Source organism: Hippopotamus amphibius, chromosome X (genome assembly GCF_030028045.1).
Source record: "Hippopotamus amphibius kiboko isolate mHipAmp2 chromosome X, mHipAmp2.hap2, whole genome shotgun sequence".
In the NCBI taxonomy this organism is placed as follows: Eukaryota; Metazoa; Chordata; class Mammalia; order Artiodactyla; family Hippopotamidae; genus Hippopotamus; species Hippopotamus amphibius.
In genome coordinates this window covers 91,738,010-91,882,188 of record NC_080203.1, presented here as the reverse complement: position 1 = coordinate 91,882,188, position 144,179 = coordinate 91,738,010, and the positions used below count along the sequence as shown (strand labels likewise).

General features: G+C 38.3%; 1 protein-coding gene across 4 annotated transcripts; it reads left to right on the top strand.

Moving 5' to 3' along the window:
• Positions 1 to 51,688: 51,688 nt before the first annotated feature.
• MAGED1 (MAGE family member D1) lies at positions 51,689 to 123,071 on the top strand. 4 transcript variants are annotated; one of them, XM_057718830.1, is made up of 13 exons: positions 51,689 to 51,735; positions 116,876 to 116,949; positions 117,636 to 118,364; positions 119,018 to 119,686; positions 119,818 to 119,881; positions 120,098 to 120,177; positions 120,408 to 120,499; positions 120,727 to 120,806; positions 120,898 to 120,940; positions 121,267 to 121,329; positions 121,916 to 122,030; positions 122,268 to 122,653; positions 122,862 to 123,071. In XM_057718830.1, the coding sequence occupies exons 2-12, from the start codon at positions 116,905 to 116,907 to the stop codon at positions 122,643 to 122,645; spliced, it is 2,358 nt and encodes a 785-aa protein (XP_057574813.1). In that variant the 5' UTR covers positions 51,689 to 51,735; positions 116,876 to 116,904; the 3' UTR covers positions 122,646 to 122,653; positions 122,862 to 123,071. The 4 variants fall into 4 exon arrangements, with proteins under 4 accessions (XP_057574813.1, XP_057574815.1, XP_057574814.1 ...); XM_057718832.1 differs by lacking the exon at positions 51,689 to 51,735 and adding an exon at positions 75,633 to 75,702; XM_057718829.1 differs by lacking the exon at positions 51,689 to 51,735 and adding an exon at positions 116,070 to 116,350.
• The last annotated feature ends 21,108 nt before the right edge of the window (positions 123,072 to 144,179 follow it).

Here is a 144,179-nt window from a genome sequence, read left to right as displayed (position 1 = left end):
GGTAGCAGGCTGGTAAATAAAGTGAGTACATGTATATAAAAGGGTACCACGCAGCTATTTAAGAAAAAAGAATGTTATTTAGCTTAATGGTTAAGTGCACATGCTGGAACTACATTGCATGGGTCCAATCCTGATTCTCCCCACTTTTAGCCACATTACCTTTGACAAGTTGTTCACATTCTATGTGCTTTAGTTTCTTCATCAATAAACAAGGATAATATTTACTTCATCGGGTATGATGAGGGTTAAACCACCGGATTTAAAACACTTAAAACAATGGCATGACAAGCACTCTCTAACTTTCGCCTCATTTTGATCATGCAGAAAGACCTCCAGATACATTAGAAAGGGAAAAATTCAGGCCCAGGCGCTGTTTGGTATTTAACCATTTGTATACAAAGAAGAGTGGTTGAAATACATGTATATCCTCGTACATGCGTAATGTCAAAGGAAGGATCTATGAGAACCTGGTGGAAAAGTGTTGCCTTTGGGGTGGAGAACTGTATGATTCCACAACTGGGGTGAGAAGCATACCTTGACTGCATGTTTTTAAACTTTGGAATTTTATACTGTGTCTGTGTATCACGTATTCATTTTTTTTCTGTCGTTAAAGGCGAGGAGAAAAGAAAAAGCAATAACATAGGCTTTGGAGCTATGCAAACTGAATTTGTGACCTTTTCTACCACGCGGGTCCAGCTATATAAGTAGAGGCCTAGTGCAAAATGAAAAGGTGGGGTTTCTCACCCAGAAAGCAGTGAAAATATACCCCCCTCTTTCTCCCACAGTCTCTCTTTTGACCTGGCATTGTGTTTTGTATTTGCTGTTTAATGCCGTGAGGGTCCTCACAGGTGTCTTGGCCCCTCCCCACCCCTGGACCTGGCACTCTACACCCTGGCCCTTCCTGTACCCATACTCAGGCCCCCACCATGTGTGTCATTAGTTAACTTCTCTGGGGCTTCAGTCTCTTCATCAGCAAAATGGAGGTTTAAAAAAAAAACACAAACACACAAAACCTTATACTTTTTTGTGAAACTTCAATGAGATTTTATGTGTAAAGTGCTAAGCATATTACCCGATACCACACCACAAATCACTACATGTTGAATATAATTTTTAAATTATTAATGCGACTGTAATTAATATTATAGTATTATGTTATGAACATGCATAGGTATTGTATCAGAATTCTAATTATTAACTACTTTATTGAAATAGCGTAAGGTGATATAATGAACACATACAAACATCACAACAGATAGAACCATCGACCACTGCAGATTAAACAGGAGTATTCCTCGTATGGTTTTAGATGGAGTAATGTGTCCCATTCCATCCCCAAAGCTGTCACCCATCCCTAAAGCTGTAGCTGTTCACCTATCTGCAGATAATATCAGCAAGTTCAGAACGAAGCATCTGACTATTATGAATCCATTTGGGGGGAAATTGGTCCTGATGAGACCCATGTGGTTCACAGAAGCTGGGTCCGTACCTGAGTTCCCATGGCAACCAAGGATATCAAGGAACTCTGTCTCCCATAGAAAATGCACGATGAGGCTTTCTCTGAGAGGTAGGCCTAGAAGTTGCTGGGAAGGGTTGGTGCCTCTCTTCTGGGTCCTGTCCACTTTCCACCAGGCCCACATCCTTTCTACATACAAAAACCACCTCTTGGGGTGCCATTTTCATGCTTCCTTGGAGCACCAGTGCCCATGGGTTCAGGCATCTTCTGTGTCCTCAGCCCAGAACATCCTCCTCCTGGCCTCCTTCCCTCCTCATGGGGTTGGGTGCTTCTTTTCCCTCAGCAAAGTGCCACTGTCTCTGTGCATACTCTCTCACTGGAGTTATCCCAGAGTGTGTTACATTCTCCCGCCCCATTAATAGCGTGACCAGGTGGGGCAGTAGCTGCAGGGGAGTGTGGGGGTCAACACAGGACAAATTATAGCAGGTTTGTAGCCTGATGAGAATGATCATATATGGTGTAAGGCCGTGATTCAGTGTTAGTTTTCTCCACGTAATGAGCAGGTTCTCCAAATGTTGCCCTTTTCAACAGCACAGTGTTGCAAGAGGAAGTCCACCATGGGCCCTGAGTGTTCCTTTGTGGTTTTGCTGGGTATGCCAAGAATTTAAAGCCCTAACCGCTCTTAACTAGGGAGATTTCTCAGGGTTTTATTTGTACTGAGCAATCCCGAGGGATAAGGTAACACCTCCCCCGAAGAGCAGGATTGCTTCTGCTCACTACAGAAGCAGTATATCTCCCAAGCTCAGGGCCCCCTCCTGTATCACAACCCTCTGCACATGCAGGCATCCAGGTAAGTCTACCTTCATCGCCCCCAGGGGACTTTGGGCACATGCAGCGCTGGTGCAAACCTGTTGCTCTGGCTACTGCTTTTGCTGCGATTGTAAAATCCTTTGTCTCTCACCCAGGAGTCTTCTGTCTTCTGCCAGGATCTGTCAATCTGGCAAATTAACTTGTGAACTTGCAAGTAGGATAAAATCCTAGACCCTCCACAGTCCTTGACACACAGATTTAAGCACACCATGCCTCTGTTTCCCTTTTCTTTAAGATAAACGCCAACTTTGCCAATATGGTCTTCCAGGCCCTGCCTACCTCTCCAGGTTCTTGTGCCACTTTCCCCCGCATCTCTCTGCTCTTTAGTCATATGAAGGAAGAAAGCTGACGTGTGGCACTTGCCTGATGGTTACAAGGAGGCCTCAGTGTTGCTGATAACAGGTCCTGCTACTCACGGCTAAGCCCTGTTGTTCTCGCATTGGACGTAAACAACCAAAGCACCCAACCCAAACTCAACTCTCATAATAGGTCCTTTCTAACACGATCTTCCTGACGCACATACATGGTTCCCCCGTCATTCATTTCTTCACTGCAATGAGTAATAAATGAGACTTAAATTTATCTCCTTGTGTATTCCTAGTGTTCTTTGGCTAGAAGGCATTAACATATACAATGTCAGTAGTTCTTTCAGCTTATCAAACATGCCAATTTTTTTCCTGCCCCAGGGACTTTGCACATACTGTTCTGTCTGCCTAGAACACTGTTCTCCTTAACTCTTTTCCCTTGTTAACTGCTCCCTGACTTGAACTTGTTAGCATAAATATTGCTTTTCTGTAGAATGTTTTCCTGACTTTCTGAGAAAAATTTGGTTTTATATTCTGATAGCCCCATGTATTTTTCCTTTGTACACGTGTCATAATTTAGAGTATTGACATACATTTATTTGTTGCTTTTTATTTATTTATATTTAAATGTACATACCACATCTCTCTTCCTTATTACTATTATGTAATATCTATCAGTATGCCTATTACATTTGGGGGACTTAATAGTCATCATTTACTATGACTACAAATTCATTTTTATTTTTTTAATTTACTATTTAATCATTTACTATTATTACAAATAATTTTTTATTTCTACTCTTTGCTGGTCATTATTCTATGATCTGCAGATCCAAAGGTGAAACATATCAAATCATGGCCCTAGCGGAGATTACATTTTTGCCAGGGAAAGAAGCAGTATTAGAATTATACAAGTCCCTCAACATATATTAGTGAGATATTGGGAGATACAGCACAGTATTCTAAAATCTAGCGATACAGCAGAGAAGAAAATCAATATAATTTGTGTCCTCGAGATGAGGTTAATTTGATAAGATTTGTCATGAAATAAAGTATGATGTGGTCATAGAGAATGGAGAGGTGCCCCCTCCATTTGATGTGGCAGACAGGAAGGTCTCTCTGAGAAGGTGATATGTGCTCAGAGTACCGTGAAATAAATAGGAAATGCAGTCACTGATCATGTAAGCCTTTGATGGTCATTGTATAAACCTTTCTCAGGCTATTGTGAGGAGTGCTGACACAGGAGTGAGAGGTGAGGGACAAGAGTGATAACAAGAAAATTAGCTAAGAGGTTACTGATTATCCAAGTGAGAAATGATAGTGACTTAGATCATGATGGTGTGGCACATATATCTGAGATGCACCTCTCATATTTGTCTTCAAACTGAAACTTGCCATCCAATTGAGAAGAATGTGTTTAACTGACAACTGTTAGTTTCTTGAGCCTACTTTTGCTTTCCAACTGAAGTCCTAATCTTCTCTAGTGGCCCCCACCCAATAATTGAACAAGATGGTGGTAGCCAAGGTCAAGATTTTTTACTGGCCACCAGCCACTGTCTGAGCAAGGTGGCTATACAAGGGCCTAACCATTTCCTTCAAACATGGGCTCCTCTAACAGACAATATTTGCCCTAGAGCTCTTCGCTGTGCTGAGAGAGACTTCTCTAGCTCTGCATCATGGTTCAATGCCTCTTTCTTCTCAATCTTTCTTCCCTTTCATTCCACAGGTGTTACTCCCTGTGGTGGTTAATTTCGTGTGTCCAGAGGTTCCCGGACATTTGATCAAACATTAGTCCTGGGTGTGCCTGTGAGAGTGTTTCTGGATGAGATTAACATTAGAATTGGTGGACTGAGTAAAGCCGATTGCCCTTTCTAATGTTGGTGGCCTTCTTCCAATCAGTTGAAGACCTGGATAGAACAAATGGAGTAAGAAGGAACTCTTCCTTCCTTCCCACTGAACTGGAACATCAGTCTTTTCTAGCCTTTGTACTCAACCCAAAAAATCAGCTTGTTTCTCTTCACACATGTGATAAATCACAAAACTGAATTTGAATTCAGTTCTGTTTGACTCCAGTTCTATTTGGGCTTAGGTGGTTGGATGGTGGTGGCCTGTCTTTAACAGATAAATTTATTTAGGGTAATTCTTAAATCATAAAATGATACAGGAAGTATTCTCCCCTCTTCTACTTTCTGGAAGAGATTGTATAAAATAATGTTATTTATTCTTTAAATATTTGGTAGCCTCGTCCAGCAAAACCATCTTGGCGTGGACATTTCTTTTTTCTAGAGTTTTTAAATCACAAATTCAATATCTTTCATGGTTATAGGACTAATCATATTATCAGATTATGTATATTATCTTGGTTGTGTTTTGGCAGGTTGTGATTTTTGAGAAATATGTCTTTGTCTTCTTAAATTGTCAAATTTATGAATGTGAAATTATTTGTACATGTATTGTTTTTAATTATGTAGAATCTTTAATGATATCCCCTATTTTATTCATGGTGTTGGTGATTTTTGAGTACTCTCATTTCATTTTTACTCTTCTAGCAAAATGTTTATCAATGTTATTGACTTTTTCTCAAAGAACTTCTTTTTGTTAATACTTGCATTGTGTATTTTTTCTATGTATTCACTTTATCTATGTCATGGATTTTCAAGTGTGTTTCTTGTAAACAGCAGCATTTGTTATTTTGTCACAAGTTCTTGAGGCTCTGGTTTGTATTTGGTCTATTTCTATGTTCAGATTGAATAAATTCTCTTGATATGTCCTTGATTCACTGATTCTATCCTCTCTTCTCAACTCTACTATTGAGCTGAGTTTTCTTATTTCAGTATTATGTTATTTCTTACTGAGAGTTCTTAATTTTTCATTTAAGATTTTCATTTAAGAATTGCTTGTGGAAGCATTTTTATGATGGCTGCTTTAAAATTCTTGTCAAGTGTGTTTCAGGCCCTGGGGATGAAGAGGCTTCCTGGGTGGAGCGGCTTGTTGTGGTAGGAGCACTCTGGATCCTGCTACCCTGTTGCCTCTTATCTCTTGTAGGGGAGGGTAGCCCAGTAGGGATGAAATGCTTTTCCCCGGCTGCTTATTATCAGCAGGTCTCCTGATACATCCTCCTGGCCATTGCCACCAGGCTCCATTGGGTGTTGGTGATTGTATTTCTATTCAGCTCAGGTGAGAAATGAGCCTAGCTGGGCTTTCTGCTGCTGACAGGTTGGAGTTTGGGAAATGCCAGGCCTGGGGTGTGTGTGTGTGTGTGTGTGCGTGTGTGTGTGTGTGTGTGTTGTGGTGGTGGGGGTGTGTTTTCATAAGATACTCTGCTACCATGTTGTTCCTACAGTCCTGGGGCCCTAACTAGCTTGCCTTCCTCTTTCCACCTTTCAGAGTTCTCATCTGATTCCTTTTTACCTTACTTCCAGACTTTATAGTTAGAAGGGAGGAGCAGGAAAAAGTGAGTCCATGGACTGGCTGCTCACTTATACCATTTTGGAATTCCATTTTTATTTATTTATGGTGTTTCTGAGTGTATCTCTTTGTATAGATTTTTAGTTATTGTTCTAAGTATTGTACACTGTACATATTATTCCATTATACATTGTATGTACATTACTTATCATAGTCCACCCATGTCTTCATTTTTTTAGTTCAAGTAAAGTGTAGAAAACTTTCCAGTTTTTAATTCCCTTTGCTCTCCCCTATTATAATAGTCATCTTAAATATTTCTCTACATATTTTGTGAACCACTTAAGACAATGCTATAATTTATCCTTAAATTCCTAAACATGGTTTACAAAACTAAAGAGAAAGTCTACTATATTTAACTCTAATTTTTCTCTTTTTGTTCTTTCTTCCTTCTTGATGTTCCAAGACATCTTCTTTCATCAGTTCCTTTCTGTTTAGAAAAATTATTTCTAGGCATTTCCCTGGTGATCCAGTGGTAAAGAATCTGTCTTCCAATGCAGGGGACAGAGGTTCAATCCCTTGTCGGGGAACTAAGATCCCACACGCCACAGGGAAACTAAACCTGCGAGCCACAGCTGCTGAGCTCGCACATCTCAACTAGAGAGCCTGCGTGCTGCAAACTACAGAGCCCATGTGCCCTGGAGCTTGCGCACCACAACTAGAGAAGAGAAAACCCACATGCCACAACTAGAGAGAAGCCCTCATGCTGCAACAAAAGATCCCACATGCCTCAACAAAGATCCCACGTGTGCTGCAACTAAGACTCAATGCAGCCAAAAAAAAAATTGTTTCTAGCCATCCTTTTAGGGTAGGTCTGTTGGGGAAAAATTCTCTTGGTTTTCTTTCATCTGAGAACGTCTTTATCTCATCCTCTTTTCAGACAGATATTTTCTCTGGATATAGATTTCTATGTTAACAGTTTTCTTGTAGCACTTGAAAAATGTTTTGTCACTTCCTTCTAACCTCAATGTTTCTGATGAGAAATCTACTGCCAATCTAAATTGTTTCTTCCTTATGTAATGTATAACTTCTCTCTTGCTGCTTTCAAGAATTTTTCTCCCAAATTTGGGAAATTTTCTTCCAATATTTCTTCAAATATACTCACAGTTCCACTCTCTTTCTCTCTCCTGTGAGTCTCTGATGACAGGAATGTTAAATATTTTGTAATAGTCCAAGTACCTGAAGCTCTGTTCTTTTTTTTCAGTCTCTCTTTTTGCTTATATTAGGTAATTTTTTTTTTGGTTCTATATTCAAGTTCACTTATACAGTTCTCTGTCTCCTCTATTCTGGTTTTAAGTCCATCCAGGGATTTTTTTTTTTGGTTTTTGTATTTTCAGTTTTAAAATTTCTGTCTTCTATTTCTTTGCTGATAATTTATTGCTGAGGTTTTCTATTTTTTTTGATTCAACTGTTTGTAATGCACGTTGAAACATTCATATGATGGCTGTGTTAAAATACTTGTCAGATAATACCAATGTCTGTGTCATCTCAGTGTTGGCACACGTAGATTGTCTTTTCTCATTCAAGTTGACGTTTTCCTGGTTCTTGATATGATGAGGGATTTGTGTTGTATCTTGGACATTTTTGGTTTCATGTTATGAGACTCTGGATCTTATTTAAATCCTTCATTTCAACAGACCTCCTCTGACACCATACTAGTGGGAGAAGGGGAAGTGCTGCCTTATCATTGCCAGATGTAAGTGGAAGTCTAGGTTCCTCACTCAGCTTCCCTTGATACCCAGGGTGGGAGGGGCTCCTCATTACTGTTGGAAGGTGGGCAGGATTCAGGCTCCCCACCAGGCCAACACTGAGACTTCTCTATTTGGATGTTGTAGGGGGCACCTCATTACTATTCCCTATATGGCCTCTACTGAAACCACAGGGGAATGCTTCCTTGTTACTGGGTGAGGATAAATGTCCCAGCTCCCCATTTGGCTTTGTCTGAAACCACTCTGATTCAGGAAAAGACGTGCCTTGCTATAGCCAGGTGAGAATGGAAGTCTAAGCTCCACTAAGCCTTTATCGACCAATGGGTGAGGTAAGGCCACATTCTTTTCCATGATGTTTGGCTGGAGTAAGGCAATAATTGCCTAAAGTTTCCTATCTTGTTTCACTGTGCTTGTTATCTTTTTCCAGTTCTTTGGCTACGGAAAGAAGGCTTTTCTTGAAAATGTATCCACTGACATTTCTGAGTTGCTAGATTCTGTTGCACCCAGTCTTAGATATATGAGGCAAAAAAAAAAAAAATTCCAAGATTCAATGCTGTGTTGCACTTCATGTCCTGCGGTCCCTAGCTGCTCTGATTTCTTCTTTTCACCTATCAAGTATAGGGTTTTTAGTGTTCTTCGTGGGAAGAAGAGGGAGAACTCTGTGTACTCTATCCTGTCCCATAAACTGACAGGTGATTTTTAATGAGAATTTTAGCTTCCAAGTGGATCAATAATTTATATCTTTGCATCAGTATGTTCTCTTCCTATCTACAATGGAAAAAGTCCTAATGAGAAGGTGTCCCTTGGCACACAAATAAGAGTCATAGCTCTTATGGGTTACGATTCTTATGGGTTGTGCCAATGAACTTAACATACTCATCACTCCTACCAAAGTAATTAAGTGTTTAAATTTTCTTCTTAATGTACCACTTGCTGGACTCCATACTGACACCCCACTGCCTCTTTGTTTACTAGTTTTTCTACAGTCTGTGCCCAATATAGTCTATTAGATTTCAAGTTTCTTGGATTCTATCCTATGGTTTTCATATTGTACTCTAGTCATTTATATGGACCTAGGCATTGCTAAATTACTTCAGACACAAATTTATAAACATGGCTGCAAATACAGAATACGTGGTAGTCCATGATACATTATATAAGAGAATTTTGGTATCTGAATAATACATGATAAAATTTTAAAGTGAAGTTAACATACCTTAGAGGCATGATAAAATGACTTCATAAGTTTAGGGAAAGATAGAAAGTTATCTAATGTTCTTATGATCACTAACTTTATTTTTAAATTTTTTTAATTAACCCATTAGCTTATTTATTGGCTGCGTTGGGTCTTCATTGCTGTGCATGGGCTTTCTCTAGTTGTGGAGAGCGGGCTTCTCATTACAGTGGCTTCTCTTGCTGTGGAACACGGGCTCTAGGCACGCGGGTTTCAGTAGTTGTGGCACATGGGCTCAATAGTTGTGGCTCACAGGTTCTAGAGCACAGGCTTACTATTTGTGGCATACTGGCTTAGTTGCTCCGCTGCTTGTGGGATCTTCCCGGCTCAGGGATTGAACCCATGTCCCCTGCATTGGCAGGTGGATTCTCAACCACTGTGCCACCAGGGAAGCCCTGATCACTAACTTTAAAATATCATAACATGTTAAAGACATTTAAAATGTCTTTAAAAGGTACATAGAATTGTACAATGTAGGCCCATGCACCCACCATCCCATCTAATAAATTAAACTATACTAATGCTAATGTTTTGTGTTCTTTAAATCATTTATTATGATTCTGCAAATTCTGAGTACAGAGTAAGGAACATAGGAGTTGATGTCGGGCCTAGGATCTAGTCCAAGCTTTACTATTTACTAGTCAATTGGTCTAGGCAAGTAATTTAACCTCTTTGAGACTCAGTTTCCTCATCTGTAAAACTGGGGTAGGGATGTTGCCTATTTCACAAGGTGGTTGTAGCAGTTAAATTAGAAGCTTTTGTTAGTTAAGATGCTTATCACAGTGCCTGGCATCCAATAAATGTAGTTTCTATTGTCATTTTTGTATCATCCCAAGCAGTGCGAGGGAAACAATAGTGAGTAAGCCATTCTATTCTTGCCTTCAAGGAGCTTGTCAAAAAGTAAGAAGGGTAAAGTGGATACAAAAACAGCTACCATAAGAGTTGTGATAATATAAATACTGTAAGGATAGGATTGCCAAAATGCTGTGAGAGTTCAAAGATTTGGAACATGGTAGCTGATATCAGAATTTTATACCCAATTGTTACATATGTGATTTTGTTAACACTGAAGTATGGATATACAACATTAAAGCTAGGAGGGCAAGTATATTTCCACCTCCTCCCTATGTCCATGGGCAGACACTACTTCTGGATCTCAGATATGGCCTTAAAATTTTCTTGACACACTGCCTCAAGTCATCATTATTAATTAACTGGAATTGTCCCTGAAATAGAGTATGTACCTAAAGTATGATGCTCCTGGGAGGACATCAAGAAGAAAGGGACATAGGCTAACAGTGCCAAATAGTAGAAGCAAGGGATAGAAAGGTATCAAATTTTGAAGAAAATGTCATCATTGGTGAATATTGAGAGACAACTTACATTAAATTGGATCCATAGTAAAGGTTGTAGAGTTTGAAGCTTGAAGTAGAGTTAATGGCCATTGGATGTGTGGGCATCAAGGAGCTTTGAGGCTGGGACTTCCCTGGTGGCACAGTGGTTAAGAATCCGCCTGCCAATGCAGGGGACACTGGTTCTCATCCCTGGTCCAGTAAGATCCAACATGCTGCAGAGCAACAAAGCCCGTGTGCCACAACTACCGAGGCTGCTCTCTAGAGCCCATGAGCAGCAACTACTGAGCCTGCATGCTGCAACTACTGAAGCCTGCACGCTCTAGGGCCCGTGTGCCACAGCAAGAGAAGCCACTGCACTGAGAAGCCCTCGCACCACAATGAAGAGTAGCCCCCACTCACCACGACTAGAGAAAGCCCGCCACACAACAACAAAAACCCAATGCAGCGCCTGCCCCCACCACCGCAAAAAAAAAAAAAAAAAAAAAAAAAAAAGGAGCTTTCAGGCTAACTTTGGGTAGATAATCCAAATAAGTGTTGAAGCTGTCCATGAAGTTGTCCCGCTCTGTCTCAGGCATCCCTTTATCCAGCATATTCTGCCTGTTAGTCGCTTAGTGGCCATCCAGGTTATCAGATTGATTGTTGCAGTATCAACAGTGCTTGCGTTCAAGTAACCCTTATTTGACTTAATAATGGCCCCGAAGCACAAGAGTAGTGATGCTGACAATTCGGATACACCAAAGTGAAGCTGTAAAGTGTTTCTTTTAAGTGAAAAGGTGAAAGTTCTCTACTTAAGGAAAGAAAAAACAATCATATGCTGAGGTTGCTAAGATCTACTGTAAAAACAAATCTATCTGTGAAATTTTGAAGAAGGAAAAAAGAAATTCATGTTAGTTTTGCTGTCACACCTCAAACTGAAAAAGTTAGGGCCACAGTGTATGATAAGTGTTTAATTAAGATGGAAAAAGCATTAAATTTGTACAATAAGATATTTTGAGAGTGAAAAGACCATATTCACTTAACTTTTATTACAATATATTGTTATAATTGTTCTATTTTATTATAAGTTATTGTTAATCTCTTATTGTGCCTAATTTAGAGTTAAATTTTATCATGGGTGTATATATATATATATTTCAGTACTCTCTGCAGTTTCAGTCATGCACTGGGGGTGTGGTCTTGGAATGTATTCCCTACAGATAAGTGGGACTACTATACATGCTGAAGAGGAATGACCTAGAACATAGTAGACTATAACAAGGAAGATTTGTTTCCATGTCTACTCCTTCTCTCTACTAGATTGTGGCATCTCAAAGCCAAGGAATTATCTTATTTTCTTGGAATCTCAGCACCTAATACAGAGTACAAAACATTAAATAAATGGTTGAATGAATAAGGGAACGTTTGGTGATCAACAAGCAAGTGAATATAGGCAACGTATTTGAAAGCAAGTTGAAAAGACCACCATAAAATAGAATAGACTGGGGACTAAGGAGAAGTACTGAAAGCTGAGTTTCCCTTGAGCAAATTGTATCTTCCTTTTTCTGAGTCTTCAATAGGTAATCTGCCCTATTAAGCATTCATTCTCACCTCAGTCTATGTCAAAGGCGCTCATCCTTGTCTGCAAGTTAGAAACACCTAAGTAGTTTTATTAAAAGTTCAGTTGCCCTAGCTGTACCCCCAGACCAATCAAATCAGAATCTTGGGAAGTACGACTTAGTCATCAGTATTTTTAAAATCTGCCCAGGTAATTTGTGCAGCCAAGATTGAGAACTACTGGGTTGGGACTGCATAAAACAAGGTACAGATGTATTAAATAATTTAATTACACAGAAATTCAGTATTACAACCAGAATTAATTTCTATTAATTTTTATAAGAAATGAAATATCTCAGTTCTCAACTTCTGCTTACATGTTTATTTCACAATTACATAGTGCCTGGAGGCCCACAGGCAGGTTGTGTTCAGCCCTCACAGTGCTGAAAATTTTTGATTGATTGCCAACATTTAAAAATCAGATTTTACATAAAAAGAGGAACTTCCAACTTCTCTTGAAAATTAGAAGTGCTGGTAACATGATGTTTGCAAAATTGTAAATCTCAGTATGAGAATGCAAATTCACTAGTAGTACTAATCAGTCAAAACTGTGTAGCTGCTGCCCCATTTAGATGGAAATAGTCAATACTGTTTCCTTTTCTTTTCTTTTTTTTTGTTCTGATTACAGATTTACCAATTTTATTGATCTCATAGAACAAGCTTTTTGTTTCATTAATTATTCTGTATTGTTTTTATCTTTTCTCTTTCATCAGTTTCCACTTTAATCTTTATTATTGCCTTTCTTCTGCTTACTTTGGGATTAATTTTCTCTTTTTCTAGTTTCCTAAGGAGGTCATCAATTTGAAACTTTTCTTATTTTCTAACATAGACATTCAGTGCTATAAATTTCCTCCTACGTACTTCTATTTTCTATATAATTGACATATGACATTACATTAGTTTCAGGTGTACAACATAATGATTCAATATTTATTCTAAGTACTTCTTTAGCAGCATCCCCCACGAAATTTGATATATTGTGTTTTCATTTTATTTAGTTAAAATACTTGTTAATTTCCTTTTTTATTTACCCTATAGTCCATGAGTTATTTAGAAGTTTATTATTTAGTTTCCATATATTTAGGGATTTTCCAGAGTCTTTCTCTCCACTAGAGTTAACACGGTACATCTTTATCAAAACTTTTATTCTATTTTTGCCTTTAAAACTAAAGTATGTTTCTTATAGGTAGTACACAGTTGTGACTTGCATTTTTATCCAATCTATAACTTTAAATTGCTATGTTCAGACCACTTACATTTTGTCGTTATTGATATGGTTTAGTTTGAGTCTAGTATTTTTCTGTTTTCTATTTGTCCCATCCCATCCGTTCTCTTCTTTTTTCCTCTTTTTCTGCCTTCTTTTCCATTAGTAAAGTATTTTTCTGATTCTATTTTATGCCCTTTGTCAGCTTACTATCTATAACTTTTTGTTTTATTATTTTAGTAGCCAGTCTTGAATTTATGGCATATATCTTTAACTTATTCTAGCCTACCTTCAAATAATATTATACCACTTTGGGTACAATATAAGATCCTTAAAATATCCTGCCCATCCTGACCTTTATTCCACTGCTGTAAATATTTTACTTTTATATATGTAATAAAACGTACAATACATTATAATATTTTTGAAAATAATTTTTATTAATTACCTATTTTATACATATTAGCGTATATATGCCAACCCCAATCTCCCAATTCATCCCACCACCACCCCTCCCCCACTTTCCCCCATTGGTGTCCATACATTTGTCCTCTACATCTGTGTCTTTACTTCTGCCTTGCAAACCTATTCATCTGTACCACTTTTCTAGATTCCACATATGTGCGTTAATCTACAATACTTGTTTTTCTGTTTCTGAGTTACTTCATTCTGTATGACAGTGTCTAGGTCCATCCACGTCTCTACAAATGACCCAATTTCATTCCTTTCTACGTCTGCGTAATATTTGATTGTATATATGTACCACATCTTCTTTATCCGTTCTTCTGTTGATGGACATTTAGGCTGCTTCCAGGTCCTGGCTATTGTAAATAGTGTTGCAATGAACATTGGGTACATGTGTCTTTTTGAATGTGGTTTTCTCAGAGTATATGCCCAGTAGTGGAATTGCAGGGTCATACAGTAATTCTATTTTTAGTTTTTATTTTTTTTATTAAAAAAATTTTTTTTTATTTAGTTTTTTTTTTGGGGGGGGGGTACACCAGGTTCAATCATCTGCTTTTATACACATATCCCCGTATTCCCTCCCTTCCTTGACTCCCCCCCTTCGAGTCCCCCCCACCCTCCCTGCCCCAGTCCTCTAAGGCATCTTCCATCCTCGAGTTGGACTCCCTTTGTTATACAACAACTTCCCACTGACTATTTTACAGTTGGTAGTATATATATATGGCTGTGCTACTCTCTCGCTTCGTCTCAGTTTCCCCTTCACCCCCCGCCCCCTCCCATACCTCGAGTTCTCCAGTCCATTCTCTGTATCTGCATCCTTATTCTTGTCACTGAGTTCATCAGTACCATTTTTAGATTCCGTATATGTGAGTTAGCATACAATATTTGTCTTTCTCTTTCTGACTTACTTCACTATGTATGACAGATTGTAGTTCTATCCACCTCATGACATATAGCTCCATCTCATCCCTTTTTATAGCTGAGTAATATTCCATTGTATATATATGCCACATCTTCTGTATCCATTCATTTGTTGATGGGCATTTAGGTTGCTTCCATGTCCTGGCTATCGTAAATAGTGCTGCAATAAACATTATGGTACAAGTTTCTTTTGGGATTATGGTTTTCTTTGGGTATATGCCCAGGAGTGGGATTACTGGATCATATGGTAGTTCTATGTGTAGTTTTTTAAGGAACCTCCAAATTGTTTTCCATAGTGGCTGTACCAACTTACATTCCCACCAACAGTGCAGGAGAGTTCCCTTTTCTCCACACCCTCTCCAACATTTGTGGTTTCCAGACTTTGTGATGATGCCCATTGTAATGGTGTGAGGTGACACCTCATTGAAGTTTTGATTTGCATTTCTTTAATAATTAGTGATGTTGAGCATCTTTTCATGTGTTTGCTGGCCATCTGTATGTCTTCTTTGGAGAAATATCTATTTAGGTCTGCCCATTTATTGATTGGGTTCTTTGTTGTTTTTTTTTTTTTTTGATATTGAGCTGCACGAGCTGTTTATATATTTTGGAGATTAATCCTTCGTCTGATGATTCATTGGCAAATATTTTCTCCCATTCTAAGGGTGGCCATTTCATTTTATTTATAGTTTCCTTTGATGTGGAAAAGTTTTGTTTCATTAGGTTCCATTTGTATATTTTTGCTTTTATTTCCATTACTCTAGGAGGTGGCTCAAAAAAGATCTTGCTCTGATTTATGTCAAAGACTATTCTTCCTATGTTTTCCTCTAAGAGTTTTATAGTGTCCAATCTTACACCTAGGTTTTCAATCCATTTTGAGTTGTTTTGTGTAAGGTGTTAGGGAGTGTTCTAATTTCGTTCTTTTACATGTAGCTGTCCAGTTTTCCTAGTACCACTTATTGAAGAGGCTGTCTTTTCACCATTGTATATTCTTGCCTCCTTTGTCAAAGGTAAGGTGGCCATAGGTATGTGGGTTTATCTCTGGGCATTCTATCCTGTTCCATTGATCTCAATTTCTGTTTTTGTGCCAGTACCATACTGCATTGATTATTGTATAGTCAGTATAGTCTGAAGTCAGGGAGCCTGATTCCTCTGGCTCTGTTTCTTTTATTTTTATTTTTTGTTGAGATTGATTTGGCTATTCAGGGACTTTTTGGTCTCCATACAAATTTTAAGATATTTTGTTCTAGTTCTGTAAAAAATGCCATTGGTAATTTGATAGGGATTGCATTGAATCTATAGATTGTTTTGGGTATATATTCATTTTCACAATATTGATTCTTCCAATCCAAGAACATGGTATATCTTTCCTTCTATGTCATCTTTGATTTCTTTCATCAGTGTCTTATAGTTTTCTGAAAACATAAGACTTTTACCTCCTTAGGTAGGGTTATTCCTAGGTATTTTATTCTTTTTGTTGCAATGGTGAATAGGATTGTTTCCTTCATTTCTCTTTCTGATCTTTTATTGTTAGTGTATAGGAGTGCAACAGATTTCTGTGCATTAATTTTGTATCCTGCAGCTTTACCAAATTCATTGATTAGCTCTAGCAGTTTTCTGGTGACATCTTTAGGATTATCTATTTATAGTATCATGTCATCTGCAAACAGTCACAGTTTTACTTCTTTTCCAATTTATATTCCATTTATTTCTTTTTCTTCTCTGATTGCTGTGGCAAGGACTGCCAAAACTATGTTGCATAGTAGTGGTGAGAGTGGACATCCTTGTCTTGTTCCTGATTGTAGAGGGAATGCTTTCAGTTTTTCACCATTGAGAATGATGTTTCTGTGGGTTTGTTGTATATGGCCTTTATTATTATGTTGAGGTAGGTTCCCTCTATGCCAACCTTCTGGAGAGTTTTTGTCATAAATGGGTGATGAATTGTGTCAAAAGCTTTTTCTGCATCTATTGAGATGATCATGTGGTTTTTATCCTCCAATTTGTTAATATGGTGTATCACATTGATTGATTTGTGTATATTGAAGAATCCTTGCATTCCAGGGATAAACCCCACTTGATCATGGTGGATGATCCTTTTAATGTGTTGTTGGATTCTGTTGGCTAGTATTGTGTTGAGGATTTTTGCATCTATGTTCATCAGTGTTATTGGTCTGTAATTTTCTTTTTTTGTAGTATCTTTGCCTGGTTTTGGTATAAGGGTGATGGTGGCCTCTTAGAATGAGTTTGCGAGTGTTCCTTCCTCTGCAAATTTTTGGAAGAGTTGGAGAAGGATGGGTGTTAGCTCTTCTCTAAATGTTTGACAGAATTCACCTGTGAAGTCATCTGCTCCTGGACTTTTGTTTGTTGGAAGATTTTAAATCACAGTTTCAATTTCATTACTTGTGGTTGATCTGCTCATATTTTCTATTTCTTCCTAATTCAGTCTTGGAAGATTGTACCTTTCTAAGAATTTGTCCATTTCTTCCAGGTTGTCCATTTTATCGGCATATAGTTGCTTGTAGTAGTCTATTATGGTGCTTTTTATTTCTGTGGTGTCCGTTGTAACTTCTCCTGTTTCATTTCTAATTTTATTGATTTGAGTCCTCTCCCTCTTTTTCTTGAGGAGTCTTGCTAAATGTTTATCAATTTTGTTTTTCTTCTCAAAGAACCAGCTTTTAGTTTCATTGATCTTTGCTATTGTTTTCTTTGTTTCTATTTCATTTATTTCTGCTCTGATCTTTATGGTTTCTTTTCTTCTACTAACTTTGGGTTTTGTTTGTTCTTCTTCTAGTTCCTTTAGGTGTGAGGTTAGATTTTTTATTTGAGATTTTTCTAGTTTCTTGAGGTAGGATTGTATTGCTATAAACTTCCCTTTTAGAAGTGCTTTTCCTGCATCCCATAGTATTTGGATCATAATGTTTTCATTGTCATTTTTCTCTAGGTATTTTTTCTATTTCTTCTTTGATTTCTTCAGTGAACTCTTGGTTATTTAGTAGCATATTGTTTAGCCTCCATGTGTTTGTGTTTCTTGCAGTTTTTTTTTCTGTAATTGATTTCTAATATCATAGCATTGTGGTCAGAAAAGATGCTTGATATGATTTCAATTTTCTTAAATTTACTGAAGCTTGATTTGTGAGCCAATGCGATCTATCTTGGAGAATGTTCCTTGTGCACTTGAGAAGAAAGTATATTCTGTTGTTTTTGGATGGAATGTCCTATAAATATCAATTAAGTCGAGATGGTCCAATGCATCATTTAAAGATTGTGTTTCCTTATTTATTTTCTGTTTGGATGATCTGTCCATTGATGTAAGTGGGGTGTTAAATTCCCCTAGTATTATTGTGTTACTGTCGATGTCCCCTTTGGTGGCTGTTAGCATTTGCCTTATGTAATGAGGTGCTCCTGTTTTGGGTGCATAAATATTTACAATCATTATATCTTCTTATTGGATTGATCCCTCAATCTTTATGTAGTGTCCTTCCTTGTCTCTTGTAATAGTCTTTATTTTAACATCTCTTTTGTTTGATATGAGTATTGCTATTCCAGCTTTCTCTTGATTTCCATTTGCATGGAGTATCTTTTTCCATCCCCTCACTTTCAGTCTGTATGTGTCCCTAGGTCTGAAGTGGGTCCCTTGTAGACAGCATATATACAGGTCTTGATTTTTTATCCATTCAGCCAGTCTGTGTCTTTTTGTTGGAGCATTTAATCCATTTACCTTTAAGGTGATTATTGATATCAATGTTCCTATTACCATTTTCTTAATTGTTTTGGGTTTGTTTTTGTATGTCCTTTTCTTCTCTTGTGTTTCCCACTTAGAGAAGTTCCTTTAGCATTTGTTGTAAGGCTGGTTTGGTGGTGCTGAATTCTCTTAACTTTTGCTTGTCCGTAAAGCTTTTGATTTCTCCATTGAATCTGAATGAGATCCTTGCTGGGTAGAGTATTCTTGGTTGTAGATTCTTCCCTTACATCACTTTAAATATATTGTACCGCTCTCTTCTGGCTTGTAGAATTTCTGCTAAGAGATCAGCTATTAACGTTATTTGAATTCCCTTGTATGTTATTTGTCCTTTTTCCCTTGTTGCTTTTAATAATTTTTCTTTAATTTGTGTCAATTTGATTACTACATAGTAATCTTGGCATGTTTCTCCTTGGGTTTATCCTGCCTGGGACTCTCTGCACTTTCTGGACTTGGGTGGCTATTTCCCTTCCCATGTTAGGGAAGTCTTCAACTATAATCTCTTCAAATATTTTCTTAGGTCCTTTCTCTCTCTCTTCTCCTTCTGGTACCCCTATAATGTGAATGTTGGTACGTTTAATGTTGTCCCAGAGGTCTCTTAGTTTGTCTTCACTTCTCTTCATTCTTTTTACTTTATTGTGTTCTGCAGCAGTGATTTCCACCATTCTGTCTTCCAGGTCACTTATCCATTCTTCTGCCTCAGTTATTCTGCTATTGATTCTTTCTAGGTATTTTTTCATTTCAGTTATTGTATTGTTCATCTCTGTTTGTTTGTTCTTTAACTCTTCTTGTTCTTTGTTAAACATTTCTTGCATCTTCTCGATCTTGCCTCCATTCTTTTTCTGAGGTCCTGGATCATCTTCACTATCATTATTCTGAATTCTTTTTCTGGAAGGTTGCCTATCTCTACTTCATTTAGTTTTTTTTTCTGGGGTTTTATCTTGTTCCTTCATCTGGTATGTATTCTTCTGCCTTTTCATTTTCTCTATCTTTCTGTGATTGTGGTTTGCGTTTCACAGGCTGCAGGATTGTAGTTCTTCTTGCTTTTGCTATCTACCCTCTGGTGGATGAGGCTATCTAAGAGGCTTGTGCAAGCTTCCTGATGGGAGGGACTGGTGGTGGATAGAGCTGTGTGTTGCTATGGTGGGCAGAGCTCAGTAAAACTTTAATCCTCTTGTCTGCTAATGGGTGGGGCTGAGTTCCCTCCCTGTTGGTTGTTTGGCTTGAGTCGACCCAGCAGTGGAGCCTACTGGCTCTTTGATGGGGCTAATGGTAGACTCTGGGGAGCTCATGCCAATGACTACTTCCCAGAACTTCTGCTGCCAGTGTCCTTGTCCCCACAGTGAGCCACAGCCATCCCCCACCTCTGCAGGAGACCCTCCAACAGCAGCAGGTAGGTCTAGTTCAGTCTCCTATGGGATCATTGCTTCTTCCCCCAGGCCCTGGTGCATGCACTATTTTGTGTATGCCTGCCAAGATTGGAGTCTCTCCTTCCCGCAGTCCTGTTGAAGTCCTGTAATCAAATCCTGCTGGCCTTCAAATTCTGATTCTCTGGGGATTCCTCCTCCCATTGCTGGACCCCCAGGATGGGAAGAGTGATGTGGGGCTTAGAACTTTCACTCTAGTGGGTGGACTTCTGTGATATAATTGTTCTTCAGCTTGTGAGTCACTCACCCAGCAGTTATGGGATTTGATTTTATCATGATTGCACCCCTCATACTGTCTCATTGCCCTTTCTCCTTTGTCTTTGGGTGTGAGGCATCAGCCTCAGTGAGTTCCAATGTCCCCCCATTGATGATTGTCCAGCAGTTACTCATAATTCTGGTGCTCTCACAAGAGGGTGTGAGTGCATGTCCTTCTACTCTGCCATCTTGAACCAGTCTCCTCTGATACACTATTATTATTTTTGTTTAAACAGTCAAGTTTCTTTTAAAAAGTTTTAAATAATAAGAAAAATATTTTTATATAGTTATCCTTTTTGGTACCATTTCCAGAAGAAAAACACATTGCTGTGTGTCTCCTCCATTCTCAATACTCTAATACTACTTCACTTCTGACCCCAGATGTTTCAGGGTGGTGGGGGTTTCCCCACACCAAACAATTTTGCACCAGCTGGGTGTCCTACAATTTAACTCAATTCTGACACTATCCACCTGGAGATAGTGTCAGATGCCGAAGGTTAAGGATTCAGTCCCACAAGACTGCCACCCTTACTTCAGATGTCAATCATAAGTCCAAATTGTTACCTGTGCTCCTGATCTGCTGACTATAAATAAGAGGTTTCTGTGACCCCCCTTCCTCATATTCAATTAATTTGCTAGAGCAGCTCACAGAACACAAGAAAATATTTATTTACTATATTACTAGTTTATTATAAAAGGATATAACTCAGGAACAGTCAGATGAAAGAGATACATAAGGAAACGTATGTGGGAAGGGGCACAGAGTTTCCATGCTGTCTCTGGGCACACCACTCTTCTTGCATCTCAGGATGTTCAGCAACCTGGAAGCTCTCTGAACACATCCATTTGGGTTTTCATGGAGGTTTTATTACATAAGCATAATGAATTAAATCTTTGCCCATTGGTGATTGAACTCAATCTTCAGTCCCTCTTCTTTTGCTGGAGGTTGTGTATGTGTGTGTCTGTTGGGGGATGGCTTTCCAAAAATCACCTCATTAACATAATCTCAGATGTGGTTGAAAGTGGTTTGTTATGAATAACAAGGCACCCATTTCACCTTTATGCCCTAAAACTATTTCAGGAACTGAGGACAAAAGACCAAATATTATAACAAAAGATGCCCCTATGGCTCTTATGCAGGAAATTACAGTAGGTTTTGGAGCTGTGGACCAGGAACAGCAGACAAAGATCAAATATATATTTCTTACTATAAATAACAGTAGCACACTATTTCTGGACCTCTTCATTCCTTTCTGTAGATATATATTTCCATATGGCATCATTTTCCTTTTTCATGAAACACTTTTAGTATTTCTTGTAGTACAAGTCTGCCAGTAATAAATTATTTCAGCTTTTACATGTCTGAAAAATGTCTTTTTTGCCTTTACTTTTGAAAGATAGTCTTGCCAGATACAGAATTTTACCTTACCATTTTATTTCCTTTCAGTATGTTAAAGATGTATCTCCACTGTCTTCTTACTTGCATCGTTTCCCAGGAGAAATCTGATGTCATCATTTTCTTTGTTCCTCTACACATAACAAGCCTTTTATCTCTGGGTGCTTTTAAGATTTTATCTTTTTTCACTGGTTTTAAACACTTTGGTCATAATGTGCATAGGTATAGTTTTCTTGTGCTTGGAATTCATTTATCTTTTTGGTTCTATGGGTTTATAATTTTTATCAAATTTATACATTTTCAGCTATTATTTCCTCAATTTTTTTCTGTCTCCTTCCCCTCTCCTCTCTTTCAGAGACTCCAATTATCTATTCATTAGTTACTGACCCATAGTCCACTGATACTCTGTTAATATTTTATAGTTCATTTTTCTCCCTGTATCATTTCAGATAGCTTATGCCATCAAATACATTAATCTTTTCTTATGCAATGTCTAATCGGCCATTAATTCTATCCATCATATTTTTCATCATAAAAATTTTAGTTTTCATCTCAAGAATGTCTATTTGGATCTTTTTCATATATTCCACGTCTCTACTTAACTTTTTGAACATATGGAATACAGTTATAACGCTATTTAAATGTCTATGTCTACTAATTCTAACATCTCAGCTTTGGATCAGCTCTAATTGTTTTAATTTTCTCCTTAATTTTTGTTCATATTTTTATGCATTTTACATTCTTTGTATTTTTTAATTTAATACTAGCTAGATATTGTATGTTTTACCTTGTTCAATGCTAAATATGTCTGTATTCCCATAAACATTCTTGACATAATTCTGGGACATAATTAAGGTACCTGGAAATGGTTTGATATTCTTGGGTCATGCCTTTGTTTTATTACAGGACTGGTGTAGTGCTCATTCTAGGCCTAATGATTCCCCGCTACTGAAGCTACCCTTCTCTGTAACCCTTCTCTGTATTCTACTTCATGCTCCATGAATTTTGAGGTTTCTTAGTGTGGCTGGTGGGAACAGGCATTATTTCTGGCCCTACCTGCCCCCCACATACTGTTAGTTCTAATCCTTTTGGTTGATTCTCTATCTGGCCTTGGGTACTTTCCTCACATGCATGTTCTGATTAGTCATCAACTGAATGCTGAAGGGGAATCTCAGTAGATATCTGAAGTTTGACCTCTATGCAGTTTCTCTTCTTTAGTACTCTCTCCTGAAAAATCTAGCCATCTATGTCTCTCTGGACACTCAGCCCCATGTTCTCAATGCAATTAATTCACCAGTCTTCTCTTCAATTCTCCCTCCCTGCACTATAGCTCAGAAAATCTCTCAAAGCAATAAACTGGGGCAATCTTTGAGTTCATTTGTTTCCATTACTGGATCTCTGGATCTCCAGTGTCTTGACAATGATGTTTCATATAGTTTGAAACATTTTATTGGTTGTCTCAGTTTTGAGGGTAAATCTTGTTTTTTATTCCATATTGTCCATAAGCAGAAATATCTGATCTTGTTTCTTATTGTCTTTTAAATTTGAGATGTTTTACATGCAATAACATGCACTACTCATGTGTGCTGAGCTCAATTATTTATATATCTGTGCAATTACTGCCCAGATCAAGTTATTAAAAATTTTAAGAACTCCTGAAAGGTTCCCTCAGCATCCTCCACTACTCTGTTTTATTGCAAGCCAGCTACCTTGTTCTTATGCTACAGTCATGATAAAACCATGTAATTTTATTGCTGCCACACTTCAGCTATCAATCCCTGTCTTCTGTCTTCTAGAAGTAGTCTCACTTTAGATTTTTTTTAATGGATGGCTATTACAAAACAGAGTGGATTTTTACTTTACTTTTTAAAAATTGAAGTATAAAAAGTGGACAGCTACATGTAAAAGAATGAAATTAAGACATTTCCTAACACCATATACAAAAATAAACTCAAAATAGATTAAAGACCTAAATCTAAGACCAGACACTCCTAGAGGAAAACATAGGCAGAACACTTTCTGACAAATATTGCAGCAGTATATTTTTGGATCATTCTCCTAGAGTAATGGAAACAGAAACAAAAATAAACAAATGAACCTAATTAAACTTAAAAGCTTCTGCACATCAAAGGAAACCATAAACAAAAAAGAAAACAACCCATAGAAGGGGAGAAAATATTTGCAAATGATGCAACTGACAAGGGATTAATTTCCAAAACATACAAACAGCTCATACAGCTCAATATCAAAAAAACAAATAATCCAATCAAAAAATGGACAGAAGACCTAAATAGACATTTCTCCAAAGAAGACATACAGATGAAAAGATGCTCAACATCACTAACTATTAGAGAAATGCAAGTCACAACTACAATGAGGTATCACCTCACACTGGTCAGAATGGCCATCATAAAAAAAAAACTACAAACAATAAAACTGGAGAGAATGTGGAGAAAAGAGAACCCTCTTGCACTGTTGGTGGGAATGTAAATTGATACAGCCACTATGGAGAACAGTATGGAGGTTCCTTAAACTACTAAACATAGAGTTACCATATGATCCAGCAATCCCACTCCTGGGCATATATCTGGAGAAAACTCTAATTTGAAACAATACATGCACCCTGATGTTCATAGCAGCACTATTTACAATAGCCAAGACATGGAAGCAACCTTAGTATCCATCGACAGATGAATGGATAAAGAAGATGTGGTAAATATATGCAACAGAATATTACTCAGCCATAAAAAAGAATGAAATAATGCCATTTGCAGCAACATGGATGGACTTAGAGGTTATACTAAGTGAAGTAAGTCAGACAAAGACAAATGTCATATGATATCACTTATATGTGGAATAATACAAATGAGCTTGTTTACAAAACAGAATTAGACTCACAACTTAGAAAACAAATTTATGGGTATCAAAGGAGAAGGGGGAAGGGATAAATTTGGAATTTGGGATTAACAGACACAGACTACTATATATAAAATAGGTAAACAAGGACCTACTGTATAGCACAGGAAACTGTATTATATTTAGTTATTATATTATATCTTGTAATGACCTATAATGCAAAAGAATTTGAAAAAGCATAGGTATATATGTATAACTGAATCACTTTTCTATACACCTGAAACATTGTAAATCAACTCTACCTCAATAAAAAAAATTTAAAAGTAAGTTAATAAAGGAGTGGGGAAAATGATAAGGGAGAGAAAGAAGCCAACATTGGAGCACAATTGGAGTTCATCCAGCTGGGCAACTCTGGGAGATGTTGAATGCATCTTAGAGTTATATCAATTAAGGTAGAGGAAACTACTGTATTTAGCCACTGACTCCCATCACTCATTACTTCTAAGAGAAATAACTAACACTTTGGCTTGTTCTGATTGAAAATAAGCTACTCCTGTAGCAAAAAAACAAAATCAAAAGGTCCGCCAGACAGAAAGTTGAGATGTTCAATAAGGGCAACCTTCATTGCAAAGACGTGAGTATGGACAGGATATGGTCAGGGCAACATCTACCACAGTGTCTGTTTGATACTTAGTGATTATGTGGGGTATACAAAATCTTCAAATGTCAAATAAGACATGAGTATTAAAGGGTTAACTGGCAATATTAAATACTATTAAGATTTTCTTAAAGAACATGTGGATCAATATAAATCAAAAGTACAGATAAAGCATTTATGTTCAAAGATATGACAATTCTAGGTGAGAAATGAAAGTAATAAAAATAAGAAAATGCAGTATACATGATGCTTTTATATGTGTATATATTGCAAAATGATCACCACAATAAGCCTAGTTAACATTTGTTACCACACATAGTTACAAAAAAATTTTTTTTTCTTATGATGAGGACTTTTAAGATTTACTCTCTTAGCAACTTTCAAATATACAATCCAGTATTATTAACTAACTATAGTCACCACCTGTACATTACATCCCCATGACTTATTTATTCTATAGCTGAAAGTTTGTACTTTTTGACCCCCTTCACCCATTTTGCCCACCCCCTACCCTCTGCCTCTGGCAACCACCAATCTGTTTTCTGTATCTATGAGCTTGGGTTTTTTGTTTGTTTGTTTTGTTTTTAATTCCACATGTAAGTGAGATCATACAATATTTGTCTCTGTCTGACTTATTTCACTTAGGATGGTACCCCCAAGGTCCGTCCATGTTGTCACAAATAGCAAGATTTCCTTCATTTTTATGGCTGACTAGTAGCCCATTTCATATATATATATATGTATATATATATATGTACACTTCCATCTTCTTTCTGTTCTTCCATTGATGGACACAGGTTTCCTACACATCTTGGCTATTGTAAATAATGCTGCAATGAACATGGGGATGCTTATATCTTTTCTAATTAGTGTTTTAGTTTTCTTTGGCTAAATTCCCAGAAGTGGAATTGCTGGATCATATGGTAGTTCTATTTTTAGTTTTTTGAAGCCCTTTCATACTGTTTTAGATTGTTCCTGCACCAATTTACATTCCCATCAACAGTGAGCAAGGGTTCCCTTTTCTTCACATCCTTGCCAAAGCTTTTTGTCAAACAGTACTGGTCCTGAGTATTCATATTTTTCCAGTTTACCACCAAACATCATCCAGTCTCATTGTTACTAGTTATTTATCATTCACACAGTAGACTATCAAGAGATGCTAGCAAAAGTGAGCAATGCTAATAGAATTACAACCATGACTCCAATCAAGAAAAGTAGCATGATGCTATGGAAGAAGCAGTGGCTTACTTCTTTTTTTCATCTTTCCTATCTACATAGCAAGTCAAAAACTTTATTTTTAAATCAATGGTATTCTTTCCTGAGTTTATGATATTTTTTCATCTGCCAATTACCAATTGTTCATGTTTCCCAGTCCTCAGCAGCCAAAAAATTAAATAACTAATAAAGGAATATTTATTTGATTCCGCTCTCACCTAGTCTTCAGAAACTTCAGTGTTTGCTAAATTCCACCTAAAAGACTTTGAGAGAACCCAGGGAGGTTTCTTTTGCACCCCCCCCCCCCGCCATGTTTTCTCACCTTGCTTATCATAAGAATTACCTCAGAATCCTCTCAGACCTATTCCCCCTCTACTTCTCATCCTGCTCCTCCTTCCCTCCTCCCCCTCCCCCCTCCTCCTCCTGTTAATTTTTGTGTATAGTATGAGATAGGGGTCCAAATTCATTCTTTTGCTCGTGGCTATTCAGTTGCTGAGGACCACTGAAAAGACTATTCTGTCACTATGAATTGTCTTGGCACTCTTGCTCTATTGATGAAACTCAATAGACCAATTTCAAGAGTTTATTTCTGGACTTTCCACTTCATTCCATTTATCTATATGTCTATTTTTATGCCCATACTGCAGTGTCTTGCTTGCTCTAACTTTGTAGAAAATCTTAAAATCAGGGATTCTGTGTCCTTCAATTTTGACCTTATTTTAAAGATTGTTTTAGCCATTGGGAGTCCCATGAATTTCCATATGAATTTTAGGGCTACCTTGTCAATTTCCACAAAAAAATCTATGTAAAATTTGATAAGGGATTCCATTGAATCTGTAGATCAATTTGGAGAGTATTGCCATCTGAACAATACTAAATCTGATTCATGTATATGGGAATTCTTCCATTTATTTAGGTCTTCTTGAATTACTTTTAATAATGTTTTGTAGCCTAAGAGTATAATTTTTAAACTTCTTTTATTAAGTTTATTCCTAATTATGTTTTCTGATTCTATGGTAAGTGAAATTATTTCCCTGATTTCATTTTTGGATTGTTCAATGCTAATGTATAAAAATATAATTTGTATATTGATCTTGTACTTTAAAAACCTGCTACAGTCATTTATTAGTTCTAATAGGTTTTCTTTTGGAGATTCTTAGGATTTTCTATAAACGAGATCACATCTTCTGCAACTAGAGATAGTTTTACTTCTTACTTTTCAATCAAGATTTCTCTTTTTTTTTAATCTTGTTGCATAACTGGCTTCTCTAAAACCTCTAGTACAATGTTCTAGTACAATGCTGAATAGAAGTGGTGAAAATGTATGTCCTTGTCTTATTGCTTATCTTAGGGAGAAAGCATTCAATCTTTAATTATTAAGTATGATAATAGCTGTGCATTTTTCATAGAAGACCTTTTTAAGCTTGAGGAAGTTCCACTCTATTTCTAGTTTGGCTTTTTTTACTCATGGAGGGGTATTGAATTTTGTCAAATGCTCTTTCTGTGTCTGTTCAGGTGATTTATGATTTTTGTCCTTTATTCTGTTGATATGGTGACTTACTTTAATAGATTTTCAGATTTTATACCAACTTTGCATTTGTAGGATATATTCTACTTGATCATAATATGATTGCTTATTTATGCTGGTAGGTTTAGTTTTGTAGTATTTTTTTGAGGATTTTTGCATAAAGGTCTGTAGTTTTCTTTTCTTGTCATGCCTTTGTCTGCTTTTGTTAGTAGGAAAATACTGGCCTTGTAGAACTTGGGAAATGTCAGTAGTAACACCCACTCTCTCATTCCTCATTTTAGTGATTTGAGTCTTCTGCCTTTTTTCTCTTGGTCATTCTAGCTAAAGAGTTATGAATTTTGTTATCTTTTCAGAGAATTGAGTTTTTTGTTATTGATTTTCAATATGTTGTTTTATGGCTTAGCATATTGTCTAACCTGGGGAACGTTCCATGTGTACTTTACAAGAATATGTTTTCTGCCTTTTTTAGGTTACGTGTTCTATAGATGTCTATTAAGTATAAGTTTCTTTATAGTGTTGTTCAAGTCTTCTAGTTCCTAGCTGATCCTTTGCTTTATTGTTCTATACATTCCTGAATGTTTCCAACTATTATTGTTGAATTCTCCATAACTCTCTTCAATTCTGCAACTTTCTGCTTCTTTCATTTGAAGCTCTGTTTTGGGGTGTATATATATTTACAATTTTAATATCTTACAAATGGATATACTCTTTTATCATATACATGCTTTTATTTATTTATAATAAACATTTTTGTTTTAAAGTCTATTTTTTTCTAATATTATTGTAGCTACCCCAGCTTTTATACTTAATAGTGAAAAGCTGAATGCTTTCCCTCTAATTTCTGGAACAAAGCAAAGATGTTATTCTCACCACTTGCATTCAGCATTGTATTGGAAGTCCTAAACACTGCAGTCAAGCATGAAAAATAAATAAAATTTACACTAGTTTGAAAGGCGGGAAAAACGTTCCCTATTTGCAGACAACATAATTGTCTAGAAAAACATTCCCAAGGGATCTACAAAACCAAGCCCCTAGAAGTATCAAGTGCATTTAACAAAAACTCAGGATGTAAGTCAACACACAAAATCAATCATATATCTAAATATAGTAATGAAATTTAAAAAAATTATACTAGCTCCAATATTTAAACAAAATTGAAGAAACAAAACAATTTATAATAGCTCAAAAAAGGAAGCAATAGGTGTGAATTTAACAACAACAACAACAACAAAAAAAAAACAGGATCTGCATGTTGAAAACTGTAGGACACTGATTAAAGGAAGCTAAGAATATCTAAAGAAATGGAGACAGATCTAGTGCTCATGGATTTGCAGAGTCCTCTTAATAAGATGACAATTATCCCAAGTTAATCTGTAGATTTAACACAATTTCAATCAAAATCACGACAGGATTTTGGGTAGTTATAGAAAAGCTGATTTCATAATCTATAGGGAAAGTCAAAGGAATTAGATCACCAAGCCAATTTTGAAAAAGAATATATTTGGAGGAATCACATTACTTGAGATTAATTTACTTTAAAACTGCAGTTAACAGGACAGCATGGTATTGGTGAAAGGATAACACATAGATCAGTGGAAAAGAATAGAGCATTCAGAAATAGACCAATACATGTACAGTATAGTGAATTGATTTTTTTAACAAAGCTACAGATTCAATGGAGAAATGACTGTCCTTTTAACAAATGGTGTGCATACTAAGATCACAAAGAGATTCTACTACATATCTGTTAGAAGCCTAATATGAAAATAGTCTAAAGAATACCAAGTGCTGGCAAGGATGTAGAGTAAGTATAACTCTCACACATTGCTGGTGGGAACACAAAATGGTATAGTCACTTTGGAAAACATTTTGGCAGTTTCTTACAAAGTTAAACATCTATACATCATTAGCGTTTATGAGAAATCCTATTTCTAGGCATTGCTTTTGAGAAATTAAAATTTATATTCACACAAAAGAGTGCATATGAACGTTATAGCTGCTTAATTCATCATCTTTAAACGTGGAAACCACCCAAATATTTCTCAATTGGTGAATGGGTAAACAATTTGCCATATATCCATGTGATGAAATACCCTTCTTAAATAAAGACTAATGAATGGTTACTATATGTATCAACTTGGATGAATCTCAAAGGTGTTATCCTAGGTAAAAGAAGCCTGTCTCAAAAAGTTATATATTCCATGCTTCAACTTACATGATGTTTTAGAAAAGAAGAAACTAGATTGAAAGAGAACATTAAGAGTGGGGAAGACTGTGTGGCAAAAAAAGGATATCATAGGGACTTTGGGGGGTTATGGGATTGTTCTGTATCCTGATTGGGGTGTGGTTACATGATCTATGTATGTGTTAATACTCATAGTATGGTACATACCAAAAAAGTAATTTACTCTATGTAATTTTAAAAAATGACAGTTCTCTTTATGTGCCAAGGTGAAATGAATGCCTATAAAATATAGTTAAATGAAAAAATCATGATGCTGAATAGTTTGTATCATATTGTGTTGTTTGGTAAAAATGTAAAAAAATATACATATGTGTTTACTTGCATAACACATCTTACTCACTGGGTAGCTAGGGGCCAGGTATAAGATGGAAAGTTTTTATTGTATATCATTTTGTCTCTAATTAAAAAATTATTCTTTATGTTTATTATAATATATGATATATAAAAAATAATTCATGTAATATATTTGTAAATTATAAACAATGGCATAATGAACACTTCTGAACCATCTCTCAACGAAGATAGCCATTAATAAATTTCCTTGGGCTTTGAGATCCTCCTCTGCCTCTCATCATGTACCGTTTCCATCAATCCATGTCTTTCTGTTCATATATGTACATGCTTCCTTTTCATTTTTTTGTCCTTTCACTTCTTTTAAAGCTCTTTATTGGAATATAATTGCTTTACACTCTTGTATTAGCTTTTGAGGTACACCAAAGTCAATCAGCTGTATTTATACACATATCCCCATATTCCCACCCTCCTGCAACTCCCCCCACCCCCCTACCAAGCCCGTTAAGGCATCACCAATCATCAAGTTGATCTCCCTTTGTTATACAGCAACTTCCCACTGGCTATTCATTTTACAGTTGGTAGTATATATATATATATGTCTTTGCTACTCTCTAACTTCGTCCCAGCATCCCTTTCACCCACCGCCCCCCCAACCCCGTGTTCTCCAGTCCATTCTCTGCATCTGCATCATTATTCGTCTACTGTCACAGGGTTCATCAGCACACTTTTTTTTTTTTTTTTAGATTCCATATATATGAGTTAGCATACGATATTTGTTTTTCTCTTTCCGGATTACTTCACTGTGTATGACAGACTCTAGCTCTATCCACCTCATTACATATAGCTCCATTTCATTCCTTTTTATAGCTGAGTAATATTCCATTGTATATATATCTTTATCCATTCATTTGTTGATGGGCATTTAGGTTGCTTCTATGTCCTGGCTATTGTAAATAGTGCTGCAATGAACATTGGGATACATATTTCTTTTTTTTTTTTATTTTATTTTATTTTATTTTTTTGGGGGTACACCAGGTTCAATCAACTGTTTTTATACACATATCCCCATATTCCCTCCCTTCCTTGACGCCCCCCCCCTCGATTCCCCCCCACCCTCCCTGCCCCAGTCCTCTAAGGCATCTTCCATCCTCGAGTTGGACTCCCTTTGTTATACAACAACTTCCCACTGACTATTTTACAGTTGGTAGTATATATATGTCTGTGCTACTCTCTCGCTTCTTCTCAGTTTCCCCTTCTCCCCCGGCCCCCTCCCATACCTCGAGTTCTCCAGTCCATTCTCTGTATCTGCTTCCCTGTTCTTGTCACTGAGTTCATCAGTACCATTTTTAGATTCCGTATATGTGAGTTAGCATACAATATTTGTCTTTCTCTTTCTGACTTACTTCACTCTGTATGACAGATTGTAGTTCTATCCACCTCATTACATATAGTTCCATCTCATCCCTTTTTATAGCTGAGTAATATTCCATTGTATATATATGCCACATCTTCTGTATCCATTCATTTGTTGATGGGCATTTAGGTTGCTTCCATGTCCTGGCTATTGTAAAGAGTGCTGCAATAAACATTATGGTACAAGTTTCTTTTGGGATTATGGTTTTCTTTGGGTATATGCCCAGGAGTGGGATTACTGGATCATATGGTAGTTCTATTTGTAGTTTTTTAAGGAACCTCCAAATTGTTTTCCATAGTGGCTGTACCAACTTACACTCCCACCAACAGTGCAGGAGAGTTCCCTTTTCTCCACACCCTCTCCAACATTTGTTGTTTCCAGACTTTGTGATGATGGCCATTCTGATTGGTGTGAGGTGATACCTCATTGTGGCTTTGACTTGCATTTCTCTGATGATGAGTGATGTTGAGCATCTTTTCATGTGTTTGTTGGCCATCTGTATGTCTTCTTTGGAGAAATGTCTATTTAGGTCTTCTGCCCATTTGTGGATTGGGTTATTTGCTTTTTTGGTATGAAGCTGCATGAGCTGCTTGTATATTTTGGAGGTTAATCCTTTGTCCGTTGTTTCATAGGCAATTATTTTTTCCCATTCTGAGGGTTGCCTTCTAGTCTTGTTTATGGTTTCTTTTGCTGTGCAAAAGCTTTTAAGTTTCATGAGGTCCCATTCGTTTATTCTTGATTTTATTTCCATTATTCTAGGAGGTAGGTCAAAAAGGATCTTGCTTTGATGTATGGCATAGAGTCTTCTGCCTATGTTTTCCTCTAGGAGTTTTACAGTGTCTGTACTTACATTTAGGTCTTTAATCCATTTTGAGTTTATTTTTGTGCATGGTAGTATTAGGAAGTGTTCTAATTTCATTCTTTTACATGTTGCTGTCCAATTTTCCCAGCACCACTTATTTTCTGAAGAGGCTGTCTTTTTTCCCTTGTATATTCTTGCCTCCTTTGTCAAAAGTAAGGTGCCCATGTGTGTGTAGGCTTACCTCTGAGTTCTCTATTCTATTCCATTAGTCTTCCTTTCTATTTTTGTGCCAATACCATACTGTCTTGATCACTGTGGCCTTGTAGTACAGTTTGAAGTTAGGATGCCTGATTCCACCAACTCCAGCTTTCCTTCTCAAGATTGCTTTGGCTATTCGGGGTCTTTTGCGTTTCCATACAAATCGAAAGATTTCTTGTTCTAGTCCTGTGAAAGATGCTGTTGGTAAATTAATAGGGATTGCATTGAATCTGTACATTGCTTTGGGTAGTACAGTCATTTTCACAATGTTGATTCTTCCAATCCAAGAACATGGTATGTCTCTCCATCTGTTTGTGTCCTCTTTGATTTCTTTCTTCAGTGTCTTATAGTTTTCAGCATACAGGTCTTTTGCCTCCTTAGGCAGGTTTATTCGTAGGTATTTTATTCTTTTTGTTGCAATGGGAAATGGGAGAGTTTCCTTAATATCTCTTTCTGCTCTTCCGTTGTTAGTGTATAGGAATGCAAGAGATTTCTGCGCATTCATTTTGTATCCTGCTACTTTACTAAATTCATCAATTAGTGCTAGCAGTTTTCTGGTAGAGTCTTGAGGGTTTTCTATGTATAATATCATGTCATCTGCAAAGAGTGACAATTTTACTTCTTCTTTTCCAATTTGGATTCCTTTTATTTCATTTTATTCTCTGATTGCTGTGGCTAACACTTCCAAAATTATGTTGAATAATAATGGTGAGAGTGGGCACCCTTGTCTTGTTCCTGTTCTTAGAGGGACTTTCGGTTTTTCACCACTTAGAATGATGTTGGCTTTTGGTTTCTCATATATGCCTTTTATTATGTTAAGGTAATTTCCGTCTATGCCCATTTTCTGGAGCGTTTTTATCATAAGTGGATGCTGAATTTTGTCAAAAGCTTTTTCCGCATCTATTGAGATGATCATATGGTTTTTATCCTTCAATTTGTTGATATGATGTATCACATTGATTGATTTGCATATATTGAAGAATCTTTGCATTCCAGGGATAAACCCCACTTGATCATGGTGTATGATTTTTTTAGTATGCTATTGGATTCTGTTAGCTGGTATTTTGTTGAGGATTGTTGCATCTATATTCATCAGTGATATTGGTCTGTAATTTTCTTTTTTTGTGACATATTTGTCTGGTTTTGGTATCAGGGTGATGGCGGCCTCGTAGAATGAGTTTGGGAGTGTTCCTCCTTCTGCTCTATTTTGGAAGACTTTGAGAAGGATAGGTGTTAGCTCTTCTCAAAATGTTTGATAGAATTTGCCTGTGAAGCCATCTGGCCCTGGGCTTTTGTTTGTTGGGAGATTTTTAATCACTGCCTCAATTTCTGTACTTGTGGTTGGTCTGTTCATAGTGTCTATTTCTTCCTGGTACAGTCTTGGCAGATTGTATTTTTCTAAGGATTTATCCATTTCTTCCAGGTTACCTGATTTATTGGCATATAGTTGCTTGTAGTAGTCTATCATGATCTTTTGTATTTCTGTGGTGTCAGCTGTTACTTCTTTTTCATTTCTAATTCTGTTGATTTGCGTCTTCTCCCTTTTTTTCTTGATGAGTCTGCCTAACGGTTTATCAATTTCATTTATCTTTTCAAAAAACCAGCTTTTAGTTTCATTTATCTTTGCTATTGTTTCCTTCCTTTCTTTTTCATTTATTTCTGATCTGATCTTTATGATTTCTTTCCTTCTGCTCACTTTGGGGTTTCTTTGTTGTTCTCTCTCTAATTGTTTTAGGTGTAAGGTTAGGTTGTTTATTCGATAATTTTCTTGTTTCTTAAGGTAGGACTGTATTGCTATAAACTTCCCTCTTAGAACTGCTTTTGCTGCGTCCCACAGGTTTTGGGTTGCTGTGTTTTCGTTGTCATTTCTTTCTAGATATTTTTTGAATACCTCTTTGATTTCTTTAATGATTTCTTGATTGTTTAATAGTGTATTGTTTAGCCTCCATGTGTTTGTATTTTTTGCAGGTTTTTTTGCTGTAATTGATATCTAATCTCATGGCGTTGTGGTCAGAGAAGTTGCTTGATACGATTTCAATTTTCTTGAATTTACCGAGGCTTGATTTGTGACCCAAGATATGACTTATCCTGGAAAATGTTCCATGTGCACTTGAGAAGAAAGTGTATTCTGTCGTTTTTGGATGGAATGTCCTATAAATATCAATTAAGTCGAGATGGTCTAATGTGTCATTTAAAGCTTGTGTGTCCTTATTTATTTTCTGTTTGGATGATCTGTCCGTTGATGTAAGTGGGGTGTTCAAGGCTCCTACTCTTATTGTGTTACTGTCAATGTCCCCTTTGGTGGCTGTTAGCATTTGCCTTATGTATTGAGGGGCTCCTATGTTGGGTGTATAGATATTTACAATTGTTATATGTTCTTCTTGGATTGGTCCCTTGATCATTATGTAGTGTCCTTCCTTGTCTCTTGTAATAGTCTTTACTCTAAAGTCTAATGTGTCTGATATGAGTATTGCTATTCCAGCTTTCTTTTGACTTCCATTTGCATGGAATATCTTTTTCCATCCCTTTACTTTCAGTCTATATGTATCCCTTGGTCTGAAGTGGGTTTCTTGTAGGCAGCATATAGAAGGGTCTTGTTTTTGTATCCACTCAGCCAGTCTGTGTCTTTTGGTTGGAGCATTTAATGCATTTACATTTAAGGTGATTATTGACATGTGTGTTTCTAGTACCATTTTCTTAATTGTTTTGGGTTTGTTTTCGTAGGTGTTTTCCTTCTCTTGTGTTTCCTACGTAGAAAAGTTCCTTTAGCAATTGTTGTAAGGCTGTTTTGGTGGTGCTGAATTCTCTTAACTTTTGCTTGTCTGTAAAGCTTTTGATTTCTCCCTCAAATCTGAATGAAATTCTTGCTGGGTAGAGTATTCTTGGCTGTAGGTTTTTCTCTTTCAGGACTTTCAGTATATCCTGCCACTCCCTTCTGGCCTGCAGTTTCTGTAGAAAGATCAGCTGTTATCCTTATGGGTTTTCCCTTATATGTTATTTGTTGCTTTTCTCTTGCTGCTTTTAAAATTTTTTCTTTGTGTTTAATTGTCATTAGTTTGATTAATATGTGCCTTGGTGTATTTCTCCTCAGGTTTATTCTGTATGGGACTCTCTGTGCTTCTTGGACTTGGTTAATTATTTCCTTTCCCATGTTGGGGAAGTTTTCCACTATAACCTCTTCAAATATTTTCTGAGACCCTTTCTTTCTTTCTTTCTTTCTTTCTTTCTTTCTTTCTTTCTTTCTTCTTCTTCTGGGATGCCTATGATTCGAATGTTGGTGCGCTTAATGTTATCACCAAGGTCTCTGAGACTGTCTTCCATTCTTTTTAATCTTTTTTCTCTTTCCTGCTCTGTGGCAGTTATTTCCCCCATTCTATCCTCCAACTCACTTATTCGTTCTTCTGCCTCAGTTATTCTGCTGTTTATACCATCTAGAGTATTTTTAATTTTGGTTATTTTGCTGTCCATTACTGTTTGTTTGCTCTTTAGTTCTTCTGAGTCCTTATTAACTGTTTCGTGTGTTTTCTCTATTTTGTTTTTCAGATTTTGTATCATTTTTACTATCATTACTCTGAATTCTTTTTCAGGCATTTTTCCTATTTCCTCTTCATTTATTTGGTCTTGTGGGTTTTCTTCCTGCTCCTTTGCCTGTGTGATGTTTCTTCGTTTTCTCATTTTGTCTAATTTATAGGATTTGCTGTCCCCTTTCCCTATGCTGCCTAGCAGTAATTCCTCTTGTTTCTGTTCTCTGCCCCCTGTGGTGGGGTTGGTCCAGTGTCTTGAGTAGGCTTCCTGGTGTGGGAGTTTGGTGTCTGCTTTCCGGTGAGTGGCTCTTTGTCTTTTCTCTCTGATGAGCAGGGCAGTGTCGAGAGGTGTGTTTTAGCGTGTCTGTGAGGTTACTATGGCTTCAGGTAGTCTGTGTGCTGATTGGAGGGTTTGTGTTCTTGTCTTGTTTGTAGTTTGGTGTGAGGTGTCCAGTACTGGCAGTTGCAGACAGTCAGACGAAGCCTAGTCTTAGACTCTGATATGAGACTCTGTGAGAGTTCTCTGCAGTTAATCTTCCCTGTGTCTGAGGACTCCCTAGTAGTCTAGCATCCTGGATTCAGTGCCCCCTCCCCAGAGCCTCCTACTTGACTCCTGATGGGGTAGTCTAAACTTCAGAGGTTGCTTCTCCCAGAAATAAAGGGGTTTAAAGAAGACTGTCCAAGCCCCAGACTAATGGCAGAGTGTTGAGTCAAACAAATACTAAGTCAAGGAAACACATACATGTATAAGACACACAAATACTGAATCCAATAGAACATAAGGCACTAGAAAGAACTGACAGAAGAACCTCAGTATGCCATCAGACATTCAAAGAGAAAACCAACAGAAATTCAAAACCAAAACAGAACAAAACAAAAAGAAAAACAAAAACAAACAAAACAAAACAACAACACCACGCACACACAAACACAAATCCAGGGAGATTTTGAAAGCTAGAATTAAATATAATAAAGAGCAAGAGTACCACCTGACAGACTGAAGATTCTCACAATGAAATCAGACAATTATACTTAGAACTAAGATAAAGACAAAACTTAATAATAAATACCAAAGCAGTGTGTCATCTGGAGAATAAAGAAAGGAGACAGAGCAGACTGATAATATTGCTTGTAAGTATATTAAGATAAAAGAAACTAAAAAAGGATGGAAGATGGGGCAACAGAAGAGCATAGTGTGACTGGAAATATGAAAAGAAAAGAAAGAAATAGAAATGTATAAAAGGTAGAGATGATAAGAAGGTAGGAGGGATACAGTCAGCACTACAAAAAACTTAGCTAGAAATAGAAATATATAAAAAGGCTAAAAATAAAAATAGAATAAAAAATATGTTATAAAACGTGTAGATCCCTTAGGACTAAGATCATAATTAATTAAAAAAAACTGGAACTGACCTCAGAATGGACCAGGTCAATAGAATTAATACTAATATTTCTGTTTCCTTGGGGTCTCAGCTGTAAGTGTCCTTCTACCTGCCTTGGGTTTTTTGTATTACTCTGCAACCAGCAGAGCTTCCTATACTGTTCATCTGTAAGCACTGGTGTGTGGGGAGAGAGAGGGTACAATGATGCCTCCTTCCCCTGGGAGTGAGTGAGCAGTGGCGCCCTGCCTGGCTCACAGCAACTTGGGCAGCTCAGGCCAAGAGAGTGACTCCAGCCATGGCTCCTCCCCCCTGCTATGACTCTGCTGGTGCACCCTGCCCGAGTCACGGCAGCTCAGTCAGCCCTGTTGGTACCTGTTGCAGAGGGACACTGGTGGCTCAGGTGTAAACAGAATGTCTCCAGAGCTGGGCCACTCTGCAGGCTTTTGGCTCTTGGCTGCAGGCACTCTAGGCCAGCCCTGCCCAGAGGCCTTTTTTATCCCTGAGTGCCTTAGCTAGGCCCACAGGGATCCTTCCTTTGTCCGTTGCAGGTGCCGGGAGAGAGGCTATGCCCGCGGCTCCTGCCCCCTGCTTGTGAGTCAGCAGTATCTAGCCTCCACCATGGCCGCACAGCTTTCTGCGGTAGGCACTCTCCACTGCGAATTTCTTCCCTCCTGTCCTCTCAGACCATCTCTCCACTGCCAACAATGTTTCTCACCCTTAACCAGTTCTCCGGTTCCCACATTACAGCTCCCAGACCCCCTGTTCAGCTGCGAATCAATGTCTCAGTCCGGACACCCTGAGCCATGGTGCAGACCCTCCATGTGTTTCTCACTCTTTCCCATCTGCCACAGCTCAGCTGCTTCACCCTCTTTGAACAGTCCCAAATGTCTCCCTTCTGACCCAGGGAAATTCCCCACTGGAGAAGGGGTTTCCCCGTCAGGTAATGATGTTTTCCTGAATTCAGCAATCTCTCTTCTGTTTCAGATCCCCCCACCCTAGGGTGTGTGACCTGTCCCTTTCCTTTCTTCTCCTTCTCTTTCTCCTATTGTTTTTCCGTCTGTCCTACCCGGTTATGTCAGGATCTCTGCAGTCCTTTCTGGTGTCTGAGGTCGTTTGCTGGTGTTCAGCTGGTTCTCTGTGGGAATTATTGTGTCTTTTGGTGTATTCCTGATGGATCTGTGGAGAGGGATGCATTCCACATCCTTCTACTTTGCCACCATCTTTCTTCCCCTACATATGCTTTCTTTTTAAAAATTTATTGAAGCATTTTTTCCTATTCCATTTAATCCCTCTACAGATTTAAATGTATGCATTTTTCCTTATTCTACTTTTCACTCACTGTGCTAATGTTATTTTTGCAATAACTTTTGAATATTTCTTATAATTATTAAACTTAACAATGTCTGAACTTTAAAAATATATTAATTTCTCATTGCAGCAAAAAGAATAAAATACCTAGGAATAAACATGCCTAAGGAGGCAAAAGATCTGTATGCAGAAAACTATAAGACACTGATGAAAGAAATCAATGACCATACAAACAGATGGAGGGACATACCATGTTCTTGGATTGGAAGAATCAACATTGTGAAAATGGCTGTACTACCCAAAGCAATGTAAGATTTAAAGCAATCTCTATTAAATTACCAATGGCATTTTTCACAGAATGAAAACAAGAAATTTTATGATTTGTATGGAAATGCAAAAGACCCTGAATAGCCAAAGCAATCTTGAGAAGAAAGGACAGAGCTGGTGGAATCAGGCTTCCTGACTTCAAACTATACTACAAGGCCATAGTGATCAAGACAGTATGGTACTGGCACAAAAACAGAAGTATAGATGAATAGAACAGAATAGAGAGCCCAAAGGTAAACCCACACACATATGGGCACCATATCTTTGACAAAGGAGGCAACAATATACAATGGAAAAAAGACAGCCTCTTCAGAAAAGAAATGGTGCTGGGAAAATTGGACAGCAACATTTAAAAGAATGAAATTAGAACACTTCCTAATACTACCATACACAAAAATAAACTCAAAATGGATTAAAGACCTAAATGTAAGGACAGAGACTATAAAACTCCTAGAGGAAAACATAGGCAGAGCACTCTATGACATACATCAAAGCAAGATTCTTTTCGACCCACCTCCTAAAATAATGGAAATAAAATCAAGAACAAACAAATGGGACCTAATGAAACAAAAGTTTTTCACAGCAAAAGAAACTATAAATAAGACAAGAAGGCAACCCTCAGAATGGGAGAAAATATTTGCCAATGAAGCAACCTGAAAGGATTAACCTCCAAAATATAGAAGCAGCTCATGCAGCTTAATAATGAAAAAGCAAATAACCCAACCCGCAAATGGGCAGAAGACTTAAAGAGACATTTCTCCAAAGTAGACATGCAGATGGCTAACAAACACACGTAAAGATGTTCAGCATCACTACTCATTAGAGAAATGCAAGTCAAAGCCACAATGAGGTATCACCTCACCCTGGTCAGAATGGCCATCATCAAAAAAATCTAGAAACAATAAATTCTGGAGAGGGTGTGGAGAAAAAGGAACCTTCCTGCACTGTTGGTGGGAGTGTAAATTGGTACAGCCACTATACCACTTGGAGGTTCCTTAAAAAGTTTAGAGTTTCCTGAAAACATTAAGGAGGTTCCTTAAAAAACTAAGAATAGAACTACCATATGACCCAGCAATCCCACTCCTGTGTATATACCCAGAGAAAACCATAATCCAAAAAGAAACATGTACCATAATGTTCATTGTAGCACTATTTACAGTAGCCAGGACAGGGAAGCAACCTAAATTCCCATCCACTGATGAATGGATAAAGAAGATGTGGCACATATATACAATGGAATATTACTCAGCCATAAATAGGAACAAAACTGAGTTAATTGTAGTGAGGTGGATGGACCTAGAGACTGTCATACAGAGTGAAGTAAGCCAGAAAGAGAAAAACAAATACCGTATTCTAACTCACACATATGGAATCTAAAAAAATTGTACTGATGCACCCAGTGACAGGGTAAGAATAAAGATACAGATGTAGAGAATGGACTTGAGGACATGGGTTTGGGTGTTGAGGGGAAGCTGGGATGAAGTGAGAGAGTAGCCTTGACATATATACACCAAATGTAAAACAGATAGCTAGTGGGAAGTTGCTGCATAACATAGGGAGATCAACTCGATGATGTGTAATGACTTAGAGGGCTGGGATGGGGGGGTGAAAGGGAGTTGCGGGAGGGAGGTGATATGGGGATATATGTATAAATATAGCTTACTCACTTTGGTGTACAGAAAAAAACTGGCATAACAGTGTAAAGCAATTATATTCCAATAAGGAGCTTAAAAAATTTAAAAAATGTCTTAATCTCTCTCCAAAACAACTTAATTCACATCTCTATGTCTTCCTGAGTTGTATAGTATTTTCGTTCAGATTCTTTGAATCATCATTTTTCTCTACCCCAGCATTCAGTATAATTATTATGCTTTCATACACACCATGGTGTTTTTAGATTGCCATACATGTTTATCATTTAATTTGCTGTTAATTCCTTAGCTTTTCAGACTGTCCTTCTGGTATCATTTTCCATAGCCTGCAGCACAGTAGTGTTCAATTTTCTCTGTGTATCAGAAACATTTTAAGGAGCTTTAAATATATATGTAAATGCTGGACCTCATTCCTAAGCTTTAGATTAATTTTGGCTGCGATGGGGATCAGGCATTGGTGTTTAAAAAAGAAGAAAAATGAAAGGTCTCCTAGCTAATCTAATGGGCACCCAGAGTTGAGAACTACTGCTGTATAAGGTCAATATTTATATTAGTTTTTTTATTGTTTGCCTTCTTCCCTAAAATGTAAGCTACAAAAGTGCAAGGATTTTTTTCAGTCTTATTTATGCATGTATCTCTACTGCCTTGAACAGTGACAGTCATACAGAAGTTGACCAGCAAATGTTTTTTGAGTAAATGAAAGAAAGTGCTAAGAATAATGTACATGGCAGAAGCAGAGAAAGGGAGCCATTGTCTGGTTTTGGTTAAGGAGTGAAACGAAGTATCCGCAAGGTTTCATGAAAGAGATAAAATGTGAGCTGACCTTTGGAAGATGAATATGAATTTGCAAAGTGTGAAAGCACAGGGATTTCAGATCTTGGTGCACTTTCCAAACTATAAGCAGTTGTGTGAGACTTGGATTTAGTGTAGGAGAGGCTGCACGATGAGAGATGGGGTGAGAGAGACAGAGTTAGACTCCCAAGGCTTTTGTATACCATGATTGGGATTTGGAGAGATATATGGAAGGTCTGAACTAAGGTAGTAATCCTGGTGACTGAGAGAAGAGGATGAAGTCTATAAATGTTCAGTGAGCCCTTCTATAAGAGCAACTCTCTCCTCCTCCTCCACATAATGTAAATCCCATAGTACATTGCTATCTCATTTACCTGGTTAATTTCTACAGAGCACTTGTCACCTTTTAGCATGTGTTTTCTTAACTATTTTATTATCTGTGACACAAGAATGTAAGCTATGTGAGGGAAGAAATTTTTGTTCATTTTGGTTATGGTTCTATCCTCAGGGCCTGGTGCACATTCAACTGTTTAGTAGAGTGCACGGCAGCTGGGAACAACCCCTCCCTAGGTCCCTGGCACCACAGTGGCATCTGAGCACAGAGCAGAGGGGCTCGAACTGCAGACAGAGGGCTGTCTCAAATAATAACATTATTGAGAAGAAAGATGGCGGCAAAGTAGAAGGATGTGGAATGCATCCCTCTCCACAGATCCATCAGGAATACACCAAAAGACACAATAATTCCCACAGAGAACCAGCTGAACACCAGCAAACGACCTCAGACACCAGAAAGGACTGCAGAGATCCTGACATAACCGGGTAGGACAGACGGAAAAACAATAGGAGAAAGAGAAGGAGAAGAAAGGAAAGGGACAGGTCACACACCCTAGGGTGGGGGGATCTGAAACAGAAGAGAGATTGCTGAATTCAGGAAAACATCATTACCTGACGGGGAAACCCCTTCTCCAGTGGGGAATTTCCCTGGGTCAGAAGGGAGACATTTGGGACTGTTCAAAGAGGGTGAAGCAGCTGAGCTGTGGCAGACGGGAAAGAGTGAGAAACACATGGAGGGTCTGCACCATGGCTCAGGGTGTCCGGACTGAGACATTGATTCGCAGCTGAACAGGGGGTCTGGGAGCTGTAATGTGGGAACTGGAGAACTGGTTAAGGGTGAGAAACATTGTTGGCAGTGGAGAGATGGTCTGAGAGGACAGGAGGGAAGAAATTCGCAGTGGAGAGTGCCTACCGCAGAAAGCTGTGCGGCCATGGTGGAGGCTAGATACTGCTGACTCACAAGCAGGGGGCAGGAGCCGCGGGCATAGCCTCTCTCCCGGCACCTGCAACGGACAAAGGAAGGATCCCTGTGGGCCTAGCTAAGGCACTCAGGGATAAAAAAGGCCTCTGGGCAGGGCTGGCCTAGAGTGCCTGCAGCCAAGAGCCAAAAGCCTGCAGAGTGGCCCAGCTCTGGAGACATTCTGTTTACACCTGAGCCACCAGTGTCCCTCTGCAACAGGTACCAACAGGGCTGACTGAGCTGCCGTGACTCGGGCAGGGTGCACCAGCAGAGTCATAGCAGGGGGGAGGAGCCATGGCTGGAGTCACTCTCTTGGCCTGAGCTGCCCAAGTTGCTGTGAGCCAGGCAGGGCGCCACTGCTCACTCACTCCCAGGGGAAGGAGGCATCATTGTACCCTCTCTCTCCCCACACACCAGTGCTTACAGATGAACAGTATAGGAAGCTCTGCTGGTTGCAGAGTAATACAAAAAACCCAAGGCAGGTAGAAGGACACTTACAGCTGAGACCCCAAGGAAACAGAAATATTAGTATTAATTCTATTGACCTGGTCCATTCTGAGGTCAGTTCCAGTTTTTTTTAATTAATTATGATCTTAGTCCTAAGGGATCTACACGTTTTATAACATATTTTTTATTCTATTTTTATTTTTAGCCTTTTTATATATTTCTATTTCTAGCTAAGTTTTTTGTAGTGCTGACTGTATCCCTCCTACCTTCTTATCATCTCTACCTTTTATACATTTCTATTTCTTTCTTTTCTTTTCATATTTCCAGTCACACTATGCTCTTCTGTTGCCCCATCTTCCATCCTTTTTTAGTTTCTTTTATCTTAATATACTTACAAGCAATATTATCAGTCTGCTCTGTCTCCTTTCTTTATTCTCCAGATGACACACTGCTTTGGTATTTATTATTAAGTTTTGTCTTTATCTTAGTTCTAAGTATAATTGTCTGATTTCATTGTGAGAATCTTCAGTCTGTCAGGTGGTACTCTTGCTCTTTATTATATTTAATTCTAGCTTTCAAAATCTCCCTGGATTTGTGTTTGTGTGTGCGTGGTGTTGTTGTTTTGTTTTGTTTGTTTTTGTTTTTCTTTTTGTTTTGTTCTGTTTTGGTTTTGAATTTCTGTTGGTTTTCTCTTTGAATGTCTGATGGCATACTGAGGTTCTTCTGTCAGTTCTTTCTAGTGCCTTATGTTCTATTGGATTCAGTATTTGTGTGTCTTATACATGTATGTGTTTCCTTGACTTAGTATTTGTTTGACTCAACACTCTGCCATTAGTCTGGGGCTTGGACAGTCTTCTTTAAACCCCTTTATTTCTGGGAGAAGCAACCTCTGAAGTTTAGACTACCCCATCAGGAGTCAAGTAGGAGGCTCTGGGGAGGGGGCACTGAATCCAGGATGCTAGACTACTAGGGAGTCCTCAGACACAGGGAAGATTAACTGCAGAGAACTCTCACAGAGTCTCATATCAGAGTCTAAGACTAGGCTTCGTCTGACTGTCTGCAACTGCCAGTACTGGACACCTCACACCAAACTACAAACAAGACAAGAACACAAACCCTCCAATCAGCACACAGACTACCTGAAGCCATAGTAACCTCACAGACACGCTAAAACACACCTCTCGACACTGCCCTGCTCATCAGAGAGAAAAGACAAAGAGCCACTCACCGGAAAGCAGACACCAAACTCCCACACCAGGAAGCCTACTCAAGACACTGGACCAACCCCACCACAGGGGGCAGAGAACAGAAACAAGAGGAATTACTGCTAGGCAGCATAGGGAAAGGGGACAGCAAATCCTATAAATTAGACAAAATGAGAAAACGAAGAAACATCACACAGGCAAAGGAGCAGGAAGAAAACCCACAAGACCAAATAAATGAAGAGGAAATAGGAAAAATGCCTGAAAAAGAATTCAGAGTAATGATAGTAAAAATGATACAAAATCTGAAAAACAAAATAGAGAAAACACACGAAACAGTTAATAAGGACTCAGAAGAACTAAAGAGCAAACAAACAGTAATGGACAGCAAAATAACCAAAATTAAAAATACTCTAGATGGTATAAACAGCAGAATAACTGAGGCAGAAGAACGAATAAGTGAGTTGGAGGATAGAATGGGGGAAATAACTGCCACAGAGCAGGAAAGAGAAAAAAGATTAAAAAGAATGGAAGACAGTCTCAGAGACCTTGGTGATAACATTAAGCGCACCAACATTCGAATCATAGGCATCCCAGAAGAAGAAGAAAGAAAGAAAGAAAGAAAGAAAGAAAGAAAGAAAGAAAGAAAGAAAGGGTCTCAGAAAATATTTGAAGAGGTTATAGTGGAAAACTTCCCCAACATGGGAAAGGAAATAATTAACCAAGTCCAAGAAGCACAGAGAGTCCCATACAGAATAAACCTGAGGAGAAATACACCAAGGCACATATTAATCAAACTAATGACAATTAAACACAAAGAAAAAATTTTAAAAGCAGCAAGAGAAAAGCAACAAATAACATATAAGGGAAAACCCATAAGGATAACAGCTGATCTTTCTACAGAAACTGCAGGCCAGAAGGGAGTGGCAGGATATACTGAAAGTCCTGAAAGAGAAAAACCTACAGCCAAGAATACTCTACCCAGCAAGAATTTCATTCAGATTTGAGGGAGAAATCAAAAGCTTTACAGACAAGCAAAAGTTAAGAGAATTCAGCACCACCAAAACAGCCTTACAACAATTGCTAAAGGAACTTTTCTACGTAGGAAACACAAGAGAAGGAAAACACCTACGAAAACAAACCCAAAACAATTAAGAAAATGGTACTAGAAACACACATGTCAATAATCACCTTAAATGTAAATGCATTAAATGCTCCAACCAAAAGACACAGACTGGCTGAGTGGATACAAAAACAAGACCCTTCTATATGCTGCCTACAAGAAACCCACTTCAGACCAAGGGATACATATAGACTGAAAGTAAAGGGATGGAAAAAGATATTCCATGCAAATGGAAGTCAAAAGAAAGCTGGAATAGCAATACTCATATCAGACACATTAGACTTTAGAGTAAAGACTATTACAAGAGACAAGGAAGGACACTACATAATGATCAAGGGACCAATCCAAGAAGAACATATAACAATTGTAAATATCTATACACCCAACATAGGAGCCCCTCAATACATAAGGCAAATGCTAACAGCCACCAAAGGGGACATTGACAGTAACACAATAAGAGTAGGAGCCTTGAACACCCCACTTACATCAACGGACAGATCATCCAAACAGAAAATAAATAAGGACACACAAGCTTTAAATGACACATTAGACCATCTCGACTTAATTGATATTTATAGGACATTCCATCCAAAAACGACAGAATACACTTTCTTCTCAAGTGCACATGGAACATTTTCCAGGATAAGTCATATCTTGGGTCACAAATCAAGCCTCGGTAAATTCAAGAAAATTGAAATCGTATCAAGCAACTTCTCTGACCACAACGCCATGAGATTAGATATCAATTACAGCAAAAAAACCTGCAAAAAATACAAACACATGGAGGCTAAACAATACACTATTAAACAATCAAGAAATCATTAAAGAAATCAAAGAGGTATTCAAAAAATATCTAGAAAGAAATGACAACGAAAACACAGCAACCCAAAACCTGTGGGACGCAGCAAAAGCAGTTCTAAGAGGGAAGTTTATAGCAATACAGTCCTACCTTAAGAAACAAGAAAATTATCGAATAAACAACCTAACCTTACACCTAAAACAATTAGAGAGAGAACAACAAAGAAACCCCAAAGTGAGCAGAAGGAAAGAAATCATAAAGATCAGATCAGAAATAAATGAAAAAGAAAGGAAGGAAACAATAGCAAAGATAAATGAAACTAAAAGCTGGTTTTTTGAAAAGATAAATGAAATTGATAAACCGTTAGGCAGACTCATCAAGAAAAAAAGGGAGAAGACGCAAATCAACAGAATTAGAAATGAAAAAGAAGTAACAGCTGACACCACAGAAATACAAAAGATCATGATAGACTACTACAAGCAACTATATGCCAATAAATCAGGTAACCTGGAAGAAATGGATAAATCCTTAGAAAAATACAATCTGCCAAGACTGTACCAGGAAGAAATAGACACTATGAACAGACCAACCACAAGTACAGAAATTGAGGCAGTGATTAAAAATCTCCCAACAAACAAAAGCCCAGGGCCAGATGGCTTCACAGGCAAATTCTATCAAACATTTTGAGAAGAGCTAACACCTATCCTTCTCAAAGTCTTCCAAAATAGAGCAGAAGGAGGAACACTCCCAAACTCATTCTACGAGGCCGCCATCACCCTGATACCAAAACCAGACAAATATGTCACAAAAAAAGAAAATTACAGACCAATATCACTGATGAATATAGATGCAACAATCCTCAACAAAATACCAGCTAACAGAATCCAATAGCATACTAAAAAAATCATACACCATGATCAAGTGGGGTTTATCCCTGGAATGCAAAGATTCTTCAATATATGCAAATCAATCAATGTGATACATCATATCAACAAATTGAAGGATAAAAACCATATGATCATCTCAATAGATGCGGAAAAAGCTTTTGACAAAATTCAGCATCCACTTATGATAAAAACGCTCCAGAAAATGGGCATAGACGGAAATTACCTTAACATAATAAAAGGCATATATGAGAAACCAAAAGCCAACATCATTCTAAGTGGTGAAAAACCGAAAGTCCCTCTAAGAACAGGAACAAGACAAGGGTGCCCACTCTCACCATTATTATTCAACATAATTTTGGAAGTGTTAGCCACAGCAATCAGAGAATAAAATGAAATAAAAGGAATCCAAATTGGAAAAGAAGAAGTAAAATTGTCACTCTTTGCAGATGACATGATATTATACATAGAAAACCCTCAAGACTCTACCAGAAAACTGCTAGCACTAATTGATGAATTTAGTAAAGTAGCAGGATACAAAATGAATGCACAGAAATCTCTTGCATTCCTATACACTAACAATGGAAGAGCAGAAAGAGATATTAAGGAAACTCTCCCATTTCCCATTGCAACAAAAAGAATAAAATACCTACGAATAAACCTGCCTAAGGAGGCAAAAGACCTGTATGCTGAAAACTATAAGACACTGAAGAAAGAAATCAAAGAGGACACAAACAGATGGAGAGACATACCATGTTCTTGGATTGGAAGAATCAACATTGTGAAAATGACTGTACTACCCAAAGCAATGTACAGATTCAATGCAATCCCTATTAATTTACCAACAGCATCTTTCACAGGACTAGAACAAGAAATCTTTCGATTTGTATGGAAACGCAAAAGACCCCGAATAGCCAAAGCAATCTTGAGAAGGAAAGCTGGAGTTGGTGGAATCAGGCATCCTAACTTCAAACTGTACTACAAGGCCACAGTGATCAAGACAGTATGGTATTGGCACAAAAATAGAAAGGAAGACTAATGGAATAGAATAGAGAACTCAGAGGTAAGCCTACACACACATGGGCACCTTACTTTTGACAAAGGAGGCAAGAATATACAAGGGAAAAAAGACAGCCTCTTCAGAAAATAAGTGGTGCTGGGAAAATTGGACAGCAACATGTAAAAGAATGAAATTAGAACACTTCCTAATACTACCATGCACAAAAATAAACTCAAAATGGATTAAAGACCTAAATGTAAGTACAGACACTGTAAAACTCCTAGAGGAAAACATAGGCAGAAGACTCTATGCCATACATCAAAGCAAGATCCTTTTTGACCTACCTCCTAGAATAATGGAAATAAAATAAAAAAATAAACAAATGGGACCTCATGAAACTTGAAAGCTTTTGCACAGTGAAAGAAACCATAAACAAGACAAGAAGGCAACCCTCAGAATGGGAGAAAATACTTACCAACGATGCAACGGACAAAGGATTAATCTCCAAAATAGAGAAGTAGCTCATGCAGCTTAATACCAAAAAAGCAAATACCCCAATCCACAAATGAGCGGAAGACTTAGATAGACATTTCTCCAAAGAAGACATACAGATGGCCAACAAACACATGAAAAGATGCTCAACATCACTCATCATTAGAGAAATGCACGTCAAAGCCACAATGAGGTATCACCTCACACCAGTCAGAATGGCCATCATCACAAAATCTAGAAACAACAAATGTTGGAGAGGGTGTGGAGAAAAGGGAACTCTCCTGCACCATTGGTGGGAATGTAAGTTGGTTCAGCCACTATGGAAAACAGTTTGGAGGTTCCTTAAAAAATAAAAATAGAACTACTTTATGATCCAGTAATCCCACTCCTGGGCATATACCCAGAGGAAACCATAATCCAAAAAGAAATATGTATCCCAATGTTCATTGCAGCACTATTTACAATAGCCAGGACATAGAAGCAACCTAAATGCCCATCAACAAATGAATGGATAAAGATATATATACAATGGAATATTACTCAGCTATAAAAAGGAATGAAATGGAGCTATATGTAATGAGGTGGATAGAGCTAGAGTCTGTCATACAGAGTGAAGTAAGCCGGAAAGAGAAAAACAAATATCGTATGCTAACTTATCTATATGGAATAAAAAAAAATATATATGGTACTGATGAACCCAGTGACAAGACAAAAATAATGATGCAGATGCAGAGAATGGACTGGCGGACACGGGGTTGGGGGGGCGGTGGGTGAAAGGGATGCTGGGACGAAGTTAGAGGGTAGCAAAGACATATATATATATATACTACCAACTGTAAAATGAAAAGCCAGTGGGAAGTTGCTGTATAACAAAGGGAGATCAACTTGATGATTGGTGATGCCTTAACGGGCTTGGTAGGGGGGTGGGGGGAGTTGCAGGAGGGTGGGAATATGGGGATATGTGTATAAATACAGCTGATTGACTTTGGTGTACCTCAAAAGCTAATACAAGAGTGTAAAGCAATTATATTCCAATAAAGAGCTTAGAAAAAAACAGAAAAAACCTGCTGAATAAATATTTGTTGCATGAAATAATCAAAATTTTGATTGTGGAGGGCATCAAGGAAAATGCTCAGGTTTCTCTTCCTCTGGATTTCTGATAATCCACTGGCTGTTTTTTTCCAGCTCAATTCCAAACACAATTAATTCTTAACAGCATAAATCCCTCATTTTCTGAATTTTGTCACTGATTACCACAATAGCCTCTAAGCCAACCTTTCTGCCTCCAGGCTGCACTGGTACAACCCGTTTGGTATATTCTGGTTTGAAACATTACTAGATGCTTTCTTGCTAAAAATTCATCTTTGGCTTTCTGTTTTCCTCATAATTAAGCTCAAACTCTGTAACATGGCATGCAAGGTCCTTTCTTGCCTGGCCTCGTCTTACATCCAGACTTTCTCTCTCATCACTGCTTCTTTCACATCAAACTTCAAATCCACTGTCATTCTTCCTTTTCTTTCATCCTTTCAATCATTTTTTCAACATGAAACAAGTCTTTATTGTGTACCCTCTCGGCAATAAGGTCTATTTTAGGTTTTTGGTATTCACCAGTCAATGGGATAGCCATAATTCCAACACTGTCTTCTCTTTACCAGTTATTATTGTCACATTATACTACTGCTAGTTGTTTATGTGTTCATTTCCCCCACTGGTTGGAAAGTCTTGAAATCCAGGACTATGCGTTAATTCCTCTTCATATGTACTATATCAGGAACAGAACCTTACTGAGTGCTTGTTCAAAATCTGTTGGCTGAATGATAAAATATGAGTCAAACATTGAAATGAACTATACAAATACTAGCAAAGGTAAGGACCCTTGTGCCAGCCCCCCTCATTGCCCTGACCACACTTTGGTCATTTATTCATTCCACAAACATTTATAATCACCTATTTTATGCCAGACTCTTATGTGTTTATATGTCACTTTTACCCCCCAGGTGGTGGGCTTTTAGTGCGATACCTCTGGGTATAGCATAGTGTTTGGTACACTTGTGGATTGATTGAAAATAACAACAAAAGAGGAGACCTGGGGAACAGATTTTGGGCCCAGAAGAGCTTTCTGGAGGTAACGACAATAAGTAACTCAATATTGAACTTTTAGCCAGAGTAAGGATTATTCCTATTATTGAAACTTTTTGTGAATTATCATTGCCTTCATTTTGGGGGGGAGTGTAAAGTATAAAAGATCCGTTTCTAAATGAGTTCACTTTTATTTGGAAACTTGAGTTATGGCATGAACTCTCTGGATACCACTGCAAAACAAAAATGATTCAGATTTAAAATTTTAAAACAATCTTGAAATCGAAGTATGCCACTAATAAAAATGAACTTACTATTTTTTTTAATTCCAGAAAGCAGTGAATCAGTATAGTATATATGTAACTGTAGATATCCGAGAGTTAAGGGACGAAGTATAAGGGAGGTATTTGAAAATCTGAATCAACGAGGCGAGGTAACAAATTGGATACGTAAAATTGGGCAGAAATGCTGCAGTTCCTGGGATGACTAGGGCTGGGATTTGTGAAAAGTTACTGATTCCCTCTTCCAGCCATTTTATGTTACCATCCAGGTTCCCATCTGCTGAGAGAGCCGTTGAGATATAGTATTTCAAGAGCTTGCTAGAGAGGCACAGGAAGTTGCCTGGAGGGAAGGCGAGGGGGGCGGGGGGCGGGGGCGGGACTGGGGGGCGGGGTAAGGGTGTGGCGGCTTGAGGCTAAAGCTTCCGCCAAACAAAAGAAAATAGCACTTCCGGTCACGCCATCGTCGCGTCGCGGCATTCTTCATCAAGGTGAGTGTAAAGAAAGGGACTGGTAATTTTCAGAAGTGTGTCTCCAAACACCTCAGGGACTCTTTCCTCCTTGCTTCAACACGAGGTGGAAAGAATTTATCCCCAGGGTACATTGTATGAAGGATGTTTCTGACGCTTGTGGTTCCGATCGCTCAGTATCTCCTCTCTCTTACTCCTAGGGAGATGGCCGGCCGTCATCCCCTCCCCTTTCTGACTCTCGTGGTCCTTTTATCCCTGATTACTCTTCACTTCTTGTCTTTATCCCGAATCCTTTTCCTGATCTTTCTGAGCTTGGATCATTCCCTCTACCTCTTATCCTACCTCTTATCATTCCTACCTCTTACTCCCACCTTCCACCCCGCCCCCCTCTTAGCTTCAGAACTTTTGCTACCTCCTTCCCCTACTCTGAACCTACATTCTTCTTTTTCCTTTCGACTTCAGTATTTTACTCCCCCTGAAGACTTCCGATCTCTTCGGTTCCACTTCTGCAGAGGCCAGTGAATTATATACTTTCTGAATTCAGACGTGACTTAAATTCCAAGGGCAAGGCTGTTTTTGTTCTTTTTAAAAATAAACAAAGGAGCAGAAGTTTTAGAGCTCTCAGAGATACAGGAACTTGTTCAAATTATGTCCTTTATTTTTTACCCGAAACGAAATCACATCTCAGATGATGTTAAAAAAAAATTTGGTATACAACTGAATCCCTAAATTTTTAGAGTGGCTAACATAGTGGGTTTTGCCTATAACTTGCTGTCAGCTTTAGAGGGTGGAAGCTTTCCTATCCCCTTTAGAATTTCTCACAGAGAAGAAATGGTTGACAGATGTGACATCCAATCACAAATTCATTATTTCAGATGAGTTTATTATGTAAATCCTTTTCTGGTTCACAGATTTTTTCAGACAAAGATTTTTTTCTAGGAGCTTTGCGTGTGTTATCTATTTGGTGCAGTATGAACTTTGTCTTTTTTCATTTGTTGCAATGTGAAATGTATTTTTCTGCTCCATTTACCATGTGTAATTTCTCTTGTGAGAATATTCATTAATTATCACAATTTATTATTTTAATTCTTTACCCAAGAGAGAGGAAATGATCATTAAATTTATAATGAGGGTCAGGGATTTTTCAGGCTCTGAAGAGGAATTTAACCAGCGATTTCCTTGAACAAGCAACTTATTCCCTCTTTCTCCTGTGTTAGGCTTGCCAAAATGAGATGATTCTTTTTTCTAGGCCAGATAAAATTTTCAGTTCTTTAACGATGAGACTGAGGTTTCATGACACCAAAACACTTAGGAACTTTTTCAAAGGGTATTGCTGATGTCCATTTATTCTCTATTCAAAATGTAATTACACAGCATTTAAATATCACACTGGCTGTAACCCACTGTGTGTATCCATCCATCCATTCGTTCAAGAGTTTTTTTATTGAATAGCTTTTATATGCCAGACAGTGTTCTAAGCACTGAGGATACAACAGTGGAAAATAAAAACAAGAATAAAGTCCTTTAAACTATACTTGAGAGACAGTAAGTGAGTATATAATAAATATATAATAGGTTGTGATGGGGAGGCTGTACTATGTTAGGTAGGATGGTCAGGAAAGCTTCCCTGGTATTGTGACATGTGAGCGGAAACCTAAAGGAAGAGAGGGCACAAACGATACAGATATGATTGGAAAAACAGGGTATATCTATAACAGTGTTTCTGCATTTGTTGGTCACTCAGCTTCCAACATTCCCTCTCCTCCCCTCTGCCTATGGTCACTTTCCTGCACAGCATTAATGCACCACTTTGCATACTCAAATGACCTAATCTGTCCACATAAATTCCCCATATTCTTTTCCTCTTAGCTAGCTTCTTGCTACCATTTAGGTGAATTGTCAGTTACCAGCCCCTCTAGGAAGACATATCTCTGTCTGTATCCTCACCTCTTCCTCAATCTGTTTATTTGTGGTGCATTGTGTGCTGTCCTACAGCATACTTGCTTTCCTCTCTCACTGCTCTTATCACTGTGTGTTCATAATATGTTGCCCATAAATGTTTGGTATGGTAAATTGAAAGGAATTTAGTGCTTGTCTGTAACAGACAAGCTTTTAAATATAGTTGGCTCCCTAATTAATGTTCAAAACCACTCTCTGAAGTCTGTATTATTGTCATTTTCCTAATGATAAAACCAAGACTCAGGTGGATAACTTGCTAAATGGTAGTGGAGTTAATGGAGTTAAAGTTTGTCAGACACTCAGTCCTGGCCTGGTTCTTTCTTTCTCTCTCTTGTCTCTGTTTATTAATTAGAAATAGAAAATACACAGAATATTTTATTTTATCTTATTAGATATAGTCTAGGTATAAAAATTTCATTTTGTAAGTTTCCTTTCACAAGTCAGATTATATCAGGTGCTTGATTTACTTCCTAGTTATAAATATTAAGAGCTGAAAGATATGATGACTATTTTTACTTGAATATTTTTTCATAAAATATTTAAACAAGCATAAGTTGAAAGAAGAGTACAATGAATACTTTTATACTCTGAACTTAGATTCAGTAGTTGTTAACTTTTGCCTTATTAGCTCACTTATTCACTGACTTGCTCACTATCTATCCATCCATCCAATTTTTTTAATTGAAGTATAATGTTTTTATCTATTTTTTAATCTATTTTGGCTGAACCATTTGAGATTTGCAGGCATTATTTTTAAGTAAACTTAAATACATGTAGAGAGGTGCACATATCATAAGTACAGTTCAAAACATTTTCACCCCTGTGTAACCTACCATATGCTCCATCAATTCCACTTCTGGGTATATATCCGGAAAGAATGAAAATACTAGTTTGAAAAGATACATGCACCCCAATGTTCATAGCAGCACTATTTGCAATAGCAAGGACATGAAAGCAACTCAACTATCCATCAACAGATGAATGGATAAAGATGTAGTCTATATATACAATGGGATATTACTTAGCCTTAAAAAAGAATGAAATTCTGCCATTTGCAGCAGTGAAATAAGTGAGACAGAGAAAGACAAATACTTTATGGTATCACTTATATGTGGAATCTAAAAAATAATACAAATGAATGTATAGAGCAAAACAGAAACAGACTTAGAGATATAGAAAACAAACTAGTGGTTACCAGAAGGGAGGGGGGCAAATTACAGGTATGGGATTAAGAGATACTACTATGTATAATATTTTGAGCAAGGAGGATATGTTGTATAACAAAGGGAATTATAACCATAATCTTGTAACAATTTTTAATGGAGTATAATCTGTAAAAATACTGAGTCACTATGCTGTACACCTGAAACTAATATAGTATTGTAAGTCAACTATATTTCATTTTAGAAAAATAGAGAATGATCGGTATCTGAAATCCCTTGAATGTATTCCCTACCAGTCACAAACTGAACTCCAAATTAATCACATCTTGGCTTCTATCACTATAATAATTTTGCCTATTATTGTACTTTATAAAAATATAGTATAGTATGTACTTTTTGTGTTTGACTTCTTTGGCTTAAGATTTTGTTTTTGAGATTGATCCATGTTACTGAGTGCAGTAGTAATTCCTTCATTCTTATTGCTGTGTATTCTATTGTGTGACTATACCACAATTGATGGGCATTTTGGTTGTTTCCATCTTTGCCCTGCAAATAGTGCTGTAAACATTCTAGAACATGTCTTTTGGTGATAATATGCACAGCTTTCTGTTGAGCATATACCTAAGAGTAGAATTGACGAATCACAGGTTATGGATAAGATTAGTAGATACTGTCATCTGGTTTTCCAAAGCCGTTGTACTAAAAAACTCCTAATAGAAAATTTTAAGAGTTCCAGTTGCTCTAGAATACTGCCAGCACTTATCATTGTGTTGTCTTTTTTTAAAGAAATACATTTATTTATTTATTTATTGGCTGTGTCGGGTCTTCATTGCTGCACACAGGCTTTGTCTAGCTGTGGCGAGCAGAGGCTATGCTTCGTTGTGGTGCGCGGGCTCCTCATTGCCATGGCTTCTCTTGCTGTGGAGCACAGGCTCTAGGCACGTGGGCTTCAGTAGTTGTGGCTCACGGGCTCTGAAGCTCAGGCTCAATAATTGTGGCGCAGGGGCTTAGTTGCTCCGCGGCATGTGGGCTCTTCCAGGAGCAGGGATTGAACCCATGTCCCCTGCGTTGGCAGGCGGATTCTTAACCACTGGGCCACCTAGGAAGTCCCTGTGTTGTCTTTTTAAGGAAAAAAAAAGTAGCCATTCTAGTGGTTATTAATGGAATCTCGTGGTTTTAATTTGCATATCTCTGGTGATAAATGTGCATCTTTTCATGTTTGTTGGCCCGGGTATCTTTTTTTGAGGTGCCTCTTCAAGTCTCTTGACCACTTTTTCTCTTAGACTGTCCTTTTCTTATTGATTTGTAGGATATCTTTCTATATTAAGGATACAAATATTTTGTTAGATCTATTTATTTGCAAATCTCAGTTGCTTGCACTTTCAGTCTCTTTAGTGGTGTCTTGATGAACTGAATACAGGCACGCCTTGGAGATGTTGCAGGCTTGGTTCTAGACCATTGCAATAAAGTGAATATCACAATAAAGCAAGTCATACAAATTTTTTGGTTTCCAAGTGCATATAAAAGTTAATTTTACACTATGCTGTAGTCTAGTAAGTGTGCAGTAGCATTGACTAAAAAACAATGTACATACCTTAATTAAAAAATATTTTATTACTAAAAGTTGTTACCCATCATCTGACAACTCAGGGTTGCCACAAACCTTTAATTTGTAAAAAATGCAGTATCTGTGAAGTACAGTAAAACAAGATATGCCTGTATCTCACTTTTAATATTGCTCAATTTATAATTTTTTCCCCTTCATGAGTAGTGCTTGTTTTTCCTGGTTAAGAAATCTTTGCCTTTCCCAAGGTCATTAAGATATTTTTCTATGTGGTGTTACTGTTTAATCTCTCATTTATATTTCCAATTCATTTGATATTCATTTTATTGTATGTTGCCAGTATGAGTTATGGATATGGGTAAAGGCCCATTGTTTTGTTGTTGTTTTTGAAACGTACATCCAGCCAATCCAATACCACTTACTGAAAAGATCATCCTTTCCCTCATCATCTTTTTCATAAATCAGATGATTAGGTTATATATATGGGTTTGTTTCCTGTTTCTTTTCATTTTGGTTTCTCTGTTGTATGAGTAACCACTGTCATAATTAATGTAACTTTGGTTTCTCTATTCTTGTATGGGTACCACTGTCATAATTAATGTAACTTTATAATGTATCATATATGGTCAGTAAGTCCTACAGTTTTGATCTTTTTCTTCAATAATGCTTTGGTTATTCTTGGCTTTTTGAATTTCCATATACATTTTAGAATCAGCTTGTCAATTTTCACAAAAATCCTTCTTGGCATTTTAATTGAGATACCACTTTAATAGATCAATTTGGAGAGCACATATGGCACTTCCCCCATAAATATCTCAGTGTTCATCTCCTAATATTTGGAACATTTTGTAAATAATTTAATTGCCATTATCTCACTAAGAAAAATTAACAACAATTCCCTAATATCATCTAATACCTACCTACTCCATTTTCAAATTAATTTTTTTCCCCAACAAGTCTTTTATACTTGGTGTTTAAAACCATCATCCAATCTAATGTTGTTTTTATATTTCTTAAGATTTTATTGTTATTTTCCATATTTTATTGAACTTTTGTATTTAGTACTTTTCAATTCACAGCAGTCATTATTTCTTCTATAGCTCAAACTGTCCAGTTTGGAAGGAGCCAGTTGGATCTCCTTCGCATTGGCCTCTGTCTTTTTTCTTTTATTATTGAAATTTTCAAATAGATTTAAAGTAGAAAATAGTAAAATGCACACACACCATGCATGAATCCATTCCTAAGCTTCAACAACTAATACCATTTTGCCAGTTTTGTTTAATCTTTTCTCCTCACCCACTTTTTTCACTGGGGCATCTTAAAGCAATCTCAGCCATCTTGTCATTGCACAAACAACTCATTCTGCATCCCTAACTCAAAGGTGCGTTATATAAGGAACCACTAGGCCATTATATTTACTTGATAAGATTAACAGTAATTCTTTATGTTATCTAATACTCAGTCCATATTCAAATTTCCATGATTGTCTTAAAAATGTCTATTTACATAGTCTTGTTAAATTATATCCAAACAAAGGCCATTTATTGCTACTGGATGTCTTTCTCTTGAGTCTCTTTTCCTGTAAATCCTCTATACAACCCTCCTCCCCGATTTTAAAAACCATTGATTTATTGGAGAAACTAAATTATTTGTCTGATTGACAAATGGATTTAGGTGATTGCTTCTTTGAGGTGGTTTTTATTATGTTTTCCCCTCCCCATGTTTCCCATTCACTGGCATTTAGAGCTAGATGCTTGATTAAATTCATTGAAATTACTTTTTTAATGAAAAGAATCATTTCGGGCAGTGTTACGCAGTTTCTGTTGCATTTCAGCATGTGTGATTTTATCTTTTTAACTGATGCTGGGATTGGTTTGTGTTTTCAGGTGATCTCAGCCTGATCCCTCCATTGTAGCATTTCCTACCAGCCTTTCTCCTGTTGATTTTAGCAGCCATTGAAGATAATTGTCTAAATTCATTATTTCAGTAGTGGTTGGAAAGTAGTGGTCTAATTCTAGCAATCATTCTGCATTTGTTAGCTGGAATTATTTTATAAAGGAGACCTTTTCCTTACCAGCTACTTTTTTTGTCTTGAAATATATTTCATGAAAAGAAAGTGAAGATTTACAAACAGAAATGCACTCACAGACATAGAAAACAAACTTATGGTTACCAAAGGGGATAGCAGGGTGTGGGGAGGGAGAGATAAATTGGAGTTTGGGATTAACACATACACACTACTATATATAAAATAAGTAAATAACAAGGACCTACTATATAGCACAAGGAACTATACTCAATATCTTATAATGACCTATAATAGAAAAGAATCTGAGAAGTTATATATATGTGTTATACATATATATACACTTACACATGTGTATGTAACTGAATTGCTTTGCCATACACTTGAAACTAACACAGCATTGTAAATTAACTATACTTCAGTAAAAAAAGAGTTAATGTTAAAAAAAAAGAAAGGATAAATGCTTTTTTTGTTTATTAATATTTACAATATCATGTTTCATGTACAGCAAAGTGATTCAATTATATATATAAATATTTTTCAGATTATTTTCCATTATAGGTTATTACAAGATATTGAATATAGTTCCCTGTGCTATACAGTAAATCCTTGTCACTTATCTATTTTATACATAGTAGTGTGTATCTATTAATCCCATGCTCCTAATTTATCCCTCCTTCCTGCCTCTTTCACCTTTGGTAATTATAAGTTTGTTTTCTATGTCCGTGAGTCTCTTTCTGTTTTGTAAATAGATTCATTTGTATTATTTTTTAGATTCCACATATAAATGATATCATATGATATTTGTCTTTCTCTGCCTTACTTTGCTTAGTATGATATTCTCTGGGTCCATCCATGTTGCTGCAAATAGCAATATTTCATTATTTTTTATGGCTGAGTAGTATTCTATTGTATATAAAGACCACATCTCTTAAGCCAATAATCTGTTGATGGGCACTTAGGTTGCTTCCATGTCTTGGCTATTGTAAATGGTGCTGATATGAGCATTGGAGTGCATATATTTTTTTGAATTAGAGTTTTCATCTTTTCCAGATATGTCCCAAAAGTGGGATTGCTGGATCATAGGGTAGTTCTATTTTTAGTTTGTTAAGGGACCTCCATACTATTTTCCAAAGTGGCTATATTGGTTTACATTCCCACCAACAATGCAGGAGGGTCCCCTTTTCTCCACACCCTCTCCAGTATTTCTAATTTGTAGCATTGTGATTTTTCTTTGATGCTCAAATTGTGCCATTTTATTCTATTTTATTTCATTTTATTTATTTTTAATTAATTTTTATTGGAGTATCATTGCTTTACAATATTGTGTGAATTTCTGCTGTACAAAAAAGTGAATCAGCTATATGTATACATTTATCACCATATCCCTTCCCTCTTGATCCTCCCTCCCACCCTCCTTATCGCACCCCTCTAGGTCTTCACAAAGCACTGAGCTGATCTCCCTGTGCTATGCAGCAGCTTCCCACTAGCTATCTGTTTTACATTTGGTAATGTATATCTGTCAGTGCTACTCTCTCAATTCATCCCAGCCTCCCCTTCCCCTGCTGTGTCCACAAGTCCATTCTCTATGTCTCTGTCTCTTTTCCGGCCCCTTCACTAGGCTCATCAGTACTGTTTTTCTATATTTCATATATATGTGTTAATATACAGCATTTTTCTTTTTCTGACTTACTTCACTCTGTATGACAGTCTGTAGGTCCATCCATGTCTCTACAGTTGACTCAATTTTGTTCCTTTTTATGGCTGAGTAATACTCCATTGTATATATGTACCACATCTTTATCCATTCCTCTGTTGATGGACATTTAGGTTGCTTCCATGTCCTGGCTATTGTAAACAGTGCTGCAGTGAACAATGGGGTGCATGTGTCTTTTTGAATTATGGTTTTCTCCAGGTATATGCCCAGGAGTGGGATTGCTGGGTCATATGGTAGGTCTAGTTTTCAGTTTTTTAAGGAACCTCCATACTGTTCTCCATAGTGGCTGTATCAGTTTTACATTCCCACCAACAGTGCAAGAGGGTCCCCTTTTCTCTGCACCCTCTCTAGCGTTTATTTGTAGATTTTGTGATGATGGCCATTCTGACCAGTGTGAGGTGATACCTCATTGTAGTTTTGACTTGCATTTCTCTAATTAGTGATGTTGAGCATCTTTTTATGTGTTTATTGGCCATCTGTATGTCTTCTGTGGAGAAATGTCTATTTAGGTCTTCTGCCCATTTTTTGACTGGGTTGTTTGTTTTTCTGATATTGAGCTATATGAGCTGTTTGTATATTTTGGAGATTAATCCTCTGTCAGTTGCTTTGTTTGCAAATATTCTCTCCCATTCTGAGGGTTGTCTTTTTATCTTGTTTACATTTTCCTTTGCTGTGCAAAAGTTTCTAAGTTTAATTAGGTTCCATTTGTTTATTTTTGTTTTTATTTCCATTACTCTAAGAGGTGGGTCAAAAAAGATCTTCCTGCAATTTACCTCAAAGAGTGTTCTGCCTATGTTTTCCTCTAAGAGTTTTGTAGCGTCTGGCCTTAAATTCCGGTCTTTAATCCATTTTGAGTTAATTTTTGTGCAAAGTGTTAGGGCATGTTCTAATTTCATTCTTTTTTTTTTAAGATTTATTCATTATTTATTTATTTAGTTTTGGCTGCATTAGGTATTAGTTGTGGTACATGGGATCTTCATTGAGGCATGCGGAATCTTTCGCTACAGTGAGGAGGCTCTTCGTTCTGGCACGCAGACTTCTCTCTAGTTGTGGTGTAGAGGTTTTCTCTTCTCTAGTTGTGGTGTGCAGGCTCCAGGGTGTGTGGACTCTGTAGTTGTGGCACATGGGTTCCAGAGTGTGTGAGCTCTGTAGTTTGCAGCATGAAGGCTATCTAGCTGAGGTGCACGAGCTCAGTAGTTGTGGCACACAGACTTAGTTGCCCCGTGACATGTAGGATCTTAGTTCCCTGATCTGGGATTGAACCTGTGCCCCCTGCATTGAAGGACAGATTCTTTACCACTGGACCACCAGGGAAATCCCTAATTTCATTCTTTTACATGTAGCTGTGCAGTTTTCCCAGCACCACTTACTGAAGAGGCTGTGTTTTCTCCACTCTAGGTTCTTGCCTCCTTTGTCATAGATTAGGTGACCATAGGTGCATGGATTTATCTCTGGGCTTTCTATCCTGTTCCATTGATCTATATGTTTGTTTTTGTGCCAGTACCATACTGTCTTGCTTACTGTAGCTTTGTTGTATAGTCTGAAGTCAGGGAGCCTGATTCCTCCAGCTCCAGTTTTCTTTCTCAAGATTGCTTTGGCTATTCAGTGTCTTTTGTGTTTCCATACAAATTGTAAAATTTTCTGTTCTGGTTCTGTAAAAAATGCCATCGGTAATTTGATAGGGATTGCATTGAATCTGTAAATTGCTTTTGGTAGTATAGTCATTTTCACAATATTGATTCTTCCAATCCAAGAACATGGTATATCTTTACATCTGTTTGTGTCATCTTTGATTTCTTTCCTAAGTATCTTATAGTTTTCTGAGTACAGGTCTTTTGCCTCCTTAGGTAGGTTTATTCCTAGGTATTTTATTCCTTTTGCTGCAGTGGTAAATGAGATTGTTTCCTTAGTTTCTCTTTCTGATCTTTTGTTGTTAGTGTATAGGAATGCAAGAGATTTCTGTGTACTAATTTTGTATCTTGTGACTTTATTAAATTCATTGATTAGCTCTAGTAGTTTTCTGGTGGCATCTTTAGGATTTTCTATGTATAGTATCACGTCAGATGCGGACATTGACAGTTTTACTTCTTTTTTGCCAATTTAGATTCCTTTTATTTCTTTTTCTTTGATTGCCATGGCTAGGACTTCCAAAACTATGTGGAATAATAGTGGCAAGAGTGGGCACCCTTGTCTTGTTCCTGATTTTAGAGAAAATGCTTTTCAGTTTTTCACCATTGCCTTGGGTTTGTCATATATGGCCTATATTATGTTGATGTAGGTTCCCTCTATGCCCACTTTCTAGACAGTTTTTAATCATTAATAGGTGTTGAATTTTGTCAGAAGCTTTTCCTGCATTTATTGAAATGATCATGTTGTTTTTATTCTTCAGTTTGTTAATATGGTGTATCACATTGATTGATTTGTGTATTTTGAAGAACCCTTGAATCCCTGGGGTAAATCCCACTTAATCATGGTGTATGATCCTTTTAATGTGCTATTGGATTTGGTTTGCTAGTATTTTGTTGAGGATTTTTTTGTCCATGTTCTTCAGTGATATTGGCCTGGAATTTTCTTTCTTTCTTTCTTTCTTTTTTTTTTTTTTTTGTGAGATATCTTTGGTTTTTGTGTCAGGGTGATGGTGGCCTTGTAGAATGAGTTTGGGAATGTTCCTCCCTCTGAAATTTTTTGAAAGAGTTTGAGAGGGATAGGTGTTAACTCTTCTCTACATGTTTGATAGAATTTGCTTGTGAAGCCATCTGGTCCTGTGCTTTTGTTTGTTGGAAGATTTTTAATCATAGCTTCAATTTTATTACTTGTGATTGATCTGTTCATATTTTCTGTTTCTTCCTGGTTCAGTCATGAAAGGTCATACCTTTCTAAGAGTTTGTCCATTTCTTCTAGGTTCTCCATTTTATTGGCATATAGTTGCTTGTAGTAGTCTCTTATAATCCTTTGTAGTAGTGGGGTGTCCATTGTAACTTCTCCTGTTTCATTTCTAATTTTATTGATTTGAGTCCTCTCCCTCTTTTTCTTGATGAGTCTGGCTAAAGGTTTATCAATTTTGTTCATCTTCTCAAAGAACCAGCTTTTAGATTCATTGATGTTTTGTATTGTTTTTGTTTCTATTTCATTTATTTTTGTTCTGATCTTTATGATTTCTTTCCTTCTATTAATTTGGGTTTTGTTTGTTCTCCTTTCTTTAGTTGCTTTAGGTGTAAGGTTAGGTTGTATGAGATTTTTCTTGTTTCTTGAAGTAGAATTGTATTGGTATAAACTTCCCTCTTAGAACTGCTTCTGCTGCATCCCATAGGTTTTGGGTCATCGTGTTTTCATTGTCATTTGTTTCTAGGTATTTTTTGATTTCCTCTTTGATTTCTTCAGTGATTTCTTGGTTATTTAGTAGCATATTGTTTAGCCTCCATGTACTTGTGTTTTTTACAGTTTTTTTTCCTGTAATTGATTTCTAATCTCATAGTGTTGTGGTCAGAGAAAATGCTTTATACTATTTCAGTTTTCTTAAATTTACCCAGGCTTGATTTGTGACCCAAGATGTTTTCTGTCCTGGAGAATGTTTTGTGTGCACTTGAGAAGAACTTGTATTCTGCACCTTTTGGATGGAATGTCCTATAAATATCAATTAAGTCTTTCTGGTCTAATGAGTCATTTAAGGCTTGTGTTCCCTTATTAATTTTCTATTTGGATGACCTGTCCATTGGTGTATGGGATGTTAAAGTCCACCACTATTATTGTGTTACTGTCAATTTCCCCTTTTATGGCTGTTAGCATTTGCCTCATGTATTGAGGTGCTCCTATGTTGCGTGCATAAATATTTGCAATTGTTAAGTAGCTTCTTGCATTGATTCTTTGATCATTATCTAGTGTCCTTCTTTGTCTCCTGTAACAGTCTTTATTTTAAAGTCTATTTTGTCTGATATAAGTATTGCTACTCCAGCTTTCTTGCAATTTCCATTTGCATGGAATATCTTTTTCCATCCCCTCACTTTCAGTCTGTATGCATCCCTAGTTCTGAAGTGGGCCTCTTGCAGACAGCATATATATGGTTCTTGCTTTTGTATCCATTCAGTCAGTCTGTGTCTTTTGGTTGGAGCATTTAATCCATTTACCTTTAAGGTGATTATTGATATCTATGTTCCTATTACCATTTTCTTAATTGTTTTGGGTTTGTTTTTGTTGGTCTTTTCTTTCTCTTGTGTTTTCTGCCTAGAGCAGTTCCTTTAGCATTTATTATAAAGCTGATTTAGTAGTGCTGAATTCTCTTAGCTGTTGCTTGTCTGTAAAGCTTTTGATTTCTCCATCGAATCTGAATGAGATCCTTGATGGGTGGAGCAGTCTTAGTTGTAGAAATTGTGCCTTTTTAGAAATTAGGAGTCCTTTTTGTTTGGTTCCTATATCATTTTCACATGATTTCACTAGATCTTGACTTCACTGCTCTCTGATATATTTTAGGCTCATCACGTACACTTCCTGCCCCAGCCCTGGAATCAGTCATTTTGCAAGGAATTGTGTATTCTTTCAGTAGGGTTTGGTACTTAGAAAACAAGATGTGGATGCTCGGGGGATTATTTTTTTCAGTCCTGCTGCCTGACCTTTTTTTGTGCCCTTTTCCTTACTATTTTGAATATATTTGAGTGACTCCATCAGCATTCTGTTGAAAATTTTCTGAGCATGGTTTTATTTGTTTTTATTATACTCATTCATTCAGCAAAAATGTATGCAGCACTTACAACTAGGTATATGGTCTTATGTTCAGTACAGAAAATGTGAAGGTAAACCTGACTGGTTTCCTGTCCTTGATGAAGATTCATTATAGTGGGGATATGAGTAAATAAACAGGCAATGTCTGAAGAGTATGATCAGTAGTATGGTGGGCAGAGGCAAGTGGGATTGACAGTCTGTAGGAGCACAGAGCAGGCATCCGAAAATGCTTTGGAAAGGGGAGATAGTGCTTGATATTGGATGAGTAGAAGAAGTATTAAGGTGGAGGAGCTATGAAGCGTGTTTCAGTCAGAGGAAACTGCAAGAGGCAGAGGGCTCTTGATGTATTCAAGGAAAGATATTGTATGTAGTTGGTGATAACTGGAACATAAGGTTCATGTAGGAGAGAAGAGACAAAACTGGAGACATGGATGGGGGCCAGGACGTTGAGAGCCCCGAAGGGCAGATCAGGGAACTGGGATTTCACTCTGAAGGCTATGAGGGAGAAGTAATGCAATTGTCTTAAGCAGATGAGATATATAATCACCCCTGTGATGTACTGATGATGCATTAGGTGGGTGAGTAGGAGTGGGGCAGTAGGAGAATGGTAAGGAGGAGAGAAGTGTAACTGTCAGGGGAGAGATGATGTCATGTTACAATGCACTTTAGATGTATGTGTGGTATGTGAGAAAATTTGTGTGTGTGTGTGTTTATTACAATAGGTTATAATATATATACTATAGGTTATATATATACACACACAATAGGTTATATATATAATTATATACAACAGGTTATATATAAAATACATGATATGTAACATATATACGTACATACACACGACTCTTCCACACACCACATACGTATATATAATAATATATATGTGATATATATAAAATAGATCTGTGCATACACATGGATGTAGTGTTGTGTATCTATAATTCTGTTTGCTCATGTATATCCAGGGGCTGTCTCATCATCACAGGTTTAAAATACAGAATATTTCAGTGGAGAAACATTCCCAAAGGAAAGCTGAAGAGTGGAAAAGGGCTAACAAAGACTCTCTCCTTGACCAAACTTTAGTCATGCTCTTTTGAGCCATCTTTTCAACTAAACCTCATCCTTGGGCATTGTCTTTGGCCTGCTTAGCTCAGTTTTGGAAGGGATCCTGCTAAGTCAATTTAGTGAGAATCCCCCCACCCTTGCTTGATATTTCAACATTCTGGTCTGCCTTCAGTGAGAATCCCAAGTCAGTTTAGCAACAATCACCTTAGCTTTAATGTCTCCTTTTAGTAATTTTCTATAGCTCTTTGGCTATAGTTCCCCAGCTGGCTTTACTGTATTCAGAGTTGAGTCCGGTCTCTCTCCGCTATTGCAATAGTCTTGACACCTATCACAATAGTCCCTAATAAAGTCTTTCTTACCATTTTAACAAGTGTCAAAATAATTTTTTCTTTAACAGGCCATACCAAAACTTTTGCTTATTGTGCTCTTCCTCTTCAAAGCTCCACCAGTTGGCACCGAGGCCCAGTTTTGTATCCTTCAGTAATCTGAGAATTCTTCTTCCTCCTCTCCTTCCTGAGATTTAAGGGTATGAGGGGGAATGAGGTGATTTTTTTCAGCTTCTCCCAGAGGTTAGAATGTAGCTTTAATAGTTATTTTTGGGAGGGCGGAATGATGAGTGAAGATGCTTATTTCCTTTTATGTGTTGCTCTGTGCCAGGCACTTTTGTACACTAATGAACTTGTATTGCACTTCTTTTTTAAGACTACTGTCTTAAACTTTTAAAAACATAAAATGTGAAATTTATCTATGTGGATATATAAGATGTGGACTTGAGAGGGTTCTGTTAGGTTAAAGATTTAGGGGAAATTAGGGGAGTGAGTGTGCATTGATGAAGGTTAAAGTACAGAGGGCCAGTAATGTGATTGGCAAAAGTGTTGATGAAGTGAATGTAGACTGTTGTGTCAAGACTCTTATCTGAAAAGTAGAATAGATAACAAGTGGTACATGTATATTTTTAGGATGAAAGATTTTAGTATGTTTATATGTTCTGCAGAGGAGGAGCTAATAAAAACAGAGGTTATTGAAAATACAGGAGAGAAATGGGATAACTGGAGAAGCAAATGTGGAAAAGATGTGGTATAGAGAACACGTGGAAGGACTGGCCGTGAACAAGAGAAAGGGCGTCACTTCTGATATCGGAGGTAAAGAGGGTCAGAAAGGCTTGTTTGTGAGGTTTTGGAAAGGCGAGAGATTGATTCTTTCTTGCCCTGATATGTTCTCTCTGAATAAGGCAGTAAGGGCATTCTGGAGTGTGAGAGGGGATGACCAGGAGCCGGAGGAAGAAGGTTGCACCCTTCCTTGGGGAATGAGAGAAGATTGTTGGGCAGTAATGAACACCTATCTGAGCTGGAAATAAAATATTTTTAGTGTTGTCCTTTTTTCCAGGTGTGTTCAGCTGCCAAGAAGTGGGAGCCAGGAAGGCAAACATTTGGTTTGATTTTAGACTTGTGAATGTGTGATGATGATTTTGGGTGGTGGGAGGTTTGAGGGGCTAGGTGGGTTGCTGAGGTTACCCATGAGATTTGTTCAGGTTATAGACCATGGGATCTAGTCTCATCAGGAAAGAGTGTATTCTCAGGAGGATTCTGTAGAACCAGAGAAAGAGAAGATGTGTGAATATGTCAGTGGGTGTTGGTGAAGCCGTGTGGAGATTTCAAAGCTCAGAGTGGATGTTATAAAGGTGGACTGGCAGACAAGAAATCGTGGTCAGAGTAGAGTATTGGAGCTTAAGATTTCAGAGGAAAAGTAGTTCTGGATGATGAGAAGGTTCCATGGATGGGTGAGTTGGAATAGAGGAGGTCAAGGAACTGTGAAGCTGGGGTGATGGACAAGTTAGCCATGGAAAGATTTAGTGTAAGAGTAGAGAGGAAGGTGAGAAAGATGCTCTATTTTGTGGAAGAAGAGGGTGAGTGTAGCTGAGAGGCACGTGGCATGACAATCAAGAATGGAGAATTTTTACAGAAGGGAGGAAGAGTTAGAGAATGGAAGCAGCAATGGCCAGCATGAGTAGTTGCTCTTCCACTGGCTTTGCAGCAGATCCCTTGGATAGTCCTGGCTTTGTTTCAACTTTGTCTTTGCTTCACAAACCTTTTTTTTTTCTGTCAGTAAGCAGGAGCCAGGGCCAGGAAAGGACTGGTGGTAAAATCTTGAATGTAAGGGGAGCTAGGATAGCATTCTGTTCACTGATTCCTGTACTTGGAGGGACTTGATCAACTGCCCTTAACAACTTTAAGGGAAATGGCACTGCTGATAGGACCCTGGTCTGTGTAGGCTTCCCTTTCCAAGAATCCTATTGTAAATGAATGTGGATAACCAGTCCCTATAGCTTTTACAGAGGGGTGGATGCTTTTTATATTATATCATTCCATATCTCAGGAAGGTTGAGAACACATGCTCGTAGGGGATGCTTTAAGGGAGTTCCATAGGAAGGCACTGGATTATTTTTTTTAATGTTTTTCAAATTGTGCAATATAACGAAAATACCAAAAGTTGCATAAAATGTAAATGTACACTAGAATGAATAATTATAAGGTAAACACCCATGAAAGAACCTTTCAGGACCAAATATAGAACGTTGCAAATTTTCCAGAAGCCTCGTCTTACCCTGTTTCTTTACCAGAGGTCACCATTTATCCTGACTTGCCTTTTATGGTAATTATTTCTTTGCCTGTGTATACAGACATGTGTGTACACACACACCTGTTTATATATTCTACTGTTTATGGAAATTTGGATTGCTTTCAGTTTTTGGCTATTGTGAACAATACTGTGTTCTGTTTTTGGCTATTTGAGCAGTATTGTGAACAGTACTGCCATTTCTCTGAGATATATATCTGGGAGAGGGATTATCTGGTAGTAGTTTATGTATATCTTCAACTTTACTAGATAATGGAAAATTGATTTTTGAGAGTATTGCACCAATTTTGACTCCCACTAAAATTATATGAGGATTCTTTTCTCCTCTAGTCTTGAGGTCAGAAAACTATGGCTTGGAGATGATCAGGGATAGCCAGGACTTGTGATTTGCTGTGGATATGGGGGACTTGGTTACTATCTCACATCTCTCCTGAAACAGTTGCCCTTGGCTGCTTCAGTAGGAGAACCTTGGTTTGGTCCTATCTTTTCCAGAATTTCTAGGCCCAAGAATTGGGCCCTAGAATTGAGTGTGGTTGCTCAACCTTTGAGGCCATTTGAGAATGAAGACGGCTAGGTTAGCATCCTGCAATGCTCCTCCTTTTTGGATGGTCCAAACAATTGATCTTAGCAATTAGCCAGGGGTTCTGTGAGTGGGCTCTGACTCAGTTAACCCTTCCTCAGATTCAAGGATCAAGAACCAAAACCAGGAAGTGATCAGAGATAATTAGCATCTGTGGATAGCAGAATATGAAGACTGGGATAGTGGATTAGATGACCCTGTGTCTTTGAAGGATCCTTGAACAACCATCTTTAGCCAACTCCAAGGAGGGAGCTGACTTGTTCCTTTCTTTCCCACAGTCTGTCCCTTAGGGAGTTTTTTCCTTAGAGGGGGCTCTGGCTTGTTTGTTTCTTTACCGAAGTCTCAAAGATTGAAAACCTTGGTTGGTTTATTTCTGTGGCCAGATAGAAGTGAAGATGGCTGGTTAAACATTTGGATTGCCTCCTAGAGTATCATCTTATGTTTGTTTATTTATGGCACACCTTTACCTCAATTTTGTAGAAATACACTTGTAGTGATCAAAAATTGCGTATGAGTTTATCAACTTTCAGAAAATTGACAAAATGTTTTATATGAAGATGTGAAATATACATATGTATTATGGGTTTTTTAAATTTTAAAACTAATGGGATAATAAATAATTCCAAACCTTAATTAAAATTAGTATTTAATGTACTTCTTGGACCTATCTATATTTATTTCACTAATATTATAGCATATTTAAAATTAGGAAAAATAAAAAAAATAAAATTAGGAGATGCTTATTTCATATTTTAGTTCACTGCTTATTTTTTACTATTATTATTTTTGCTTTATGTATGTGGAGAATATGAATTTTCAAGATATTGAAAACAGTGCCATATTTATTGTGGTCCTCCACTTGATGTGCTTTCATCCTTTGGCTTCTATTTGTGTCAATCTGTTTAATGCTCTTCGCTGCATTATTATTATTATTCTAGAAAACATCATCTTTCTTTATTACCAGTTGGACACTACAGTGTAGTCCCACAATACAGTTAGTATAGGACCCTTTTATCTTTTACAACACGTTGGGCTCTCTTCTGTATCACAGGGCAAGCCACCTGAGGATGTCCATCTGACAGATACCGCTTGCATATTATGCAGAGGTTTCACATACTAGTGTGTGTGGTTTACCAGTTGGGAATTTTGGAACCAGGGATGTGGGAGAAGCAGCAGGCTCAGGAGAGAACTATCTCATTTATGGCTAGGAGGTGAAGGGGTGTTCTATATACCACTGAAGCATGTGGTAAGCTTATTTTTCAAGGAGGGGGATCCTGGAGGTCACAAAAGAAAGATTCTAGGTGAGAAGGAGAATAGTGAACTGATAGCTTCAAGAGGCAATGCACGTAGCTTACTACTTTTCATTCCCTCTATTTCCGTGGTTATCAGAAAAATATTTTCCCAGGGCTCTGGTAGACAAGAAGTGTGAGTGAACAAAGGGGGGAAGTCATAGAAGGTGAGAGAGGAAAACATACATAGTCTGAGAATGTCAGAAGTGCTAGGATACTGGTGGGCAAAACAGATTGATTGCAAGCCTTGGAAAAGTTAGCTAGACAATTAATTAATCAATCAATCAAGAATTAAGTGATATAGTAAATGTAGTGATATAGACTCTTTGCTGCATAATGAGGACAAGTAGTTGAATTGGATGTATTTTCTACTGAGTCTGGTGGGTGAGATAGACACAGACATTGCAACAGGGAGTATTATGATGGAGAGACCAGGGTGTGGTGCTTTCAGTAGAAATATGGAAGAGGGTATCTCTAACCTATCCTAAGGGGCTCAGAGAAGGCCTCCTGGAAGGTACCATTGTAAGAACTTAATTTTGCATAGAAGTAGCAGTTAATCTGGCAGTGGATGAGAATCCTCTGAGTGTGGGGATCAGACAGCTGGATTTAGACCATGTATGGTAGCTACCTGGGTATGTCATCTAGCCTTAAGCTTGGGAAGTGCCTGAAGAAATGGACAGTTGAGAGGCCATTCTGGTCTGGAAGAGCTAGGGAAAAGAGGCAAATAGAAATAGTTTCATAAATGGTTCAATTTATGCTATAATATTGATCACCTTAGCCTTCATGGAAGAGCAGCTGCTTCCATTTCCCCATGAAACTATCATTCTCTATATGCCTTGCTTTTTGCATCTTGTTTAAGGAATTCTTTCTCACCTTGATTTCATAAAGGTAGTTCTATTGTATCTTCCTGTAAAATTTTTATGATTTTCTTTTCACAATTAGGTTATGATTCACTTGGAATTTATTTTTATGTGCTGTATGATGTAGAGATCTTGCTTAATTTTTTTTTCTGAATGCTTAATCGGTAGTTCAAGGACTATTTACTGAGTTGTCTGTTCTTTCTCCACAGATTTATAATGCTGTCTCTATAATATACCAAGTTGTAATGTATGTATTTGTCTGTTTCTAGGCTTTCTGTTCTCTTCCACTGGTCTATTTGTCTATCTCTATACTAATATTACACTGTTAATTACTATAGTTTTGTAATGCATCTTAATATTTGGTAGGGAAAGACCCTTTCCTTATTCCTCTTCCTCAAAAGTATATTCTTTGCCCTTTACTTTTCCGTATGAATTTTGAGATAAGCTTAATATGGTCTCTGCGAAACTGAAATTTTGATTAGAATTGCATTTTAGTTATAGATTATAGATACAGAAATGACATCTTTACAGCAGTGAACGTGGTTTATCTTTCCTTTTATCTAGGCATTTTTAATGTCTTTGAAAAAAGTTTTATAATTTTCTCCGCAAGGGTCTCATGCATATTTTTTTAGATATATTTCTGTGTACTGATAGTTTTTGTTGCTCTCACTAATATTTTTAAATTACATTTTGTAATTCATTGTAACTGGTGTATGGGAATGCTTGTTTCTGGTGTATAGTTTTTAAATTCATCCACCTTACTAACTTCTTTCTCTAGGTCCAATTGTTTGTTTGTAGATTTTATTGAGTTTGTATATAACATTTATGTAAAACTTACTTAAAAGTACATGAATTATACCTATACAGCTAAATGCAATATCGCAAAGTGTTTTTGGTTTGTTAATGTAATTTGTGAATAGCTGTAATTATTTTTCCCTTTCAGTCCTTATACCTCTGTAAGTTGATGTCATTGTGTATAGAGAGAATTCTTTTCTGAAACAATTTCACTTGAGCATCTCTGAGGCCTCATGCTCTAATGAGCTGTGTTTGACAAGTAAATACTTTAGAAGTCATCAAAGAAAGGAAATTACCTTTATTTGGAAATTTTAACAGTACTTAATAAAAGAGCCTACAGGGTGGTAATATTTTACTTAATTGACTACTGTCCAGGATTTGGTCTTTAGCATTTGTGAAATGCTAAAATGAAACTTGGTGATAAACAAATACAAATTAATTTACTGAGACTAAGATAGATACAAAGAGAACAGCACACACCTCTCACACTAATACATTCTTTCTGGTGGCCAGAACACTCAGGTCCTCTTTCTAGGGCATGTCATTTGGGGTACTTGGGAAGTCAAACTAAGAAAACAGCATGTTGCTTACTGTGAGCATGGAATTAAAGCAAAGAAGGTAGAGTGTCTCACAAACATGGAGTCTTTTGTGCAGCTGTGGGTCGTTTGAGGAATACATTTAGGTGTTCTACCCTCTCTTCATCACACCCCAAGCAGTTTGAGAGGCAGCAAGATGTAGTGGAAAAATATTGGACTTTGTAGCCAGTAGACAGGGATTTGAATCCTAACTCACAGTGTACTGACCTTAGGGGTTTCATTTTTCTCACTGGTGAAATGGAAATCATGACACTGTTGATTTAAAAGAAATATGTCCTCTCAAAGTATTTGTTATATAGTAAATCCAGCAGAATCATGGGTTTATGTTTGTTTATCCTTTTCCAGCTTCTTAAAGCCTGCCGGCATTCCCTTGGTTCATGGTCCTTTTCTCTATCTTCAGATCTACCGGTATATCATTTTCAACTCTCTGACTCTGACCTTCTACTTTCATGATCGTATCTCCTTCTCTGACTCTGATCCTCCTGCTTCCTTCTTATAAAGATTCTTGTAATTACATTGAGCCCACCAGGATAATTCAGGATAATCTCTCCATCTCAAGATCCTTAATCACATATGCAAAGTTCCATTTGCCGTGTAAGGTAATATCTACACAGGATAAGGACGTGGACATTTTGGGAAGGCCATTATTCTGTCTACCACACCAGGTTAATGAATTACCAAATAAGACACTTAATTAGAATTACACATTTCTTTTGTGGGTTATTTTCATAGAAAAAAATCAATTTCTGAAGTTGTAGGAGTCATAAAATGCCTTTCTTTAAATAATACTTTTAAGGAAAGATTTGTATTAACAGAGAATAGAATCGGTTGGTAGCTGTTATGAATATTCATGTCTCCATATTGTAAAAGAGAACAAGATTAACATTCTTATTAAAATTAAAATTCTCAATTTAATATCTTTCAAATTTAGATTATTTGAAATGATTGTGAGGCAAAATGGTTTCCACCCCTCCAAGGCTGTAGGGGAGAGAGTACAGAGTCTCTTTTTGAGTTTCCTTTTATTGATTGGGAACATTTGCATTTGTAAAGTTAGGCTCTGGAATTTCATTAGCTATTTTTAAAGAAAAAGCAGGTCTGGGAGCCCAATTTTGCTTGTAGAAATGGAGAAAGGGCTGAAAAGGATTTTATTATCAGTGAAATTGTATATTTTGTGCCTTGCAAAGTAGTTGTTAAGATTCAGCGTGATCACTTTCACAAAGTCCTGACACCTGTTAAGTGAGTGAGAGCAGTTTGAGTCTCTTACACTCTTTTGTACTTTCCATCTTTTGTCTCATTAATTTCCTTTGACTCGTCTTAAATTTTCACAAATTATTTTCCTAATCTCCTGATTAAAGCTATCCTTTGAGTTTTTCATTTGGGTTACTGTATTTTTTTTAAAGTTTGATTAAGTTTAATTATGATATACCACTTGTTATAGTTTCCTGTTGCTTGGAAATATCTTTAAGTTTGTTACTTATTTCTTTATCCATGGTAAAATACTTATTTTATGGTTTGTGTTTGCTAATCCCAGTGTTTGAAGTCTTTTGTGTTATCAGCTGATCCTGCTGATTTGCTTCTTTGTCTAATTCAAGGTTCAAGGATCCCAGGGCAAGTCCTATAGTTCAACCTGAGCTGCAGAATGACCTGCTTCCCATTCATCCTCCCCCGAGATGGTAGTCTGTGGGGATCCTAGTTTATTGTAGGGAGAGTCTCCTGATAGTTTTCCTACTCAGTGTAGTTCTGGGCTTTAATCTGTTTCTGTTGCCTTTCAAGGCAACGGAAAGTTAAATTTTGGGGGGGTTGCCCTCAGGGCAGAAATTGCCTCTCTGCTTGTATTTACTTCTCTACATTCTCCTTTTCCCATGTTGTTGCTCTGATGTTTCCATATTTTTATTGCCCCGTCTTTTTATTGCTTTCTAGTGATTATTGCTTCTTTTTCACCAAGATTTTTTTTAGTTGTTTTATCATGAGGGTTTGTCCAAACAAGCTGGGGGCAGAACTAGAAAATTTTCCTAGAACTCTTTCCTTTTTTTTTTTTTTTTTTTTTTGAGATTGGGTTTGGGCTTAGAATGTCTCATTACCTTTTGGGTTTTTATTTTTTTCATTTTATAGAGGAAAAATCTGTCGGCTGAGAAAAAAATGTACAACCTAAAAGTTGGGAGTTAAGTTTGATTCAGGGACCTTACTGAGGGAGGACACAGGGTATATAGGAGTTTTTTGCTGGAAAAAAACATGGTCGAACATCAAAATATTACTGCTAATTCCAAAAATAAACATCTCAAGTTCATGATTTTAGTGCTTTTCTGTATATGGGAAGATGCAAGAGTCTGGGCTCAAATTATTCCTTAGATATGCATTTCATAACTATCTAGGACCAGTATCACTACCACAGAATGCTTCCTGGTTTTCTCCATCATGAATTCCCTTCAGGGTGCACCCTGCAGTGGCTGCTGACTTGATGGTGGGCCACATTTGTTGTTTACTGGAATGGCAGGCAACACTCCCTTTCCACACATCCAGTGCTCAGAAAAGTAAAGATATTTGCCCAAGGTCCAATAGCAAGTAAGAAGTAACATTGGGATTTTAGCCTTGCTCTGTTCCACCCTGAAGCCTATGTGCTTAACCAGTTCAGTGCACTGTAACCTTTGGATTTCATTGTTTTTCGTTCCTGGATTATGGAACAGATCCATGGAGAGTAAATGACTTGTTGTGTTTTTCTTATCAGGTTTTCATCCCTCAAGGTCAGCGCCCCCTCCCTGGCCCTTGGGAACACAAGCATTTTTATGCCTCTTTCACAAGACCTTTGCCTGGGTCTAAAACATCCTAATAAGAAACCCCCTTCCACCACCCTCCCTGTACCTTTCAGAACTGAATTTAGGGACATGAAATACCCCAGCTCTAACCACAAAGTTTTATTTCCTTTTCAACTGCAGGATTTTCCACATCACAAAACCGAAACAAATTCCCAGCTGAATTTGGAAAGAGCTAAGGACAAAAGGACCCAGAAAGAAATCCCCTTAGGTGAGCAAAGGAAGGAAAATGAGGTTATGGAGGGGCTTGTGAATTTACAGCTTTTTTAGATAGTGTTAGGAAAGTTTTGGAATTTTGGTTGGTGAATGCCCACGAGGCCCCTTGGCATGGTGGAAAACACAGGAGCTTAAAAACCAAGCATACTGGAATTGGCTCTCAGTTCCCCTGCTTATTAATTCTAAAATATTGTCAGTTCCCCTCTCTGAGCATCAGTTTCCTCATTTACACATTTGGAATAATGATAACTATCTCTCAAGGTTTCTATGGGAAATATAGTATTTCAGTGACTGAGTGTGCTTGGGGTATGCTTACTAAGCAGTTATAGTAGTCGTTATCTTTATTGTTGCAACTTGTAGGGGCTGGAAAATTTTCGCTTCTTCTTTTCTAGGTTCTTTTACTGGTCTAATAATTAAATTGACATAAGACAGATTAAAAGGAGAAAAATAAATTTAATTTTTTATGTACAGGAGTCCCACAAAAATGTGAGACTCAAGTGATCAGAGCAGAGAGCTGTTATACCTTTTAGACAAACAAAACAAAACAAAACAAAACACCAATGAATTTGTGAAGAATTGACAAGGCAAAGGGATTTGGGCTAGAAGTAGTAAATAGTAAAGAATTAACAAGGTTTGTTTGTACAGCCTTCCCAGTCCCTAAATTCCCTGTCTCTGGTGATAAGGATGTCTTCTGCCCTTCTAGTATAGGGGAGATATCTTTCTCTTGAGAAATTTTTCTCCTGCTTTCAGGGGAACAAAGGAGGGTCAGAGTATTGTTCTTGCAACAGCTGTTTCTCAAGTACCTTTAATTCAAAATAATCAGTATGCCAACATGGCGCATTTTGGGGTGACATATTCTGAACCCCTGTACCCCTCAACTCTCCATCTGATGGGTGCCATAAAACCAGGCAAAAGAGAATTTTTCTTTTCCTGTTTTCTTTGTGGTTACCTTTTGTTAGCATGCCCAGTTACTTCTCCCTTCTCTATTGCTTCCCCTTCTTAAGTACCCTGAAAATGAATCTTCTGCTACCTCCCTTCTTCCAAATCCTTGCTTTTCTCTCTTAGTTTTACACATTCAACACCTTCTTTGTTCAGGTTATCTCCCCATTTCCCTATTCAGTTGAATCTCTGTAATTGCCTCTGCATTATCTTCCAAACAAACCAGTCATCCTCACATCACTTTGCTTCTCCAAGTCCCTCTCTCCCTGAGTTGGGAGGCCACCTAAAAATGAGACAGAGCCATGAAGTCCCTGGGCCTTAGTCTTCTGACTAATTGTCTTTCTACCTCATTGGCAGCTTCATTTCATCAAGTAAAAGTTTTTTTTTTTTTTTCTGTCTATTCTTTGTTTGCTTATGGACTTTTTTTTTTTTACATACTTTGTAAAAGTATGAGACATGCTCATCTCTAAAATCCTTTGGAGAACAAAACTTTATGAGGAAGGAAATAAAAACCATCCATTTCATTACCCAGATATAAATCCTATTAACTAATTGAAATATTTCCTTTCAGTGTATACAGTTTTATATCCTTCTGTATTAGTTTGCTGGGACTGCCATAACAAAGTACCACAGACTGGGTTGCTTAAATGGCAGAAATTTATTTCCTCAGAATGCTGAGGCCTAGAGAGTCTAAGATTAAGGTGTTGACAGGGTTGGTTTCTTCTCAGTCCTTGGCTTGTAGTTGGCTGTCTTTTCCTCCTTGTGTCTTCACATGGTCTTCCCTCTATGTGTCTCTGTGTTCTAACCTCTTCTTATAAGGACACCAGTCATATTGGAATAAAGGCCTACCCTAATGACCTCGTTTTAACTAAATTACCTCTTTAAAGGTCCTATATCGAGATACAGTCACATTCTGAGATACTGGAGGTTAGGACTTCAACATACGAATTTTGAAGGGACACGATTCAGCCCATGCTTTCTCCTCTAAAACCTGCTTTCTTTAAAAATTATCTCATGAGAATCTCCCTGATCAATAACAATTTTTGGCAACATTTTTGATGCTACATAATATCCCATCATAAGAGTATACTGCAATTTATTTAACTATTTCCATGTATTTGGATATTTTGTGTGTTTCCATTTTTTCACTAATATAAATGTTCCAATGAATCATTTTGTACATGAATCTTTAATTTGCATATCTGATCATTTTGTTGGATAGATTGTTTAAAGAGTAATTACTGGCTCAAAAGGCCCGACTCTTCTCTGGCTCATAATTCCACACTGGAAAGTTGTTTTCTAGAAGTTTGTACCAGTTTAAGATGGGAAAGATCTGGAGACAGATGGTCGTGATGGTTGTGCAACGATGTGAATGTGCTTAATGCCAGGTGTACAGAATTGAACACTTAAAGATCGTTAAGATGGAGATGGATCAAAAAAAAAATATTGCTGTGGTTTGTGTCGGGGAGGGTTCTGCCAATGTTTGCCTCTAGGTGTTTTTTGGTACCTGGTCTTACATTTGGGTCTTTGATCCATTTTGAGTTTGTTTTTGTGTATGGCGTTGGAGAATGTTCTAATTTCATACTTTTACATTTATGTTATGTAAAATTAACCACAATCAAAAACACATTAACTAGCACACACACACAAAAAATTTGTACCAGTTTACATTCATACCAGCAAGGACAACAGTCAAACACTCATGTAAACTGCTTGGTGAGAATGAGAGAAGAACAGTTAACCACACATGGTTGTTTCAGTTTACAGTTATTGATGACCAATAGGTAAAATATTTCATGTATTTGTTTTTTAATATTTCCTTTTTTGTGAATGGTTTACTCATTTTTTTTGCCCATTTATGTTTGAGGATCTATCATTTTAGATGATAAGATTATGACTAAGAGTAGGATCTACTTCAAAGAGGGAAATTTCAGAAAAAAAAAAAACAAATTCCAAACAATATTATGGATCCAGAATCCAATACCAATTGGTCAGAGTCTCTTCTGTGGAGAAGACTTGGCATGTGATGACATAGGCTGCAAGAAAGCTTGGCAGGGAAGAATCTAACATATTCCTTTTTCCAGGGAAGTCTGTTGCAGGCACAGTGCTGCTACTTATAAAAATAATCCTAAAAAAAAAGAATGTGATATAAATGGAGAAAAAAATAATCCTACTTAAAAGAAAGGCTGAGAGTGCATTGGCTGAGAAAAGGCTGAGCTCGATGTCTGTTATATGAGGAAAACCCCTAGGAGAAAGAGCATAGAGATATGGTTCATAGGACTATGACTCTGCAAAGTTTTTAGAATGTGTGAGACACTGGGAAATTTTTGATGCGCAGAAGCCCTACATGTATGATTAGTGTCTAAAACTCTTTTATTAGTGTTCAAGTTTAATACCTCAGAGTACTCTAGTAGAAAGAAATCCTGTGCAGGTAACGAATATAAAGGAATTTTTAATTATGAGGCTGATCTTAATTTGACATCTGAGGATTCACACCTGAGAACGTATTAATTCATATGGCTGTAAAAATGTGGGAAGGCCTTCAGGCAGAATTCAGTTCTCTTTCAATACCAGAAGTTTCATACGGTGGGGAAACTTTCCCAATGTGAAAGAAATTGCAGTGAATAATCAAGCTTTTCCTACCATATGAAAATGCATGGTGAAGAGAAAAGAAACCCTATGAATGTATTAACTGGGAAGGACTTCAGGACAAGCTCAGACATTTTCTTTTGAAACATGAGAGAGTTCCAAGGGGAGAAAAACCTCTGTGGTTGCAATGCCTGTGTGGAAGGCTTTTCAGATCCAGCTCAGACCTTACTAAGCAAGAAAGAATTCATAGTGCAAAGAAACCTTATGCATGTAATGAATGTGGGAAAGGGATTTTGGTGACATCAGAAAATTCATAGTGGAGGTGGAAAGAGATCCTTGCTTATCATCTGCAAATTCATAGTGGAGAGAAACAACTAGAATGAGTAAGCCTTCAGTTAGAGGCCAAGTCTTATCTATCATTAAGTGATTCATAAAGGCAAGACCCTCAATGTATATAAAAAATATGAATGTGCTTTCAGCAGGATTTAGCCTTATTTGATATCAGTGAGTTCATAGTGCAGTGAATAATAGAAAGGCCTTCAATTTGAAGTGTAATCTTACTCAGCATTAGACAACATAGGAATCTTACTAATGTAATGCTGTGGAAGGGTCTTTGTGAGAAAAATCAGATCTTTGTAAAAATGCAAAAAAGATTCATAATAAAAGTTAATTAAAATACTTTCCATTTACTGCATACAATTATACACCTATCATGTGCTAAGCATTATAAGAACTTTACATAGTTTAATCATTTAATTCTTGCAACAGCTGTATAATATAGGAATTCTCATCCGTGTTTTACATGAGAAGAAAATGAGAAAAAGAGATGGGAGAATTTTCCCAAGGTCACACAGCTATCGCTGGAAGAGTCAGGATTTGAATTCTAGACAGTTTAATTATTCTTGGTTTATAGTGGCAACGTGTAAATCTTCAGAGATGTGTTAGCCTTTATTCATCATTAAGTGATTCATTCCAGAAATCACAAGTCACTCTTCAGTGCAGTGAGTTTTGGTAGCCTTCAGTCAGTTTTGGAATCTGGTAAATATTTCCAGAAACTCCACATTGAGCTCCAAAAAATGGAGTAAAGTTTATACAGAGTTTATCCTGTAACTCCCTTTGAATAGGAATCACCTCCAGTCTTGAAAGATTTCATTAATAACTGGATTCTCTTCTCAAATAACCATTTCTCATGGTGCAGGCTCTGAAATTGACTAGGACAGTTTCATCATCAGGAAATAAGGGAGAATTGTCCAGTTCTAAAAAAGACTGAGTAGGAATGGAGGCCAGACAAATGTGTGTGCTGGAAGCTTCAGGAAGGGAACAAGATCATTTTAGGGATTATAACCAGAAAAGCCAAAATAAGTTGAGAAAATCTAGCCCATAAGAAGTGGAGAAACTAGGGTATGTGGAATGATTTTCCTCCCAGCATGGGTATAGACATAGGTTGCTTGTCTATCACACTACTGCTTGAAATTGCCATGGGAATAGTCAGTGCCTTAGCACTGATAGATGAGTGGGACTTTCAGAAACTCAAGGTATAAAAAATCGAATACATTGATTTTTATATCCTCTCACTTTAAGAAGGCAACATGGGGATTTCTCTGGTGGTCCAGTGGTTAAGACTGTGCGCTTCCACTGCAGGAGGCATGGCTTCAATCTCTGGTCAGGGAACTAAGATCCCACATGCTGCATGGCACAGCCAAAAGAATAATGAAAAAAAAAGGCAGCATGGTACAGCAGAAAAGTATCCATATTCTAGAATCAGCTATACCTGGGTTTATTTACCAGCGTAAGCACCTTCTAAGCTATGTGACCTTGGTTATAGTTAATAAATCTGAGTTTCACGTTGATCATTTTTTAGGTCAGAATATTAATACCACACCAAGTTGTAAAGATTCAAGGGATTTTAAGGGTTATAAAGTGCCTAGTTCAGTACTTGGCACATAGTACACACTTAATGAATGTTTGCTATTATTTTTGTTAGTTCTGCCAGGGCCTCAACCCTCTATAATACAAATCTCCTCTATCCCAGTGTTTTACAGCTGTGTTCAGATACTAATCACTTTAGACCATGAGCTTCTGCTAACTCCTATGTTACCTTTGTGTGAATTGGAATATGGTATCTCTTCCTCAAAACATTTTATTACTACCTGCCAGAAAATTGTTATAATAAATGCAAATATCTATGATGTGCACAGTGTGAATCACATGATGCACAGCTTACACAATCTGCAGATGGTAGGCTAAGTAGTGGACCTCCAACGATGTCTCTGTCTTAATCCCCAGAACCTGAATATGAACCTATGTTGCTTGAAATGGTAAAAGGTTAAGGATTTTGAGATATGGAGATTGTCCTAGATGATTAGGGTGGGCCCAGTGTAATCACAAAGCTCTTCATAAGAGATAGGCAATAGAGTCAGAGTTACAGAGAGAAGATATGAGGGCAGAAGCAGAGGTCAGAGAGGAAGGAAAATGCTAAGCTGCTGGCTTTGATGATGAAGAAAGGGGCCATGAGCCAAGAAATGTAGATTCTCTACAAGCTAGAAAAAGCAAGGAAATGGATTCTCCCCTAGAGCTTCCAGAGAATGCAAACTTGTGAACCCATTTTAGATTTTCAACTTCTAGAACTGTATAAGAATAAACTTAAGTTGCTTTAAGTCACTAAGTCTGTGGTTATTTGTAGTGACAATAGGAAACTAATACACTGTACAGGAAGCCCAATTTGCTTAGAGCTTCCAGGCCAGTTATTTCTGGCAGTGAACATTCTTGTCCAGTATAGCCCCATGTCTGTACATATGTCATCATTTTGTATGTGTATTACGGTCTTAAGATTTGGAAACAGTGCTCCAATAGATTGTTGTTCCATTTGAAAAAGGAGTTTTTACTCTCTTTACTTTCCAGGGGTTCTGGACGCAGAAGGAATGAAGATAAGGTGATCCATTGTTTCTCCAAGTGTGATATGCCTGGTAGCTCAGGTGCAGCACTTTGCTTTTTAGCAGATTTCTGATCCTTAGTCAGTGAGGAATATTTTCTGAATCAATTGAGACAAAATTGAAGTATGAATCAGAATACCAATATATGGGATTTTGTCTCTTCTGATGACAAGATGTCTCTTCAATGGGCAGTGCTGGGTGTACAAGGACAGAATTTACCTCCAGATGCCAATTTTTGCTACAACATACTGTTGCAAAGAGTGTTTAGGACATACTCTGCCATTAGTTATGTTAATTCTCCCATGTTAATTCTCTTAGATCAACTCCAGTAATTACTGAGGCACTCCATTGTGACAGCCTACATTCCAGGATAAGAAATAAATTTTATATCTTGTGCCAACTCCAAGTGATTCAAACAGGTTTTCATATTATGCTGTCTTGAAAATGATTCTGAGGTGCAAGGGTACAATTCTATGGTAGATTCCTGATGTCTGCCATAGATAGGAGATTGGCATGAGGCTGGCCTCATATATTATATCCTTATGATAATTCTTATTTATTCAGAAACATTTGTTAAACATCTTCTCTATACCAGGCACTGTGATATATATTTTGAATAGAGATATGTAAAAGATATGTTCCTAATCCTAGAGAAGCTGATATTAGTAGAAGAGACGTGTAAACAAATCTACACAGCAGAATATCACAGATGCTTGATAAAAATCTATATAGAATACATTAGAGACACAGAGGAGGAAATAGTTAATTCTATTGGGTGGGAGAGGTTCCAAAAAGAAAATAATGCTTAAGTCTTGAAAGGTGTGTAGATGTTGTCAGTTTTAACTACTGGGGCTGAGAAATAGAAGAGAGTCATTCTAAGCAGTGGTGATATGAGCAAAGACACATTCACATATGACACATTATATGAAATAATTCGGTGTTTACAGTATATTTCTAGTATGTTCAAGATGGTTGGTATACTTGGAACATAGAGAGTGAGAAGGCATTTAATGAGAAGGAGATAATGGCCAGATCATGGAGTGCCTTGAATGCTGTACTAAGAATAGTGGAGAGATATTTTAGTCAAGGGATTAACAGGATTAGATTTGCATTTTACAAATATCCAGTGGATGAGATTTTTTAAAATTAATTTTTATTGGAGTATAGTTGCTTTACAATGTTTTGTCAGTTTCTACTGTATAGCAAAATGAGTCAGCCACACACATACATATATCCCCTCTATTTTGGATTTCCTTCCCATTTAGGTCATCACAGTGCATTGAGTAGAGTTCTCTGTGCTATGCAGTATGTTCTCATTAGTTGTCTAGTGGATGAGATTTTGATGGATAGACTGCATAAGACAACTGGGTACAGGGAGACCAGTTCAGAGGCTATTACAAAAGAGGAGAGATATTGAAGCCTGAGTTAAGGCAGTGGGAATGAAGTTAGAATACATGTATGTGAGAAATTAAGAATTCAGTGGCTGACTGGAGGATATAGAGTGAGGTCGATGAGAAGGAATCTAGGATGATCCTCAGTTTTCTTTCTGCCTTGGGTCTTTGAGATGTAAAAGCCATTCCATGAGCTGGAGAACTCAGAATGAGGAACAGGTTTGAGGGGAAAAAATGATGAGTTCAATTTTGAACAGTCGAAGTCTGGAGCACCTTTGGAATGTCTAAGAGGAATCATCCAGTAAGCAGTCAGGAATTTAGCATTTACTGAAGTTAATATAACCAACAGAATAGATAAAGAAGTGGGGAGCACATAAATGTAGAAACTGAAGGGCCCCCAATGTTTGCCTTTTATTCTGTATTCTTTGCCTTTTATTCTGCTGCTGTGAAGCAAGTAGGGTTGCCGATAGATTCGGAGGTCATCAAGCCTATGTAGAGGTGGTGGTTTTAATTAAGGTGTGAATGAGATTGTCCCAGGAGAGTGTGTGGAGTGAGAACAACAGGGTTGGGGTGGGGAGCAAGGCAGAATCTCAGAAATACAGGCATTTGGGGGTGGGAATGGGGTCAAAAAGCTGAGAATGAGCAGCAGGAAAGGTAGGGGAACGAGGGGAAATACTGCATTGTTGTTGTGCCCTCTTGTGGCAGTCTGAGTTTCTTTCCCAGAGTAAATTTCCCCTCTCCTGTCTTCAGTCTCCCCTGTCCCTGACTATGCTGGACCCATAATTTCCAATTCCACTCTACCTGTGATACTGGGGCTACCAGGTCCTCTGGTGGTCACTTCTCAAGTGTAAAACTCCCCTATGACTACTGCTACAATTTAAGAGCAATCTGGAATACCCACTCCCATAAGTTGCAAAAGAATAAAAGGCAAACATTGGGGGCCCTTCAGTTTCTACATTTATGTGCTCCCCACTTCTTTATTCTGTTGGCTATATTAATTTCAGTAAACGCTAGTTCGCATCATATCCCTTTCCTTTATAATTAAGTAGCTCCCTTTATAATGAAAGTATATTCTATTTTGTATTTTCATTATAGTAAGTATAATATAATATATAGCTACAGTATATTCTATATTATAGTAAGGCCTATATATGGCTTAAAAATATATGGTAGTAACAAAAAAATAGCAATATTTAGCTCCACCTCTCCCCACTCACCAGTCTCAAATGCCTGAAGTAGCCAACTTTGAAATGTGTTAGCTATTTATTTTGATTTTTATCTCAATAATTCTAAACAATATGGCTATACTATTATTTCTTGAGTTACTTATTTCAGATATTGGCTGTTGATTTCCCATTATGATAGATGAAGATTAAACTTTCACTTTTCCTCTCCTTTTTATATAACTTCCCTTTTCCATCCTTTTAATATAGGTATAGCATACGTTTTGGTTAATGATAACATTTATAATATTGTGATTGTGCATTGTTGTGCACTGTTCACTAAAGAAACCAGTAGTGAATTGTGGCTACATTTTTCTTGTACACATTTTTATCAATTCTAGATTTAATAATTGTTTTTCACCTACATTTTTTATATATTCTTATCTTTTCCATCAAATCTATGTCATTTTGTTTTTGTTTCTATTTTTTGTTTGTTTGGTTTTTTGCAAATGCTCAAGTAAGTTAGATTACCCAGAAATTTACTTTTCTGGAAATCCCCTTTCTAGAGCTTTCTGTCCTGTTCCAATCTGGACTATTTCTACCCCCAACTCCTGGAAGCTTTTAGAATTTCTACTTTATCACTGATATTGTGAAATTTCATGATGATGTGTACATATTTGTGTATCTGTTGTGCTGGACACTTGGCAGACTTTCAGTGTGTATGTTTTTATGCTTAAGCTCTGGAAATTTTTATTGTTTCTTTGATAATTTACAAGCTCTTTAAGGACAGAGATTTTTATCTAATTTATTTATTTCTTTGTCTGCAGTGCCTAGAATAATGCCTGATTCATGATGGGCACTTATTATTTGTTGAATGAGTGAATTATTATTTACATTTAAAATAATATGAATAAAATAATGCTGGTAAACCCACCAGCCAGAACAAGAAATAGAACATTAGCCATACCTTAGTGCCCCCCCACCATGTGCCCTTCTCTAATCACACCCTCCCGTCTACCTACATCTAGAGATAACACTGCCCTGACTTTTGTATTAACAATCCCCTTGGTTTTCTTATAGCTTTATCACCTATATTTGTGTCCCTAAACAATATATTGTTTAATTTTGAAAAAATTGAAAAGTACAAATCTAGTTGCATGAGAAAAGGGTAGTATTGCCCCTGTTAGATAATGTGTCATAGGAAAACACAGGTTCTGAGTCAGACTGACTTCAGCTTCCCTGAGAATTTAGTAAAGCCATTTCTGGGAAAATTAGTGATTGAAATCATGGAGTTTGGTGTAAAGTCCTTTGTCTGTCTGACTTTAATTTTTCTATTGTAGGTAATTTTTTCTATCTTTAAGCTTGTAAGATGTTTTCTTTATTCTTTGAGTTCAGGAATTTGATCAGGGTATGCCTAAGTATGTCTTTATAAGTTTCATGAGGGCAGGGATTTCTGTCTGTTTTTTCACTGATATATCTCAAGTGCCTTAGAACAGTGCCAGACACATAATAGGTCCTTATTAAATGTATTGATTAGATTAACATGGCATCATAAAGTAATGAATGGATAGGTGAATGGATAAATGAATCAGTCAATGAATCAATCTTGTCTGGAATTCAGAGGGATCATATGGTAGTTCCATTTTAGCTTTTTGAAGAGCCTCCATACTGTTTTCCATAGTGGCAATTTACATCCCCACCAACAGTGTACGAGGGTTCCCTTTTCTCCACATCTTTGCCAACATTTGTTATTTGTAAGCTTTTTGATGATAGCCATTCTGACAGGTGTGAGGTGATACCTCATTGTGGTTTTTTTTTTAATTGGTAGAGTTGATGTACAATATATGTTTCAGGTGTACAATATAGCGATTCACAGTTTTAAAAGTTATATTCCATTTATAGTTATTATAAAATATTGGCTATATTCCCTGTGTTGTACAATATATCCTTGTAGCTTATTCACTTTATATGTAGTTGTTTCTACCTCTTAAACCCCTACCTTTATCTTGTCCCTCCCCCTTTCCCTCTCCCCACCAGTAACTGCTATCTATGTGTCTGTTTCTTTTTTGTTATATTCACATTTGTTTTATCTTTTAGATTCCACGTATGTGATATCATAGTATATTTGTCTTTCTCTGTCTAACTTATTTCACTTAGCATAATATCCTCCAAGTCCATCCATGTTGCTGCAAACAGCAAAATTTCATTCTTTCCTTATGGCTGAGTAGTGTTTCACTGAATACATATATCACATATTTATCCATCTGTCTGTTGATGGACACTTAGGTTGCTTCCATATCTTGGTAATTGCAGATAATACTGCCATGGATAAAAACTATTATATATAGAATGGATAACAACAAGGCCCTACTATATAGCATAGGGAACTATATTCAATATCCTGTAATAAACCATAAGGGAAAAGAATATTTAAAAAACGAATGTTTGTATATGTATAACTGAATCACTTTGCTGTATAGCAGAAATGAACACAACATTGTAAATCAACTATTCTTTTTTTTTTTTTTTTTTCTTTTGGCACGTGGGCTTAGTTGCTCCGCAGCATGTGGGATCTTCCTGGAGCTGGGATTGAACCCGTGACCTCTGCATTGGCAGGCGGATTCTTAACCACTGCGCCACCTAGGAAGCCCTCAACTATTCTTAAATAAAATGAAATTTAAAAATTTTAAAAAATTAAAAAATAAATAATACTGCTATTAACATTGAGGTGCATGTATCATTTTGAATTAATGTTTTCATTTTCTTTGGATATATATCCAGGATTAGAACTGCTCGATCACATGGTAGTTCTATTTTTAGTTTTTTGAGGAATTTCCATACTGCACCAATTTACATTCCCACCATCAGTGTAAGAAGGTTCCCTTTTCTCCATATCCTCACTAACATTTATTATTTGTGTTCTTTTTGGTGATAGCCATTCTGACAGGTGTGAGGTGATATCTCATTTTGATTTTGATTTGCATTTCTCTGCTGATTTAGCAGTGTTGAACATCTTTTCTTGTGCCTGTTGGCCATCTGTATGTCTTCTTTGGAAAAATGTCTGTTCAGGTGTTCAGCCGTTTTTTGATTGGATTTATTTTTGATATTGAATTGTATGAACTGTTTTATATTTTGGATATTAACCCCTTGTTGGTCGAATTATTTGCAAATATTTTCTCCAGTTTTGTAGGTTGCCTTTTTGTTTCCTTTATGGTTTCCTTTGCTTTGCAAAAGCTTTTAAGTTAATTGGGTCCCATTTGTTTAATTTTGCTTTTATTTCTTTTGCCTTAGGAGACAGATCCAAAGAAACATTGCTGTGATTTATGTCAAAGAGTGTTCTGTGTTCTCTTCTAGGAGTCTTTTGGTTTCCAGTCTTAATGTTTAAGTTTTTAATCCATTTTGAGTTTATTTTTTTGTGTGGTGTGAGGAAATGTTCTGATCTCATTGTTTTACATGTAACTGTCCAGTTTTCCCAACACCACTTGTTGAAGAGACTGTCTTTTCTCCATTGTATATTCTTGCCTCCTTTGTCATAGATTAATTGACCGTAGATGCATGGGTTTATTTCTGGGCTCTCTATTCTGTTCCATTGATCTGTGTGTCTGTTTTTGTACCAGTACCATACTGTTTTGATTACTGTAGCTTTGTAGTACAGTCTGAAGTCTGGGAGGTTGATACTCTTAGTATTCTTTTTTCTCAAGATTTCTTTGACAGTTTGGGGTCTTTTGTGGTTCTGTATGAATTTTAGGATTATTTGTTCTAGTTGTATGAAATATGTCGTGGGTATTTTGATAAGAATTGCATTAAATCTTTAGATTGCTTTGGATAATATGGCCATTTCAACAATATTAATTCTTCTAATCCAAGAGCATGGGATATCTTTCCCTTGCTTTCTATCATCTCCAATTTCTTTCATCAGTGTCTTACATTTTTCAGAGTATAGGTCTTTCACTTCTGTAGTTAAGTTTATTTCTAGATATTTTATTCATTTCAGGGCTCATCAGTAACCATCATTTTTAATTTTATTATTTAATTGAATTTTTTTTAAGCTTTGAGCTCCAAAAAGTTTTTGGTATGTGTGCTGCACTTGATTTTCCTTAGGTGCTCTTATTACTCCTCAGTCAAGTTTTCACATATCTTGTCCAGCAGTTTTGTTTTATTTTTCTTGGACTGCTGAGACATATTTTGTTTGTGTACTTGTTTTTATGATCACTTTGTGAGCCCTGATGTAGGCTGGTGAGGGTGTATTTGGGTCAGTACTGCTGAACACTCAACTATGTGCAAGTGTGAAAAGTGTTTATATGTGAAAGAGGTCACATGTGAAGTCCAGTCCTCACACTGCTTTATTTCCAGAGAACAGTTAGCATTTCTTTACAACACAAATTGTCCTAGGGTAAAAACTGTGAAAATTCCAGTATTTGGGCCTAGTTACCTTAGACACAAATTATACTCTGTAGTGGTATTTCACTAAGAGCAGACAAGCACAGTATTTAAGTTTGTATGCAAGGGCTTAAAAGCTAGCACAAAGCTAGCTAGCAAAAAGAAAAAAAGAAATAGCCAAAATGACTATTAGATCTAAATTTCCAGAGAATTTTTAACAAGAACATCTTATCAGACTAAATTCTAGTTTTTTATTAAAAGATTTTTTTACTCCTCAAGAAATGGTTCCCTGATGTATACTCTTTCTTTAATAATAATACATTTGGATGAATATCTAACTCCTTTTCTAATATTTCACATAAAGTTTTGCTACCCTATCCCATGGAATAGTTCTTTTGGTTATGCTCTTCTAAGACTTATCAGTATGGCCAGGGAAGATAGATCCAGTTGGTGCCTGGTCCCCATCATCCTGATAAGTAGCACCTACTGTACTGTGGTAATTCTAGCCCTTCAGAATTTGAATTCCCTAATCCAGGGGAATTGGGAGTCTAGCAGTAAGTGGACATATCATTCCCTTGTTAAGACCTAATCTTAATTGTTGCCAAGTGTTTGTCTTAAGTGCTAATTAAAAACCAACTCCATCTAGGTACTTGTTTGTGCTAAAAGACAGATAAAGCCAGTAAAGAGAATTAACATGATTAAAGTGGTCTATATCGTGTGGGAATTGTAAGGGATCAATAAAGAACACTTGTCTTCCCTGACTAGGTTTAGAACCAATTGAAATGTAAATGTAGGAATCAGATAGATGGAGATCAAAGCATCATCTTCATTACTAATAAAGCTAGGTGGAGAAGATGGTTTTAGTGTGGAGTTCCAATTATTGTGGACCCCAGAATTAGGCAGACTTACCCAGACAACTGCAAAACCACAAGACTCCAGGCCAAAAGTAGGCCCCTTATTGCATGGCAGGGAGCCAGTCAGAATGCATGATCACTGTAGGCATAGAGATTCCTGAAAGGGAAGCAGAGAGCAAGGGCTGGACCCATGCCTACTCAGATATTTCTCCTAAACATTTCTCCTCCCCTGGGCAGAAAAGCAGGAGTGTTAGTCTAGTTGAAGTTCTTACACATGGAAACATGAGAAGTAAAGATTAAGTGTTCCGTCTAACATAGCTAAGTGGTACATTCAGTATTGCCGTTTGCTTGAACCTGTCTATCCTCTTCAGTGTCAAAAATATCACAATTTTGCTTTTAGCTTCATAAAAAAGCTATTGGGATGTTTTAGGAAGACAAGTATAGTGCAAATAACTGCATAGTATCATATTAAAGTCACATCAATAGAATATTTAAAAACTTCATCTAAATGCAATAACAAAACATGAAGAAATGCTTCTTAAGGGCAAATGTACCAAAAGGTATCCATTCATAACTAGCTACCAAATGGGAACACTAAATGTTGTAACTTTTTAGCATGGTATGTTCCTGTACTTACTAAAGCTCTGAGATGAGGCTTCAAGTAAGAAATTTCCCTACTATATCTGAATTCATGTAATACCCACATATTGGGAAAGTTAGTGGTGTGGAGGCAGGAGAGAAGAGAAGGGAAAGGAAGAAAGAGAAAATGAGAAAGATTTCAGGGGATGGGCACCATGTTGTAAAATTGTGGATTATCTGAGCTTTGTATTTGATGCAGAAATGGAGAGAGTATCGAGTGACAGTGGGATAGTGGAGGGTGATGTGAACAAGGTATGTGTGATCATGGTGGCAATGGGGATGGTGTGAATAATAGTGGAGGATGGTATGAAGTCACTGAAAATGAAGTTGGGGCAATGTAAATGATAGTGAGAGCACAAGATCAGAATGTACATGATGATAGTTAGGGATGCAGTGCATGTCATACTGTGGAAGATGAAAATTGTGCATGTGTATGGTTGTGTGAAACTAGGGAGGGAGAGAAAATAGAGAGAAAGGTCATGATGTTAATGAGACACTGGGATTATTGTGTGTTTGAAAATGTGGATGGGGCATTTCAAGCAATCATAGGAGGATATAGGAGGATATATTCCAGTGGATGGAATGGGGAAAATGTAGTGTGATGGTAGAAGATAGGTACATGCTGGAAGTGATAGGGTTAGTGTGTTTGTATGTTTGTGTGTGTGTGATGCTGGGGGCAATGAGAAGTGTATCAATTTGTGGGGGCAGATAGGTACACTGAGCATGCACGACAGTGGGGAATGGTAACACATGATAATTTGGAGCATGGAAATCATGAGTGTCTGAGTGGGGTTGTTGAATAAAGTATATGATGGGAAAATGCAGTTTCTGAGTGTCAGTGTAGAATGGCAGAAGTATGTGTGTGAGAATGGAGATGATGCGGATATTGATTGTGAGTGTGTATGATATGGAGATGGCACGCGCATGTGGGAAAGGAATTTTGGAGGATGATGGAGGTTTTATTTTTTTTTCATTTTATTTATTTATTTATTATTTTTGGGGGGGTACACCAAGTTCAATCATCTGTTTTTATACACATATCCCCGTATTCCCTCCCTCCCTCGTCTCCCCCCTCACCGTCCCAGTCCTCTAAGGCATCATCAATCCTTGAGTTGAAACCCTTTTGTTATACAGCAACTTAGCACTGGCTATCTATTTTACAGTTGGTAGTATATATATGTCTATGCTACTCTCTCACTTTGTCTCAGCTTCCCCTTCACCCCCCGCCCCCTCCCAAACCTCGAGTTCTCCAGTCCATTCTCTGCATCACTGTCCTTGTTCTTGTCTTGTCACTGAGTTCATCAGTACCATTTTTAGATTCCGTATATATGAGTTAGCATACAATATTTGTCTTTCTCTTTCTGACTTACTTCACTCTGTATGACAGACTCTAGGTCTATCCACCTCATTATATATAGCTCCATCTCATTCCTTTTTATAGCTGAGTAATATTGCATTGTATATATATGCCACATCTTCTTTATCCATTCATTTGTTGATGGGCATTTAGGTTGCTTCCATGTCCTGGCTATTGTAAATAGTGCTGCAATAAACATTACGGTACACGTTTCTTTTGGGATTATGGTTTTCTCTGGGTATATGCCCAGGAGTGGGATTACTGGATCATATGGTAGTTCTATTTATAGTTTTTTAAGGAAGCTCCAAATTGTTTTCCATAGTGGCTGTACCAACTTACATTCCCACCAACAGTGCAGGAGAGTTCCCTTTTCTCCACACCCTCTCCAACATTTGCTGTTTCCAGATTTTGTGATGATGTCCATTCTGATCAGTGTGAGGTGATACCTCATTGTGGCTTTGACTTGCATTTCTCTGATGATGAGTGATTTTGAGCATCTTTTCATGTGTTTGTTGACCACCTGTATGTCTTCTTTGGAGAAATGTCTAAGTCTTCCGCCCATTTGTGGATTGGGTTATTTGCTTTTTTGGTATGAAGCTGCATGAGCTGCTTGTATATTTCAGAGGTTAATCCTTTGTCCATTGTTTCGTAGGCAACTATTTTTTCCCATTCTGAGGGTTGCCTTCTAGTCTTGTTTATGGTTTCTTTCACTGTGCAAAGCTTTTAAGTTTCATGAGGTCCCATTTGTTTATTCTTGATTTTATTTCCATGATTCTAGTAGGTGGGTCAAAAAGGATCTTGCTTTGATGGATGTCATAGAGTGTTCTGCCTGTTTTCCTCTAGGAGTTTTATAGTGTCTGGCCTTACAGTTAGGTCTTTAATCCATTTGGAGTTTATTTTTGTGTACGGTGTTAGGAAGTGTTCTAATTTCATTCTTTTACAAGTTGCTGTCCAATTTTCCCAGCACCACTTATTGAAGAGGCTGTCTTTTTTCCATTGTATATTCTTGCCTCCTTTGTCAAAGATAAGGTGCCCATATGTGTTTGGGCTTACTTCTGAGTTCTCTATTCTATTCCATTGATCTTCCTTTCTATTTTTGTGCCAGCACCATACTGTCTTGATCACTATGGCCTTGTAGTATAGTTTGAAGTCCGGAAGCCTGATTCCACCAACTCCATTTTTCCTTCTCAAGATTGCTTTGGCTATTCGGGGTCTTTTGCGTTTCCATACAAATCGTAAGATTTCTTGCTCTAGTTCTGTGAAAAATGCCATTGGTAATTTGATCGGGATTGCATTGAATCTGTACATTGCTTTGGGTAGTACAGTCATTTTCACGATGTTGATTCTTCCAGTCCAGGAACATGGTATGTCCTTCCATCTGTTTGTGTCCTCTTTGATTTCTTTCATCAGTGTCTTAAAGTTTTCTGCATACAGATCTTTTGCCTCCTTAGGCAGGTTTATTCCTAGGTATTTTATTCTTTTTGTTGCAATGGTGAATGGGAGAGTTTCCTTAATTTCTCTTTCTGCTCTTCCGTTGTTAGTGCATAGGAATGCAAGAGATTTCTGTGCATTAATTTTGTATCCTGCTACTTTACTAAACTCATCAATTAGTGCTAGCAGTTTTCTGGTAGAGTCTTGAGGGTTTTCTATATATAGTATCATGTCATCTGCAAAGAGTGATAATTTTACTTCTTCTTTTCCAATGTGGATTCCTTTATTTCTTTTTCTTCTCTAATTGCTGGGGCTAAAACTTCCAAAACTATGTTGAATACTAATGGTGAGAGTGGACACCCTTGTCTTGTTCCTGTTCTTAGAGGGACTTCTTTCAGCTTCTCCCCATTGAGAACGATGTTGGCTTTTGGTTTCTCATATATGTCTTTTATTATTTTGAGGTAATTTCCTTCTATGCCCATTTTCTGGAGACCTTTTATCATAAATGGATGTTGAACTTTGTCAAAAGCTTTTTCTGCATCTATTGAGATGATCATATGGTTTTTATCCTTCACTTTGTTGATATGATGTATCACATTGATTGATTTGCATATATTGAAGAATCCCTGCATCCCAGGGATAAACCCCACTTGATCATGGTGTATGATTTTTTTAATGTGCTGTTGGATTCTGTTAGCTAGTATTTTGTTGAGGATTTTTGCATGTATATTCATGAGTAATATTGGTCTGTAATTTTCTTTTTTTGTGACATATTTGTCTGGTTTTGGTATCAGGGTGATGGTGGCCTCGTAGAATGAGTTTGGGAGTGTTCCGCCTTCTGCTGTATTTTGGAAGAGTTTGAGAAGGATAGGTGTTAGCTCTTCTCAAAATGTTTGATAGAATTTGTCTGTGAAACCATCTGGCCCTGGGCTTTTGTTTGTTGTGAGATTTTTAATCACTGCCTCAATTTCCGTACTTGTGATTGGTCTGTTCATAGTTTATATTTCTTCCTGGTTCAGTCTTGGAAGAGTGTATTTTTCTAAGAATTTATCCATTTCTTCCAGATTATCCAATTTATTGGCATATATTTGCTTGTAGTATTCTCTCATGATCTTTAGTATTTCTGTGGTGTCTGTTGTTACTTCTTTTTCATTTCTAATTCTGTTGATTTGCATCTTCTCCCTTTTTTTCTTGATGAGTCTGGCTAATGGTTTATCAATTTTGTTAACCTTCTCAAAGAACCAGCTTTTAGTTTTATTTATTTTTGCTATTGCTTCCTTCCTTTCTTTTTCATTTATTTCTGCTCTGATCTTTATGATTTCTTTCTTTCTGCTCACTTTGGGGTTTCTTTGTTCTTCATTTTCTAATTGTTTTAGGTGTAAGGTTAGGTTGTTTATTCGCTATTTTTCTTGTTTCTTCGGTTAGGACTGTTTTGCTATAAACTTCCCTCTTAGAACTGCTTTTGCTGCATCCCACAGGTTTTGGGTTGTTATGTTTTCATTGTCGTTTGTTTCTAGATATTTTTTGGTTTCCTCTTTGATTTCTTTAGTGATTTCTTGCTTGTTTAAGAGTGAATTGTTTAGCCTCCATGTGTTTGTATTTTTTGCAGTTTTTTTCCTGTAATTCATATGTAGTCTCATGGTGTTGTGGTCTGAGAAGATGCTTGATATGATTTCAATTTTCTTGAATTTGCTGAGGTCTGATTTGTGACCCAAGATGTGACCTATCCTGGAAGATGTTCCATGTGCACTTGAGAAGAAAGTGTATTCTGTTTTTTTTGGATGGAATGTTCTATAAATAACAATTAAGTCGAGATGGTCTAAAGTGTCATTTATAGCTTGTGTGTCCTTATTTATTTTCTGTTTGGATGATCTGTCCATTGATGTAAGTGGGGTGTTCTAGTTTCCCACTATTATTGTGTTATTGTCAATTTCCCTTTTATAGCTGTTAGCATTTGCCTTATGTATTGAGGTACTCCTATGTTGGGGGCATAGACATTTACCATTGTGATGTGTTCTTCTTGGATGGCTCCTTTGATCATTATGTAGTGTCCTTCCTTGTCTCTTTTAATAGTCTTTACTTTCAAGTCTAATTTGTCTGATATGAATATTGCTACTCCAGCTTTCTTTTGACTTCCGTTTGCATGGAATATCTTTTTCCATCCCTTGACTTTCAGTCTATATGTATCCCTTGGTCTGAAGTAGGTTTCTTGTAGGCAGTGTATGTAAGGGTCTTGTTTTTGTATCCTTTCAGCCAGTCTGTGTCTTTTGGTTGCAGCATTTACATTTAAGGTGATTATTGGCATGTGTGTTTCTGTTACCATTTTCTTAATTGTTTTGGGTTTGTATTTGTAGGTGTTTTCCTTTTCTTGTGTTTCCTACTTAGAGAAGTTCCTTTAGCACTTGTTGTAAGGCTGGTTTTGTGGTGCTGAAATCTCTTAACTTTTGCTTGTGTGTAAAACTTTTGATTTCTCCATCAAATCTGAATGAGATTCTTGCTGAGTAGAATATTCTTGGTTGTAGGTTTCTCTCTTTCAGGACTTCCAGTATATCCTGCCATTCCCTTCTGGCCTGCAGAGTTTCTGTAAAAAGGTCAACTTTTATCCTTATGAGTTTTCCTTTATATGTAATTTGTTGCTTTTCTCTTTCTGCTTTTAATATTTTTTCTTTGAGTTTAATTGTCATTAGTTTGATTAACATGTGCCTTGGTGTATTTCTCCTTGAGTTTATTCTGTATGGGACTCTCTGTGCTTCTTGGACTTGGTTAATTATTTCCTTTCCCATGTTGGGGAAGTTTTCCACTATAACCTCTTCAAATATTTTCTCAGACACTTTCTTGTTTTCATCTTCTTCTGGGATGCCTGTAATTCGAATGTTGGTATGCTTAATGTTGTCACTGATGTCTCTGAGACTGTCTTCTATTCTTTTTATTCTTTTTTCTTTGTCCTGCTCTGTGGCAGTTATTTCCCCCATTCTGTCTTCCAAATCACTTATTCGTTCTTCTGCCTCAGTCATTCTGCTGGTTAGAGCATCTAGAGTATTTTTAATTTCAGTTATTTTGTTATCCATTGCTGTTTGTTTTTCTGAGTTCTTATGAACTGTTTCTTGTACTTTCTCTATTTTGTTATTGAGATTTTGTATCATTTTTACTTTCATTACTCTGAATTCTTTTTCAGGCATTTTTCCTATTTCCTCTTCATTTACTTGGTCTTGTGGGTTTTTTTCCTGCTCCTTTGCCTGCATGGTGTTTCTTTGTTTCCTCATGGTGGTCAAAACTTTTGGGGTTGCTTGTCCCAGTGATAGAGGTGTTTATAGAAGACTGTTGAAGCCTCAGACTAATGTCCGAGTGTTCGGTTAAACAAATACTAAGTCTAGGAAAGACATACATGTATAAGACTCACAATTACTGAATCCATTAGGACATAAGGCTCTGGAAAGACCTGACAGAAGAACCCCAGTATGCTATCAGATATTCAAAGAGAAACCCTATAGAGATTAACAACCAAAACAGAACAAAACAGAAGCAAAAGCAAAAACAAACAAACAAAGAAACAAATAACACCTTACACATACAAACACTAATCCAGGGAGATTTTGTAAACTAGGATCAAATATAAAAAAGAGCTAGGGTACCACCAGACAGAATGGAGATTCTCAGAATGAAATTAGAGAATTGTATTGAGAACTAAGATAAAGACAAAAGCCTAATATTAAATACCAAGGTGGTGCGTCATCTGGAGAATAGAGCAAGGAGTCTGAGCAGATCGATAGTGTGGCTTAGAAGTATGTTATAATAAAATAAACTAAAAATGGATGGAAGGCGGGAACAGAAGAGCATAGTGTGATTGGAAATGTGCAAATAAAAAGAAAGGAATAGAATTGTATAAAAGGGGTGAAAGGAAGATATGAGAGATATATTGTCCATACTACCAAAAACTTAGCTAGAAATAGAAGTATATAAAAAGGCAAATAAATAAAAATAGAATAAAAAATAGAATTAAAAACATATGTTACAAAACTTGTAGATCCCTTAGGACTAAGATTGTAATTAATAAAGGAAAAAAAAAATCCAGAACTGATCCCAGAATGGACCAGTTCAATAGAATTGATACTATTATTTCTGTTTCCTTAGAGTCTCAGCTGTAAGTGTCCTTCTCCTTGCCTTGGGTTTTTTTGTATTATTCTGTGACCAGCAGAGCTTCCTTTATTGTTCGTCTGTAAGCGTTGGTGTGTGGGGAAGGAGAGGGTCCAATAGTGGCTCCTTTCTCTGGGAGTGAGTGAGCAGTGGTGCACTGTTGTTTCAGTCGGGCTTGGAGGTGCCTGTTGCAGAGGAATGCTGGTGGCTCAGGTGTAAACAGAAAGTCTCAGAGTTGGGCCTCTCTCAGGGTTTTTGTTTTGTTTTGTTTTGTTTTTCTCAGCAGCCTCCCTGCTGCCGGTGTTCCAAGAGGTTTTAATCTAGCCCCGCCCGAGTGCCTGAGGGTACTTGTTATCCCTGAGCGCCTTAGGTGGCCCACAGGGTGTCTCTCCATTGCCCGCTGCCATTGCAGAAGGAGAGAGAGAGAGGCTATGCCCACGGCTCCTCCCCCCCGCCTGTGAGCCTGCAGCATCCAGCTGCTATCATGGCCGGGCAGCTCTCAGGGGCAGGCACTCCTCGCTGCGAAACGTCTTCCCTCCTGTTCTCTTGGTCCGTCACCTTTCTGGCAACAATTTTTCTCACCCTGAACCAGCTCTCCGGTTCACACGCTCCCGCTCCTGGACCCTCTGTTCAGCTGTGAATTGACGTCTCAGTCCGGGAATGCTGAGCTGCGGTGTGGCCCCGCCATGTGTTTCTCACTCCCTCCCGTCTGCCACAGCTCTGCAGTTTCACCCTCTTTGAGCCATTGTAGATGCCTCCCTACCAGTTATGTTGGGATCCTTGTGGTCCTTTCTGGTGTCTGAGGCCGTATGCTGGTGTTCAGTTGGTTCTCTGTGGTCATTACTGCGTCTTTTGGTGCATTCCTAATGCATCTGTGGAGAGGGATGCGTTCCATGTCCCTCTAGTTCACCGCCATCTTTCTCTCTGATGATGGAGGTTTTATAGTGGGGATGTGGGCTATATATATGATAGTGGGTGTGGATAGGTGCTGTGTCATAGTGTAGGGTTTGAGTAATGGTAGATGTGGCTGTGAGTGATGGAGATAGTGTGTGTGATAATGGAGGTTGATTAGAGATAGTTGTATTTGCCAGTGAGTGTCATGGTGCCATATGGACACTTGTTTGTGTGATAGTACAGGATAGGATAATATATGTGCAGAAATGGGAGTAATAAAGAGAATGTGTGGGTTAGTACAATAGTCTGGAGAATTGGGACAGTTTATGGAGATCATAAATCATAGTCATTATCATATAAGTTATAGAGGAAATCGTGTGAATGAGATAGTGTATTAAAGACTGTGTGTGTGTGTGTGTGTGTGTGTGTGTGTGTGAGAGAGAGATGTTTTGTAATAGGCATTTGGAATTGCATTTGGATGTGAGCAACAGAGATCTGAAAAATAAGTTGCTTAAAATGACTAGGGGATATTTTTATCTTACCTAAAACAAATCCAATGGTATAAAGCCCAAGACTTCCATGATTTCATCAGTGTCTCAGGTACCACATATTTTGTTGTTGTTGTTCCATGATCCTTAGCATGTGGCTCCCATCATGGTTGCAGGATGGCTGCAGCAACTCTAGCCATCATTTATATGTTCCAGGTAGGAAAATGAGGAAGAGGAGAGGGCAAAATACCTTGTCAGTAGAATTAGTCTCCTTTATACAGAGCTTTCCCCCGAATCCTACCCCACAATTTCCACCTACATCCAGTGAACAGAACTGTGACACATGACCACCACTATTGCAAGGGTGTCTGGGAAATATAAGTTTATCATTGGGAACATTATCACCCGTAATAAAAATCAAGGTTTATTTAGTAAGAAAAAGGGATATTGGGTAGGATACAGCAAGTAGAGAAAGAGAGGTTGAAGATATGGGAGAGAGGGTATAATTAATAGATTGAAATCCCAGAGGTGAGAGATACAGGATTCAGGGTACAGGGACACTGTATGATTGGCACAGTTTGAGTTGCTGGGGGATATCATGATAGGCAAAAATAAACATGTTTTCTCTGCCCTCATGGAACTTACTGTCTTGTGAAAAAGACCGACATTAGTCACAGACCAAATTTTTGTGAAGTTGACACTGCTGTGGAAGGGAGTACAGGGTTGTGTGAGTAGGTTTAAAGAGGATTTGATCTACTCAGGGAGGTCAAAGACAGAGGAAGTGATGATTAAGCTGAGACTTGAAGGCAGATTCAGAGTTAACTGGATAAAGGATGGATGGATGGGTGGGATGGTGGGGGGAGCATTCCCAAAAGAGGAAACAGCATAAACAAGGGCATTTATACACTGTTTTTAAATTTGAAGTTTTATTTAATTTAGATATTTGCTATTGTTATGTCTTCAAGTTCACTAATCTTTCCCAGTTAATTCCATCCTGTATATTTCTTATTTCAATTATTATGGTTTTTATCACTAAGCCTGTGATTTGTTCCTTATTAAATATATCTCATTTCTCTAGTTAACATGACCGTTCTTTTTTCTATCCTTTTGGACATATGGAACATAGTTATAATTACTTTTTAAATGTGCTTGTCTGCTAAATATAGCATCTGTGTAAGTTCTGGGTCAATTTGGATTGACTGATTTCTTTTTCTCCTCATGATGGGTCCCATTTTTCTGTTTCTTTGTATGTCTGGGTTTTTTTTTTTTTAATTGGATGCCAGGCATTATGAACTTTACTTTTTGGTAAAATTTTGTATAAATGTTTACCTTTTGGTGCTAGTTTTGTATTATTTTACATCTTCTTGAGCTTTATTATGAGAAGCAGTTACTTGGGAGCAGTTAAATCTTTTTTAAGCCTTGTTTTTAAGATTTATTAGGCAGGACCACAGCAGTGTTTTGCTAAATTATCCCAGCCTACTGAGGCAAGCCCATCTGAATACCCTATGCCTCAGGAATTATGAGTTTTTCTTCTCTGGATGGTGGGAACAGGCATGATCCCCAGACCTGTTTGAGCTTCTGACACTTGTTTCCTCTAATACTTTCAGGTGGTTCCTGTCCCAGCCGGTTCTTTTCCCAGCCTTGGGTAATTTCCTTATATGCATTCACTGACCAGTACTCTCCTGAATATTTTATGGCAATCCTTCAAAGGTCTCTGGAGTTCTTTCTAAGTGCATCTCTCTCCTTTTTGGTATTCTGTTCTCTGTACTCTAGCCACCTTGGTCTTTCTGGTCTCATCTCTGTCACCTAAGGGAATCTTCTGGTCTTTGACTGCAATTCTTCATCTTTGCACCACAAACTGGAAACTCCCCCAAGTTGTAAAGGTTCACCTCATTTTCCTTCATCTCTCAGGGATCGCTGGTTTTCACTCCTTGATGTCCAGTGTCTTGAAAACATTATTTCACATTTTTTGTCCTCCATTTTTTAGTGTTTTTGTCAGGTTGGAGGGTAAATTGAGTCTCCAGCTTGCCTCTTAGGAAACTCTATAGTGGAGACTTGTTAAAGAATTCTTTCCTTTCCTTTCTTTTCTTTCCATTTTCGTTTCCATTTCCTTTTCCTCTTCTTTACTCTTCCTCTCCTCTCCTTTGAGCTGATTGATTTCCTCACTACTGCCAAGTATCAGATATAAGTGACAGTTGTACTTAAAAAATTTGTGTTATCAGATGAGGAGAAAGAGCCTGAACAAGAACAAGAAATTTATTCAAAATCAAGGATTTGAGGAAGATTTTGGATAATGGGGAATGTGATCACATATTCCAAGGGTAACTCTTCATGACTCTGAATTTGAGAAACTTCGTGAGTATAAAGACAGGTTAAAGAGGCAGATTAACCTCCCTTCAAAGGATAGACGTTTAAGCCTTAGGATAGATACTCACAGAATTGGCTCCCAGCCAGGGAGCTTCCAAGACTATAGTAAGTGTTAGAGTAACTGTGCTGTTAACTCAAGACACTATCCTACATTAGGATGAATCTATACATAGGACAGACAGCCCATGATGTGGGTCACATGATCATAGCTTCAGTCCAACTTCAGAGGCCATGAGTTACCAAGAAGGTCATGATGAAAACATGTACGAAGAGCATTGAAGAGCCTTTAACCAGGCTTCAGATCTTGTTAACAGCAGAAAATCATCAGCAGAGATAAACCCTGTGGATATAGCGATCATGGATGGTCTTTCAACCAGAGTTCAAACGTTACTCAGCATCACAAATCATCAGAGAAATGCAAATCAAAACCACAGTGAGGTATCACCTTACACCTGACAGAATGTCTATCATCAGAAAGAGCACAAATAACAAATGTTGGCAAGGATGTAGAGGAGAAGGAACCCTCTTACACTGTTGGTGGGAATGTAAATTGGTGCAGCCACTATGGAAAACAGTATGGAGGCTTCTCAAAAAACTAAAAATAGAACTACCATGTTATCCAGCAATTCTACTCCTGGGTATATATTTTAAAAAAACCAAAACACTAATTCAAAAAGATTCATGCACCCCAGTGTTCATAGCAGCATTATTTACAGTAGTCAAGATATGGAAGCAGCCTAAGTGTCCATCAACAGATGAATGCATAAAGAAGATGTGGTATATAAATACAATGAAATATTAATAGTAAAAGCAAATGAAAGTCTGCCATTTGCAACAATATGGATGGACCTAGAAGGTATTATGCTTATTGAAAATGTCAGACAGAGAAAGACAAATACTGTATGTTCTTACTTACATGTGAATCTAAAAAATAAAACAAATGAATATAGCAAAACAGAAACAGACTCTCAGATAAAGAGAACAAGCCAGTGGTTACCAGTGTGGAGTGGGAAGGAAGGAGGGGCAATATAGGGGTAGGGGATTAAGAGGTATGAACTACCATGTATAAGATAAATAAACCACAAAGATATATTCTACAGCACAGGGAAATATAGCCATTATTTTATAATAACTTTAAATGGAATATAATCTATAAAAATACTGAATCACTATGTAGTATACCTTAAACTAATATAATATTGTATATCAACTATGCTTCAATATTAAAATGTTATTAAGTGTAGTTGAATACATGGTGAAGAGAAGCCATAGGAATGCACTCAATGTAGAAAAGTCTTTAAAAGGAGCAAGTCAAACGTTAGTAATCATCAGACATTCCTATCTGGAGGGAAACTGTTGACTATCCAAAATGTGGTAAAATACTCCCCTCTCTTCTTATCTCATGCAGATTCCCCCAGTCTCTATAAGTGATTCTTTGTATCCCTCTTCACATTGCTTTGGCAAGGGAGTCGCATGCCTTTCCCTTCCTCAAGGGAGGGAAAGACATTCTTTCCCAAGCCAAGGACTCACAACAGTGTAAATTGGTCTCTAATTCTTTCTAGTCTCTAAGTACATTTGGTCTGAGAAGGAATGGAATAAGTATCGGTAGCATGACTAGTCTGCTGCCCCTGCCTAAGCCCTATAGGAGTGTGTTCAAGACTCCTTGGTGGCTGTCTTTAGAATATGGGGATACTTGTGATCTTTTTTTTTTTTTTTTTTTTTTTTAAGCTGTGTGACTTTAACTAAAATTCTGAGGCAACTGTAAAAGTCCCATTGAATATCCTGCTGGATTTGTATTGTGTTTTCTTACTTTATACATCATGCTTCTGCCATGAAAATCATCAAAATATTTCACATTTTATTCATTTCCCACTTAGAACGTAGTCTTGAAAGGTAAATTACGGAGAAAGCAGTTTTAGCCCGTAAATATAGATTTCCAAATTAATTTCCTGTAAAACAAATATTTATTTGGCTTTTGGATTGGGAAGGACATCTGTAGCATTAAAAAAAATAGAGGCAATGACAATGGAAAAGAAAGTAATGGTTTACATTTTTTCCTAGATCAAGAATTCATAAAATTAAGAGGCAAGACACAAACTAAAAAAAATCTGCAACAAATGTGCTAGTTATAAAGTAATTATCCTTAATATTTAAAGAACTCTCACAGCAGAAGTACAAATGACTAATAAACACTGAAAGTGTGTTCCACTTCATTAGTAATGAAATAAATATAATTTAAATCAAATATTTTGTCTATCAAACTGGAAAATATTTTTAAAGCAAACACTCAGTACTATCAGGGGTACATGAGACCTCTTCTAGATTACTACTCATAGTATTGATAAAAATCTTTCTGGAAAATATTTTGGTATTATTGAATAACAACCTTAAAATAGTTCATACACCTTTGACCTAGTAGTAATTCCATTTCTAATAATATACCATAAAAAATAATTTGAAATATGCTCTGAAGTTTAGGGGGAAAAATAAGCACAATGATAATCTAATGAACAAAAATAAATAGAAATAATACTTTTGTTAATTAGTCATAGGTAAATTTATATCATTGGATATTGCATAGTTATTATAAAGGAAGTTTGCAAAGGTTTTTTAATATCACGGAAAATGTTATGTCAAAATATTTGTGATGTAACATCATGTACTAAAAACAGTGTCAGATGGAGTATATCAATTACCATTGTGCATGTGGGTGGGTGTGTACAATGTTGGAGTTGGTATGGTATCCCAGTGTTTTTCGATGATCCTTGTTTCATAAAATGAAATCAGGAAATGCCATAAAGCTGAAGTATGTAATAACTTGTCTAAGCCCAGCTCTCTATCTGTTATAGTAGTTGTTAATGCTTTGTGATCCTCAAATTAGGTGGTTTAGAAGTTTTATATTGATGCTGAACATTAAAAGACACATATGGAGCTAAATCATATCCCAAGTATCTGAGAACATTCAGATATACCTCTGGATTTGCCAGCGCAAATGATAGAGGGCCTGTATGTTACAAGATACCAAGAGCCCGTATGGCAAGATCATCTGATAAAATATCAAACAAACATCCTCAAACTGTGTGTGGAAGTTCTACTTGCAGGCTTCTTCCTCTTGTCTCTTCTGACAACCTTCTGCTTATTAATGGAATGTTAACTGCTAGGAGGGAGGAATTAACTGGAAGGGAAATGTGAAGTATGAAGGAAGCTGTAACCTATTTAAGTTTATAACAGAATCATTTGATGTAATTTCGAGATGTCAGTTGGGCTGCTCCCATGATGCAAATTGGCATGAAAAACTCAGTAAGTTTTCTTAAAATTGTGTGTGTGACTGGGCTCAGTTTTTTTTACATTAGACTGAGACCCATTAGTCCTTGAAAGCAGGTAATATGTATGTTTTTGCTCATCATTATTTCCCCAGCACTTGCCACAATACATAGCAGCTCATAAACATAGAGTACACTAAAATTTCTTTCTACATTCTTATACATGTGTAGGTGAAAGAGATGAAATCAAGTTACCTCCATTCCAGAAAACATGGAAGAGGGATTTAAGAATTCCACAATGCTCATTTTGAGGCACCATAATGTTTCATGTTTGGGCCTTGATATATAGTATCTTTGTAAAAGTTTCAAGAATCATATTTTGAATGATTAGTCTATCATTCACTTAGAAAGGGAAGTTATAATCACATGCTATGTTTTTGGTTTTATTATTCCTTCTGGCACATCTATTGAATTATGATTTGTATATTCTGTTTACATTATGCAGTGAACTTTTAATCTAAAATAATGTTTTGCCTTAAAGTACTATGTTTAATATTAATACATCTTTTGTTTATTAATTGTGCACCATAACTTATTTCATCCTTTTATTTTATCCTTGGTATATGTTTACCATTGAGATATTTCTTTTGTGAATTGCATGTAGTTGTTTAATAACGGAAAAATGTATTGCATAAATTTCCTTTGATTAAAGCATCCCAAAATATCTATAAGTTTTGATTTCCTCTTTGAAGGAAAGCTTCATTTATTCCCTCTCTAATGCTCTTCCTGACTTTATGTAGTTGTACATTTCTGTCCTATATCATTTTCCTTGTGCCTGAAAAATCTTTTAACATTTCTTGCAGGGGAGATCTACTGGTGATGAATTCCTGCAGTTTTTGTTTGTCTGAGAATGTCTTTATATCTCCTTCATTTTTAAAATTAATTAATTAATTAATTTTATTGGCCATGTTGGGTCTTTTTTGCTGTGCATGGGCTTTCTTTTTAGTTGCGGTGAGTGGGGGCTACTCTTTGTTGTGGTGCACGGGCTCCTCATTGCTGTGGCTTCTCTTGTTGCAGAGCACGGGCTCTAGGTGCGTGGGCTTAAGTAGTGGCAGCACATGGGCTCAATAGTTGTGGCTCACGGGCTCTAAAGAGCAGGCTCAGTAGTTGTGGCGCACAGGCTTAGTTGCTCCGCGGCATGTGCGATCTTCCTGGAGCAGGGATCAAACCTGTGTCCCCTGCATTGGCAGGTGGATTCTCAACCACTGTACCACGTAGGAAGCCCATCTCCTTCATTTTTAAAGGATACTTTTGCAAGACATAGAAATCTATGTCACTGGGTTTTATTCCTTTAACATTTTAAATATTTCACTCCACCCTCTTCTTGTTGTGCATGGTTTCTGATGAAGTATTCTGTAATTCTTATCCTTGTTCTGCTACAAGTATACTTCGAATTTTTTTCCCTCTTGATTCTTCCACTGTTTCTTCTTTGCTTTTGGTTTTCTGCAATTTGAATATGATGTTCCTCAGTGTAAAGTTTTTACTCTTTACCTGCTTGGTGTTCTCTGAGTTTCTTGGACCTATGGTTTGTTGTCTTCATTAATTTTGGAAAAGTCTTAGCCATTATTATCTGCAATAGTCTTCCATTCTCTCTTTCTCCTTCTGGTGTTCCAGTTATGGCATATGTTGTATCCTTTGAAATTCTCTCACAATTCTTGAATGTTCTGTTCAGTTCTTTTCATTCTTCTTTCTATTCATATCAGTTTGGCAAGTATCTTTTGCCCTGCTATCTTCAAGTTCACAAATTCTTTCCTCAGCTGTGTCCAGTCTATTAACGAGCCCATCAAATGCAGTCTTTATTTCTGAGATTTTTTTATTTCTAGCATTTCCTTTTGATTCTTTCTTAGGATTTCCATCTCTCTGCTTACATTACCCATCTGTTCTTATATGTTGTTTGCTTTTTTCATTAGAGCATTTAACATACTAATTATAGTGTGTTAAATTCCCTAAGAATTCCAATATCTCTGTCATATTTGATCTGATGCTTGCTTTGTCTCTTCATTCTTTTTCTTCTTGCCTTTTGGTGTGCCTTGTAATTTTTTGTTGCAAGCTGGACAGGTAATAGGAACTGAGAGAGAGAGAGAGGCCTCTGTTGTGAAGATTTATTTTAACCTTGCTAGGAGTTGGGCTTTGTTTAAAGTTTATTTTAGCAATAGATGGCAGAGGCTTCATATTCCTCTAGCGTCCTTGATTTTGTCTCCTCTCTTGACTTTGGGCTTCCTTAGAAAGTCTCTGTCTTGCAGCTCATGCAACTATAATCCACTATAATATACTGGAGCCCTGTTGGTATGGTGGTATGGTATGGGGGAAAGGGAGTGTTCTGTAATATTCCAATTAAATCTCAGTGTTTTAGTGAGCCTGTGACTCTGGCATGACCTTTACAAGTACTTCTTCTTGTATAGTTCCCCCCACCCCCACCACCACCCCCCTTCACCACACACACATTAGGTGAGACAAGAAAGCTTTCTTGTCTTGAGGGGGGCTGGAGTGAGAAAAATAATGACCTAACTTCATGGCTCTGGGACAAGGCTCTGGTAGTCCTGCCTCCTGGAAGGTAGGACTTTGTTATGGAGGAGGCTCACAAGGATCATCACAAAGACTCTTCCTCTCTTCCTGCTGGGGCCACCAGATCTTTCTTCGATCTTTACTATGAGAACCTGGTGAGATTCCTAGAAATAAAGCCCATGAAAGTGTGCTTCCCCAACAAGACTACCACTTCCAGGAGTTTCTTGCTCTCATTCTTGTCCACATTCAGCATCTAGCAGTTTGTCAAAATTTTCATTTAAAAGTTCCTACAAGTTTATGGCTCTAGTGCCTTCTGCCTTAGGTAAGCAGATCTTGTCTGTAACTCTCGATTTGCCTGTCCCTCAGTATTTCAGGATAGTGGTTTACTCTGAAACCTTGTTTATCTGTCAAGTCCAAGAAAAGTCATTGACTTTTCATTTGTTTAGCTTTTTTTTTTGTTGTTAGCACTTCTTTTCAAGACTGTACTTTTTAGCCTCACATTCATTCTTTTGGGAAGAAAAGCAGGTAAGTAGTAAGGAGTCAGTAGATACTGTGGGTTCCTGAGAAAAGCAGAAACCTACACTCTGTATTCCAGGGATGGAAAGAATCCCCAGATAGGTTTGTAAGGTCCACTGGCAGTGTGGCCTTGTGCCTCACTTCCTGAGTAAGGCCAGGAAGAGGGTGAGGACAAGACTACAAAATAGAAATGGTTGTGTGGTATCTACAGGCATTCTGAGCTTTAGGCCTCCTCACATAGTGTCTCTCAGCTCAGGACATCATGGGAGTATAAGAAGAATATATTAATCAAACACTGCCTCACAGAGATGAACAAGCCTCAACATATGATAGGAGTAGCAGAATATTTCCCATGTATATGAGTGGGATATGACCCCCTCAGAGAGAGTCAGACTCCAAAGGGGCTTTGTGGTAAAAAATGAGGCTAAACTCAACAGCTACCTGCTTGGACAGACACTGGTAAACCAGATAGGACATCATGTCATGCCCTAATGGATATGTGATACTCAGCATTTATCACCCATCCTATTGTTTTGACGCTAAGATACTATAACTTACACACAACTTCAAAGAATGGAGTGAGGGGAACTTCATACTGCTGCAGTTGAGTTTTAACCACTCAGTAGATTGGGAACTTGACAGAATTCAAGTTGAGTTGCAGAGAAAAATAGAACTTATATTTCCTGCATACCTAAATTTGTCAGATAATATCCATACCTGATGAACAACCAGCAGCAGAAAGTATGTGATACATGCTGAGTATCACAGACAAATTCATCTATTTAAAATGTGGGGCACATGGCTCTTACTGGTTGAAAATCACAGTGGTCTTACCTCCAGGCAAGAGTGACGTCATGTGAGAAATGAGCTCTGGCACTTTGATGGGTACCAAATATAAAGGGAACTAGGAATTTGAGGAGAAATAAAGAACTTCTGACATTAAGCATTCTTCTCTCTGCAGAGTGAAATCTGCCATTAGTGAGGTGTGATTCCACGTCATTCCTCCTTTTTCTCCTCCGCCCTGTCTCCCTTACTTCAGACACTTCTCTTTTCTCCCTAGTTATTTTTTCTACACCCTGCTTCCTCTTTTTCTTCCTTCCCCTTGTTTATTTTCCTTTCTTTTTCATTACCCCTTAATCTCTGTATCTCCTTCCACCTCCCTTTCACACTCTCTCATCTTACATCTCTTCTCCCTTCTGCATTCTACTTCCTTATTCTCTTTCCTCCTGCTTTTTCTATTCCAACTTAGTATCCATTTTTTCTCCATTCTCTTATTTCTCCTTATCTTAATAATTCCATTTACTTGCAACTGCTATTGTCACTCATTCTTTCTTTTATTAATTTTATTTTTTCTTCTTTCCTTCCTCCCTCCTCTTCCTTTCTATCCCCTCTCTTTTCAACTTTTCTATTTCCATTTCTCCCTCTTCATGTTTCCTTCTAACAACAAGATGATGAAAATTGAGAGAATAGAATGGAATCAAGTTGCACTTAAAATGGTAGAATCAACAGGAATAGGTGATGAATTAGATTTGGGAACAAAGCGGAAAGAAACGTGAATTAACTATAAGTAAAATAGGAAGGGAAATAAACTACTAAATAATGATGTTTTAAAACTACTTATAAAAAAGCAGCAAACATTCTAAATGGTGAAATGGTAAAGTCATTTCAAGAAAAAGAAAGGGATGTTACTAATTGAGATTATTATCCAATATGTTTTTGCTATTTCAGCAAGTCATATAAGACATCAAGATGGTTGCAATATATATTATAAATTAAGTGATCAAATTATTTTTTTCTTATAGTATGTTTTACATTAGAAATCTCAACAGTTATAATTTTTTAAAAAAATACTAGAATTGGTCACTTCTCCTTCCAGCAGATGTACTCTTCCCTATTTGTCCCTGGGCATTATATATAAACCAAACATGAGAAGACTCTGAAAGTAGGACATAAGTTGGCATGCTCTCTAGGGAACTTGGTTCCCAAGCAATGACATTGCGGTGAGTTCCCTGGCTATGTAATTAGGCACCCAGGTCTCTCCCAGTCAGGGTGGTATCAGTAAAAGCTTAATATGGAGCTGGAACTCTCACTTAGCCCTCAGTGACAAGGAGCCCCTCTCTCCCAGGTGTCAATGGAGGCTGAGTGGAAATGTGGACTTCCACCCACATGTGGCAAACCAGAAGATTTAAATAAGATTCAGATCCTTATAACGTAAGATGCAAAATATCCTGGATGCAATTGAAAATCACTTGTCATATAAAGAACTATGATAATCACAACTTGAATGAGAAAAGACAGTCAACACACACCAGCACCAAGATGACACAGATATTAGAATCATCTGCAAGGGTTTTTAAACAGCCATGATACAAATGTTTCAATGAGCAGTTTTTCATAGAACGCATGAAAGAATGGAAAGTCTCAGCAAAGAAACAGAAAATCTCCAAAAGAAATAGAAGATATAAAGAAGAATCAAAAAGAAATTTAGGAACTTAGAAATATGAGAAAAATCCAATGAATGAACTTAATAGATGAACTCAGCAACAGAATAAGATGACAAAAGAATGAAATAGTGAACTTGAAGGTGGAATGATAGAAATTATCATATCTAACAGTGAAAAATAGACTGAAAAACAAAAATAAACAGAGCCTCGGGTATTTGTTGGACTATTGCAAAAGATCTAACATAGGCTTCATGATAGCCAGAGAAGGAGGAAGGGCTGAAAAAATGGTTGAGAAATTCCTAAGTTGGAAAAAAAGCATAATCAGATAGACTCAACATCATCAACCAACAGGATCTAATTGATATTTATAGACCACTCCACGCAACAACATCAGAATACACAGAACTCTGATAAAAAAAATCAAAGATCTAAATAAAGGGAGAGATACTGTATTCATGGATTAGAAGAATCAACATAGGAAAGATGTTAATTCTCCCTAAATTGATATACAGGTTGAATGCAGTTGCTATCAGAATTACAGTAAGATGCTTTGTAGATACATATCTATGGAAAAATAGAATAACTAGAATAATAGATAAAATAATTCTGAAAAAGAATAAAATTCTATCCAACTTCAAGACTATTGTATAGCTACAGTAATCAAGACTGTTGCAGTATTGATGGATGAGTAGACACATAGACTAAATGGAACAGAATAGAGAACTCAGAAATAGCCTCATACAAGTATGGCCAACTGCTTTTTGACAAAGGTGCAAAGATAACTCATTGGAAGGATCGTCTTTTAAACAAATTGTGCTGGAATGATTGCATGGATTTCCGTAGCTCTGCCTCTTCCATCCCCCCCAAATAAAACTCGACCTAGACCTCACATCTCATTCAAAATTTAAATCCAAATGGATGATACACTTCCATATAAAAGTTAAAACCATAAGACTTTTAGAATATAATACAGGATGAAATCTTCAGATCCTCAGGGCTTGTTGAAAAGTTCTTAGATGACACAAAAACCACAGTCTTTAAAAAGAAAAAAAATCAATAAATTGGAATTCCTAAAAAATTTGCCATGTGACTCTGTTAAGAGGATGAAAAGACAAGCTACAAACTGGGAGAAACCAGTTTGCAAACCATATATCTGACAAAGGACTCATACATAAAATATATAAATTCTCAAGGTTCAACACTAAAAAAAGAAAGAAAACAATAAACTATAAAACGGACAAACAACACGAAGAAACATTTTGATGGCAAATAGGCATATGTTAAAAATGTTCACCATCATTAGCCATTAGGGAAATGTAAATTATAACCACAATGAGTTATTATTTCACATTTATCAGAATGCATAAAAAAATGCAACAGATGCTGGCAAGGATTTGGAGAAAATAGATCCACTCACACATTGTTGATGGGAACGTAAAATGATACAATGCCTCTGGAAAAGTTTGGCAAGTTTCTTATAAACCTAGCATGCTCTTATTACACAATCCAGCAATTGCCCTCTTGGGCATTTATCCCAGAAAAATGAGAACTTATGTTCACAGAAAAAAAAGGACAGAAATGTTTATAGCAGCTTTATTCTAATAGCCCAAACTGGAGACCACCCAGATGTACTTAAGTGTGTGAAGGGTTAAACCAACTGTGGCACATCTATACCATTGAATAGTACTCAGCAATAAAAAGGGAAAAAAACCCCACACAACTTGGATGTATCTCACAGGCATTATGCTGAGTGAAAAAAGTCACTCAAAATGTGCAGTATTGTATGATTCCAGTTTTATAACCTTGAAATGTTAAAATTATAGCAATGGAGAACACATTAATGGCTTCCAAAGGTTAGGGATAGTGGAGGGAATGGAGGTAAGTGTGACTATAAAGGGGTAGTACAGGGAAATCTTTGTGGTGATGGAATAGTTCTGTATCTTGATTGTGGTGGTGATTACTGTGGAAACCTCCACATGTGATAAAGTGACATAGAACTATACACACATGTTATACCAATGTCAATTTCCTGGTTTTGACATTGTATTATAGTTATGTAGGTGTGCCCACTGGGGGAAGAAGCTAAAGGGTGCATAGGACCTCTCTGTACTATCTTTGCAATTTTCTGTGTATCTGTGATTAATTAAAGCTTAAAATTCTGAAATATGTTAAAGTAGTAGAATTAATAAAATAATTTGCTAAGAGCAGCTGGCCCAGCTGTATTTCAAAAATCATGCCATAAATATTAGTTGGTTGGATACCATTATTGCCACCACCAAACATTGGATACTGGATGCTGCCCTTGGCCCTACTACCAATGCTGTGCCTAGAAACTGGATTTTCTTGCAGTTCCTGCTCCCACCACCACAGATATGGCATTGAATTTTGTCGTTGAATTTTTGAATCACTCCTTTCACAATCAAGTGTTAGGTTGGAATTATGACTGTGCAGTGGAAGACCTGACTTGGCAGGTCTGGGGTGTTCAAACTCTGTGCATTCCAAAAAATGTCTGCACATTCCAAAGAGAGGTCCAGCTCTTGACAAACTCCTGGGAGATAACCTCTAAGCCTTTGGCATATCATGCCTGATTAGAGTCTCTTTGTTCACCCGGCACTTTGGGCCAACAGATGGTTTATGTTAAGAGTATGATTTATAGTGGGGCCTTGAGCCTTGTGGCATTAGTTTGACCTCTGCACAGGCTGGAGACTGAGTAACTAAGGTTAGCCACCCAGGTGTTCCATGCCTACGTGACTGACCTCCAGTAAAATCCCAGGCACCAATGCTCAGGTCAGCTTCCCTGGTGGTCATACATCTTGCTGGGAGAGTTAAGCACTGGCCATACAACTCCACTGAGAGAGGACAACTGGAAGCTCATCCCTGTTCTCTTCTGGACTTTGACTTATGCACCTTTTAGCTTTGTGGATTCAAATCGGTATCCTTTCATTGTAATACACCATAGCTATGAATGTAACACCTATCCTGAGTTCTGTGAGTGCTTCTAGTAAATCATTGAATCCAAGGGTGGTGTTCAGGACCCCACCACACTGGTAAATCTTAGATCGCATTCTCTTAGCTGCTAAGGGAATGTGCAAAAGTAAATATATCTGGCTTTTGTGGCTCTTGCAAGTTGAAACTGTTACATAATATAGAGTATACACACTTACTAAAATTTGAAAAAAAAAATTTGCAGTAATCTAGCCCTAAAGGATTTCAATAAGCATCTGTAGGACTGTACAAAGAAGTCCCCAAAATAATTGAGACAAAGACAACACAAGAAAAATAGTCAAAAGACTTGGACAAGTACTTTACCGAAGAAATCCAGTAGGTCCATTCTTATATGAATGTGTTCCACTACTTATTAGAAATGTAAATAATTAAAACCACAAGGATATACCAATAAAATACATATCAGATTGGAAAAAAATTGGAAAAGTCTTATGACACCGAACACTGTAGAGTATATCAGTCTTACTCCTGGGCATCTGATATCACAGGAATAAATATTGAGCATTAAATTAAAGATAATATGTTGTCGGTATGTGCTCCCTCCCCCTGCCAAAACACCTGAAACCAAATGAATTACCATTAATGAGGAAATGGTTGAATACATTGTGGTCCATCCCTATTATGGAATATTATGCAGCAATGTAAAAGAGTGAATCAGAGGTAGATTAGCATTAACTAAGATAAATCAGACGCATTAAAGTGTATATATGACCTTAATTTTTGTAAAACAATAAAAAAGATTTTTTGAACATGGAAGGATATATGGTTGTTAAAAATGCATGTTTAAGATGAGGGTAGAGGTGAAAAAAAGTGGGAGGCAGTCAGTAAAAGAATGCAATTTCAAGTATGGCATATATAATGTAATCCCATTTATGATAGAATATATATGCATAAAGTGGTGTATGAAAAGGTAGCATCAAAATCTTAATAGCAGTTATCTCAAGGTGGTGAGATTTGAAGTGATGGCTACTTAATTTCTAAAACATTTGGTAATGTTTGAACTTTTAATGATGAATATGAATTGTTTGCATAATGAGGAAAAGTAAGTGAATTCATTACAGGAAAGAAAAAAGAATGCCTCTCAGGTTTCTTGTGGATGGTGGGATTCATTCATTCATTAAACAAATATTTTTGAGCATATAAAATATGCCAGGCATCATTTTAGGTGCTAGGGATACAGCAATGAATAAAACAAGCAAAAATCTATCTCCCTAAAAGCCTTTTTATTCTAGTGGAGAGAGGGGGCATGGCTAAAGAAGAAACACAGTGTTGGTGAGGAGGAGAATACATGGGACCTGTTAATTGGGAAAATACCAAGAAAACTGAGGAAGTGAGGTAGGCTGTCGGAGTATACATCTAGAATTCATAAGCCAAGTCAAGACTGGAGATACAGATATGGGAGCAGAAAGCATATAAAATGGTGTTTCAGATCTCCTTTCCTGAGTCTGATCACGTCCCACTGCAGACACTTTACAGAGGAAGTGCTGAGGAAAAACAGGCAGCTGACAGGGGAGGTTGCTATGCAACAGATGAGGAAAGTCATCCAGCCAGGCAGAATTGATGTTGGCCCTTGGGGACCAAGTGCTGCAGTTCCTCCCAACATTAGCTTCCTTTCATATGTTGGCTCCTGGCAGGAGCTGATGCCAGAACAAATGTGAAATGTACAAAAATCTACCTTGGATTTTTGGCGAGTATCAGTTCAATTTGAGTCAGTTCACATCTGTATATCATTTTCTGCCTTTTTGAGCCCCTCCAGTCATTCTGGGAGCACAGCAGCATGTGTGCCCTTGGGTAGGACCCAGTAAGTGCTACTTGCACTTCCCATTTTGCATATTGAGAGGCTGGGCTCAGAATTACAGTGGCCTGACTGGGCTCATACAGCTAGTGACACACTGGCCTAGCACTCCATCCCACGAATTGAGGCTCAGCCCTGGAAGGAACCAGGGCAAGCATTTACTCTCAATCAAGCCTTGCCATGGCTCAGACACACAAGTGCCTGATTGTCCTGGCCGCTCCAGCGGGCACCAGGAAGGCCTAAGAGGACAGCATTTGTGCCACTCAGAGCGAAGAGGCCTGACGGTGCTGGGAGTGGACCCCCAGGAGCAATTCACAGACCTGGATGGACCCACATAAAGCAGGCAAGGAGTGGGCCTGGGGCCTCTACCTGTTCCCCCTGAGATGCAGAGCATAAGCTTAGGTGGGACAGATGTTGACAGGGCAGGGTAGGTGGGGTGGATCTGTTGCTCAAACTGAAGAATGGAGGGTGCCTCAGTCCCCTGGCCAGTGATGGTGCAACATGGGTTTTAGGGTCTGGAAGACCCAGGCCCAAATTTTGCATTTTGTTTACTGGCTCTGTGTCCTTGTCTAATTCATGCAATATGTCTATACCTCAGCATCTTGATCTGTAAAATGGAGATGCTGACATCCACCTCCCAGGGCTGCTGTGCGAGGAAAACAAACCCCAGCGTAGACTGTTCTGTGAAGTACAAGCTGTGCCCTTCCCTCCCCACCTCCACACAGAAAATAAATAGCTGGAGCTGCACAAAGGGCAGGAAAGAAGCTAATGTTTATGAGTCTGGAAGCTGTTGGGTTGGGGGGAGATCATGTAGAGTCACGTGACAGGCACAGACTTTTTCTACCTACATTAATGTATACTTCGGCCATTCCTTTTCCTAGGTCCCTAAGTGGATGAGCTTATTTATAGCAGGAGCCTAGCACTTGTTGCAATTAGAGACCCTACACAGAGACCTCCTTAATAGTGACCTAAGTGTTGCTAGACTAGAGGGTGGAGATGCATGCTGACCCGACAGGAGGGGCCTTGAGAGGGGAGGGATAGAGCAGAGACGCATTGCGGTAAAGGTAGGGGGCTGGTGTGTGGGGCAAGGGGTGGGATCAAGAGGCACAGCGCATCTGTTTGGGGGAGGGGATATAGAGGAAGGGGAGGGACCGCTGTATACTGTCCACCTGGTTGGTGGTGGGGTGGTGTGTTGGCAAAGGGGCGGGACTGCCTCCCACCGCACATGCGCAGCATAGTCCTCGGGACGAAGCTTTTGTTGGGGAAGCGGGCGGGACTCTTATTTGGTCGGTCAGTTCTTGCGCATGCGTACAACCATCTGAGGCGGTGGGTGGTATATTAGGCGAAGAGGCGGGGTCGTCCTAGCTGCCGCGCTGGCATTTTCTCCTGGACAAGGAGAGGGTGCGGCTGCTGAGAGCCGAACACTGCAATCCTGCTCCTCTGAGTCGTGAAGAAGGGAGGCAACGAGGGGGTTGGGGTTGGGGCCTGAGGCAAGGTGAGAATTAGCCCCCAGACAGGGCATCTTGCCCCCTGGTGCGGGCCCCCCATTTTTCATCCCGATCCCTTTACCCCGAATTCTGATCCCTCTTCCACTCCCCGAACCCCGATTCACACCCCTCACCCGATCCTCCCTTATTCAGAATCCCTTTTCGCTCTCTGAACCCCTCCCATCGTTCAGAATCTCTACAGATTTCTCGACCTCGATCTGTACTGTTCTACGATTCCTCCTGATTCGAAAACTCCATTCAATTTCCCAAATGCGAATCCTAACGCAATTTGCCTGGATTCACAACTCTTATCTGAACCCGGATTTGAAGCTTCTCCCCGTCGTAGCTTCTCGGGATTCAGAACCTCCATCCAGACACCCATTCACTTTTCCCACTCCGATCTGACCCGTTCTCCTCACGTTCAGCACCTCATCTGCCCCCACAATCAAATCTCAAACACCACCATCTCCCCAAATTCGTTCTTTCGCATTTGCCCTCTGTAGTATAACGCGCACCTCCTCCACACCCCCCAGGCTCGGCTCTTGCCAGAGGAACAAGAACCATGTCTCAGAAAATGGACTGTGGTGCGGGCCTCCTCGGCTTCCAGGTGAGATCTCCACTCCCCACCCCACCATTTCCCTAGCCGACAGTTCTGTCCAGATGCCTGGATCCGATTTTGCCTTCTTGATGCCTAGATTCCGTGATTTTTCAAATTCCCATGGTTTAAGGGCGGGGGTCGGGGGTCGTCCCTTTTCAGCCATCAGTCCCTGCTCAGAGAAAGGGGAGATCCTGTTAGTAGTCGGGGCAATCTGCCCAGAGAATGCGGGTTGGGTAAGGAACCATTTTTTTCCCCGTAGTCCTGATGCTTGTAGAGCTCTCTGCCGCCCCCTCCCCCAACCTCCCGCCTCCACCCTCCCTTTCTCCTGCATTCCCCACCCTCTGCGACCCCCTTATTCTCCTCAACTCCTCAAGGCGGCACTCTTGCTCCGCCTCCGCCGCCTCCTGAGCTCCTACTTCACACTGCATTGCTCTGCTCTAACCTCACTCCTAGATCAGCACCCCCACTCCGTTTTGCCCGCTCTCCTCATTTGGCCCCACCCCTTGTTTAGCCCCTGCCCCACTCAGCCTCTACCACACGTTTTGTGCACCCACGCAGGCCTCTAGATTTCTTTCTCAGCATTCCTCTTTTTGCACCAACTGCTCGCCTGCCCCTCCTCAGTGCATTCCCTTCCCTTCCCTCCCAACCCCACTTCAGAGGCCCAGAGATTTAATTTTTTTTCCTTGTATCTGCAGAAGGAGGCCTCTGTGGAAGACAGCACCTTGCTCATGCAGACCCTGATGGAGGCCATCCAGATCTCAGAGGCTCCGCCTACCAACCCGGCCACAGCAGCTGCCAGCGCACCGAATGCTAGTCCTCAGAGTTCACAGCCCCCAACAGCCAGTGAGATGGCTGATATGCAAGCTTTAGCAGCTGCCACTAAGCCTAAGACAGCCTTTAAGGCCCAGAATGCCACTACAAAAGGCCCAAATGCTGCGTATGATTTCTCTCAGGCTCTTAATGCCAAGGAAACTCCCAACACGCCGCCTACGGCAGCCTTTAAATCCCACAATGCCCCCGCAAAGGGCCCAAATGCTGCCTATGATTTTTCCCAGGCAGCAACCACCAGTGAGTTAACTGCCAACAAGTCAGATATGGCCTTTAAGGCCCAGAATACCACTAATAAGGTGGGCCCAAATGCCACCTACAATTTCTCTCAGTCTCTCAGTGCCAGTGAGATGGTCAACACTCAGTCCAAGACAGCCTTCAAGGCTTGGAGTGACACCACTAAGTCCCCAACAGCAGATACTCAGACTCAGAATGTTAACCAAGCCAAGATGGCCACTTTCCAGGCTGACATAGAGGCTGACCCAGGCCCAGGTATCTGTGAATCTGATGGTGCAGCTGCACAGACATCAGCAGATGGTTCCCAAGCTCAGAATCTGGAGTCCAGGACTATAATTCGGGGCAAGAGGACACGCAAGGTGAGATCCCTGCTAGTTGCACTTTGCTTTGGGCTCCTTCCCTGAGGTGGTTCATTTGTTCTAAACAAAAGAAAACTAAATATATATAACTGTCTGTATTCGGCTAGGTTGTAGGGGATAAGGTGAATGCAATAATTCTTGTTCTCTGAGTGTCCACAGACTAAGGGAGAGATGAGACATGGACACGTAATATGTATAGTCTGTATATAATTCAGTTTATATTTTGAAAGTAGCCACCATGTGTTAGGTCTTAGCCTAAGCACATTCACACAGGTTATCTCACTCACTAAATCTTCAGGGTACCTCATACCAGCTAGGGAATCATAGTTTCAGTTTTACAGAAAAGGAAACTACGTCCCAGAGAGGTGAAGTGACTTGAGTGATTTGTCCAGGGTGGTACAAGCAGAGCCAGTGGTGGACATAGGAAGAGGAGAAGCCTCAGGCCCCACCCTTGGGTTGCTCCTGGCCTGGTTCAGAGATGAAACTCCTGCCTGGAAGACAGTGAAAGACAAGCCCAGGACTCAGGGTGACCATTGGCTAGTGGGTCAGGCTGTCACTACAGGTGAGGGTTTTAGGAGTCCTTCCTGGAATAGATACAGTGAGGACATAGAAGCAATTGGTGACCCTGACCTTCCTTTTCTTTGATGATGCAGATTAATAACTTGAATGTGGAAGAGAGCAGCAGTGGGGATCAGAGGCGGGCCCCACTGGCTCCAGGGACCTGGAGGTCTGCACCCGTTCCAGTTACCACTCAGAGCCCACCTGGCGCACCCCCCAATGTGCTCTGGCAGACCCCATTGGCCTGGCAGAACCCATCAGGCTGGCAAAACCAGCCAGCCAGGCAGACCCCACCAGCACGTCAGAGCCCCCCAGCTAGGCAGACCCCACCAGCCTGGCAAAACCCAGTTGCTTGGCAGAACCCAGTGATCTGGCCAAACCCAGTGATCTGGCAGAACCCTGTGATCTGGCCAAACCCCATTGTCTGGCCTGGTCCAGTTGTCTGGCCAAACCCATTGGCCTGGCAGAATCCACCTGGATGGCAGACCCCACCTGGATGGCAGAATCCACCAGGCTGGCAGGGTCCTCCAGATTGGCAAGGCCCTCCTGACTGGCCACTACCCCCTGACTGGCCACTGCCACCTGATTGGCCGCTTCCCACTGACTGGCCGCTCCCACCTGACTGGATCCCCACCGATTGGCCAGTTCCACCTGACTGGCAGAACCTGCGCCCCTCACCGAACCTGCGCCCCTCTCCCAACTCGCGTGCCTCACAGAACCTGGGTGCTTCACAGCCCCGAGATGTGGCCCTTCTTCAGGAAAGAGTAAGAACTGTAACTCCCCAGTCACTTCTCCTTTCCCCCTTGCTCTTTTCTTTGTTGTTCTTCCATCTATAATTCAACCAAGTGTTCTATAAGTATCTTATAACTTTAATGATTTCTTTTTTCCCTCCCAGGCAAATAAGTTGGTCAAGTACTTGATGCTTAAAGATTACACAAAGGTGCCCATCAAGCGCTCAGGTAGGCATCCAGTGCCCTCTCCCAGAGCTCTGCCCTTCCCTTCACCCCATGCTCTGTGGACATCTCTTTGCTTATATGTCCCCTCCCCTTCATTTCCTTCCTTCCATGATTGAGTCTTCCTTTTTCACTGACTGTGCTCCCCTGGGCAGGGCTGGCAAAGAGGTCGCAGCTCTGTGGCCCCTGCTCAGCTCAGATGCTCCCTCCTTCCTCCTACAGAAATGCTGAGGGATATCATCCGTGAATACACTGATGTGTATCCAGAAATCATTGAACGTGCATGCTTTGTCCTGGAGAAGGTGAGAAGGCAGCCCTGAGGAACAGAATGATGGGGAAAGGTGGTTTTTGTTGTTGTTTTGTTTTGGGTTTTTTCTTTTTTTTATAGATATTACGGGAAAGTCTTGATTTAAAAGATTCGTGGGATTCCTACTTGGAGTTTAGGGCAAATCTCACAGGGAGGTGAACAACTGAGTATGGGTAGCTTATGCTAGATTTTGTAATTTTATAGGCTGTTTTCTTGTCCCTGTAGAAATTTGGAATTCAACTGAAGGAAATTGACAAGGAAGAACACTTGTATATTCTCATCAGTACCCCTGAGTCCCTGGCTGGCATACTGGGAACGTAAGATGGGAAAGGAGGTGGAACATTGCCTTTCTTAGTGGTGCTTTTTTCCTGGGAGTTTCAAGTAGGTCAGGGTCCAGGATTCAGGGTCACATAGCAGGTCATGGACAGAACTGGGGTAGAATTATGCCCTAGCTGAGGAATACTGGGGAAGCGAGATGGGTAAGCTGCCTGGGGTGTCTCATACAAATGACTGCTGAAAATTTATTCTTTTTGTACTTCTTTAGAACCAAAGACACACCCAAGCTGGGTCTCCTCTTAGTGATTTTAGGTGTCATCTTCATGAATGGCAACCGTGCCAGCGAAGGTGAGTGGCTGGGCCAGCAGCTGGGGGTCGGCTACTGCCTGATTTCCATGCTCATTTTCCATCCCTTGTCTCCCCTTGCCTCCCATTGCAGCTGTCCTCTGGGAGGCACTACGCAAGATGGGACTGCGTCCTGGGTATGATTGGGCTCTCTCATCTCTTGCCTATTTATATCATCCTTTGGCAACAGAGGGTGGTCCCAGGATTGCATCAGCCTGGTGGTCTAAGGGAATTGGTTTGGGGAGGTACAGAGCCCAAGGATGTGACCTGGGTAGATGGGGAGATAGTCCTGATCTCTCTGCCTCTTCTTTTGTCTCTACCTCTGTGCTGGAAAACTCTTTTTCCTTTGGGCAGTGTCATATCTCTGATTATGGATCCCTTTTTTGTTTGTTTGTCTCTTTGTTTTTGCTTTTTGGTTTTTTGTTTTTGTTTTTGTTTTTGTTTTGTTTTGTTTTACTATCAGGGTAAGACATCCCCTCCTTGGAGATCTGAGGAAACTTCTCACTTACGAGTTTGTAAAGCAAAAGTAAGTGATGCCTAAGTGACTTTGTCTGGTCCTCATGAATTCTGTGTGCTGGTCAGCCTCAGAAAGCCTTTCTTCCCATGCTCATTTCTTATACTAACTATACCTATACCTATGCATACACACACACACACACATATGTACTCAGGAGTATTTATTGACTATATTCCTTGTGGTTGGATTTTCCTGCAGTATAGTTATGTTGCAAGTGGAGCCTGTCCACCATGCCCACAGTAGATATTCCCAAGGCTGGGCTTAGCTGAGATTTTTCGATGGGCGTATCTATGGTTCAGTGACAAAATTATAAGAACCTGGAGCTAGAGTTGTGACAGAGGGGGTGAAATTAAGTGTTGTCCTTTCTATGACCCTACACAAGCCATCCTCCAGGCCTTAGGTGACTGCTTGGTATAGAAGCACTGGCACAGAAATTCAAAGGCCTGATTATTAGAGGGTAAATAATCTGTGTTTAGGAATGAGACTGGGGAGAGTTGCTACCTGAAATCTGGGATGTCAGAATCTCGGATTATTATGCATGGATGGACTATCATTCTGCCTGGGTAGAAACAAAGGCCTTTCTCCTCTTTCAAAGGTACCTAGACTACAGACGAGTGCCCAACAGCAACCCTCCTGAGTATGAGTTCCTCTGGGGCCTCCGTTCCTACCATGAGACTAGCAAGATGAAAGTGCTGCGATTCATTGCAGAGGTAATAGAGGAACTGCAAGACTTGATAGGTTAAGGAATGAAGTATGACTAGCTGGGAAGAGTCCAGAGCAGGAATGAGATCTTAGATATCACACATGGTAGGTGCCACATTATTGGTGGTATTTGTTGTTGTAACTACATAAACAGTAGCACAAAGTAGGGCGCTAAATATATAGTAGGTGCTTCATAAATATTAACTAATACTATTATGGGTTTTATTTTCTACTCCTCATCTCAGGTTCAGAAGAGAGACCCTCGTGACTGGACTGCACAGTTCATGGAGGCCGCAGATGAGGCCTTGGATGCTCTGGATGCTGCTGCAGCCGAGGCCGAGGCCCGGGCTGAGGCAAGAACCCGCATGGGGATTGGAGATGAGGCCGTATCTGGGCCCTGGAGCTGGGATGACATTGAATTTGAGCTGCTGACCTGGGATGAGGAAGGAGATTTTGGAGATCCCTGGTCCAGAATCCCATTTACCTTCTGGGCCAGATACCACCAGAATGCTCGCTCCAGATTTCCTCAGACCTTCGCCGGCCCCATTATTGGCCCTGGTGGTACAGCCAGTGCCAACTTTGCTGCCAACTTTGGTGCCATCGGTTTCTTCTGGGTTGAGTGAGATGTTGGGTAGGTATATCACTTTGGATTGGGCATTTAGGGTCATTGGGAGATATAGAGTCCATGGGAATGTATTTATGTGCTCTAGCTTAGAGTTCTCAGAAACCCATGGTGGGAAGATGAGGAACGTATGGGGAAGCAGTGTTTGTTGTTTATGTTCCTTACTATTTGGTACATAGCATTGATTTTTAAATTTTTTTCTCTTTTATGTTCACAGATATTGCTAATCAGTTGCAATAGTCTTTCCCCTGAGTGAGGCTGAAGCCTCAGAATTCTTCTAAACACAGCTATCTAGAGAGCCACATCCTGTTGACTGAAAGTGGCATGCAAGATAAATTTATTTGCTGTTCCTTGTCTGTTGCTTTTTCCCCCCTTGTGTGCTGTCAAGTTTTGGTATCAGAAATAAACGTTGAAACTGCAAAGTGAATTAGATGTGCTACATGTTTTTTCTGTGTTTAGGGAGAGATCAACATATTTATATGGGAGAGATGGGGCCTCAGTTCTAGCCTGAAGGGCGGATCAGCTTTCTCGCTAATGGATAGGGAAACAAAGGAGGGATTGATGAACACGAATGTTAACGAGGTCTAAAAAAAAGTACGGTATTAAATATCACTGACGTGACTCATATGTGATAGATATGCTGCTAGGTGTTTTTAAGTGACATTGAAAGATGAAATAACGAGAGAGGGTGTAGGTGATCAGACAGTTGCATTTAAGAAGACAGAGGAGGTAGAACTCCAGGTAATAATAATAAAGTTCAGAGAGTAGGTGGTTGAAGGGGAGGGAAGATAACTGTTCCTGGAGATAATGTTCTGGGGACTCCAGGGTGTTGGTTGTATTATCCACATGGAAAGTGAAATAAGTCTAAGATGGGGGCAGGGATAGGAGCAGAGAACACGATGAGCCAGGTGCCAAAGTTTCCTGTGTGAGAAGGATGGTCTCATACCCCTAGTCACATTGCCCATAAAGGGGTGGGCCCACTGGTCCCCCTTATCTCCAGAAATGCTGCCCAGGAAACTGCCTCTAGAAAGCCTTCACAATCCCCCACCCCCACAGGAACAGGGCCTCATCACAGAGACAAGGTCTTATGCATAGTGAAGGAGACCTCACAATGGCCTCTTCTCCCCTCCTGCAAAGAGAAAGAGGAACCTTTGTTGCTTAGAGAACAAGAATTGAGAAAGTAAGACAAAGCTCCACGCAGAGCCAGACAGCCTCTTGGCTGTGACTGTGATTGGGGACCAGCTTGAGCTACTGAGGTTTTGCTGGAAGCAGAGCTTTCTCACTGAGGATCAAGTTAGGCCAAGGCTATAACTTCCTCAGAGGCTTACTGGTACCTAAGCATGTGGACAAGGACAGACGCAGGAGCTCCTGGGGTAGAAGAAAGCAGGAGCAAAGGCAATTTAGCCTCCTGGGAAGGGCTCAGTAGTGGGCAGGGACAGTGTCCAGCGCTTCTTCAGGTTCCCAGGTGACATCCACATTATGAGAGGAGAGAACCCAGTATTAGTAGGAAGGAGCCAGCAGTGTGGAGCCCCCGCCCCTCCCTGCCTCTTGTCCTCACTACCAGGTTCCCCTCTTTCAGCCAGGCCTGGATCCTGACCCTCTTCTCAGGCAAGCCTGGGGGAAGCGCAGCCAGAGGCCTTTTAGGCAGGGTTGTTCTAGCCCCGCGTCTCTATGGTAACGGGTCTGGGCTGCAGTTCCTGGGTGCTGGTAATTCTAATTGTTGGTGGAAACACCCAAGTTCTGTGGGACTGGGACTGACTTTCTGCGGGGGAGGGTGCTTTCACCACGTGCCAGCTTAGGCCGCAGAGTCCCTCACCTACCTCAGGTTTCTCCCGATGTGTGTTTACAGCCTCCACATTCAGGTAGATGGACTCCACTTTGCAGCCTCAGAAAAGAACAACCAGGCCATCCATAAGCCACCCAGGTAAGCACAGGTCTTCCCTGAGGTATCATTCCCTCCACCCGTCACCACCCACACCCCCAGCTCCACGCTGTGTGCAGATTGTGACTGCCCTTTAGGGAGGGGAACTTAGACCAGCTGTGTGATGTCTGGGGAAGACACCAGGCCTAAGAGGCAGGAACGGGGCATCCTCCCAGCTTTGCCCCTAATAGTCTCAGAGTTCTCTGAGCCTCCCTTGCCCAATTGTCAGTGGGAATGAGAGATGAGAAGAGGTGATCTCTGCGCCCATCCCCAGCTCTTGTCTGTGAGACAGAAACCTAATCTTTGTAATAATGATGGAGATCTATGGATCCTCCCAGCTGTGTTAGGTGCTGAAGTGGTGGAAGAGCCCTGGGGCACTGCCTTGGGGCGACCAGTCCCAGTTAAAGTTTATTTTGAGAACTATGTGGTTACGGCAACATCAGAGGTCACAAGGGAGTTCTAGGGAGCCTGAAGAAAGAGAAGGGTGGTATCATTTGGACCTGGAGCTGGCAGAGGAGACCCAATGCGTGTGGAAGCCCTATTAGCTCCATCCTTGTGGATTGTACCCTAATCTGGGCTTCAGTACACCGTGTGCTCTGTTCACACCCTAGAAGAGATCTGATTCTTTCCCTTCCCTGCTCACAAAATTCTGGTGCAATTTGGACAGTTGGCAAAATCTGAATTAGATCAGTTACTGGTCTGTTAGTATCAATGTTAGTGGTCAGATTTTGATTATTGTACTGTTTTCTATAAGATAATGTCTTTGTAATTTACTCTCAAAATATTTAAAAGATTGTGTCCACATGTATGTGTGTGTGGAGAGTGAGAGACAGAGGGAGGATAATAAAATGTTAATAGTAAAATATTAACAGTAGAGAATCTAGGTTAAGTGTATATGGGAATTCTTTTTACTATCCTTGCAACTTTTTTGTTGTCTTAAATTTATCAGAATAAAAAGTTTAAAAAATTATTTTTATTTTAACAAATATTTACTGAAGCTCACTTATCCAACATCTACACACACTTCTTGCCATTTCACCCTTTGGTGTTATATATATATATGAATATATAAGATATTGCATCCAGATCCAAGTCCAGAGATAATGGTTCATCCTAATTAACAGAGATTTTGAATGAGGACATTTGGGGAAATGGACACAAAATAGATCTAGGGAAGTGGTATATGGACTTCTTGGAACCGGTCAGGAGCATGAGGCTATTAGTTTTAGATATGACTGCTCGCATCAACAGGCTTTCAGTAATCAGGTGGGCAATATGACCCACTCAGTGGAGGTGAGTAAACCTCTGTGCTTCCTTAATGGGCACCTGTACAAAGTGGTCATGGTGGCATGAACAGAGGTTATATATGGCCTCAGCAACACAGTTTCCCTTTACAAAGTCTGATGTGATCACTCCCACTGCTGAATGCCCAACTTGCCAACACTATACTGAATTCCTGGTACATGCCAATCTCAAGGGGACCAGCCAGGTACCTGGGGTTAAGTTAATTAATTTGGACCCATTATATCATGGATGAGTTAGTTAGCTTTATAATTTCTCTGGAGTAAGTGAGTATTCTAGACATGGATTTGCCTTCACTGCCTGCAGTACTTTTTGTCAGTACCACCATCTGTGATCTCACAGAATGCTTCATCCATCCTTGTGAAACTTTATGCAGAATTGCTTCTGATCAAGGGACCCATTTTAAAATCAAAAAAGTATGGCGATTGGCTTATATCCATGGAATTCATGGCTTTTATCATGTACTCCACTCAGAAAAAAAAGTTGTCCTTATACAGTGGAATAATGACTATATTGAAGACAGTTATGCCACAAGTTGAGAGACAATAGCTTGTGCTTTAGAGGTGCTGCCCTACAATATATGCTATATGTCTTGAACTAGCCACCAGTATACAATATATGATGTCATCTAGTCAACAACCAGAATATCTAGGTCTAAGAATTGAAGAATGGAAGTTAGAGTTGCTCCTAAAGACCTATTCACAAAATGTTTCTGGTCCCTGCAACTTTGGAGTCTACTGGTTTAGAATTTTTAGTATCCAAGGAAGGCATGTTCCTATCAGATTACTCAACAATGACTCCATTGATTTGGAAGTTTAGATGGCCACCTGGCAATTTTGGAATCCTCATGCCAATAGACATAGGCAAAACTTGGGACTTTTGAACTGGCTAAGATGACTGATTTCTTTCCTTTTTTTTTTCAGAGTGTAAGGATTTTATTTAAAATAAGAGGTATAGTTCTCCCTGTGGAAAGTAAAGGAAAAGATTCCCTCTCTTCTTTTTTCATTTACTTTAGAAACCCTAAAGTTGTAAGTAATTTCTCCTCTCTTTGAAATGTAAATAAATCCTTTGAGAACTAGAAAGGTCTTTTGTCTTTGAGGGGCCCTTCCTCAAAGACTGGGCCCCACCTCTTTAAAATGCAAATGTCAAGACAGGTAGCACCCTAACTCCCATTTTCTGGAAGGTGGGGTTAGAAGCCTAACTTCTGTGGGCACCTGGCTCCAAGCTATATAGCTACCTTCAATCATAAAGAGATGAGAAGTTTATTTTCCCTCTGTATAAAGCCAATTAGCTAACACAGACGGTCACCCCAATTACCAGATAAAGTTAGTTACAAATGGTGCTGTCAAGTGCTAAAATGACTGATTTCAATCTTCAAGGGGAAGTAGGGTTGCTGCTACATAATGGGGGCAGAAAGGAGTGTGTCTGGAGACCAGGAGATCTTCTAGGGTGCCTTATCATATCCAACATGGTTAAAATTATTAGACAACTGCAGCAATCCCATTCAGGCAAGGCTACCAATCTCTCAGACTCCACATAAATAAAAGCTTGAATCATTCTTCTAGATAAAGAACCCATCCACCTGAGATGCTGACTGGATGAAAGGAAATATGACATGAAGAATGAAGAAAGAAAGTTTATATCAACTTTGACCTTGTAACCAGTTTTAGAAATGAAGACTGCAGTAGTTGCCATATTTGATTCTTTGCAATAATATGCATATATGTATATATATTACTGTGTCCCTTTTTATTACTCTCTTTTAGCTACTATTTTATATATGGTGAGTTGGTGGTAGTTTTATTTTTTATTTATCCGTCTTATTACAGAATATTGATGCTGCATTTGTATTGAACTAGAGGAAGAATGGATGCCATCTGAAGACCCTGAATTTGGATCTGGATACTATGATTGATAACATTTCAGGTCTGGCTCCCTTTGGGGATGAGTGAATACATTTCTTCTTGTATGAAGAATATTTGCATGTTGTCTTTTTTTCCAAAGTATGAGATGGCAAAAAGTATGTGTAGGTGTTGGACAAATGGACTGTAGGGAATATCGGTTTTGTTGGTATACATTCATCTTCCTAATGGCATCTTCTCTCATCGTTATTCAATAAAACACTAATCTAGACACTCCGTGAAGGGATTTTCCACATGTAATAAAGGTCCCAAATCAGTTGACCTTAAAATGGGATGATCATCCTGGATGGGCCTGACCTAATCAGGTGAGGTCTTAGTGGGGCCTGTACTCTTCCTGTTAAGAGATATTTGAAGAGTGAGAGGGATTTAATACATGGAAATTATCCATTCCTGGATTTGAAGATTGAGGGGCTATATGGCAAAGAATATGGGTAACCTCTATGAACTAAGTGAGGCTTTCAGCTGATAGCCAGCAAAGAAATGAAGACTTCAGACCTACAACTTCAAAGACAGGAGTTCTGCCAATAATCTGAATGTACATGGAAGTGGATTCTTCCCCAGAGGCTCCAGAAAGGAATGTAGTCCTGCTAACACCTTGTTTTCAGGCTTGCCTGAACAGAGAACCCAGGCAAGCCATGCCTAGACTTCTGACCTACAATCACTATGAGATAATAAATGGATGTTGTTTTCCATTCAAATTATGGTCATTTGTCTTTCATTAATGCAAAACTGATACATAGTCATTGTGGGATGACATGTTCAGATGTGTGCCTCCTCCTACTGAAATGCTGTAAATCAGATTCTTCCACTTTTTGTCCTGGTATTGTTAAGGGGCAGGCATACAACCTACTCTGCTCAATCACATGTCCTTTCCTTGGACTTTGAAACTTAAATGACTGACACAAGAGTGAAAAAAATTGTTTATGTAATTTTTATCCCCAGGGCAGCATCCCGATCAGACTATTCCTGTCTTTGTGGTTTGTGCTCCCTATCCAGTTGTTAAGTTTCTTTCTCCAGTCTCCCTGCAGTTCTGTGAGTCTCTGATATCTTTCTAATAAAGTCTATTTATTTATGGCAAGAAAAACTTCCTATTGCTTATAACCAATGATTTGTTAGGGCTAGCTTGCCCCCGTGTGCACTTCATCCTGCCTTTACATTCAGTGAAATTGGTAACTTGAAGTTGGCCATGGTGGGATTATGTACTCTATGAAAAGTGACACAGATTACCAATCAGGGATATTTTTGTTTTGTTTTGAGAACCAGTTGTTAACCATTTACCAGCACACCACTGCTTACAACAAAAATTTAAGTGATGGAACATGTGAGTGCATGGAAAAGGGCTGAGACACTGTGAGCTCTAGGAAGGCAGAGACAGTAGGATATTGTAGAAAGAACTTATATTTTGCCATCAGAGAGCCCTAGCTTCTAATTCTGCCTCCCCAAATGGTGCGATTTGGGGCAAGTATTTTCTCCTCTCTGTGTTTTAGCTTCCTCATCTATGAACGTATATTAGAGAGGCCATATACAACAAACCTACAGAAAACATCATTCTCAATGGTGAAAAACTGAAAGCATTTCCTCTAAGATGAAGAAGAAGACAAGGATGTCCACTCTCACCACTTTTATTCAACATAGTTTTGGAAGTCCTAACCACGGCAATCAGAGAAGAAAAAGAAATAAAAGAAATCCAAGTTGGAAAAGAAGTAAAACTGTCCCTGTTTGCAGATGACATGATTGATACTATATCTAGAAAATCCTAAAGATGCTACCAGAAAACTACTAGAGCTCATCAATGAATTTGGTGAAGTTGCAGGATATAAAATTAATACACAGAAATCTCTTGCATTCCTATACACTAATAACGAAAGATCAGCAAAAGAAATTAAGGAAACAATCCCATTTACCATCACATCGAAAAAATACCTAGGAATAAACCTGTCTAAAGGGGCAAAAGACCTGTATTCAGAAAACTACAAGATACTGATGAAAGAAATCAAAGATGACACAAACAGATGCAGAGTTATACCATGTTCTTAGATTGGAAGAATCAATATTATCAAAATGACTATACTACCCAAAGTAATCTACAGATTCAATGCAATCCCTATCGAGTTACCAATGGCATTTTTCACAGAATTAGAACAAAAAAATTGACCATTTGTATGGAAACACAAAAGACCCTGAATAGCCAAGGCAATCTTCAGGAAGAAAAATGGAGCTGGATGAATCAGGCTCCCTGACTTCAGACTATATCACAAAGCTACAGTCATCAAAAGAATGTGGTACTGGCACAAAAACAGAAATACAGATCAATCAAATAGGATAGAAAATCCAGAGATAAATCCATGCACCTATGGTCACCTAATATATGACAAAAGAGGCGAGAATATACAATGGAGAAAAAACAACCTCTTCAATAAGTGGTGCTGGGAAAACTGGACAGCTACATGTAAAAGAATGAAATTAAAATACTCTCTAACACCATACACAAAAATAAACTCAAAATGGATTAAAGACCTAAGTGTAAGACCAGATATTATAAAACTCTTAGAGGAAAACAGGCACAACACTCTATGACATAAATAACAGCAAGATCTTTTTTGATCCACCTCTGAGAGTAATGAATATAAAACCAAAAATAAACAAATAGGACCTAATTAAACTTAAAAACTTTTACACAGCAAAGGAAACCATCAACAAAATGAAAAGAAAACCCACAGAATGGGAGAAAATATTTGCAAATAAAGCAATCGACAAGGGATTAATCTCCAAATACACAAACAAGCAGCTCAATTAAAAAAAAAAAAAGAAAAAATCCAATTAAAAAAATGGGCAGGGACTTCCTAGGTGGTGCAGTGGGTAAGAATCCACCTGCCAATGCAGGGAACACGGGTTCAATCCCTGCCCCAGGAAGATACCACATGCCGCGGAGCAACTAAGCCCGTGCACCACAACTATTGAGCCTGCGCTCTAGAGCCCATGAGCCACAACTGTTGAGCCCATGTGCTGCAACTACTGGAGCTCATGCGCCTAGAGCCCATGCTCTGCAATGAGAGGCCACCTCAATGAGAAACCCATGCACCACAATGAAGAGTAGCCGCCACTCGACACAACTAGAGAAAGCCCGTGTGCAGCAACGAAGACCGAACACAGCCAACTAGATAAATAAATAAAATAAATAAATTTATAAAAAAAAATGGGCAGAAGGTCTAAATAGACTTTTCTCCAAAGAAGATATACAGATGGCTAACAAATACATGAAAATATGCTCATCATCACTAATCATTAGAGAAATGCAAGTCAAAGCCACAATGAGGTATCACCTCACCCGGGTCTGAATGGCCATCATCAAAAAATCTAGAAACAATAAATGCTGGAGAGGGTGTGGAGAAAAGGGACCCTCCTCTACTGTTGGTGGGAATGTAAGTTGGTACAGCCACTATGGAGAACAGTATGGATGTTCCTTAAAAAACTAAAAATAGTACTACCATATGACCCAGCAATCCCACCCTTGGGCATATACCCAGAGAAAACCATAATCCAAAAAGAAACATGTACCACAATATTCATTACAGCACTATTTATAATAGCCAGGACAGGGAAGCAACCTAAAAGCCCATCAACAGATGAATGGACAAAGAAGATGAGGCACATATATACAATGCAATATTACTCACTCATAAAAATGAGTGAAATTGAGTTATTTGTAGTGAGGTGGATGGACCTAGAGACTGTCATACAGAGCTACGTAAGCCAGAAAGAGAAAAACAAACACTATATGCTAACACATACATGTGCAATCTAAAAAAATGGTACTGATGAACCCAGTGACAGGGCAAGAATAAAGATGCAGATGTAGAGAGCGGGCTTGAGGACACGGGGTTGGTGGGGGGTGGCGAAGGGGAAGCTGGGACAATGTGAGAGAGTAGCATTGACATGTATACACTACCAAATGTAAGATAGATAGCTAGTGATAAGCTGCCGCATAACACAGGGAGATCAACTCGGTGATGGGTGATGACTTAGAGGGCTGGGATTGGGAGAGTGAGTGGGAGCCACGGGAGGGCAGGAATATGGGGGTATATGTATAAATACAGCTGATTCACTTTGTTGTACAGCAGAAACTGGCACAACTGTGTAAAGCAATTATATTCCAATAAAGAGCTTAAAAATGAGAAAACATAGAATAAATTGTTGATTGAATCAGGCAAAGATTCCGTAGATATAACAGGAAAAGCATCATTTGATAAATGAAAATTTGATAAATTGAGCTTCATTAAAATTTTAAAATTTTTCTTTGCAAAAGTCACTGTTAAGAGAGTTAAGACAGACTACAGACAGAGAAAATATACAAACCACATATTTAACAGAATATAGTTTTAAAACACTCAAAATGCAATACTAAAACAAACAAAAACATTTAAAAATGGGCAAGAGACTTGAACAGACAGTTGAACAAAGACAGTACACAGAAGACAAATAGTGTGAAAATATATACATCATTATGTAAATGAATATTAAAATCCTAATGAGCTACCACGACTTGCCTATTAGAATGTCAAAGATGTGGAGAAAGTGGATCCCTCATACAATGAATGATAGAGATTTCTGTGGTGATGGAGTAGATTTGTATCTTGACTACCATGGTTGTTACAGGAATTTATACATGTGATAAAATAGCATATAACTGTATCAGTGTTAATTTCCTGGCATTCTATTGTAAAATGTAGGTGTGTAAAATGTAATTGGGAAAATTGGATGAGAGGTACACAGTACCTGTACTATTTTTTCAACTTCCTGTGAATGTATAATTATTTCAAACTAAAAAATATTTTAAAGTTAATGAAAATACCAGGTGCTAGAGATACTATAGAACGACTGGAACTCTCATACATTGCTGATAGGAATGCAGAGTAGTAAAAACAATTTAGGATATGGTTTGGAGTTTTCTTATAAAGTTAAACATGCATTCACTCCTGTGGGTATTTACACTTGACAAACGAATTTATAATCAAACATAAACCTGTATATTAATATTTCTACCTGCTCTATTCAAAATCTTCATAATTCTGAAAACCAGTCAAATGTCCTTCTGCAGGTAAACTGATTAAAAACCTAGGTAGAGCCAATAAATGGAACATACTTCAGCAGTAAAAGGAAGTGAACTATGGATAGATGTGATAACTTGGATGAATCTCTAAAGCATGCTTAGTTAAAGAAGCCAATCTCAAAGAGTTACATAATGTATTGTTCTATTTATATGATATTTTCAAAAAGATAATGTAAACACATTGTGATTATTGTCAGGACGAGAACTGGGGAGAGGGTGAGACTATAAGACATTGGTACATAACTATGGGAGATTATTTTTCTCCTCCCAAGGGAACATTTATTTGGCAATGACTCCAGACAATCGTCACAACTGGGGAGGGGGGCTGGCTGCTACTGGCGCCCCGTGGACATAGGCCAAGGATGCTTCTAAGCATCCTACAATGCACAGAAAAACTCCCCACAACAAGGAGTTATCCAGCCCAATATATCTGTAGTGCCATGATTGAGAAATTCTGCTATGAAGAGACGGCAAAAGGGAGTTTTGGAAATGATGGAATGGTTCTCTATCCTGACTGTGGCAGTGGTTACATAAATGAGTGCATGTCTTAAAATTCATAGGACCAAGGGAAGAGATCAATTTCAATGTATGATGATTTTAAAAATAAAATAAATTAAAAACGTTATATCACCTGTGTTGCAGCCCCAAATAAAGCAAATGGGAGCTATTTGATACTGGTCTAAATATTTAATAGCAATAATCAGAGACGCAAACCAGAAGGTGCAGAATGCTGTCAAATTATGCACAATGTGGACTTCCCTGATGGTGCTGTGGTTAAGAATCCGCCTGCCAATGCAGGAGACACGGGTTTGATTGCTGGTCCGGAAAGATCACACATGCCGAGGAGCAACTAAGCCTGTGCACCACAACTACTAAGCTTACGCTCTAGAGCCGGTGAGCCACAACTACTGAGCCTGCGTGCTGCAACTACTGAAGCCCATGTGCCTAGAGCCCATGCTCCGCAACAAGAGAAGCCACCGCACTGAGAAGCCCATACACAGCAACGAAGAATAACCCCCGCTGGCCACAACTAGAGAAAGCCCCCGCACAGCAAGGAAGATGCAATGCAGCCAATAAAACAAACAAACAAACAAAAATTATACACAATGTTCTACAGCCCAAATCCAAGATTTTTATGCACAATAAGTTGAGAAACTTTGAACACTAGCATGCAAATTCATATCCAATGTCTCCAAACCCATAATGTTTCTGAGAATCTATTGTTTTAAAAACTTAGAGGGCTCTTTCAGGATCTAATATCTCCCAAGTTAAAAAAAATATTTAAACAAATTTCTTCTCTTTCTTGTTTAACTTCCATTTATTTTATTATAGTCTAAAAAAGTTACTTTAATACTTCTGATTCCAAATAGAATGTAGGCTATATAGGCTATAAGCCTATTGTTGTCAAATTCATTTCTGATACCTTTCTTTCTAGCTATCCACATATTAATCTATACTTTTTTTTTCACAAATGAAAAGAAATATGTACAGTGAATTTTTAAAATTAAACTTTTAATTTTAAGGTGACTGTAGATACTTATAAAGAATTTTAGGTTGGCTTTTAAAAAATTCAGCATAATGCTTTTAAGATTCAACCATGTTGTTGCTTATAAATTGTTAATTCCTTTTTATCACTGAGTAGTATTTCATGGTATGGATATACCACCATTTGTTTACTTATACACCCACTGAAGGACATCAGAGTTATGTCCAGTTTTTACCTACTATGAATAAAGATTCTATGAACATCCACATACAGGTTTTTTCATGAGCCTACATTTTCAATTCCTTTGGATAAATGCCCAAGAGTAGAATTTCTGAGTCATATGATAGTTGCAGATTTAGATATACTTCACTGAGTTATAACTCACATATATTTTATCATTTTATAGTGTACAGTTGAGTAGTTTTTAGTATATTCACACAGTTATGTATTCATCACCACTAACTTTTCCAAAGAATTTTCATCACCCCAAAAAGAAACCCATTAGCAGTCATTTTCCTTTCCCTCTTTCCTTCATACCCTGGCAACCACTCAGCTAGTTTCCATTTTTGTAATGACATGCTTGGATTACCTTCATTTCCTTTTATATATATTCTATAGATATTTTCTTTGTGATTACCTTAGGGATTACATAAATATCTTAAAGTTACAGCTATCTATTTAAACTGATAATGACAACTTCAATGGTATAAAAAACTACTGCTTTACAGCTCCACCCCCATTTATGTTATTCATGTCAAAAATTACATCTGTACATGCTTGGAACCCATTAACATAGATATATAGTTGCTTTTTATACTTTTATCTTTTAAATCTTATAAAAGAATTAATGCTGGATTTATGAACCAAAATTACAGCATTACAGATTTTATATTTGCATATATGTGCTTTTTTATACATACATATATATATATATATATACATATACATCTCCTTGCCGGAGCACTTTATGTTTTTGTATGGCTTCAGGTTACTGTCTAGCCTCCTTTCATTTCTATTTAAAGGACTCCTTTTGGCATTTCTAGTAGGCCATTTCTAGTAGTAATGAACTCCCTCAGCTTTTGTTTATGTGAGAAAGTCTTAATTTGTCTTTCATTTTTGAAGCATGGATTTGCTGTATATAGTATTCTTCGTTGATAATTTTTTCCCTTCAGCACTTTGAATGTATTAACCCACTTCCTTCTGATCTGTAAGGCTTCATTGTATGTGATGAGTCAGTTTTTTCTTCCTGCTTTTAAAATTCTCTCTTTATCTTTGAATTCTGACAGTTTAATTATAATATGCCTCAATTGGGTCTTTTTGAGTTTATCCTACTTTGAGTTTACTTACCTTCTTGTATTTGGATATCCATTTCTTTCCTGAGATTTGGAAAGTTTTCAGCCAATTATTTTTTTTAAAAAAAGCTCTCAGGTGCTTTTTCTCTCTCTTCTCTTGCTAGGATTCACATAATGCATATAGTGGTCCATTCAATAGTTTCTCATAACTTTCTTAGGCTCTGTTTGCTTTTCTTCATTCTTTATTCTTTTGCTCTTCTGACTCAATAATTTCAAATGACCTGTCTTCACTGATTTTGTTTCTTCTACCTGATCAAATCTGCTGTTGAACCTCTCTAGTGAATTTTTCATTTCAATTATATTTTTCTGCTCTAAGTTTTCTGTTTGGTTCTTTTTAATAATTTTAACCTTTTTATTAATATTCTCATTTTGTTGGTGTCATTTTCCTGATTTTGCTTAGTTATCTGCCTGGGTTCTCTTTTACCTCATTGAGTATCTTTAAAACAGTTGTTTTAAATTCTTTCTCAAGTAATTCAAAGGCCTGCATTCGTTTAGGTTGATTTCTAGAGACTTTGTTCCTTTGAATGGGCCATCTTTTCCTGTTTCTTTGAATGCTTTGTGCTATTTTGTTGAGATTTTGGCATTTGAAAAAATAGCCACCTCCCCAAACCTTAACGGACTGGCTTTGTGGAGAGGAAGAGCTTCACTGACAAGTCTATCTTAAAGGCTCAGTGTTCATTTAAGCCTTTTCTGATATGTTTCTTCACTGGGCTTGTGTTTTACTTTTATTCCAGTTCTCAGTGTATACAACTGCTTTTAAATGGCTTGATTTCCTTAAGAGTCTCACCCCTGCTTCTTTTCAGAAGTCTTGGTTTTCTATTGTATTCCTCTTCTCATACCCTCTACCTGCTGGTGCCTGTGGGTCTGCAGATCCCCTGAGCTCTGTTGCATACACCACTACTCTCTGTCTCCCAAACTGCTATACAAACCATGTCATAATACATATTAGTGCCCTGAGTCAGGGAACACAAAAACTGGTCTCTTGCACATCTCTGAACAGAGAACATTGCAAGCAAGTTACTCTTTTCCTTCCATCCTGAGGGAGGAACTGGGAAATGGGAAGTTTCTTCCTGACCATTCTGTGCTGTGCTAAGGAAGAAGTGGGGCAAGAGAGAACAAAATGTCATGAAATTTCCTACCATCTACATGTGGCTTTTTCTTGTTCAGGTGTTTGCTAGGTTGCTGCTGCTTCTCACCTGGTTTCTAGAGTTCTCAAAGTTATTTTGGATCATATATTTTGGTTTACTCAGTGTTTCTGTGGAAGACTGAATGCCTAGGCTTCTTAGTTAATCTTCTTGCTGACGTCACTCTCTCTTCTTTAGGCTTTTGATATGGTGGATTATATTGATTGAATTCAGAATGCTGCACCAGCTTTGCATACTTGAAATAAGTCCTACTTGGTTATAATGTATAATTCTCCTTATACATCTCTGAAATTTATTTGCTACTATTTTGTGGAGAATTTTTGCATCTACTCTCATGAATGTTATTTATGTAGAGTTTTCTGTTTTTGTACTCTCTTTGCCTGAATTCAGTACCAGAGTAATACTGGCCTCATAGAATTAGTTTAGAACTGTTTCCTATTCTTCCATTTTCTGTAAGAGAATGTATAAAATCAATATTAATTGTTTAAATATTTGGTTATGTTCTTATGTGAAGCCATTTGGGCTTATAGTTTTCTTTTCCTGGAGCTTTTTACATTACAAATAATTTTCTTTAATAGTTATATATATATATCTTTCATTTTGGTTGAATTTTGACATCTTGTAGTTCTGAGGAATTGGTCTATTTCTTCTAAGTTGTGTATTTTATTAGTGTTAAGTTGTCACATTCCCTGTTATCCTTATAAAGCTTGCAGGATCTATAGTGTTATTCCTTATTTCATTCTTGATGTAGGTAATTCATATCTTCTCTCTTTTTAATCTTTGTCAGTTTTGCTAAAGTTTTGTCAATTTTATTGATATTTTCAATGAATCAACTTCTTATTGCATTGCTTTTCTGTATAATTTCCCTCTTTTCACTGTTATTGTTTTCTACTTTCTTCTTTATTATTTCCTTCCTTCACTTATTTATGTTAACTTTGTTCTTCTTTTCCTAGCTTCTTGAGATAGAAACTTAGGTCACTGATTCTAGACCTTTACTCTTTTTAATGTAAGCATTTAGTGCTATAAATTTCCCTCTCATCATCACTTTAGTTGTATCCCACATAATGTTGATATGTTGCATTTTTATTTTCTTTTACTTCTATGTATTTAAAAAATCTCCTTTGAGACTTCTTTGATCTGCAGATTATGTAGAAGTATATTGTTTGATTTCTAAGTATGTGTACATTTTCTGTTGCTTTTCTTTATTACTAATTTGATTCCTTTGTGTTTAGTGAACATATTCTGTATAATGTCAATTCTTTTAATGTTGTTGAGGTTTGTCTCCAAGGTATGAGCTATCTTGTTGAAATTCCATTGGTACTTGAAAAGAATATGTTTTCTGCTGTTGTTAAGTGGGATGTTCTCTGTGTGTATATGTATATACATATATCAATTACATTATTTTTGTTTATTGTATTATTCAGTTCTTCTATATCCTTACAGGTATTCTGTCTCATAGTTTTATCAATTGCTGAGAGTGTGGTGTTGAAGTTTTATAGTATTATAGTTTTGGATTTGTCTACTTTTCTTTTCATTTATATCAGTTTTTCCTTCATATATTTTGAGGCTTTCTTGTTTGATACATACATATTTAAGATCACAGTTTCTTCCAGGTGATTGACCTTTTATCATTATGTAGTGTCCCACTTTGCCTCCACTTTTAAGAATTCACATTTGTTTTTAAGTAGGCCCACATTTTAACAGTTTCCAGGTTTGGTATGTCTGAAATTTTAACAGCAAAATCAATTTTTATGCATAACCTAATTTGTTTATGATCAGATTAGTTTGTATTCAAGCATTAGTGATCTATGTCACTGGGTTGGGGTGGGTTTCTCTTACAACTGCTCCCTAGCCCAGGGAAAGGCCCCTTTTCACAGCCCCTTTCCTCACTCCTCCCTTAGAGAGAAGACTGATATGATGGGCCAGATTCCAGAGTACTGTGAGCAGTACCACTGTGTACTGCAACGGGCTGCCCATACATGGAGGATATGTCTATGCCCTCTCTTTCTTATGATACTAAGCAGTAGGTAAGCTGAGCCAGTGCCTACTTATAAAGGCTGGGTGCTGCCACATCACTCTCTCCTCTTTTCTTTTCACTGCAGATTTTGGGCTCTGTCATCCTTGCACATTAGGGATCAGATGGTGGTAAGATGCAGAATTAAAGTCAAAGAAATTCTGCTTCATTTGTGAGCCCAAACAGTGCAGTGCTTCAACCCAACACGACCAGAAGACTCTACTTTTTTTTTTTAACTCCCCTGTGAACTGGCCATGTTCAGTTACCTATCTGCACATTATGTTCCCTTTCTAGGCACTTACCCCTTCTTCCATTGATTTTCTTGATTACGTCTGCCCTCTTTGACTCCTGTCTTTTCTGCTCAGCTCCAGCATTGATGTCCAGAAGACACAATTAGCACTCCATTATATTCATACATTTCATCTGTGCTGCACTTTACCAAATTTTCTTAATGTTTGACATATTATATGCTATTTTGTATTGGTTGCTACTTTTAAAAATTGTCACGCATTATTCTACAATCTGTTATTAAAATGTGTTTTAGTGAAAGAATCGTGTGGCTTCAGTTCTGACTTAACAATTTTCTAGCTGTGCAGAAGGCTCTACATTGAGGCATACAGGGAACTGACCTAGTGACGGATATTCCAGGTTCTTGTGTGTATGTCTCCTGTAGGGAAAGGTCTGGGAGAGAACAGAGTGGCAATGTAGGGTGGAAGTGAGGCACTCTTGTGTCCCCTGGGCACATACTAGCCTCATATAGTCAGATTCTCACCAGGAACCTCACACTACTGCAGATCATGAACACACCCACCCAAATGTCATAACTCACATTGAAATGTCACAGGTACCCATTCAAATAGACATGCCCTCAGGTGTTGCCATGCTCTCATCCAGTGGCCAGCACTTGGTGTTTGGAGACATGGTTGGTGGATCCATGTATGAAAAAACAAGGTAACTTTCTGCAGTCTTAGTTGTTTCAACCATTTGTGGAGTCATTATTTCCTCCCTGTTCTTCTTTCTGCTTCTTACCCATTCATGCCTTTGGAGATTCTATTCTATTTGGCCTTCTTGTTGTGGGAAGACATTCAGGAACCTTTTTGATGTGGGCCCAGCGATGGGATTCTTGAGCAGTGGAGGAGCTGAGGGTGCGGGGCGTGGAGACTAATATCACCCTGTTTGGTCCTGAAGGATGGCTGGTTAGCCAAAGACGGGTAAGATTCCTCAGAGGAGGAACAACCTAAGACAGGCACAGCTGCAGAGGGGCCAACAGGGGTGGTGCATAGAACCTTCCTTATATCACCCTGTTTGGCCCTGGAGGATGACTGGTTAGCCAGAGACGGGTAAGATTCCTCAAGGGAGGAACAACCTAAGACAGGCACAGTCGCAAAGGGGCCAACACGGATGGGGCACAGACCCTTAATCCTTTTGAGAGAGGTCTCCTGCCCCCAGGGCTGTTTTGCTCTCCACCCCCAGCTCAAATCCACACCTGCTCAACTCAGACCCAGGAAGTAAACAAAGATAATTGCCTCAATCATGTGAGGCCTTTGACTGTTTATGAGTGTAACCTGAGAATGTTAGCCCACGAACTCAATAAAAGCAGTCTGGGATGAGTCAGCGGGGCTCTTGATCCGAGAGGTCTTGAGCCCCCCGGTCCCACTTTTCTCTTCAGTCTGTGTCTGTGTCTTCTTCAAGCTCGCGGCACCCGTCACTCACCTCGAGTCGCCGAGCTGGTCTCGGCATCTTGTCACCTGCTTTCACTTTCTGGGTTTATATCAGGATATCACCAGAACCCTTCTGCCTTCCTAGGGCTCATGGTAATGTAAAGACCAGTCTACCAATAACCTGAATGGGAGGACTGTTGATGGGAGGACTGGTAAAGCCCTCCTGAATTCTGGTTCTTAAACTGTTTTCACAATAAGCAGATAGTCCTCATTTGGACATCATTTCATCTCTCAGTAATTTGACCTTGACACTTAAGTTGTTCAAACTGGTAAACATATCCCAGGCTAACTTACTAGTTTCTGCTGTTTCTCAGTTGTCTTAATTACAGTGAAAATTGTACACTTCAGTTCATCTTCAGTAACTATGTCCACATATCTAACTAATTATTGCTTTATGTACCTCACATTTTACAATTGCCTTGAAATAGATAACACATATTGAGAAATGCATTTCAGCTATCATTGATATATTGTAAATTTTGTCCTTCAGCATTACTACTACTTTCCAAAATATATTTCCCTTGCACAAAAATCTCACACTTACAGGCTGATACCAGCTATTAATATAAGCATAGTCAAAATGGGATGACATAAAATATTCTTTGGTGATCAGTTTCCAAATATGCCTTCATATGAGCAGGTGGAGTCTGCTGTATAGTCCCTGTAATCCACCCTAAACTGCCTGTTACACAACAGTTTTCCTACCACTAGAAAATCAATTCTCTGTTCCCATAGGCTCTGGTCAAGTTGCATTCCTCTATGTCCCCAAATAAATCCACCACTGAGATCACACCCATATCACATGGTGCCATCACTCAAATTCAGCTCTAGTGGAATGATCGTCAGCTAAGTATTCCCTAACACATGTTCAGGAAAGGGGAATGGAAGATGTCACGATAAAGCTAACTTTGATGCAGTAAAGTGGTTTAAGAATGGGAGGCACTTTTACATTTCAGTTTATCTGAATACTGAAAATCTTGGCTAAAGGACTCCTTATTATCCTGTGTTAGTTGATTGACATATATACACTACCATGTGTAAAATAGATAGCTAGTGGGAACCTGCTGTATAGCATGGGGAGCTCAGCTCAGTGCTCTGTGATGACCTAGAGTGGTGGGATGGTGGGGAGATGGGAGGGAGTTCCACGAGGGAGGGGATATATGTATACATATAGCTGATTTACTTCATTGAAGCAGACAGAAACTAACAGCAGCATTGTCAAGCAACTATACTCCAATAAAAAATGATACTGGCTCATAGTGAATTATAGCCAACATATAACTTGAGAAATATATAACACAATCTTACAGCTTTGCACCAAGATTGCCTTGGTGTTTAATTGCCATAGCTGATAATATTTATATGTACCAGAGGATTAACATTTCCATGGCTCTTGAGTGTAAGTTCTCTAGTAGATTTATTTTTATCTAATGAATTAACAATACTAGTGTGAGTATTTTGCTAATAGAAAGGACTAGATAACATCCCAGTGTCTCAGAAAGGGGCATGGATACTTCATCTTGAAATACTCACAATATTCCCAAGAGAAACATTTTAGCAATGACAAATGCAGCAATTTATGCTACTCACTAGGTGAGAGATGAGGCATCCACCACTCTTGCCCATTCCCTACAATTGCTGTTTAGCATGAGTTTTGTAAAAATACACTGCTGTCAAAATTCTTTCAATGATCACCTATAGGATAAAGTTAAAACTCCTTGGCATGTGATTTTAACACTCTATATTTTGACCAAACTGCCCTAGCAGCCCCACCTCTTTCACTATTCTCCTAGAGTCACCACCCCCTCTTACTTGACACCCACAGCAACACAGAAATCTCTGTTCTTCTCTAAGTGACTAATGCCTTCTCCCCTAAGTGTCCTGGGCCATGCTTTATATTTGATGGTTCTGTCTTTCCCTGCAGCTGCTAATTTGGTGCTTGCCTATGCTAAATTGTCAGTGCTACATGGTTATTTGCTCTGGAATCTGTGGGGAAGAATGATGCTCTTCTTGGGTCAGGAAGGAAAGGCAGCCCTCTAAGTAGTGCTGCTCTGAGCAGGGTTGGGGGCTAAGCAATGCTGATGAAAAATTAATCAGTCAAAAAAAGAGATGAAAATTTTTACTCGAGCCAAATTGAGGATTATAACTTGGCAATGGCCTCTCAGAAAGCTCTGAAAACTGTTCCACACATTAGAAGTCAAAGCACAGTTATGTAAGGTTTTTTTGAGACAGAGGGCTGTACATTAAATGACATATTATTGAGAATTTACACAATCCAGATCTGCAAGTACAAAGTGATGGGTAATTGTGACCCCTTAAAAGATCAAGAAGGAATGTTATCTTTTAAGGAGTTGTCTTGTTGATGCTTAGAGACTGTTGCCCTTTAAGGTTGAGCAGATATTTCTACTGATGGGGGGGGGTTATGTTAATTTCTCTTGTCTTGCAATAGAATATGAATTTTATTCCATGATTTCCACTTTTGATCATTAATCTTTCTATAGAAAGCATTAGGTGAGCAAATATTTGGTCCCCCAATGCCAGAGTGGTTGCTTGCTTGCTTCAGGTCCATCATGTCCCTCAATGCTGCATCCTAATAGCCTGGTTCTCTCTTTTTGGGGAGATTATACTAGCAGAATTCTTGGCAAGAACTGAGAGTCAATTCTAGGTTGCCCAGTAAGAGACTTATGCCAATTTTCCTTGCATGTGCTTTGTGTGTGCCCATTATTTTATAGAGAACTATAAATGTGATCTATATTTTCAAGTCATTTAGACATAATTATCTTAGTACAAGCAGATGACACACAGCATTAAAGGGAAGAAACTATCCTATTATAAGTTCCACAATCTAATTAAAATAGCTAGTAGGACCAAAAATGTCATTAGCAAAGATTTAAGCCAAGATCCTCCTGAACCAAATCATTTTCCTAGTATTTCCCCTAAACTGGGAAGAGGATTGTTCAGAGCAGAAATTTGACTCTTCACATGGGTCATAAGATTGATTACATTTGAAGACTCATCAGGTATAGAGACACAGAATTCAGTACATATTACAGCATGAGGTTCCCCTTGGGAAGCAGTTAAAATATTGAGGGCTGTGTGATTCTGTAGGAATGGTTTTCACATTATGGAGACTTATGAATTGAGTGAGCTAATGGCTTACTATCATTCAAAGATTGCTGAGTGAATTTTGTTAAACCCTCTTTGTGAGTAATACTATTTTCTATTCCAAGTGAAGGAACAAATATAGAGATCAAATAATCATACCATTGGAAAACTGATCAAACCCAATGTGCCCACATTAAAGGCAGTTTGTTTTTTAAGGAATCTCCATACTGTTCTCCATAGTGGCTGTATAAATTTACATTCCCACCAACAGTGCAGGAGGGTTCCCTTTTCTCTATACCCTCTCCAGCGTTTATTGTTTCTAGATTTTTTGATGATGGCCATTCTGACCAGTGTGAGGTGATACCTCATTGCGGTTTTGATTTGCATTTCTCTAATGATTAGTGACGTTGAGCATCTTTTCATGTGTTTGTTGGTCATCTGTATGTCTTCTTTGGAG

Excerpts from the sequence above, each read along its gene's own strand:
- MAGED1 (XM_057718830.1), top strand. The coding sequence starts at position 116,905 with ATGTCTCAGAAAATGGACTGTGGTGCGGGCCTCCTCGGCTTCCAG. Across the intron at positions 119,687-119,817 it reads TGGCCCTTCTTCAGGAAAGA|GCAAATAAGTTGGTCAAGTA; the intron begins GTAAGAACTGTA and ends TTTCCCTCCCAG. Across the intron at positions 120,807-120,897 it reads TGGCAACCGTGCCAGCGAAG|CTGTCCTCTGGGAGGCACTA; the intron begins GTGAGTGGCTGG and ends CTCCCATTGCAG.